General features: G+C 40.3%; 2 protein-coding genes and 2 long non-coding RNA genes across 6 annotated transcripts; 2 read left to right on the top strand and 2 right to left on the bottom strand.

Annotated features, from left to right (window-relative positions):
- Positions 1-26,525: 26,525 nt before the first annotated feature.
- Positions 26,526-31,235, bottom strand: edn1 (endothelin 1). Its single transcript, XM_084739830.1, has 5 exons — positions 31,009-31,235; positions 30,588-30,744; positions 29,847-29,999; positions 29,524-29,628; positions 26,526-27,547 (listed from the first exon to the last, which is right to left on the bottom strand). Exons 1-5 carry the CDS (start codon positions 31,067-31,069, stop codon positions 27,409-27,411), a joined length of 615 nt encoding a protein of 204 aa, XP_084595956.1. The 5' UTR covers positions 31,070-31,235; the 3' UTR covers positions 26,526-27,408.
- Positions 31,236-36,239: 5,004 nt separating this feature from the next.
- Positions 36,240-105,216, bottom strand: hivep1 (HIVEP zinc finger 1). 3 transcript variants are annotated; one of them, XM_084738419.1, is made up of 9 exons: positions 105,075-105,216; positions 99,676-99,810; positions 51,217-51,270; positions 42,509-48,282; positions 42,272-42,405; positions 41,974-42,149; positions 40,643-40,744; positions 39,408-39,940; positions 36,240-37,972 (listed from the first exon to the last, which is right to left on the bottom strand). In XM_084738419.1, exons 2-9 carry the CDS (start codon positions 99,713-99,715, stop codon positions 36,848-36,850), a joined length of 7,938 nt encoding a protein of 2,645 aa, XP_084594545.1. In that variant the 5' UTR covers positions 99,716-99,810; positions 105,075-105,216; the 3' UTR covers positions 36,240-36,847. The 3 variants fall into 3 exon arrangements, with proteins under 3 accessions (XP_084594545.1, XP_084594544.1, XP_084594546.1); XM_084738418.1 differs by lacking the exons at positions 99,676-99,810; positions 105,075-105,216 and adding an exon at positions 65,535-65,656; XM_084738420.1 differs by lacking the exons at positions 99,676-99,810; positions 105,075-105,216 and adding an exon at positions 65,035-65,354.
- A 17-nt stretch (positions 105,217-105,233) lies between these two features.
- LOC146313209 (uncharacterized) lies at positions 105,234-105,729 on the top strand. Its single transcript, XR_014772010.1, has 2 exons — positions 105,234-105,370; positions 105,462-105,729. It is a non-coding gene; the product is annotated as an uncharacterized LOC146313209 (long non-coding RNA).
- Positions 105,730-141,621: 35,892 nt separating this feature from the next.
- Positions 141,622-143,095, top strand: LOC146313208 (uncharacterized). Its single transcript, XR_014772042.1, has 2 exons — positions 141,622-142,153; positions 142,769-143,095. It is a non-coding gene; the product is annotated as an uncharacterized LOC146313208 (long non-coding RNA).
- The last annotated feature ends 1,084 nt before the right edge of the window (positions 143,096-144,179 follow it).

Genomic DNA, 144,179 nt, shown 5'->3' with positions numbered 1-144,179 from the left:
GTTTGTTTGGTTGCTATAGTTAAAGCCATTTTGCATGGATATGATTACAGGTGTGTCTTGAGGTTTTGGCTTGTCCTTAGGTGTGCCATGGACAGGAAAAGTCTGAAAGCCACTGGTTTCACTGTTAACATCGCACCTCATATATTGGGTTGGAAACCTGTTTCAAAAATAGGGATTTCTTCCCAAGATCTTCATACAAGCGTAAACTTGTCATGTACAGGGAATTGAGACAATAACAGTTTTTCCTCTGTTGTGCCTTCTGTGCCAGGCTGGCTGCCTCATTTCTGTTGGCCACACAGGTATTCATCATAACAATTTTTGACTGACAACCAAAGATAATGACATTTTCACAGCTAACAGCTGTCGGCTTTAATCTAGAACGGCCCCAGAATCGGACCTTAAGTCAAGCCTCAAATCCTCATTTTTGTGATTTAAATCTGACTCAAGTCCAAGTCTCAAGTCTGCACCTCTTTCCTACACACATCCAGCACAGTTGGAAATATCTCAGTATCAATATTTTCTTATCTGAGAGGAAGTAATTTACTGACCCACATTATTGTACAGCATGAACAGTTTTCACAGTGATATGCATACTTCATTTTATTAAAGTTTGTGTTTAAAATTGCTGGGTTTCATATCAGTTTATACAATACATTAGACTAATGCATTTTTAGCATTGTGTCGAAGATCTTTTCTGTTGTAGTAAAATCTCATTCATAATCACTTTATAACTCTGCTCTTACATGTGCTTTATAAATTTAGGCTATTAATATATAATTATTATAATATAAGTCACGTACAAGTGTAAAACATGTCCAAAGCTTAGTGGCGTCAGTCATCCCTGCACCCTCTGGGCATCACCGGTCACCCTAAACCTTCCTCACACACCCGTCCACTCATTTACCCCCTCATCTACCACAGTGAGCCGCAGGATTACCCCAGTGAGAAGCTGTCTGTCGACGCCCGCGGCCCGTGGCAGCGAGGTAATGGAGCAGTTAAGAGTGTTTTGAGGTGTGTATCTGTCAGGCGGCGCGGCGGTGCTGCAGGCTCATGGTTCTGGGATTAGTGTGACAGAGGAGAGAGGGGGCTGTTTCCTTCTATTTGAGCTGACTGGGTGACCTCATTGTCAGCATACCGTTAGCCTCTCTGATTGCCTCAGCAACACAAGAAGATATTACATGGTATGGCCCGAGAGCAGTACACTATAAAATTTATTGCATGTGTTTGTGTAGCCATTGTTTCCGCAGCGTATTTGATGGATTTATTCAGCCCACCAGGGACCTGAACTCTGTGACCTCTGGGTCCAGCTTTGATCCTTGGTGTTGTTGCCCGGGATCTCTGAGGGATGGTTCAGGAATTAGTCAGGCTCCCTCTGCAAACAGGCGGCGTCACCAACACTCTGCCAAGATATTTCATGTTGTGCCAGGCCTTCCCCGAAGTTTGTTACCTAACTAAGGCGAGGGAGGGAGGGGGCGGGCTGCCGTCGACACCAGCATCAGGCCAAGATGAAGAATGTGGATAACACTGTTTTTTAGGATCTGCCTGCATAGAAATCTAAAATAACAATGTTGAAATGGAGTCTTCTGGAGTTATAAACTCTTTCAGCAGGTGTTTTCTTCTGTCTTCCAACAATAACAACACAGAGACACAATGATGCTATCAGGTGAAAACGTGTTATCTCCAAACATCAATATTTTCTATACCTGCATGCATTCCTGTTTATCTTTGTTGTTATAACAGAGACCTATGAGGAAAAAATGGATCATATTTGTTTGAACATATAATCTACTGTTTGAGAAAATCATTTTAACTCAACATCCATCTAAGCTGCATTTATGGCCAAATTTGATTCTCACTTTTTTTTGTTTTCTGTTACGGATTGTACCTGGCAAAAAAAATATTTTAATTGAAAAACCAAATTGAATCATGACCTCAAAATTGAAAGTCACATTGAATTGAAGATTTGGAGAAATGTGACACCCCTGAAAACACTGTAGGCCACTGATTGGTCGACACAGTGACACAGGGTGTCTTGCACAAACCTGACATTTTAAAATATCCAAGCTACCATCAGCAATAGTAACTACAAACTTTTAATTTACTCAAAACTGTCAGCCAAAAATCACACTATGGTCAATTGAAAAAGTGTAGAGGCATCAAGAACACCATTGCTTTGATATTATGAGTAATGTTAATGATTAATCAATTAAGTGCTGTTAAGAATTTAACCAATTTTTTTTTTTTTGCATAGCTAAATAATATTCTGCTAGAGTTGTTTACATAAAACTTACACTGAGGAAAGGCCTGTGTTTTGTATATACTTTTTGTTATTAATGATTCATTGATTATTTATTGTTAACATCTTCAACTATTGGGTAAAAAAAATTGCAGCCTTAGTTGTGTACCTGATTATTTCTTATGCAAGAGCAATAACAACTTTGAGTCTCCGCTGGTTGCCTTGCAACCTCAATGTGATGACGAGACTTAATGAAGTTACTGTTCCCAGCCAAGAGACAGGCCACTCCTAAGATGCAGTGTGTTATTTTTACATTTTTGTACAGATTGAAAAAACAAGATATAACATTGTTTACTAGTGAACGTTAGAGGTGCAGGTAAACAGATTTTGTTACTTTTGGACAAAGCCAAGCTAGCTGTTTCAGCCGTTTACATTTTTTGTGCTAAGCTAAGCTAATTAACTGCTTAATGTAGTTTTAAGTTTAGCAAATAGACATAAATAGAGTATAAATCATTTTGTCTTAACGTTCGGCAAGAAAGCAAATTAACACATTTCCCAAGACATTGAAATGTGCCTTAAAAGCAGCAATTGTGAAGAAAAAAAAAAGCTACCTGGTATCTAATAAAAAAAACATGTCAACAGCAATGTTAGCAACTGTTCTCACCGTCCACAGGTGAACTGTATTGAACAAACACTGCATCAGCTTCTATTCAACAAATCAAATGAGCTGAAAGAGGTGAAACACAGTGAATCAAATATGTTCAATGTTTTGGATTAGCTATGATTTTAAGGAATTTTTGTCTTCAGTTATGGTTGCATCTAAGGTGCAGATAATTGAGTGTGGCATGAGTGGAATGACTGTTGCGTTATGTTTATTTTACAGTAAATGTGTTTTTCTGTAGGCGTGTTTGGAGAAAGACAGCATTCAGGATAACTGCTTCATCTGATGCGATCTGTATTTTCACATTTCTCACCTCTGTTGCTGTATTCATACAATAACGCCTATTTTAGGCATTTATCTAGACCTCTGCCTGGTTTATTGTAAGCAAGTGATAACATCAACATGGTAAAATGTGTTGAAATGAAAACAGGATTGTGGTGTGATCTCACCACAGCCAGCGAGAAAGTGGTACAGTCAATTAGGAAGTGTTAAATCACACCACAGCATGCTCGCTGTGAATTCACTCATTATTAGCAATATGTAGGTGAACTGCCATATTAGGAAGAAACACTGTAGCTATGCTTTTTGCCCTCTTGATTCTACTTTACCCCCTGCTGCCACTGTGCACTCCAACCTTCCTGGACATGTTTTTTCTTCTCTTCATTCATCTCTTTCTTTCAGCCTTTTGTCCCTGAGTCTTGTCTTCCTCTGCCCTTTCAGGAGAGTGTCCTTGTTTCAGGTTCAGTGACCAACAAGCATTTAACACAATAGTTTGGGTCTGAGAAATGGGGTTCAACTTGGTTCCTGTGAAGGAGGAATCCAGTTCTTTCCAGTTTGCAAATGACAGAAAATAGTGATGTATTCTTAATAGAGATTTATAACCTCATTGTGCAGACAATCCAGTGATTAAACAATAAGGGTGTTATTCTGCTGTGCTCCTGTTGTCAACGAATCCAATGAAAAGACCAAAACCTACAATGAATTGATTCACCTAACAGCCAAAGCCTGATGTAGCTTATTCTTCTGAGCGTAGACCTCAATCATTTTGGTCTTATTTTGCTGAGAGCTGCTTATTGGCTTTCGTTCCATGCTGCATTTCACAAAATGTTATTTTATTTTAGTCTCTCCAACCATCTGGAGACCTCTGGAAATTATCTCTTGACCCCCAGGTTGAGAACCACTGCACTAGAGCATCTACTCTGCAGCTGGATTAATAGTGCCTGGTTAATGCACGATTTACCTCTGTCTGTGTAACCTTTTTTAAAAGTGAAAGTATGTACTTGTAACCTGTTTTTAAAGATTGACATCTTCAAAACAAATGGTCTAACAGCACCTGGTCATACATGGTAGATAAAATAGAAATTGGGAGGAGACAGACTTTCAGATCATCCGATTCTTGTGATACCTGAAGAACTCCTTGAAATTTCTTGAAACGTTGCACAAATGTCCACTTGGACTCATGGACAACTGATAAGAGTTTGGTGAACGCACTCTTTTTTTTTTTTTTTTTTTTTGTAATTTATTTCCGGGCAGGCTGTAATCTCACTCAGCACTTCTCTGGAAGCAGCACAGCGTCTCCTTGTCTTCACTTGCACGGTGTGCCTCAGGCAGGAGACTGACAGCTTTTACTATGGTTATGGGGACACTCTGTATCGCTGTTGCTCTAAAACTTTGTGACTACAGGCAACAGAAGAACAGGTAGACAGCCCAGAAGGAGAAAATGTTGGAGTGGTAGAGAACATAGCTGCAGCAGAGTTTGTAGTGATGAGAGGAGGTAACCTGGTTCACTTTGTTCACTTGTCACGAGCAAACAGACTCAATGAGCGTGTGCAAATAACATGATGGTGGTATGAATATGTGGCTGGCTACTAATTATTTAGGTTGAAGCATCAAATAGTTCCAATAAATAGTACTTTATTCTGTAGCAAGTGGTAGTTTCTACTGTTTTTGTTTATTGTTGCTGTTGTCTTGTTGTTTTTACTGTTACTTCTCAAGTTTTTTTTATACTAACTTACTAACTAACTAACTTACTTACTTACTAAAATAACCCCCAGCAAGACTAGGAACAAAAAGACATCTCTGGCTGAATGAACTCAATGAAACTAGCTATCAAGTTGTCTGATTATCAGTCTAATCTAAACAATTTTTTTTAACAATCCTTTCTGAGAAGTAGACAGGCACATATAAAGAGGTTCGGTGACAGTAAGTGTTCAAGCTCTTCCACTTAATCACCAGTCCTCCACCGCGCCTCCAACTGTCACACCATCAGTCGTCTTTCACTTCCTGGCTGTCCAAAAACAACACAAGGCACTCAGGTGAGGTGAGACACTGGCGTGCAGCAGCATTTCTCCCAGCAGTCACTTTTGAAAAGTGACTGTTTTGATTCTGGCGGTGAAATTGCTCCTATCTACAAAGGGAATTAGATTTTTTTCTTTTTTGGGCCCTAAATGCCTTGTTAAAAACAACAAACAAGCTGCCAAGATAAATCATGCCGTGTTTTTAACTTGCAGTTCTAAAGGCTGACATTTCATCATGCTGCTGTCATCCTCACTGTGGCGTTCCTGAGGCAGATAAAGGGGTCAAGATACTAAGAGGGTGCAGAAAGCGATCTGTCCTTCGGTCTTATTCAGATACAGCCAGTTTTTATCCTCCTTTCTGTGGCTTTTGGCAAGTGAGCATGAAAGGGAAATTTACGTTGATTTGTCCGGATGTCTGCATTGCACTGGCCAGAGCGTTGATATGAGGTGTTTTATTAAGGAGATAAAAGAGCCGCACCAGGCCACAGGGTGGACTCGAGAACACAACAACACTGAACGGGAGCAACGGACAGGATACACCCAGCTAAACAAATATGACCGGTTCATTGATAAATGTGTCACAACACCATTATCACTTCCGCTCACTCTGACAGACAACACAACATTTTCCATTTTTACAATCTTGGAATGCCAAACAATTTTAAAGGGCTGTGCCAGTGTTTATGTATCTTCTGTCTCATTAATAACACACATTTAGAATTCACCTACAAAAATGTTTGCTTTGGAAATAGAATGACCCAGTTACCAGACAAGAGTATCACTACTGTACTATCTTCAAAACCACAGATTACACAAGTCCTTCAAATTAAATGACAAAATATGTTGTTTGTAATTACCCTCCAGAAAAACAGTGTTGTCCGACCTAACATCCCTGTTGGAAGTGTTATACTACTCCGTCTTGGTCTCAAGACCGGTCTTAAGATCACTTTTTGAAAGTGTTGATCTCAACTGCATTTTTTTACTCAGACTTGTCTTGGACTAAGAAGACTCTGGATTTTATTTCAATACCGGTCAAGACCACAACTGCAGGGATATCACTAAATTGCCTGCGATTGAATGTAAAACTTCCTGCTTCAAGTGCAGCCAATAACTTGACTCTTATCTAATTTATCTGTCTTATCTTAACTATTCCAAAAACCCCAATAGACTCTCCCTAGAGCTTTTTGCCTTAAATATCTTAGTTTATTTTGAAGTACAAACATCAGGTGACCTTCAGAGTCACAGTAACAATAGTCAGGCGACCTCAGGACCTTAAGTGTGGAGCGATGGCTGTTTATTTTCAGGAAATCAAATGGGTTTTTGTTTTTTCAAACTATTTGGGTTTCAGGGTAATTGTCCAATGGAAGTGCAGTATGGTCAATGTTAGGAAAAGATTGTGGTTATGACAAATATATTATGGTTAAGGTATGGCAAGGGTTAGGTTAGGTTGGTAATGCAGGCCTGTGATGGGACACAAGCTGCAGCGTCTTTCATGTTTTTGTGCAGGGCTGTGTCACTCACTACTCACTAGATAGTAGGGATGAAACAACAATCCCCATAATTCACGATAAACCACGATAAAATTCCTAACAATGAGCATTATTGTTTCAAACCTCAACCATGGTAATAACCGTGTTTCATTACCACGCTTTGAAAAACTTACAGCATCAACTATCAATCAAGTGTCTTTTATAAAATGTAAAACATGGTGAGAGACATACTGATTTCAGTGTGTGTATCAGTATGTTTTGAAAATTTTCAGCACATTTTAACAATACTTTGGTTATAGTAAGTTAACCATTTTGTAGTGGTGTCTGAATGTATAGTGAGAATTATTATACCCTATTTACTTGAAAAATTCCACTATGCATCATGGAAAGTTGTGTACAACTGATGGTCATTAACCAAACAATATTTACCATTATCAATGCATTGAAAAAAAAATGACACCAATTATATAATTAATGGCATGTAGAAAATGACCACAGTAGTGTCTGAAAGCATTTTTTTGTCACTATATAGTGAGCTCACTAGATAATTCTTTGCATAGAAAACCCTAGATAATGAGTAGAGAGTAGTAAATGGCTAAGTGATTTCAGCCACAGCTCAGATTTCTATCTTAACTGGTGCCATATACATATTTTCACCATATTTTGATTCATGTCCTGGCATGTCTTTTCCTTGACTTCATAAGCAGTCACCCCACCTCAAAAATTAGATTGTAGCTGGAACTGGTGAGCTGAGTCACCGGTTTGTATTAGTCAGTTATGAAACATAGCATAAACATGTAGTTTCTACCAGGTGCAGCCGGTAGTCACATGCTTCACAGGAGGGCAGATGTTCAGGTGCATGGTTCAACAGTGTTTAGCCTGTTATAATACTCATTACCCTTGAATCAATGAATGTCCCCAAAACTAAAAAGATCAGAGCCATATTTGAATACTAGAATTGTGGTCTGATGCTGCTGGTGATGATGACCTGTGTGGTCTGAAAAGTAGATATCTGCAGGATTTATACAGCACAGTTCAGAGCCCAGGAAAGAAAATTCAGAGGTTCGTGACAAATGGTTGCATTATGCTGCCAATACATCGTTTGTGACTCGTCAAAGCTTATAAAATGATTCACAAAGTGAAGCTAGGTAAATGATTTATAGCACTTACTTTAAAACCGGCTGAACAAGTTTGGTAGCTATATAGTATAAGTATCATGGGCTTCATTTACCTTGATGTTAGGTGTGGCAAAAGAATCTTCCTCCCAGACTAATTATTTTTAATTTGTCTGATATGTATACAAGGCTAAGGACAGCAGAGACAGAGCATATAGAAATATAGGAGACTTTGACAGTTTTTCATCCTGTGTCTGAGAGGTAAATGTCAGTGTTGATCAGTACTTAACCATAACTTATCTGTTGGTGTCACTCACCTAAGTACAGCGACTGAAAGGAAGACGAATAGCAGAACCAGTTGTCTGAGCTGTTATCACTAAATAAACTCTGTTTGACACAGAGCCAAAAAACCTGTTCAGTGTTCAGCCACACAAACAGGACTGAATTAAATTTGCACCATTTTTGTGACTCTTTGTTTTTAGCCCCACCAGTGGTCAGTCAGTCCAATCCAACACTTTGGACCAGAGGGAGATGTAGTGATATAAACTGATCACTTTGAATTTAATTTGATGCAGTTTAGATATGCGAGGTCCCTGGAGGATGATTAAAAGTGAAAATGAAAGTTATTTGGGTGACTTTTCACCTTTGTTTTAAGTGTCACAATCAGTTCATAATTCCCCCTTTAAGGACGGGCTTTTGTCCATCACATGACATTTTGAATCTAATTACTGAATTTCCATTGTATTTCCTGCCAATATTCATACGTTTAAGTCAAGATGAAATGAAAAATAAGTTTTTAACCCTTGTAGATCTCCAGTTATATTTTGCACCCTTTTAACAACATATGCCACTATACTAGTATTTTCTTCCTATGAAACAAAATATGACATTACAACTCTTGTGAAAGGGAAATGATGGCACAACAGCCAACGTTGTAAAGCTATAATACTAGCATTAGCATGAGTTTAACATGAACTTCAGGGCTTACCTCCTTCACTTTTCCAGAATTTATGAAATACTTTTCTTGGTCTTGAGAAGCTGCAGAGTTAATTAACTGTCACGCTATGACCTGCACTATCCATTTACTGCCAGATTGACAGCTTGCTTTAAGTTTCTTCTCCTCTAGCATCATCTTCATTCATCCGGTGCTCGGCCTACCTCACTTGCACACCCCACACACACATTATGCACCACTCTCTTCTGCAATGCCCTATCCACATCCACCATACTACATGGCTCTCTACAGCAGTACGTCACTTAGCTTCCCACACCAGTCATCCTGCTGCTTTTACAAACTTGGAGTGTGCTGACCACCGTGAATGAGTACTCATACAAACCCACTTAAAAAATCCAAACTGTCCCTTTGTCACACTCTCTCAAAGTTGTAGTTTGACATTCATTGGCACACACATTGGCACCATTTTGCATATGGCAAATTCAACAGCCTGCTAATACAGAATATTATGTACTACTGCACACCAAGTTGTATGGAATTGGGACACAGGATTGTATTAAGAATTAGAATTAACACTGTAACCTCATGGGGCCGCTATTGGATCTTTTACTTTTCTTACAAATGCTTACTGTTTGAAAATGATAATTCTCTTGTCATAAACTGTCTCCATGTACTGTGTATACTGCATTCATAGAAGCAGAAGTTAAATATTATGGAACATGCTGCCCAGTGTTTACAAGCTGACAAGAAAAAAGTTTTATTTGAAAATGAGCACTGTTTTGGTACAGTGTGTGATGTCAGATGATTACTAGAAAGCACTTTTTCAATATTTAATTTTATTATAGCGCCCAAACAAGAATGGCATATGCCCTCTTTTTATTCCAGACCAAAATATAAACCACCAGAGTGATATCTAGCTCTGCTTTCCTTTTATCTACAGTCAGTTTCATGTCAAAGAGTCACTTATAATACTGTGGTTGGGGTCACACCTGCTAAATGTTACTTTGCCACCTCTGAATGTGCAGGTTGCAGCTGGCAGATACTGTCCCACCTGCCAGATGTTAAGCAGCGCAAGTTTTTATCCAGCATACAGTTAAGAGACCATCAGATGTCGTCCTTGTCTTTAACCAAGACACCTGACATCTGGCCTCTAACCCTCCTCAGTTGTTTTAAAGGGCTCTGGTGACACAACGGCTGCCCCTCTGTGTCTGTTCCCAGTGGTTGGTCATTATATGTTTCAGTAGCTTGTGAATGTTGGTCACAGAGAGGCCATTCAGAGCAGCCCCGTTGTTCCCCTGCCCCTCCTTCTCTGCCCCGGGGCCGTGTCCCCATAGCGAAGGTCATCACGGCCTGAATGGCGTCCCAAATAGCCCCCATAAAGGCATGGAGGGTGCAAGACCTCTGTGGGGATCAGGTAGTGCATCAGGATCCCACAGATGATGCAGGGCTTGACACATGAAAGATTGGCAGGAGAGGAGGGTGAGATGTGACCCTCTGACTCTCACAGCCTGTTAGGAAACATGAGGTCAAGACAAATCCAAATGACACTGTATAGAAAAGCTCTGCCATCATCTTTAGCTAATGTGTTCATCTGCAACTAACAGTTTTTTAAATGATCAATTTATCTGCAGATTAGTTTTCATTAAGACAGTGAGGTCATAAAATGTCAAAGTTCTTATAAACCCAATGTGATGTTTTCATCAAATTAATTTGTATTTTTGTTTGATAAATAGCTTCAGTTATTATATTTTATGTTTTTTTTTCTGTCCTGAATTTTCTGTGAGGGCAACGTGACAAACATTGCCATCAGGCTAAACCAATCGGAGGCAAAGTAGGGCGTTTCATACCTCCAGGAGTACATAGGCGTATTTCCCAATATGTTAAAGTATTACTTTTAAAGACTTTTGCAGACAAAGGATTCATATATTACCCCTCTGGTTTCACTCTTAACATGTTGTGCAATATCCCTCCCTACTGTAACTGTAAATGGCACATTTTCTGTTGATACGCGAGTTTAGGCGGAGGTTCACTCTGGGTTGCGATAATCTTCCATGTTATTTGGGTTAGAGATGTCTGAGGATGTGTTGGCTGACAGCTGACTCACCCGCTGTTGACAGAGTTTGGGTTTTGTTTGGGAACGGCTGCCTCAACATGCTGCAGGTGCACACAATCTTGTTTAGTGTGAGGGAGATAGCAGCGAAGTAGTGAGGGAGAGGGTATATTGTTCAATGAAAGGGGCAAAGCGACATTATCACAGCCGCACATAGAGTGTAGCTGAGAGTCAGGGGTGATGGATTGATAGCAGAGTGTGTAAATACTTTCCTTTTGTATCTGTTGCTCTGTTTGTGTGTAAGTTTGTCTGGAAGTCAGTGGCTGTTGCTTGTGATGACAGGTCGCAGTATAAATTGTTGTGTTTAGCTCCTTTCACAATGAGACACACATGCACAGACATATGATATGAACTAGCACTGCACCAAAGAAGTAGATATCTTACGGTCTGTGTGTTAAATTGTAGAGTTCAGGTTACATTTTGGAAACATGAGCAAATGCAGACAGTCACATAATCAAATAAGCTGACTGTAAGTGGGATGTTTAGGCTAACCTTGGTTGAGTAACAGACTAACAGCTCAACACCTCAGACCACAAAACTGCAAAAGGTGCAGGGTTTTCCACAACAGCACAAAATAAATACCTGTACTAAGGTTTATGTTTTGTCCAGTGGTTTGCCCACGTCTCATAAAAATGTGCCTTAAAAACACAGTTGTCTAGATAAACCTCAACAAGGCGATTTTAACCGTTTATGAAAGAGTCTCAGTGTAGTTATATGGTTTTTCTTAAACCAAAAATTACATTTTCTCAATAAAGTTACAGTGAGTAGTACGTTAACCAGTTAAAAGAAGCAACGGCAGATTTTTATTTAGATAATTTTATTTTTTATGCTATATTTTGTAGTGATTACTGTGGAAATATGACTGTTTTTGCAGCATCCAGCTGGCTTTGATTTGTACAAAATTTTCAACAGTAGATTTATTATCAGTGCACAGAGTACTCTTAAATACCAGTGAAACAACATATCATAAATGCAAGTACATTGAACGGGTATTGCAGAAAAAATGCCAACCATAAATAGACTGGATTAAGTGGACTAAAGATTGTGACTTTATTTCAGAAAAGGATTGTTGCACTGTTGCAGCTCTGACAGTTCAAACTTTTGAGTGCACTTCTTGAAATATTTTGACATTTCTTTCACTTTGTAGTGTGAGTAACCAGACTGAAATGTCCTAAGTTGTGTTGTGTAAGTTATTTTTAAGTCTTTGTTATTCTCAAATTTGAGGTGTGTTTTACATCTCTCACATGATGAGACCTCAGGCTTACAGTGCAGCTGTACTGTCTGCACCGGTGCTCTGAGTGTGGTATTCAGTGTTGAGTGGGGACATGTGGGGCCTCGGAGCTGACTGACAGACGCTTTGGGAAATGGGACAAAGTCTTGCAGAAAATGTCTGGAATGTGTTGCAGAAAGGAGAGAGAAACTTTCATAACCAAACCAAATGAAGGTGAACAGTTACTGTAATCTCCCAGTTTATCAGTGATGTCAGTGTTTAACCTCTCAGCCTTGTAGATAATTTTCAAGGATATTAGCCAAGCTGTGGGTATCATTCACATCTACAGCATGCACAGTAATATAGTTCAGTAATTTACTTAAGCTAATTGGGGTCAAGGTTATAGGCCATGTCTTCTATATCACATACTCATTCTCTGGTCTGTGCCACTGTATGTAGTAGAGATTTATGTGAGCTCAATCACAATATGGAGTTATTTAAGGGCATATTTGAAAGTACAGCATGTCACCTGTGCTCTGTTTCAATCACTCATCTCCTCACCCATCACAGTTAGTTTTGTGGTTTGTGGTGATTTAGAGACGCTGTAAAGTTTACAGCCTGCCGTGCTGTTACAACTCTGTGTACAATGATGCAACTAAAAAACAAGAGTTGAAACTTGTTTACTAACCACTGATTTCACCCTCTCACCAACTTTCACATTCTGTTTTTTTTTTAATAAGTGTGCCAGATTATATAATTTTTTGTATGGTTCCCTTTATTTATAATTCTTCACTAAAATGTTCTCTGTGCATTTTTGTACGTTTCTGTCTGTTTCATCCTGTTATCGTGATGCACAGTGACTGACAAAGGGAAAAAAAATGACTGCTTGACAAAAAGAATTTCAGTTGGCTTCAGGTTTTCTTTGATTGAGTTGTATTCCAAAAGGTCAAAGTTATGGAAAAGAGGCTACGAAGTAGTACATTTTCAGTTTAAACAATGATTGTGGGTGTAGTCTAGTGATTTACAACTGGAATTTGGAAAAATTATGTTTATGACTTGTGAATTATGACTTTCGTCTACACTTTATACTTCTTTTCTCATTAAATATGTAGTTGTAGTTTTCATAGTAAATTCTGTTTTAGGCTACAAGACAGTTTAGCTTAGGTTAGCACAAAGACTGGACACAGGTAAGCAGCTAACTCGAAAGACGTGCATCTACCAGCACTTCTAAAGCTCACTATTTAACATGTTAAATAGGTCTTCATGTACAGGACATTTCTTGTGGCAGCGACTGCTTGGAACCTGTTAATTAGTAAGCTTTAGTCAGTGGATGGCAGAATTACCTTTGGACAGAACCAGACAGTTGTTTCACCAACATATCCTCATCTCTAAACAACAGTATGGGTTGATTGCCAAAGACTCCCAAAACAACATATAGTATATGAGCGGCGAAGAGTACCCACAACAGACGTACCACTACAAGACATCAAAAACGTGGTTCACACTGTGAAACAAACACTTGGACTTACTTCCAGCAGACTGGGGTTCGATTCCCAGCAGTTTGGTTAGGTTTAGGCATGCCAAACTACTTGGTTAGTTTTAGGAAAAGATTGTGGTTTGGATTAAAATAAGTATGTTACCTATGTGATGGAAGTCATGTACCAAATGCTTGAAATTAAGGATGTCTACTTGTCCAGGAACACAAAGATACAGTGTCTGGAACAATTCAGGGACAGTGGAGAAACTTACTGTTACAAATGAAATTTCCATCGTGGAATTTGCGTATCATTTTAATTAAGTGTTTAAAATCAGAAAATATGAGGTGGCACGAACTCTTTACCAGGTCACGTGTGCTTCCACACCATTATGGTGTTTAAAATAAAGCGGTTACTATGAATTATGTTCAAAGTGTATATCCAAATTTCCATGGCTATATACCGCTAAGAAACAAGTTTTCATTTGTACTGCAATTTGCAGTGAGGCATTTATTGATCAAATAGTTAGCGCTTACCATAAATCATTGTCAGACGATAGCTGATTGGTTCTGAGATTCGATATAAATAAGAAACAGTAACAGTCAGTTTTCAAACAGGATAATGAAAACTGACTGTAAAACTTCCTTGGTGGACCAGAGTGAGTCAATGAAGTGATGCACATGACTGAAACAAAGTTATTAAACTATATATTTATTATGTAGACTGAAAAAAAACCCCAAAAACATCCATTTCGGACAATAGTTGTTGACAGTTGAAAGTCGAATTTGTTCATTTTGGTCTCACATGGGAATCAAATCCTGGTCTCCTGGTTAAAAGTCCTGTGTTTGCTGAGCTCATATACCCCATTTTCCTGGTGAGGATGGGTAGGTTCCCCCCTGTTTCCAGTCTTAATGTGAAGCAAAATAACTGGCTGTTGGCTGTAGCCTTTTATTTAACAGACAGGTGTGAGCGGTATCGATAGCATATTTCCCCACACTACCTTGAAGGGAAACTCAATCTTTGGTTGAACCCCTTACAGGCCTTAGATGTACTGTATAGAACTTTTGATGAGGAAGGACGGGTATATTTGTTTATATTAAGGGGTCATAAGGTAAAAAGGTTTGGAGCCACGGATGTAGACCTTGTGATAACATGACCTTATTATTTTTAGGAATACTCTCCAAAATATACCACAGATCATTTTGGAAACAACCCAAACTTGAACATTTCGAGTGCCAGCCTGGGCCCTGTCTATAAGGGCTCACTCGTAGGTGCCCCAGCTCGCTCCTGTGGATGCACTTTGTACAGACCTGTTGACCCGCGCTGCTCTGCCCTTCAAAGAATGTGAATGTTTACATCCCAGGTTGCATCCACGTTGTACCAGTGCACACATGTCAACAGTCCTCTCATTCCTCTGAGCTCCCGTATTTGTAAAACACATTCTGCAGCTCCTCCCGTATTGTTGTTACTCCCTTATTTCCCGCCTCAGGATGGGATTAAATCTCTGACCTTCCACTGAACTACATCAATGCGATCAATCCAGCACATCAAAGAAACTGGATCCATGTTGAAGGCTGCAGCAGCCAGCTAATTTGCTCTGTTAATTCTACATATATCAAAGTGACGTGTTGGTATTGTGTCACCTACTAAAACTTAGAGAAAGTTCAGACTCTTTAAAACAACATTAAGTATAAGCAAAAATGTCAGCATTTATGTAATTTTATTGGCCCAAGATTATCAGTCACTCACTAAAAAAATGACTGAAGAATGATTAAATCTATTTTAATTTTGATGAGACTATAAAAATATCTCCAGATATATTAAGAATACCAGGGCAGAACTGAATCATAGTGGGCAGCATCATGTGTTATTGTTTGAACCGAGACTACTCCTCAATCCATCCACAGTTTTTTCTTTTTTTGACAATGCAGTGCAGAATTCTCCAACATGAACAATCGTCTTGGCATGACCGTATACAATGAAAGGCTGAGCTGAAGAGGATGATGATGGAGGATATAAAAAGACTTGAGACAATGAGTCGGACCCAGAAGTTTATCACTTGGCAGCCGTGTTATCAAAACAACGAGCTGGACTCTCGGTGCTGGTGTCCCAGCTCAGGTTGGCTGTTGTTGGCAGCTGGATGGCAGAGCGGCTCAGGCCATTCACCTCACAACAGACTGGGTTAGACGGGGTCAGTGGTCTGGGTCTGGGTCCAGGGTCAGTGTGAGTCATAGTGGCAGTGTCGGGCTGATGTTAAAGGAATAGTTAAACATTTTAGGAGATATTATTATGTATTATGTGTTTGTGCATTAAGTAGCTGGAGTGTTAAGACTGGAAATTAGAGCTGCAACCAACAGTTATGTCATCGTTGATTTATCTGTTGATTGTTTTCTCAATTAATTGATTACTTGCTTGGTCTATAAAATGTCAGAAAATTATACAAAATGTTGATCAGTGTTTCCAAAAGCCAATTATTATTATTCAAATGTTTTCATTGGGTTTTCAATTACAAATTTAGTTTTTTAATTATATTTAATTATATAATTATATTTTTAATTTATATTAATTTATATTTGAAAGTCTCAGCAAGTAAGGCGCTGGGCACAGAGAATTTCCTGATACACTTTCGCCAAAATGTCAAACTATTCCTTTATCGCACAGTATGACGTCGATATCTCTGCTGCTGTATTTCAAATAGTATCCAGATTATTACTTTCTGAAATAATTTCAGAAACTATTGGATCATTTCCAAATTAGTTTTTTGTCAAGCAAAAAAAAAGAAAAAGTTTTCTTTCTTTCCAAGTCTCTAACATGCTGGAAGCTCATGCTGTTTACGGCACAGTAACCTATAGAATTCCAAAGGAACAGAATGTGTTATGAAACAGTTTGTGTAATAATGGACGAGCTGCTTCAGATACAAATATGCTTGAATAACGAGAACACAAAAATAGTTAGCATTTCAAACCCACACATTCTAAAGACTGATGTATGGCTTGGATAGTTTACGCGCATTATCAAATGAAAACTGAGATAATGGCATTAATCTGTGATGAAATGTGTTTTTTGAAGTGATGTACACACAAAGAAAAGGCTTCACCGCACACACGGCATCATTGTCTTTTATCTTACGCATCGTTCAGAAGGGGTTTTCATCGTGTGTTGAAAGAGATGTAGCAAGAAGAAAAGAGACTGACAGAATAAAAGCTTCATCTCCACCTGCTTAGCAATATAAACAAACACAGTGACTAAGGAGAGCAAGACAAACAGGAACACAGATGCTTTTAATAACACGTGTTGTTTCCGTGCATGCTACTGTAACTGAGTGTCCCCATTTCTCTATGTATTTTTCTTTGGAATTATCTTTAGAAAACCAGATCACATTGATATGTGCCTGTTTGCAGTGCAGTGTTTTCTCACAGTCTAATGTTTATTCAAGATCCAAATGTATCAGCACTTAATGTTGACAATAAAAGCAGGGAGGAAAATATGGAAAATAAAGAGACTAATGCCTTGGTGTCAACTGGACTGGGAAACATTCTGGACGTGGGTTAGCTTACTAGGTAGCAGGCTAGCAGATCTCGGTCCCGGCCTCACCTAAGCTGGTCCTTGGTGTCATGAGTGGTGAGCTCTGTCTTGTCTCTCCAGCTCAGTTTAAGTTGGTGTTGGATGGATCCCAAACAAATAAAAGACCTGGTTTTCAAATAAAATCTTTGAGCTGGAAGGTGGTGCAGCTGCAGTGTGTCCTCACCGGCGCTTTCCAAAAACTCAGTACTCAGTCGTTCAGCCTCTGTCCTCCACACAGACCTGAAGCTTGTCACATCATTAAGTACTCCTGCGGGTGCTTCTGCACCTCGCAGTGACGTCATTTCCACCACACACCATTTAACCACACCTCATTATTATTTCTCCATTAAAACCAGTCTAAAACCGTTTGGGGAAAATGAAAAGAAAAAATGGTACAATAACCTCCCTGTCACTCTTAACACTTCGCTGTGCTATTCACACTACACAACTTTCTGTCTTGAATCTTGAATCTTGATGTCATTTTGGTTTGCACACTACATGGCCAGCAACAAGTCATCACAAATGCTCACACGTGCCGCATGTCAGTGTTGTTGCTGTTGGAGGTTGAGCTACTTTGAACTGCTTTATAACTTCACAGCCACTACTACCACTATTATTACTTGCTTATATATTACTTACAGTATCTCATTCATTATAACAAATATATATGCTGCACTTAAATGATAAATGCTAATGCCAGCACATGCACAATGACAATGTTAATATAAGGCTAATGAAAGATTTTTCAGTAACAACAAAAGGTCTTCCTGATGGTGGAGCTAAAAGTCAAAGGATCACCAAAGTCAGATATATCATGTGGGAACCATGACTGTCTGTGCCAAATTTGGTACCAATCCATTGAGTAGATATTAAGATGTTTCACTGAATTACTAAAAACTAGATGATGCCAGAAGAAAAGTGAGGTCACCCAAGTTATTAGGATTCATTCTCTGGGGACCATGAATGTCTTCATCAAATTTTGTGCCAATCCGTTGAGGAGATGTTGAGGTATTTTACAGAGTGAGTGAAAACTTTGACTAGATGATGACACTAAATGACAAGTCATAGGATCATCAAAATCAAGGATTCATCCTCTGAATACTTATAGCAAATCTAAAGAAAATCCATAAGATAGTTGTCAAAATATTTCACTACAAATGTCAACCTCATGCTGAAGGAGAAGTCAGGTGCTAATTAAAGTCAGCAGAGTTCATCCTCTGGAAACCATGAATGTCAATGTCAATCCGTCCAGTGGTTGTTGAGATGTTTCAGGTGGTGGACTGACTGACTGACACTGGCCTAGAGCAACGCTGCTGGCATGACTAAAAATAAAATGTGACGCTTTGAAGTTAATGCTGCTGTTTTAAAGCTTTCACCGAGGTTGAACTGTACTTAAAGATCACTCACCCTCGGGCTTTTTCTCTTCAGACGTTGATTAATGTTCAGGGTGAATTACTCTATCTGGCATGCTCTAAGACTAACACCTGTTAGAATCTTCAACAGAAATGCAAATAATTACTTAAAGTGCCAAATAAATGCGTATTTCTGCTATGCATTTACTGTCTGTTTGCATTAAGTGTATATATTTGTTATGTAACGTGTTGTTGTAGTATGTGTTTTTCATCATCCCTGACTATGACTGTGCTAATTTTGGAAAACAGTCCAAACTGTTCCTGAAACTTGGTATATCATTCTTTGCATTCTGAACATTCCCTCCAAATGTGCATGAGAAATGGATGACAGGGCCCCCCAGACTCTTCGATTTTCAAACTGCAGTAAAGTTTAAAAAAAAAAAGCCAGAGGAGAGCAGAATTACAGAGACAAGTCATCCTCACATTCGTGTCTGTCAGCAAAGCATTTTCTGAACATCTCAGGGATATTCCTGTAATGCTCTTCGGCATATGTTGTGCTCCTGGCAGCGAGGGAGGCAGTAGCTGGGTTGGGTAGGACTGAGAGTGGGATTACAGGCAGACAAAGTGCTGAGAGATGCCTGCACAGACTCTCATAATCAGCTCTCTGAGAAGTGTGTCGTCCCTGCTCGCCCAGATGTGATGACAAATCAAATTCAGCGACACAGGGGAATCTCTGAAGTTGCCAGTCTGACTTCTCTCCTGCAAAGCAGACAATAAGGCTTGGTTGCACCACCAAGGATTAATTTTAACACTAATTAAATCATTGCTTAATTTTAATTTATGTTGCACAACATAAGTTTAAATTTATGCCTCTCTCCAAACCGTAGCTGAGGTTTTCCTCCAAACGTAAATCAAATTTGATTCTGTTGTGTCAGAACTCCCATTTAAACCTTGATCCAATATTAACTCTACACTTCCATTTGAGGAGGTTTAACTTTTTTAAAAGGTTGCTTTTTGGAGATGGATTAAACAATATAAAGAAGTTCCTTGAATAAATTTAAGGGACAATTCTTTAATCTTCTATTATTTGGTCAGTTTGCTCCATTAATTTGGCCAACAAGTTTTTTTTCTCAAAGGAGTAGAAATTAGAACTTCATTTTGTTAACATTATATCTGGCCAGCAAACAATGTAATGTTTTGTACACTTTTTAGCTAGTCAACTGTTTTGCTGGCCAGCAGTGTAATCTTATTACTTTTTATCTAGCTAGTTAACTTGTCCTCGGTAATGTATCATCTTGTTGACTTTTTAGCTAGCTAGCCAACAAAGTAATGTTTTGTTAACTGTTTTAGTTCATTAATTTTTTTAGGCTAATTAGCAAACAGTGTAATGTTTTGTCAACTTATTAGCTAGCTATCTTTTTTTGTAGCTAGCAAACAATGTAATATTCCTGTTTAACTTTTTAGTTAACATCATTTTGTTAACACATACAGAGCACCAGAAAGTTGACAGCTTCCCCTTTTTTTATACTTACTTTGTCACAACAGCTTATTTATGTATTAATTTATTTAAAAATTTTAAGTTTTGCTAAACTCTGATTAGAATGAATCTCAGATTAAATTAATCCTGGTTGGTGCACCTCAGTCTAAAAGGGCAACTTTCCCAAACCAACCAGCCCCCACTCCTCAAGTGAACCTCCCTGACAGGGTTCTCGAGGTGCTCAGTCATCCAGCTGACTCCTGGTGACCTTCTTCAGCTAAATCCTTAGTTTGACTCAGCCAGCAGCAACAGTTTATTAATCCCCTCTGATCGGGCTGCAGCAGGGTTTCGTGAGATGCTTTGGCACAGCTGGGAGTGTTAGTTGGAAAACAGGGCGTGTGGAGGTAGAGTTGGGCGTTGGTTAGACGTCAGAATGCGAGGCCAGTCCGCCCCGCCCAGACGTTCTTTGCACACAGTCCTATTGTTTGGCTCCTCAGTTTGAGAATTCGTGTCGAGTCGAGGAGATTCCTTGCTGTGTAATGAGGTATTATGTTCGCTTGCTCTATTCAATAGGGTAATGAGTTATGCCAAAAGCCAGTGTCTCAAGGGAGTTCCTTGCTTTGGGCTGCATAGTTTAGAGGGTAAGTGCCATTGTGTCGGGTCCCGGGTTTGTTCGCGCACTGTTAACCTCTTCAGTGTGCAGGTAGATGGAGGCAGCTCCTTCCAGCAGTGCTCCTGCACAAGTGACAACTTAATAAATCTGTGACGTAGCATGTAATGCATGTAATGATTCTGAAGATAAGAGTAAAAGAGCCAAGACACAGAAGCAAACATGCAGACATTTTGATAAGGGCAATCTGATAACAAGCAGTCAGTGTGTGAAAAGGGCTTCAGTGATATGGATTCTCAGTAGAAGTGTGGTAGAATAATAACACCAGTGGTGGAAAGTAGCCAAGTACAATTACTCAAGTGCAATTTTGAGGCACTTACCACTTCACAGTTACTACTCCACTCCACTTCAGAGAGATGTTGTACTTGTTATTTCACTTCATTTCCTTGACAGCTCTAGTTATTTTTCAGATTCCAATTTAACATGCAAAACATGCATCTAATCAATTAAACCACCTAACAGTACATAAAATAGTTCCAATTCACCTGATCTGCTACAACATTACTGTAAACTGCTACTTACAAGTTAACAACAGGTAACAATAATCCATTATATAACATGATAAAACTGATACGGACCATTCTGTTGCATAATGAGTATTTTACTTTTGATACTTCATGTACATTTTGCCCTTTACTTATTTTATGCTGTGGCTTTCAGTGATGGGTATTATTACGATACGATATGATACTATTTGCCATAATTTGATGCAAAAAAAAAATCTGAAAATATGTGAAATGATTCAACAGTCATTTGGCGGGGGTAATTGGTAACAGCGGTTACAACCACAACCAAAATTGGTTATGTCTGAGTTACAGGACAGTGAGGCAACAGAGTTTTAACTGTTTCTGAAACTTAGTAACACCTGTTAGCCTCTTATTTAGTAGTTAGCGATTTATGCTGTGCTAGCTATTGGCTACCAACATACCTAAACCAGCTGGACTCCACTGTAGTGAAGGGCTGCATATCCTGCAGCTTTTGTCTTTATATCTTGACTAGTAATGGAGAATGGGTTGGACTGGTCCTACTACTGCTGTCCTCTGCTGAAGCTGTGGCTGCTGCTTGAATGACATTATCTATGGGATAATGTAGGAATATAAATTAGAAGTGCTTAAAAACAATGCTGTGTCCAGAGTTGATAACTGCAAAATTAGTTTTTGTAACGATGACGATAAGTATTACCTTGATTTGATGAGCTTGAGAGAGTTACATTTTTAGTTTGTCCAATCTCATCAACATTAGAGGCTGCACAGGGAACTTAACGTCAGGTTAACAGCAGCAGCTGCTTTGCTAAAGCAGTCAAAACACTCTGCACAGCTTCAGATCTGTAGAGTGTTGTATCTCTAAGTGTTGCATGAGGTTGCTGGTGTTACCCACTTTACAAGCAGCTACTTCTTTTTTAAAATATATATACTGCATTTAGCTTTAATTTTCAAAGATTTAGTAAAGTGAAGCCACACTTTTGAATGTTTAGCCCTGAAAGCCATGACTGCAGGGCACTAAATGTAAATATGTACTTACGGATGCACTTTTTATTTATACATTTTTTTTAATGTTCAAAATAAATTTAAATCAGACTCAATTAAACATAAATGCCTGACAACAGCAGCTTCTTCATCATTAGTGGATGGGTAGGCGTTAAAAAACACAGCTATAGCAGAGCAAATTAACGTTACATAACATAACATTTGTCTTGAGCTTTTCAGTATTTGGGTTCTGACCAGTCAGGACATGTTGCCAATTTACTACCGGCTCTTGATCTCCATCCCGAATGGCACTGTCGCTTGTACTTAAAAATCTGAGTACTTGTGTTGGTTTAAAACATGTCTGTCACCTTTACATCCTGCAACATATTTATAAATCTGAGAGTGAAATATACTGTATGTAGAGAAATGTTGTGATGCAGCCACATTTGAATGGGAAAGCCTCATTACTAGTTTCAGTTTCACTCATTATGTAACATGTTGTGGATAAATAACTTTCTGCATCAAGCATTATTGTTGGTTTCTTGTCAACTTGATCATATTTCCTTCAAATCCCTAGAGAGCTCAGTATCAGCAGACGTATTTCCATTAACAGGAGGATTTTTGTCTGCAGACTAGCGTGCACTGCACCTGTATCATGGGATTAAATCCAGCTGAAAACATCTCTTGCGTGCCATCTGAACTTTCTCTCTATTGTCCTCAGACTGTGCCTGCAGTCCTGACTGTCTCCTACAGCGGACACGTCTTAAAAATGTTTTCCAAACAAAAAGTAGGTCTGTGTGGAAAATGTGACATCAGTATTATTATGATTAGAATCTGCACGCAGGACGACACAGCAGCGTTTCTTTCAGTGAGCCCGAGGCGCAGAATCCACCATGGATTTGTTTGCTAAATGGGCTGGATAGATAAGACTTTTCAACCGATTTGCATTGGATTGTTCTCTGCTGCCAGCTCAAGCAGCGCTGTGATGAGTGATGAGAACGAGTTTCAGGCGCACCAATGTTTGAACTGAACCCAAGAACAACTTTTATGACATCTATCATATGTACAACTAGATATAGAGGCGACAAATCTGACAGATTGATGTAGCACATTCATACTGCTTTAATCTCAGCTCTGCAAAGTTTGAAGAAAGTGCTTGTGATGACAGAAATAACTTTTTAAGAACTTTCTGCTTTAATCATTGTTCAACAAAGAGTTTACAGCTCTGCTGTTAAAAGTCTTATTTTTAATCCATGCTTACAGAGAGTTTATTCAGGGGTTTTGGGGAGAAATGCTCCGTCTGTCCAGGGAAATCAGTGTTTGGTGGAGACATTTTCACATAAATTGAGGGATTACATGTTTGTCTATTGGTTGAGAAAATTCTCCATTGTGGGATAAGCCCTCATTTAAAGGGATAGTTCCCCCATAAATCAAAGATACATATTTTTCATCTGGCCTGCAGGGCTATTTATCCATTTAGATTAGGGATGCATGATATGGATTTTTTTTCAGCCGATGCCAGTAACCAATTACTGTTTCTCATGGCCGACACTGACTATTTCATTGATTCCCAACCTTTTTTTTCTTTTTCCTTGGCACCCCTCTTACTTGTGTGTAAAGAAAGCTGAACCCTCCCCCCAGCCTGCATACATGCAAACCCATCAAAACATGACGATTCATTCCAAAGATTTATTGTCAAAAATCATCAATTGTAATTTTATCCATTGTTAGAACCTTTACCTTTGGTAAATGTCTATTTAAATGTCTATATTTAAGCGTTATTTCTAATATAAGCGTAACATTTTTTCTTTTAACAACTCAGCAGAGTCATTTATACACACTCATCCTTCCCAAAAGAACAATAATGACTCATTATCTGAACCTGAAGTCACAGACTTTTGGCCTTTTAAGTAGCCTATTATTTATGAGTGAGGACAAAAAATTATCATTTTAAATAGTTTTGTATACAGACTTTTGTACAGATTGTGATGTGTACATGTGCAAAACAAATACTGACAACCTCAGAGCAGACAAAGCCTCCGGGAACTGCTGTGTTCTTTGCCGCCCCTCTTAGCGGGGCCAGGACCCCAAGTTGGGAACCAATGAAATAGATAACCAATAATTTCACATTTGTATTTTGGAAATACGTACATACAAAAGTTTGGACACACTTCTCATTCAATGTTTTTTCTACCAACAGCGTGCAAAGCTGTCATCAAAGCAAAAGGTGTCTACTTTGAGGAATGTAAATTATCAAAGAACAAAAAACTTTTGCACATTGTAGGTCAGCAGGTGTGTAGGAGAAGTCCATGAGCCAACAATGAAAAACAGAAAGACTCTTGCACAGCGGCTTCTGCACTCGCAGTCAAAGATTGTTAGAGTCTTTTTACTTTTTAAGAATCAAAAATATAAAACACATTGTACTTTGTTGTCACATTTTTTCCTTCACATTTTTTGCAACATCATTCCATATTAAAAAATCAATCATCAATCATGAGTCACGATGAAATTTTAAAAGTGTTAGGAGTTTTGGTTTTATTTGGGCTGAAAAACAGATGCAATGCTCCTGGAAGAGACGGTGGTACAGGGCCCTTATCTGCAATAAGGCAAGTAACCAGGTGAATAGCATAACAGTGAGTCAGACTTTGCTGAATTTTGCTGAGTCACTTGTCAGCAAAAGTTGAAGGAGCTCAGGTTGGACGGTGGATAATATAAAAGTATGTTCAAATAAAGGAGGTCATTACAGAGCTGAAAACAAACAACGTGCTGGATGATGTCTTTGAAGTCCGAGCTGCTGGAAGAAACCTTGAATCCACTTACAGCTGATTTAGAAACTGTAGTGTATACTCTGGTTTGGCTGGGAGATGAAAGGGCAGGGTTAGCTGGGTTTTATTGCTCTTTGCCGCGTTGTCTTCCACATAAACACTGTTTTTAGCACATCTGAGTCTCTCTTTCTCTCTGTCTGTATTGCCATCACATTTTGTTTGTTTTTGTAGTTCATTTATCAACTTCAAATCCTCTCACAATGAACCCAGACTGCTTCTGTAATGTTTCTGATTCATAGAACACAAAATACACCGAAAACTTTGAATGTTTTTACCTGTTAGCCTCATTATACGAGATTAACTATCTCCAACTTAAAGGGATAGTTCACAGTATTTGAAATGGGGTTGTATGAGGTATTTAGCCATGCTTGGTTTATTAACTACAGTAGATGGTGGTCGACATGCCCTCAGTTTGAAGAAGCACAGAGGAGTACCAGCACAAAAACAACAAGATATACTGCTGTTGACAGGGTCTGCAGAAAAACATAGTTTAGCCACTTAAAAAAAGATCCACCCAAGAAACTCAGTATCAGTTTAAGCGTGTGCTAAATTTAGAATATTTTCACCACTTAACTTTGCCTTTTCTGATGGGAAACGAAATATTGCTCTCTCCAAAGCAATTAGACTCCTCAGGGCAAGGGTGCCAAACTCACTTTCATCCCTCGCCACATCCGCATTACAACTGAAATAAACAAAGTAGCATAAGACAAAAAAGACATACCAGCTTGTCTCCATTAAACAAATGTTTTCACTTTCACATTAAATTGCTTTCCCTCTGCATCAACTTGTCTTTTCTTGGACATTTTGCTAGGCTGCAACAATTAATGTTTCTTCTGTTGTTTAAAAACACTTGGATATTGTGCCAATGGTGGAAACAGCTAGATGATATGATCAGTGCGTGCGGGATGCATTCAGAGACATAGTAGTTTGCACAAATTATATTCTTTGCGAGCTCTTGTGGGTCACATAAAAGGCAGTGTGCGGCCGGATTTGGCCAGCGGGCCTTGAGTTTGACACACGTGCCTTAAAGGAAAAACAGTAATTTAACTTCACACAACTTGGGAGCTGCAGGTTAACCGCCATCTCGATCGGTTTGTTTGTGTGTGTTATTGTGTGACTTCAGGGTTATAAAAAGTTAGTTAAGATTCACTGAAGTCACGCGATCAAGGCAGTGATAGTTCAGTAATTCATGTTCTGTGAGGTAAAATTCTAATTTGTAATTGAGGAGTTCGTTTGTAGAGAGCAATATTCGGTTTATATAACAGTGGTTTCCCCTCAAAAAAGGCTGTCTGATATAAAATGGTGAAAATATTCTAAATATAGCGTATGTTTAAATTGGTATTGATATTTTTTTAGATGGCTTGAGTACTGCTGTCCCTGTCCACAGCAGTACATTACTTAGCCTCTTACACTTGTACTCCTGCTGCTTCTCCAAAGTGGAGGTGTGCCGACCTCTACTGAAGATAATACAAGAACCTCACACAACCCCACTTCAGATAGTCCAAACTCTCCCTTTAAGGTTTTTCTCAGGTCAGTGATCTATTTTAGCTTCAAAGGTCTAATTCTTTGCACATATAATACAGTACTGCATATTAAACAATAAAGATAAACCAGTTCATCAGTTCGTTTTTAAATAAGTGTGTACAAATTTTATTTAAGTTTGGCCAAAATTTGGCACCTTGGTGACAAAACATTTCACAGAAATGACAAACCAAACATGAGACGGACCAATATGGCCATCAAAATACAATGTGTAAAAAGAATAAATAAATAGAACACATATATAGTAGCAACAACATAATATATTTAGTGAAAAATCATTAAATTATGACAAATGCAAAGAAATCCCAGCAGCTACTGTACTGCATAGCTACAACGACCTGTGTCCTGACACACAGGAGACGACCTGTTATGTAAAATGCAGTAAATAGTTTCAGTCAGTGAAAAATGTCTTGTGTAAAGCAGAGACACAAGGCACATAATCCCTTCTATAGACACACTGGCTTTTTTGCAACTGTGTATGAGAAAATAATGGCAGTTTGTAATATAATAAGTAGGACTGCCTTCATCCATATACGGCAGTAATTTTTATTTTCTGTTACAGAGGGATTTATGTTAAATCCTTCCAGTAAAGTCAAGTTTTTGAAATGATATTTGGTGTCCAACAGTGACTGAGTCTGACCCTGACACCTACAAGATCAATCAATGTCCTTGATTTTTCAGTCCGGGGGCCCAAGTCCTCTGTTCAGCTTATCAACTTTCACCTGAAGTCCCTGCATTGTCTCTGACCTCGTTTATCCGTCTGATGAAGTGCAACCAAGTCGAGTTGTAAATGCTCTCTGCTCTGCTCATGACGTCGCGGTCATGAAGCCAACATGGAGTGAGTCTGCTGGCCTTATCTGGGCTCTCCATTGTCCCCCACAGGGCTCCCTGTTGGCTCTAGAGAAGGGCCCATGAAACCCTTTCCCTCTCTGTATGACAAGGTGCGGAGGTGATCTGTCTTCTTTAGGAGGCCGCACTCTCGCCCTCCCATGCTCTCGCCCTGTGGCGCTGTCTCACCCTCCACTTCTCGAGCAGCAGGCGCATTTTTGTGGCAGCCCGGATCGCTAGAGGCGACACCCGTTTTTTGTTGCCGTGCTTCATCCTGTAGACAAAGACAGAAAGCAATCAGACTTCTGAACCATCGATCTCTCGGGTTATGTAAAAGGTAAACCTATAGCTGGGCGGATTTGAGCTGTCACTCACTCACATTCAAACCACTAAGTAGACCAAGTGACATGCACAACACACGTCTGAGTTGTTTTGAGCAGATTGAGGTTTATTTTTCCAATTATTAATGTGTCAGAAAGTGCAGACATACGGCGCCGCAAACTTTGAGAGTGTTTGAGTCTGAAACATGATGGTACATGAGTGCAGCTGTGGCAGAGAGGAGCTCCACACTGTAAAAGATGTTGAGAAAGCTATTTTTTTTTAAATTTAATAAAGGGACAGTTCACCCAAAAATCAAAAACATATTTTTACCCTGGCCTGTAGTGCTGTTTATCCATCTAGATTTTTTTGGTGTAAGTTATAGAGTTTTGGAGATGTTAGCCGTAGAGATGTCTGCCTTCTCTCCAATATAATGGGACTAAATGGTACTAGTCCTGTGGCGCTCAAAGCCCCAAAAATACATTTAACATACATTTCAAAACCAGTGTTTCCAAAAATCATGACCCGGTTATTCAAGATAATTCACAGGCCTTGTTGTTAGCAGTTTCGTGTAGATTCTAATGTAGTTCTGGTAGATTCTAGTGCAGAATAGAAAGTAACTGCTCACAACAAGGTCTGGGGATTATTTTAAGTAACCGGGTCATGATGTTGGAAACAGGACCAGTGATATTTAGTCCCATTACACTAGAGAGACTGCAGACATCTCTTCACCTCCAAAACTCTGCAACACACACCAAAAAATATTTAGCTTGATAAATAGGACTACGGGCCAAAAATACCTATTTTGGATTTCGAAGTGAACTTTTAGAAATTAAAAATCTATATTTCAAAGATTTTTAGAAAACTCTGTGAAGTGAATAACAGGTTTGTTGGTTACTGTGAACAGTTTTTAAAATACAGATTTTGTAAAACCTAAAGATTCAAGTTTTTTTTTTTTACAGAAGAAAAGTAAATTATCTCAACAAAATACTGTAGGGTTAGTGTTTGACAAAACTTTTTTTTTTTTTTAGTTTTTTTCATTCGAGTTTGATGTAAGATTAAAAGATTTTGTGAAAACAGCTGCCTTGAAATTACTGCTGCATCCAAAATCATATACTGTGTTCTATATGCCTAAAATATGTTCTACTGTTGACATGGTTTGTGTAAATAACAGTAGAATGCATCTTTATGGATGAACCGTTCAGCACGTATCACGTCACATCCTGAGAGCCCTGTTGTTGGTTGGAGACACGTAACTGTTGTACCCCATGCCGATTATTAACTAATTTTATAACTTTATTACACCTAGCAAAGTGAACACTTACTAACATTTAAACTTTAAGCATTTTGACATTATACTAGAGCTGCCTTGGTCACTACTGTCTTTGTTCTTTGTCTTTGTCACTACTGCATTGCATTGTGGGATATTTATGCCAGTGTAGTGTACAGTGCTTGTATACTGTAATATTCATCTGGAAACAGTGTTCACCTTGCGTACTGTTTATTTCGGACACACTAAAAAAATCATTCATACTGTTTTAGTGTACTAAATGCCATGTTAGTATGGCATTTCGAATGGAGCGTATAGTTAACTCAGCTTCTTTGTCTTTTTTTACAGTGTACTACACAGTGAGGGAGAGTGATGCAGCTTACTTTGAGTGGATTCCTTACAATCTTATAGGTTTTATAAAACTCATATATGGAGCTCTGTCATGATATATAGGGAATTCCTTGCTTGAGGGTTAATCTCAACATTCCTGCCTCTTAAACACGTGCTGACTGTTTTTATCTCCCAGGCTCACTGGGTTTTACATGCAAAAATTATGTCCCTGAGATATTTTGCCCTACAAAAGACCTCAGTGTTGCGTGAGGTTATAATTACCATGTCCATTTATTTTGCCAATAGAGTCTGAGGTATTCAGGTTGTCTTACCTCTTAATCCTGCCCGTGTCGGCTGCCAGCTTGTGTTTGCACTGAGCCTCAACACAACCATCGCCCTGGGCAGAGCGGATCACCGTGTCTGGCAGAGTCCCATACCTGTGAACGATGAGAGCGGGATCACATTACAATTATTCATCATCCCACAGTTTCGAGACATTCAGAGGCATTTAAGAGACGAAACTTGTCCTCACATGTGATGGAAACAAGCAGAAAAATGATAGACTAGGCGAGTTGTACTATCGTTGGCAGTAAATATTGTTGTTATTGCTTGTTCTCGGTGTACTCAAGCTGTGATAAAAATGCAAATTACACACCTGAGGTCTTTTTCCAGCCGGCAGAAGTTCATGCATGTGCTGTCGTCTTCACTGAAACACTTGCACCGGGTCACGCTGCTTATGGTTGCCATGGAGTCCGCGACCGAGCGCCTCGCTCTGGGAGCGTTGCCTAGTCCATAAGAGACCACGCGCCTGGATGGAACAGTGACACAGTTTTAAAATTAACGGTCAAACAATCTGAATCGTCAAATTAGACTAAGAACGTCGTGTTTGACGGTCAAATGCATTTAAATTAGCTTTTTTCCACTTATAAGAAAAATAAGTAAAATATATCCAGATCTTATAAGGTAGGCAAAATGTACATAATTTTCAGCTACACTCGACAAAAGTTAACAGACAGCGACCAGTTCCTCAAAAACGTTACTTTGCAGCTCATCTTCAGAAACAATTGAAATTAACTGTCAGAAAACCCGAACAATTAAGGTTATCTAAACACGTTATTTTTGACGGTTTTATGTGTGTTTAAATCAGCTTGTTGAAATGAAAGTAAGTAAAAAAGTATCCGAGACTGATAAACTATGTAGCCTACGTTATTTTCGGTGACACTCAAGAAAAGTAAAAGCAAACGTTGCTGTTTGCTGCTCGTTCGTGTTTGTATTTCAAAGTATTTCCAATGAGTTTTTTGCCGAACATAAAATATCTCATTCTGTACTAAGGCTACTGAAGAAACGTAATCTGTTACTACTGTTAAAAGACGATAACAGGCCAACATTGACTTACTCAGGTGTGTTGACCCATATGATGTCCAGGTGGCAGAAATAGACGCACTCCTTGTCCAGGAAAGTGGCGCAGGAGCAGCGTTTGGTCCGCACATGGCGCCCCTGAGTGGCGGCGGAGGCGGTGGGTGTCTCTGTCTCTCCAGCAGGCGCTGATAGGGCTGTAAATAAATCATAATTGTCAAAACACTGCATATAAACTGTTAACATAAGGCTAACTGTGTCAGAAAGTTATCAGTATAATTGCCGCAAGATTTTGCTCTGCAGCTTTGCAGAGATAGGCTTCAAAGTGTTATATAATGTAAGTTAAGTAATTTAAGTAATACACACATTATGTGCCTAAACTGTTACTTAGTGTTAATATCGGGGTTAAATTGCTCAAATCGGTCGTCTGGCTGTTGTTTTTGCAGAAAAACGAAAGTTACCTGTGCACAAAATCCAGGAGTACATCACTGATAACACGGAAAACAAAATGTATAAATCCATTTTTCCCGGCTCTTGTAAATCAAAAAATTCGCTCAACAAAAGTAATAATCCTCCAGAAGTGGAAAATTAATCATCCAGTGTATCACTCCTCCGCAAAATGTTTCTGTGATCGTCCTCAGAGATTCACGCAGGAGCGCGTCAGAGGCGTCAGTGTGAAGTCTCTGTTAATGTGCAGCCCTTTGACTTTATACGAGCGCTTCCCACCTCCCCTCTTCCTCCTCCTCCTCCTCCTCCTCCCCCCGCAGAGCCGCACTGTGTTGTCCTTTGGCTTGTACCCAGACAATGATGTTTGTGAGCAGTCGGCCGCTGATAAGCAGCCAAGTGGAGGACTTTGAGATGCTTTAGTTGGTGGATGGGATGGGGGAGACGCCGGGTGATTGAATGCGACCTGAGCCATACTGCTGTAAGACGCTGTGGATGAGCTGCAGCTGCACATGTCAGACAGCAGGTGGCAGTCAAGCGACAGGAGTCATTCCCCTAGTTTAATAGTGAGTAATATGTTGTAAAGCAGAAGTGTGGAGTGTAGACATTAAATATTCCATATTGACTTGAAATTAGTGAAATTACTTGCAATTACATTCGCTGACAACTATATAAATTGAAAAAAAAAAAAAAAAAAAAAAAATATATATATATATATATATATATATATATATATATATGTGTATATATATATATATATGTATGTATATATATATATATATATATATATATATATTTATATATATATATATATATATATATATATATATATATATATATATATATATGTATTTGGGTGGAAGGCCTGGTCAAGGTGGCAGCATAAAAAGTTCAGACAAAACCTTTCAATGGATAAAACAATACAATAGATAAAAAAAGAAACAATAACAATAGGGAATAAAGTAAACCAAGAACAGAGACAAGTACTTAACAAAGGATCCATTTACTGTTAGATTTAGCCTTCAATTTGGCCAAAGATAACAAATTCCTTTATTTAAAATCACATATGGGATCAGGGTTGTAGGCAATATCAGAAATACAAATAAAAGCCATACATAAAAAAGTACAATATGATAGTAGAAACTAGACTAAAACCTGCAGGACTGTGTTGACATTAAATATGTACAGATTTGAATATACAGGTGCTCCCCAGTAATAAATTATACATTCTTTATGTAAGACAAGTCAAAAGCATTGTCTGTAGACACGAACAGGGCCAGTGTGACATCCCTTTTTTAAAAAAAACAAAAAAAAAACAAAAACGTTTTTACTTTATTAACTCACAGAATACAAATAGTAAAACAAAAGATACACAATTCTGACAATTAATCAAAAAGAGCAACAACAAAGTGAGTCCTACTATTTCTAACCCCTTCAAATTACAAATTTAAATCAAAGCACCCCTCAAACAATATCAGTCATAACATTATTAGTGCCCTTAAATTTTCACTGCACTTTTGTCTTACAGTACAGATATCATGCATTGTAAATAATTTAAAGCAGCACTAACAGACAAGGAAGACAACAATTAATAGCTTGAATCAGAAAAGAGAGAGAAAATAAAAATAGTGGTCTTTCTGAGTTGGTTTATGTAGAGCAATCTAGTTATTCATGATTACCTTCTTTGTGTCCGTATATAACAAGAGAAAAATATTTTTATTCTTAGCAGCTTCTCTGCTGAAGTTAGGCAAATTCCCCAGCATACACTGAGCGAGTGGAATGGATAAATTAGTGATTATCATTGCTTGCTTTGTTAGTCTAAATGAAAAATCTTTAATTTAATTAAAGTGCCCCAACAGATGGATCGCAGTTCCTTCAGCAGCACCAGATTTTATAGAATTTCCTCACATCCCTTTTGCCCATTTTTGCCAGCGTGACATCCTGGTTGTAAGTGTGTTGACTAATCATTCTTAATTTTAGAGATTCTTTCCAAAGCGTTGACAAGTTTTCTTTGTATTTCTCTTCTGTGATAAAAAGGTTTTTCTTGCCTTTTAAAAACAAAGAACCATACTTAAAGTAACAAGTGTGTGTTAATCTACTAAAGTGAAAATAAAATAAAAAGTCTGCTAGAAAATTCCAAGTACCTTGGTAAATCTTCAAAGAGAGTTGTTGCAATTAAGCATTCCAGCTCATTCTAGAGTAGCAGTCTTGTCACATATTGAAGTTTGAACTTTGAGTGCCAGCCAACTCTGAGCACATACAGCACACTGCTGCAGACAGAGAAGTCGCCTGGTAGGACGGGATTTTACCCTTTGCATGATGTAGAATGGATAACTGAGTTGGAATCAAAAAACATCAAAGTTTATTGCACCTCATTTCGTCTCCAGGGATATAGAATAAAGGGTTAAATTGGACACTACACCCAACATTACATAACCAGTGCAAACATTTTTATCTACAGTCATATTAGAGGAGGACTCTTGCTGGAGATTAAACATTTCAATAGTTAATTAAATAGCTGAATGAAGTGGTTTATTAATATATCATGAATATTGCTTGAAATAAAGATGTGGACATATAAATATCAATATTTCTAGTCAGTTATATGAAGCTTTGTAATGTATTTAAGTCAGTTGGTCCTGTGCCTCACATAGCTGCTGTGTTTTATTAATTGATGAATGATTACTGAAAGTCCAAATAGACTCCAGAGCAGTGGCTGTTAATGTAATGGTTTCCCTCCACCACTGACTGTAATAAACAGTGGAAACTGAGCGTTTCCTTCAGTCCCAAATACAGAGATACTTTGCAATGGGCAGCAGTGGAAAATTGACCTTTATCGTGTGTGTGTGTGTGCACATGCATGTTCATGCATGTCCAAAGTGGAAAAGTCTTAGGTAAAGTATCCTGACATGCTGCAGCTCTGTGGCCCCTAATCAGAGGCTGGTGTTAAGAGTTTCCACTGGCCAGGGGAACAGCTTGTGCTCATGACAGGAGGTCAGGAGAGAAACAGACCACTATAAGAGCATTAGAAGAAGCTTTGTGGTATGTCAGTCAAAATTTAGATAAAATGTGCTGCTGCTGGGATGTTATGAGAGTTTTCTACTGACCATGCTTGTGCGGTCGATCTAGTGAGCTCTTCATCAGCCTGCATGTTTTTCTGCACTAGCAAATAATGACCTCTAGGGGTCTCTGTTTGCTTTGCGATAGCTTCCCCCACAGGTTTCGGTAAGCCCTGTGGGAGGAGGAGGGGGTAGAGCAATTGGTTTTGTACTGTAGATGGATGAGTCACCTTCTGAATGGGGTGGAACAAGGAGGTTATCATAGTGTAAAGCCTCTTGAGATGAGAGAGAAGTTTCCCTCATTGAGGCCAGATTGCTATGTTTGGTCCTCCTGAGAGCTCATTACCATGACCCTTCTTGTACAGTAGGTGTAAAGTAAAACAAATGTAATTATTTATTAGTGCCACTCATTTGATGGGAACGAGGGATTTTTTTTTTTCTTTCTTTTTTTTACAACGAGCGATTTTTAATTAAGTGGTCTCATTGTGATGATAAGAGGATCACAAGGTTGTCTCCTGAGGATTGAATCTAAATGATCTTTGTGGTGCAGTATGTACACCCTTTTTTGCATTATTAGTACATTTTGTCATCATATGGAACAAACCAGTGATATTGCACTACATCTGTTGAGTCCATAGGAACGTTTGTCTCACTAACACCCAATTTACACCTGGTATTGAAATGTGATACGTATCCAGATACCTTACCCAGATCATGTTAATGCAAGGTGTAAATGCTTTGTGTTTGGAATGTGATCAGATCTGCCAGACTACATCTGGAGGTAGTCTGGCTTGCATTGTGATCAGATCTTAGGTAGGTGTAAAGGCAATCTGTACAACAGTCTGGATAACTTATCTGGATACAGGTCACATATTAATAAAAAACAGGTGTAAATGAGGTGCAACTGAGATTATCACATAACTGGCTATTTATCTTAAGAATCAGAATTCATCATCATATAAGAATATTTATTTGAGTGTGTCAGGTAGCGTTGGAGGTTCAGGACCTCGTAAAGCAGGCGATCAAATATTAACTATGAATATTAGCAATAGACCGATTAATACCTGTGCCCACAATGCTGAAAGCTTAAAAATGTGTGGCTGTCAGTGTGGCTGCTGTGGAATGATGTTAGTGCTCCCCTTTGTGAGTTTTGAGAAGGTGGTGAAAAAGTTACTTTTGAGACCTGTACTATAACTCTCGTGCATCCTGTTGTAAATGTTTGCCTAAATTTCCTCCGTCACTATCGCCGTTTCTTAATGTGAACAGATTTCTACCATCGTAAATGACAGCAAGTAGAATCTAAAACTGTAACTGGCAGTTGAATAGTGTCATTCAACTGCTCTACCTTAAATACCAGTCATGTTATGAAATCTACATCATAACTCAATGTATTTTTCCACTTCATTCATAAAAATTCCATCACATGTTCCAAAGATAACATATATATTAGATTGTAATGTGGGTGGAGTAATGGAATTACACATGGCTTTTCTTTGTTTTGATATCAGCATTATATATCCACTGTCTTACTCTAAATATCTGTATTAGCCACTAATGAATATCTCATTAGTTAACAAAATTATGGCAGCTTGGTGTTATTCAACACTGAGAATCATCACACTGACTCATTTATGAGTGGAATCCTTTATGTTTTTAATTCATGTTTATGTATTTATGTTTTCATTTTAGGAATGAAACTATTATTTTCTTTTAATGATTAATTTACAAAGTTTTTTTTTTTATTATTGAATTGTTTGGCCAGTAAAATGTAAAAAGAAAATGTCCATCAAGGTTTACCAGAGCACAGAGTGATGCTCTCAAATGTCCTGATTTGACCAACCAACACCACTATTCTGCGTATTATAGTAGATTAAGAAAACCAGAAACTGTGTCGCTTGAAAGGCTAAAAACAGCCTTTTTTTCTTAATCAGGCATCAAAATTGTTGCTGATTCATTTTCTGTCGATCAATTGGATACTGAAATCATGCTACCTACAGTATTAGATGTGACAAATATTCAACAGCAAAATAATCACACATTACTTAAGGACATATGAAATAGATTTGATTTTACACCACAGTCCCACTTTTAACACTCACTACGCTTATAATACAGTAGTGTTGAACAACCACTACACTGACTGTAGTGCTGATACGTTTCTGTTAACTGACAAAATACAGTGACACCACTTTAATGTTTGTAAACAAATTTTTACTGATACAGTTAAGAATATTGATACAGCAATGTAAAGCTACCATAATGCACATACCTATGGACTTATAATTCATAATGGGCACTAGATGGATTATAATAAATAGTTGAACACAACATCTGTACACAGAAACATTGCCCCATAATCCATAGAAATGTACATATACCAGTACAACATTTATAATTCCATAAATTTACGAATGACAAAATCCTCCAAAATAAAAATTGATATCCTCCATTGTTATGCCTCTCTTTACTTTTATTTTTTTGAAATAAACACAAGCAACTACTGAATTTATAAGGAATTATGTACAGGTTCCTAAACAAGAAACTCCATAAAGGCACAATTGTCTATACAACATGTACAAAAAAAGAAACTGTCTGGAGCTGACAAAAAAAGTAAAAATAAAATGATTGGTCGTCATTATAATTATCATATGATTGCACATACAATATGAATGTCAGCATCTGTGCTTTGAAAGGTGATTTGCAAAGAGACAAACCCCTGAAAAGTGTTTTAAGTCTTACAAAGTGACAAGAATTACAAAAAGAGAACAAGAAGAGCTTTCCACTTGGGTTTTTTTTTTCAGGTGGCAATGACCAGTCTGTCTTCATCATCACTGGATACCTCATTATCATCATCAATTACCTTCTGCCAGCTGGTCACTGGCGGTGGTCTCAGAGGTGTCGGCTCACTAGCCCCCTCTACTGGTGACTCCTTAGCACTGTCTGCTCGGCTCTCGAGAGCTGGTGATGGATGCTGCTGTGACGATTTCTCCCTTTCTTCCCTCTCGACAGTCTGTGTGAGCTCTGCCCCACTGCTACCTCCGGGGCTCGCCCTGTTGCCAGAGGTCGCTTCTGGAGGGCTGCTCACCTTCAGAGGGGCGGGCGGCGAAGCAGACACGCAGCTCCGTGAAGAACTGAGCCCATGTTCACTTTGAGATGGCTGTGCCCCCGGAGCTTCAGGGCTGCCCTGCCTGTCTGAGGACCCGGGGAGAGGACTGAGGGTGGAGAGAGGGCTGAGAGAAGGAATGATGGCAGGCAGGGCGATGTTAACTATCTGCAGACCTGGGACATGTGTCTGGGGGCCAGTGCTGCTTTGAGAGGTGGGGTTGGCAGCTAACACCTGCAGCCCGAGGGTGGCATTGAGGGTGAGCCCTTGCTGGTTGAGCAGCTGAGTGGATGCCAGGCCTGTGTTGGTCAGCCCCATGAGGTTAAGTGTCTCCAAGCCAACTGGCTGTATCGTTTGAGCCTGCAGGCCAGCAACCTGCCCCAGGGGGAAGCAGGGAACAACACTACTGATTGGCTCCTGGACCACAAGAGGCTGCGTTTGCAAGCCCTCTGGTTGGGGTGGAGTGTTGGGAGCAGGCAACGGGCTCGTATTCCTGTGTATGACGCTCACTGCTGGGATAGTGAGCTGGACGGGGCCCGCCTGAATGGGTACAAAGGTGGAGTAAGCTGCCAGGCCAGCAGGCACCAGCTGGATCCCCCCAACTGGGACCATGCTGTAAGAAGAGCGAGAGGGCTGTTGGGAGTGCAGGGGCAGGTGACTGAACAGGTGGGTTTGGGTCTCTGTTCCTACTGTTTGGGAAAGACCCTGTGGGGGGAAGTGCACAGGACCTTGAGAAGCATAAGAGGAAGTCTGTGTGCTGCGGTCCACTGGGATGCCCGTTTCACTGGTGGCCACAGCAGGAGGAGCAGAGGAGGTTTCCTATGAAAGGAGAGCAAAATGTAAATGTTGGCTTAATTGTGGCACAATCTTAGAAGATTTAAACGGATAGTTTGGATTATTTGAAGTGGGGTTGTTTGAAGTTGATAGTGTATTACTGATGGAGGTTGTCTTGTCAGTTTGGAGAAACAGAGAGGAAAAACAGCATGGAAGCTAAGCAATGTACTACTGTGGATAGCATCAGCAGCAAAACACATTTTAGCCATTGAAAGAAGGCCCATTTAAAAAAAATCAATACTAGTTCATTCTCCAAATCCAGGATTCAATTTAATTTTTTAAGGTCATGATTTGGTTTGATTTGATTCAAACATATTTTTCTGTACTGACGGCTGTGCAATTGTTAGACTATAGAGTCATTATTTGTAAAGATCATGAAGATTTTGCACCCTGACAACTGTCGTTTACATTTTAAAATTCTTTAAAAAAAAAAAAGTTTAAGAAAGTGCAGCTACCAGTAAGCTATGCTGTATCATCTTTGAAGTGTTGTGTTGATTTTTGCTTCAACACATGCCAGACATGCACAAATAGGTGGGGGTGGAGAGGAAAAAAATAATACTGGGAGAATTGCCGATCCTGCTTTTGATTTTGATCCATTTCTGATTTGGCTAATCAATTTAGAATTGAAATTGTGACACCCGTACTATATTCAGAACATTTTCACCACTTTGACCTACTGTCAGACAGCCTTTTCTAACAGGAAACTGCTGTTATGTAAGCCAAGTATCTCTGTCTCCAAAACAACCAGAGTCCTTAGTGAGAAACAGTCATTTTACCTCCTTGTCTACCTCTGCCTTAAATTAACCAGTCGGGACAGAGGCAGATGAGGAACTCCTGTGTTCTGCAAGGTAAAATTACTGTTTTTCACTGAGGAGAGCACTTTGGAGAGCACAATACTTGGCTTACATAATGTCAGTTTCCTGTCAGGAAAGGCTGTCTGATGGAAAGGTAAAGCAGTGAAAATATTCTAAATATAGCACACACTTAAACTGATATTGATTTTTTTTTTTTAGATGGGCCTTTGTAGGTAGCCAAAATATGTTTTGCTGTTGACCGTGTCCACAGCAGTACATTGCTCAGCTTCCTACACTAGGACTCCTGCTACTCTCAACTACAGGCATGGCGACTGCCATCTCCTGTACGTAACACACTGACTATAAATAAATACCTCATACAACCCAACTCAAAATAATTGAATAAACTATCCCTTGAAAGATGTCAAGCAGAAATGGTATTTGATTCAATCCACCAAACCTAATCAGAACTAATAACACTATTCACCTTTTTTTTTTCAGAGCATTCACAGGAGCTTTGTGGAAGTTCCTCGCATGCAGGACTCAATGTAAGGGTACGGACAGGAGAGAAATGAGGCGGGCAGGGGAGGGTGGAGAGACACACAATGAGAATACTTGGGTCTCACCTGGCCTAGCTTGGAGCCCTTGCCTGGCACTGGGGGACTAGGGGGCACATCAAAGTCAGGGTAGTCGATGGACATCTGCCTGCATGGTGACACTGGGCTCATCATGTGCACTGACTCTGTGTCTGAGGTGTAGGAGTCTGATGTGGTGGCGACAGGCGGAGGAGAGTAAGGGAGGGGCATTTGGCTGCAGCAGGACCCAGAGATGGATATCTGCTTGCTCAGGGACACGGGGCTCATCATGGGGACAGATTCTGAGTCTGATGTGTAGGGTTCAGGAGCTGGAGGCTGGGAGAGAGGTAAGGACACAGAGCTGATTGACATCTGGGCTAGGAGGGCACTAGGAGGGACGTCAGCCTCTTTGGAGGGGATATGCTGTGGGCTGGCGGAGACGGAGGGGTTGGTAGACAGGCCAGACTCTGCCTGGCTGTCCTCCTCTTCCTCCTCGTTGTCTTCATTCTCCTCATCATCAGGGCCATCAGAGTCATCGCCATCTGAATCTTGACGGTCAGCACTGCTCACCTGACTGCGGTCTCCTGTGGATAATGAGAATATGTAAGATGGAGGTCTATTCTTGGTATTCCATGGAACATATGAGTCATCAGAGCTGGTATGAAAATAGATAGGAACCACTCTCATTCATTAAACATCTTCTATTATCACACAGCGAGAAAATCCACCACTAAGAATGCAATTCAGTGACGTCCTATGCTGCTGCTGCATAGTTTCACACCCTCGACCACCGTACGCCCCTGAGCTCCATCACAGGCAGAGGAGGAAAAACAAATATGCTCTTAGAGACTGAGACCATAGAATGCTTTCAGGCAGCTTCTCTCTCGCTCTCTCTCTCCTTTTTTTCTAAAATTAGACGCAGCAATTTCCTCTTTCTAAACGCTGTGCATGCCGCCCACATGCGCTTTGAGTTAACAGAGGAAGAAGCTGCATTTAGAATTTCTAATTAGACCATGGCAAAGCTATTGATCGACATAGCAACAGAGCACAATCCGTGTTTTATATCTCATGCCATTAACAGGAGAGCTATTTAAAGAAGGGCAATCCTGTTGTTTGAAACCAAAGCAAATGTTGTTTGAAGTATCTGTATTAAGTCAGGATTACACTTGTAACAGTATAATACAAACAAACCCCTGAATTTACAGAGAAATAGTTAATTTTGTTCGATAAGTTCAGAGCACTCAATGATCCTTCTGTGTTCCCTCTAAGGCAGTGAAGTACTGTACCTGAGTCCTCTGCATCCTGATCCTCAATGAGACCCTCAGGAACTCCTATCTCCATGCATTTCTTGCTGTGGGCCTTGGACTTCATGTGCTTGGTCAGATTTCCTGCAAGAAGAGAGGCAGCGAGGTCTTACGGGTGGGTAGAGCTTGAACAATAGCACAGAAGGAGTTTATGTAAGAGAATGCGGTCTTTGGGCAAGCTGTATGTAAAGGGTGAGTAACTGATAAAGACATTTTTAAATGAACGTGGGTTGCTGTGACACCAAGTACTGTTCTGCAGTGTGGCGTGGGTAGGCAAGTTCGATAAAGAATGGTGAATCATACTGTCTTGGTTTGAGAGATGGTGAAACAACATCTTTAATTTTATAGGAAGAAGTGAACTCTAGCAGTTTGAGGCTATTAAAAACAGATTGTCTCAAACGTAAATTGTGGTGAAAACAAATTCCATGTTTGGATGTGAGATCAGTGCCTGCAAAGATACATTTATTAGAATTTGTGATAGTATATTCATCATGGTGTACAGTATGTGTGTATACTGTATGTATCTAGTTATTAAGTAGCACATACTATAAAGTGTATTAAGGCAATTATTTTGAAAATAGACTAAACTTAACATCTGGACATGAACTATATTTATGTGAGCTGAGAATACATTCAAAATTATTTTCTCAAATATTTTTAATGTATTTATTTGATCTTGTATGTTTGATTATAGATCCAATTACTGTGATGTCATGCTAACAACACCAGCCACCTCCAGGGATATAATAGGTAAGTTGATTTGAATTGTGTTTATTTCTGTTGTAACTTTCAGCCATAACTGTAACGTTTCAAGGTACATCAGTTAAACATGGCGGTCTGACCTATCTGATGGTCTTGGTGTGCAATATTTTATATACTATGTTGCTTTGCTAGCATCTTTTACAAACCATACAACAGCGACATCTCTTAGTCTGAGGCCTAACAGGTAGGTCTCCAGTATTTTTATTAATGCAATATGAAATCAGAAAACATGCATTTTAGATGAATGAGATGTATTTGAAATAACATTATGAAATATTAAACTGTATGCACATGACACAGGGGTTTTCTAATGGAAGTTATTGTAAACAAACATTGTGGTTGGTTTTTTAATTATTGTGAAAGTGCTGAGACTCACACTGCTTACTGCATTTGAGGAACAAAATTAATCAAGAAGTTCAAACTTCTGGGCTGATGGGGAAATACTGCATTGATAAAATTGTCTGTCATATCATGACATACTGTATTTACCCAAGTAAGGAAGTTACTTTAGACTTGTGGCTTCTAATACTCATCAACTCCTGAGCTCTAACCTTTTGTCTTGAAGGAGAAGTTGCAGTGGACACAGTGGTATGGCCGGACATCAGAGTGGGTGCGGATGTGTTTGCGCAGCATGCTGGGCTTCTTGCAGCGTATCCCACATTCCTCACAGATGTATTTACCACGTCCACGCCCACGCACATAAACATACTCCTCATTAGATTTGTATCTGTGGGGTTGCAAGAGAACCATGAGGAACACATAAGTCAAGAACACTTAAAACCAATAATGTAATATAAAATGATAAAGGATAATATAATTAATTAATCAGTTTATTGTTTTGAATCATACCCGCCATCAAATATTTTGACCCGTCTTGGTTCTGTTTTAGATGCCACATCCTTGTCTGACTCGCTGCTGGCCTGAGATTCTGGTTGCGGTTTACTTCTGGTCTCAACTGATGTAGACTTCTGGGTTATTGGCACCTGTAGAATAAAGTGATTGAATTATGTATTTATCAGATTCAAAAAACAAAGTGGTAATATATGACAAACATTGTTTAAATTAAACTTTGCAGAAAGTTCTTACCCTGGGCATGACGTCCTTCAGCTTGCTTGAATAAGACAAGATGTCAGATTTCCCACTCGTTCTTATGGCCGAGGTGTAGTGTATTTTCTTGGAGCTCTGTTTCGAGTCGAACAGAGACATGACCACCTTGGTGGGCAACCCAAGTGGATTATGGTTGTTGGGGCTGACTGTCCAAACAGCATATGCTGAAGTCTTCAGGTCAGTCTGTGGAACATGCAGAGGTTTCCTCTTCATCAAGAAACACCATGTGAAAGTAGTGGCGGTCTTCAGGCTGGGGAATGACAGGCGATGACTGTCCTTTGTGTTAACCACTGACACAGATGTGGTCAGTTTCATCTGACCACCATGGAAGCTGGAGGGCCTAATAGGAGATTTGGCAGAAGTCCATCTTTGTTCCTCAGCTTTGTCCTGGGGCTTCAGGGTGTTATTAGATGGTATGGAGGGGCCCTGGCCACTAGGCGTAGTAGTCAGGGCACGACCTGCCTCCTCATGAATAACAATGCTTGTGTCTTTTTCCATCCCAGGACTGTCAGGTGACATAGGCTTAACATCATCAGTAGCCTCAGAGTCCTTCTCTCCATCTGTTTTAACCTGTGGCAGAGGTGGGGCCTCAGTTTCAATGGGACTGTCCACCGGTTCAGTTGTGCAAACTTGTCTAACAAGTGTGAGCTTCCGCTGTCGGGTGACCTCTGACATCTTGGAATTAAGATAATTGACTGACCTGCCATCAGTCAGACAGGCCACACCATGCTCATCTTTAGCCCGTTTCTGGTGCTTTTCCATGTAGATGTCCAAGCTGTTGGCAGGTGACAGCATTCGTTTACTTGAGGCAGTGGGCTCCTGCTGTGGGCATAGAGTTACCGATGCCAGTTTCTGTGTGCAGTGTAAAGACCCAAGTGAAGGTGTTCGTTCTCCAGTATGGTTATGAGTGCTAACTGTTTGAGTTTGAATCCTATCTTTCTTTGCAGTTAGTACAGGAGTATCACTGTCTACGCTCTGAGTGGATGACAGGGTATTTTTATTGGACACAGAGGGAGCAGGGTGCATCTGCTCATGTGTTATGAGGATCTGTGGCAATGGTATAGTACTTACTTGGGTCTGATCAAACACATCCCTTTGCTGTTCACCTGACAGAACAACAGTCTGGGACTTAATCTCAGAGGCCTGTTGATTGGGTTGAGCAACATATACATTTTGGAGTACCTCTGATGATTTTGAAATGCTCAAAATTGGATTGGCAATAGGTATTGTTAAAACTGGCAAGGCTATCTGAGTTCCCTGTGTGCCGGAAAATGAAAATGTTTGGCTTGCTCTCAGAGCAGGACACTGTAGTTGGTATTTGGGCACAAAACATTTCTTTTCTTCAGAGTCAGCTGCTTTGTTTTGGACATTCTCGCGACAAACTAAGATCTGACTCATTGGTTGCTGTATCTTTTGGCATATTTGAACCCTTGATGTCTGATGCCAAGGGTGTGGAAGGCCATGGACTTGAGGCTGTTGAGTTGGGCTACCCAAATTAATGCTTTGCACCATTTGCTCATTCTTTTGCAATGGTAATTCTCCAGTTTGCAGGATAAAAGGCTGAGCCATGGTACGCCTGTTGGCAATGTGAATCTGCTGGGATCTATTCTGAGTTAAAGAGCTAACATTTGTAATGGGAGCTTTGTCAAGAGGTATGACTTTCCGAACAGGTTGCTGACTCTCTGGGCCTATCTTTAAAGACATTTGGCGAACTAATGGCCCCCGCCTTCTTTCAATAAGTGGCACCTGGGAAACTTGGGAGATCTGTCCGCTTTTTGGCTGCCCAATAGGTGACAGAGATCTACTGGGAGATACATTGCCACAGTCAAAGGACTTGCTACGGTAGTCACATGAAATCTCAACAGAGGGTTGCGTACAAGTGATCTGTTCAGATGCGGCACGCCTCATCATTCCAGGCACACCAAGGGTGTTGAAGGCTGTTGGCAAACCCTGAGGCTCTGGAATTTTGCTGACACACTCCCCTCTAGAAGGACTCTCTGATCTAGATGGCTCATCCCTGTCAAACGAGGCTGAGATGCTTGAACAACGAGAAAGACTGCTGTCCCTGCTGAGGCTTCGCGAGAGGCTGGACTCAAAACTGGATTCACCTGAGGAGTGGTCCATTTGAGCAAGACGAATTCTTTTCTTTTTTGGTGGAAGTTTCTCTGCTGGTAGCTTTGACAAACTCTCACTTCTCTGAGGCCAGCTGAACTGATCTGCAGGCTTATCTGCTGGGTCAGTGGTCTGTGTTTCATGTTCTCTGTCGGGCTCCTCTGTGACCAGAATCTCAGGAACTTGGATGTTATTTTGACGAACGAGACGAGACTGATGGACAGGAGTAGAGTTTTCACCAGCTGTTGCTACTGTGCCATCGGTGCATTGTTCCTTCCTTTGTTTTCCATAGTCAACAGCACTCTTGGGTTTAGATATTTTTTCATGGTAGCCATCAGCTGAGACATTTGTTATTGCATCTGTTTTGAGCTTATTCAGGGGATCCTTCTCCATACTATCGACAGGAGAGGCCCTTTCAATAGATTCTGTCTCAAATGAATTGGGTCTGCTAAGAGAGTTGGTGTGTCTAATGACTGAAGTACCACTGCCTTGCCTTTGTAGCTCCCCTTTATTGGAAGTGCTGATCTGGGTCTCTCGTATTGGGGACAGTCTGGAATCTGACGTATTAATACCTCTTGCTATGAGCTGGATCTGAGGTAGCTTTGACTGGTTGTTTTTGGGCTGTATATCTACTATTACATTATGGTGAGTATAAGTCCGACTTGCCAGAGCTGTTGGTAGTTCGAAACTAACTGAACAAGGCGGAATGGTGTCAGTAGGAGATTGATCATCCTCATCACCAACACTTTTCATTTTTCTTCTCTTCCTAATTGATGTCTGTTGATCAAGTATTCCTGGGCCAGTGGTTGATCGAGGGACTCCGGGCTGCACTATGTTAACATGAAAAACATCCTGATCAGTTTCTTTAACAGTGATTGGCTTGTTTTTCGGACCATGAAGCTCAGAGCAATAGAATTTTTTGTGAGTTTCAAAATTCTCTAACTTTCTGTAGCGGTTACGGCAAGTTTCACACTCATACATTGTGCCTTTGTTCTGCTGAGGCTTTCTGTTTCTGTCCTGATGGTGCTCAAAAGATCTGCTTCTTTGCATCAGTTCTGCAGAGCTGCTTGGGCCATGGTAGCCATCATCCATGGAGCGAACACTGGGGAGGCCATGACCCTCACTTGTGGAAAAGTCTTCCACTGCTGCTTGTCTGACTAAAGTACGAGAATGTATTGCTGGATTCGGGGTTGACGGGGCTGATGAAAATACATCATCATTCAGAGAACTAATTTTGTCATCAAATGACTGACAAATTCGCAAAGGGTGGGGGAGAGGGGCAACATTAAGGGGAAGGGCAGAGTGTCCAGGTGTAGTAGGCATAGAGTTACTCCTGGTTATTGGCAAACAATCCATTGGCGGGTATTGAGAAGGAACAGAGAGAAGAAATACTGGCTTTGATTTATCTGTGGGAGTGAAGGGGGACTTGGGGATGTCTGAGCTGGAACTTGACCGTCTTCCCATTGGTTTAAGATCAAACTGAAAAGAGTCTTTAAAGATATATGATTTAGGGGAGTCTATGCTCCCTCTCCTTGAGAGGGATGTCCTCCTTGGCTTTACACTATCCAGCTGTTTGTTGTCAACTACGGCCTCATTATCAGATATCAACTTTGAGATTCGCTCTTCCAGAGAGAGGGCTTTGGCTTCTAATGGTGGGCGCATCTGTCCCTCCATGGCCCGTGGCTTTTGCTCAGCTGCTACATGCATTACTGTGGCAACCATAGGAGGGGCATTGGGAAGAATATTCTTGGCAATGTCAATGTCCACTGGTGGAGTTATCTTAACAAACGGACTGGGCGGACTCATGGCCTGGTCAGCACTTTCAGAACGTGAGAAGTAGCCAGAATCTGTACTTCCCAAACTGCGGGGACTCAACAAACACTTAACCTGCTGCTGCTGAGAAAAGTCTGTTGCTTGTTGCCTCTGAAGCTGAGCATGAGGAGACTTGCACTGTTGGTCTTCATCTTCACTCACAGTGTCTAGCGAGGGATTTGTACCATCCACCTCTTTAAGAGATGACAAGACTGTGATGCTTGATCTCAGATTAGCAGTCTGAAACTCTCGTTGCCGTTGTGCAGCAGCTTGCTCAGGGGCCGCACTTGTCGGGCTGTCTGCCCTCAGAGGGGAGACATTAACTGGGTAGACAACAACCTTTGGAAGTGCAGCTGTCACTTTGGGCTCATGAGCCCTCTGACCGGGGGCTGCTTTAATTGACTCAAACACAGTTGATGAGTCAGCCTCCCCGTGGCTTGCTTGGGTTGTACCTGCACTCTGTAAACTATTTTCAGACAAAGCTGCAACGCTGCTCTGTGATGAGTCAGGGTCCAGGTCTGCAGTGCTACCTTCTTCATCACTGTCCCCACTCTCCTCTGCCTCTGAATGTGTACCAAGGGCTTTGTCAGACTCTTGAGACAGCGATCCACCTCCAGATTCAGAGCGTGCAATGAGACCTAGTTTTATCGCATGGGCATGTGATTTCTTGTGCTTGTACAAGTTGCTCTTGGTTTTGAATGAGAAACCACATGTAACACAGGGATATGGCCTTTCTCCTGTGTGAGACCTGATGTGTTTGAGCAGCACACTAGGTTTTGCACAAGCCCGGTTACAGTACTCACAAACATACTTCCCTGGCTTCTTGGGCTTTTGGTCCTTGTAAACCTGATCAGTGCCAAAGTTCATCACGGTGGTCATCTGAACTTGGTTGTTGCCAGGTGTAACTGGGACCTGAATGGTGCTGGGAACACTTGCTGAGAGGGACTGGCATGTGTGCACAACTGGTGGTTGGCTTTGTGGCAGAGTATTGGCACCTGAGGGGACAGGTGCATGGGTTATAGTGGATGGCCCAGTATTAAAGCTCATATGCAAACTAGGCTTTTCTGGATTTGAAGCAACAGGCATAAAATGTGGCGTGGCAAGCGGAGAGGACTGCATGGGGGTAACCTGCGTAGATGTCTGTCCATTTCCCTGTAGTGGTGCAGCAATGCCAATAAAGTTGCCTTGTTTGTCAATATAATAAGTCTGCATATGAGAGTGTTGAGTCTGGAGACCAACATTGACAGCTGGCATTGTTGTTAATTCACCACTTGATTGAGTATTAAGGTTGGAAGCAGGTTTTCCAATGGCCTGCAAGGAGTTTTTCCTCTCAGCCAGTGTACTAAAGTCAGGCTCCATGGCTTTAAGTAGAACATCAAGTGGAGCGCTGCTGTGGTAAGGGTCTCCCTCGAAGTTGGGTTCTTGGCTCTTGCTGTCTTTGGGCTGAGACACTGTAGCAGTGATTAAAGAGCCCTCCTCACCATCAGCGCACTCAAGTGATGGTGGCCTAGAGGACGTTTCTTCCTGTTTCAGCCTTTCAGCATCAGTGGAAGATGACCCCTTGTGAGGGGATGCTGCAACCCGTTGGGCATACTGTGGGTCTCTTTCCCCGCTGGGTGATGTTGAAGGATTGCGGGAAGGACTGTTGGACGAGGAGGGTGTAGTTCCCTTAGACAGTGCTCTGTGGAGTACAGTTTCAGATGTTTTCAGCTGCAGGGGCTTCTTCACTGGAGATTTTGGAATTTTCTCTTGCCGATTCTCTGCAACAACCTTTTTCCTCTTCAGGCCTTTTATGTTATCTGCATTTCTTCGACTGCTTTCAGATATCCCTGTGTATAGAGAGACAAAAGGAGAGTTAGTACAATAACACCATTTTTTCCAAACTTTTTCTAACATCCTACAGTATGATCAAATAGTTCTACTTCCTGTGCTGAGTTGTTGAAATTTGCTTGTACACTTAAGAAACTAATAGCTCTTAAATTAAAAATAAGCAAGAGCAGATCATTTTAGCATGTTGCTCTCACAATATTCTGAATTATTTACATAGTACCTCCTAATTATACTACACGTATTTTACTCCTATCATGAAATATTAATTCATTTAATATTAAACAAACTATGCAAACTCTAGTGACCTTTAGATGAATGAATCAAAATCAATATTCTTGTTTGTATTGCTTTGTTTTAGAGCCATAGAATCATTTTTAAAACCAGCAATTTAATGTTGATGCACATACAGAACAGTTCCATTATAGTGCAGTAACATTACATAATTGACATAGAACATTCATGGCTGTTAAATAAACAAAACCTTATACTCAACAGCTATAACAGTGTTGTAACTTAAAAATAAAGTGCAAAACCTTCCACTTCAAATCCCTTAACTCTGCATTTTCAATGGTTTTATCAACTTCTTTTGTTGAAATTGGATGGGGATATATTCTATAATTTAGACACGTCATCCTTTTATTTTGTCTCTGTGACTAATACCACAGGGGCCCACGCTTCATTACATAAGTAAACGATCATTTTTCCCTTTCTTGCATCTCATATTGTCGATGAATGCAGGCTTGGGTGATCAGAAAATGTAACAAACAAATGTAAGACAGTGAAGAGAAACTGCATTCCAATAATGAAGCAGCACTGTTTTTAAAAGGGCACACCCAAACCACGGTGTCCCATAATTTGTCGTGTTGGCCCTGCAATAGTGATTCAGTGTTTTTAAAGGACATGTTGCATAAGATTAGCAGTGCCCTGTCACAGTTTCCTGGCTTGGGTAGGTATTTCCCAAGATGAGGTCAGGGTTCCTTCAAGGCCTCTAAGCATAATTAGATTGAGGAACGCCTTCTCTTTACGTAAGTTAATCCAAACATGCAACCAGTGAGCATTTAAAAGCGGCACACAAACAATGTAAAATGCTTTCAAAGGAAACACTGTGATATTGATAACTCAATCTAAACTTAAAAAGCACACTATGAAATGCTGATAAGACATCGAGAAGGGATTACTTCTTCCACCATGAGGAAAAGTCTGCTAAAGAGATTCCATGACTTCACCACATTTGAAACATTTGTTTCTGTCTATCTTCAGCTGAAACTTTTATTGTTAGAAAAAGCTGTTTGGATAAAAATAAAATGCATCCAATCAGCAAATTCTGTCAACCAGTTCTGAAAACTTGATGTTACTTTACTGGGCTCTCAGTAATCACACATTTAAAATCCTCCAATTATTCAGTTATCATCAAAAGTGTATGGTTTTTACTGTCAAGCTGTAATGATCAACTGAGAAAGAGTCAGTGTGAGAATTAACTTAGGGGTTGTATTTAAAGGGATTAACCTTCGACTGGCCAGCTCGGACATCAGTACCTGCTGTACTGTGAGAGGGGGATTGAGATATTCTTATTTGTACTCTTTCTGTTTAGCGTCACCAACCAATCTCAATTACCGTGACTCATTCAAACAAAGCTTGCACGTCCTGCAAATAAGCAGGGTGGGTTAAAAGGACAATGTTGCAGTGATGAGGTAAGCTTAGTTTAAACAGAGACCATGAAGCTGCTTCAGCTCGAACCAAACGGGTTTTTCTATTTGAATGTAGTTACATAACAACCCACATAACAAAAGAAAATGCAGTAATGGCATTACTGTAGTGTTACAGCAATGTACAGTGTTGTCTATAAACAAACATTGCTATCTTTATATATTCAATGTAGACAACAAAAGTGATAAAACATGGTCTGCTCTCTGTGAAGCAGAATGTTAAACTGAAATTTGAAGACCAACTTAATGATTTCTCTGCAGTGTGTTGCAGAGCATGAAATGTAAAATTTAAAATTATAATTATGACAGGTCACAGCAAAAACACAAGAGCACATTCAGGGTCAAAAATATGAAAAACAAAGTTTGTACCAGCACTGATCTAAAATCATTGTGTTCTAAAATATTCACTCAGGAAGCTAGAAGCCAAATAAAACTTTTATAATGCAAATAGTTTTACTGAAGCAGAAACAGCAAGTGTGACTGCAGCTAGAAAAATCGAGATGCTGCACAGCAATTAAATCTGCTATTTAAACAACTGGTAACCAAATATGATCATTAACTCCTTACATATAAATATAGCACTCCTTAAGGGACATAATAAACTAAACAATAAATTAGTTCAATGAAATTACAATGAAATAAAGCACAATTCTGATAAACAAATACTGCAATGATAAACACTGGAGGATGATCGATTAACAGCCATGGCCAATTATATACTGGATCCAATATTCAGCATTTTTATGATGATTGAAATCTTTTTTTTCATCTAATTACCAATAAAATTAGAAATTTAGGTTCCACAAGTTTAATTTCTTTTTAATTTTGCTAGCATCTTCATGCACTTTTTGTTTTACAATAATGTTGACAAGTTCAATTTTAGTTGGACATATGCTTGAAGGCATTGCCACAAAGTTTTGTGTTGGGAGTTTGCAGTAAAAATAAAAGTTTAAAATAACACAAATGTAAATCAGTTCTAGATATTGATCAGATCTCTTGATTACTAACAATCTGTATCAACTCTGCAAAAGCCATATTGATGATCTCTCTGTTGATGATACAACAGTGAATTATATTTGTTTTGTGCTTTCAGTGAAAAAAAAAGTGAAATTATAAATTTAATTCCTTTTAAACTGCCACCTGGTGAATAAGAAAACAAAAAATCTACAAAAACAAATTTCCATTCAAATGAAAACATATGTACTTTTTCATTCAAATATCTCTTACCTTTCTGTGAGCCTTTGGGGTCTTTAAGCTCTTTCTGTGCCTCTTCGATTTTATCTGTAAGACAAGAACAGAAACCATTTTCAGCATGGAGCACAGTGTTGCACAGCTGCACACAGACTCTGGCTCCGCAGTGAAGGCAGAGCAGAATGTAACTAATGATACTGGGGATGCTTCCCACACGGCTGCAGCAGGATGGAGGTCTTTCAAATGAAAAACAGATATTCTTCCATGGCTGAGAGAGTGCACTATTCCATTATGGAAACTACCGTAATCATGAAGGGGGCAAGCCTGTGTGCACACACACAAAGTAACACAACCATGCAAGCACACACCCACTTAAAAGAAATAACAGCCTGAGTGTGTACAATATACAGGTTAGGTTTGCAAATAAGTCAATAAAGTGGGTTCATTCTCATTATTAGAGTGAGCGCTAACCCACAGATCAATTTGCATATTCACATATCATTTACACCCCTCAGGGAAGACAAATTCATTTCACTCAGGTCGTCTGTACGTCACAGTCATCACCCACAATGCAGCAGGTGAGTAACCTGTTTCTGTAAGAAGCATATGGACGTGTGGGAGGTGGCGCAGTATTCACTGTGTGTTACTGTAATCAATATTAATTAAGTACGCTGCTCAATGTGCCGTGAATGGCTTATACACGGTGGAATAGAGGCAGCGAGAAGAGCTAAAGCCTCTGTTTTCCTGCTCCTGCAGGGTCACTGCCACCAGCTGTGGGAGGAGGAGTGTACATCCTGAATGTGTACATACAACTCCAAGGCTCATTAGTTTCAGTCAGGGGTGGAAGTAACAAACTACTCATGTTACTATAATTAAGTCTTTCTTCGGGTACTTGTACTTAAGTAAGTTTTTTTCATGTCTGTAATTTTACTCTTACATAAATATGTGTTACACTATGCAATCTGTTTCGCTACTTTTAAAATCATAATTCACTACTGAGTGGGCCGACAATTTGAATTAGTATCCAAACCTTTCATCTACATTTTTGTAGTGAATAAGGTCCTGTGAGCAGCGCAGGAGTTACGAGTAATTTAGACTGAAGATTTGGAGAAACAGAAATCCCTTTGATAATGCTGTTGCTATTGATAATGCATTAATCAACAGTTAAAAAGTAACTAATATTCTGCAAAAACTACTCAAAGGATATTTTATATTCATACCCAAGTATTTTTTAACACCAGTAGTTTTACTTGTAGTAATATTTTTGTATTGTGACAGTACTTCTACTTGAGTACAGATTTTCAATACTCTCTCACCACTGGTTTTAGTTTGGAATTTAAGGAATCTGTGAATTTATCTTTTGATTTAAAACAAGTGAAATAGTGAATTGGATTTATACAAAAATACCCAGTTGAAAATATTTACAGTGCAAACTCTAGAATAACACTTTGTTTTTCTTACTACATTGAGGACATCTGGTGCACCATCAGCAGATTTTTTGTATTTTCATGATCTTTATCTTTTCACTTAAAACTTATTCTAAGCTGCCACAGGACAGTTTTGTTTACTATTAACTACAATAGAGTGCTGAAGTGATGATACTCTGGTTCCCACAACAAATAGCCAATGGGATTTTTCAACTGGTTTTTGGATCAGTGTGGAAAACGTCTTCACAAACACCACTTTAATGATTTTTGAAGCATAAATGTAATCACCACGAGTGAAAAGCTAATGTTACGCTATGAACAAACCAAACCACAGTCACATGACTTCATGTCATCACCACTAAATGAAAAAACCACTGTAGTTTTCTTAAATGCGTTTTACAAGGTACGTAAAAGCTTCATAATTCACAAATTGGGTATTTACTGACTTATTTTATGTTGCAGAACAAACACAAAAGTCTCTTAAGCTTGTGTGGGCCACAGACCTTATTTCAGGCATCTGAATAAAAAGCCCACTAACTTCAAGACAAGGCAAGATGCAAATATGCTAACTAACTCATTTCTGGGTTTTAGGAGTCATTCCTGCAGCACTCTGCTATCAGTTTCTTCTGGTGGCAGGAAGCAGAGCAAGTTATGCATGTTTAAGAGCAAAGTGCTTCTTTTAATCAATTTTTTTTTTGTCTATATCAGTAAAAACAGTAAGTCCTCTGCATGTGCAAGCAAGCATGCAACACACTCACATCAGCCACAGAGGAAAATGGGTGATTTCTAGAGAAGCCTGGCATGTTTCTGCATCCCATGACCATGGAAACTAGATGGAAAAATAAACCCTCTGTGGCTTCGGTGCCCTGCACATGACATCAGAGTCCTCAAGGACCAGTGGTAACAATTTCGTCCTAGATTGCATGAATGTTAATGGAGGGTGAAAGAGGATGTTCCTCTGTGGTTCCCAAAATTGCAGCGCGATGCCGGGAATACTCTGAGGAGGGGCGGACACAAGCGGGCCACGGAAGAGGTCAGTAGATTATGTCATCATATGTGTGTGTGTTACTACAGTCACACCCTTCTCCATCTCTCTCTCTGTGTGTTTCTGTGTATATCCCAGGCACACGCCACAGATTACATAATGCGTCCCCACCCCTGCGCTGCCGTGGAGCAAAACAAAGGCACCCTGCCAGCAGAAACACAGCAACCACGACTCATGAGGAGAGGGCCGAGTGTTTGTTTATGAGCGTCTTTGACAGAGAGGTAGACAGAGAAAAGAGAGGTATGTGACCATGCGAACGCTCTCGCCCTCCGACAACATGAATCAGGTAGGCTGTGTTTTCCTGGCAGCGACGCCGGCACAGTGTTTCTCCACACAGAGAGGATCCCGCAGCTTCCCTGAGAGTCACCACACAGCTTCCACAACTAAACAGCTCTGTTACTGCAAACCAATTTGAGATAATAAATGCTTATTTTAGCGGTTAGAAGATTTGTAGGTAGATTTTTGTCAGCATATGCTTCATTGTTTGCACAGCTTGATACATATGTCTTGTATTAGACCGCACTGGCAAACCGTGGCGTAAGTGATTACTGCCCAACAAAAATCTTATTAGTGGTTCTGTATGGAGTGTAAGCTACTATAGATCAGATTGCACTGCTTACATAACAACCACAAAGAAGACCCCTCATGCTGAACATCAGACCAGATCAGTAGAAAGGGACGCAGCAACGTTACCCTCAGATAGGACAAAAAAAAATATTCCATCCACAGCACCCGCGTTATTAAGACAGCAGGGAATGATTAGAGGCTTGTTCATATTTCCCTTATTATGGATGTTGGGGTTGCTGAGGTGGTCCGCGTGATGGCTACATATTTCATCTGAAATCTGTGTAATTGTCCTGTAACCACGGGAAAACAATAAAAGGGATTTACACTAATGTTGAATGTTGCCGGTGATGAAAACCAGAGCAGATTGTGGAACATGACCACAAAATTTGAGGGCAAGGGGGAAAAAAAAACAGTTTGAGGGGACCAAACAACAAAAAGGCCCCACTAATAACAAAACTGCCTACAAGTGTGGTCTTCAACAGCACCAACAAAAAAACATGTGTTGAATGCTGAAGCACCTAACTAAAGGGATAGTTTGGATTATTTGAAGCTGTTCAGATAGGAGTACCAACACAGCTGTGGACTGTGGTCAGCAAAATGTATTCTAGCTATCTAAAAAAAAAAAGTTCAAGTGTGTGTATTTAAAATATTTTCATCACTTATGTATTCTAAATATAGCATAGACTTTTTAGATTTGACTTTTTAAATTTCTTTGCTGCTGACCCTGTCCACAGCTGCACATTGCTTAGCTTCCTACTCCTCTCTGCTTTTCAATGTGCATGTTTTTTTTTTTTTAATAAATTACCATAAATTCTCAAATAGTGCAAACATGATGATCTTATAGAATATGATGCATTGCTGTAGATTAAACGACCAAACAGCAGGGCTGGGTAACCTGGGTAAAATCGGTGATGACAATAATTTTTAACCCAATACTGCAACAACATCTTTGGGGTTACTATTGGTGCTTTCACAAAATATTAATGCAATGAGATTTATGATATGTAATCACCAATAATGTGGATAAAATGACTGTCAGTCTGGCAAGTTCCTTAAATTAATATTGCCTTTAAAACGAGGAAAAGACAACAAAAGACAACACATACCACAATATAACAATATCCAATATCTAGGACAAGCTCTAGTCTCATATCATAATTTTGATACACAAGTAATATTGCTATACTGCCTACCCCTACTGTGGATATTACACCGACTATCCCTTTAAAAATACTTTACTGAAATGCTGCAGATAAGTCACACTTATCTGTAATTCTTTCTGCCAGAGTTAAAGCTGCTTCCAACCAATAAATGACACAAAAAATTACAAGACTCTGCACAGCACATTGAACCACTTGCCTGAGGGTCTCGGTATGCTTAAGTCGGGCTGCATCGTAAGCAAAGAGCAAGTGAAGTGTCTTTAATAATTCAGCAGAGTATGAGTCAATACACTCGACTAATGTAACTTAAATATGTGGTTGTGATATTGCATCTTACTCAAATCACAAAAGAGATTGATCTACACCTGTTAAGTATGGCACAGTGATGAAATGAGATGCACCACTCGTCTTGTTTAGTCAGACCTGATATAATAACTAATAACTAACAACTGTCCTCCTCATGCAGCGCTGCTTGACAGCAGTCCTACAGATGTGGGTCTCTGAGCAGACAACAGGACGGCAGTGAAACGTCTCAAGGTGTCCCACTAATGATCTTTGATCCGTGCAACGCGGTATCTTAAAGACATGCAAGGATCAGGCTGAGAGGGGCCAGAGTGGGCGTGTGCATGTCAATTAGGCAGGAGTTTGTGGGCGAGGGACTCGGTCTCCTCACTGGTCGCTGTCATGACAACCACGAATCTTTAATGCAAACCCCCCCCCCACCACCACCACCCTTCTCTCTGAATCTTCCGGCCCACTCCTCTCTCCGCGCTGTCGAGGATGAGTGGGAAATGTGATTATTTGAGCCCCGAGGACCAAAGTGACGTCACCGCACAGGAACCACGTGTGCGTTTGAATCCCAACGCCCACCTGATGTGAATTCACAACCCATCAGTTATGGCCAGGGGGGAAAGCTCAGCGGGAAGGGAAGCCCATTTCAAGTCCATTAAGGTGTCTGACAGACAATTATCAGTCAAGACATGGCTGCAGATACATTCTAATGAGCCAGAGCACCAACTTGCCTCTGGAAAATGGACCTAATAGACCAAACGTGTGTGTGGAAGTAGACCCCTGCCAGTCAAATGAATCACAATATTACATTACAGCAAAGTGGCAACTTCAACCCACATAGAGCAGGAGCAGCACCACTGCCTGGCACCGGACTCCACCCCCCCCCCCAAGAGCCCCCTCTGCCTGTTGGCTGACAAATAACCACCAGGCTCCACACTCTCCTCCCCTCGCTGCCAGCTTGTAACACATTCATATTTTGCTCAACAGCCTGCCCTGCTGGGCCTCAACATGCCAAATGGCGGACATCAACAGCATAGTGGCAGCTTTTCATTGAGTCCATATGCACGGCATTCACATGCTTCAGATGGCCCCGGCGGCTCGGCTCCAGCTTCGCCTGCTAGCATCAGAGATATACGTTCAGGGAGCGGGAGGGGGTAACAAGTTGTTTTGCAAAAACAGCATCTGTGAGGGTTGAGGTGTCATCAGTATGCGCGGCACTACACCAGTATACCAGCAACAAGCCTGAACAATGCCAGTGGACCACAGTGTGTGGGCAGATGGGCGTCCACCAGCGATGATGATGATGTAAGTGCTGCAGCGAGTCACTTTATCACACCATATTTAAAGGGATAGCTTGGATTATTTTAAGTGAGGTTGTATGAGATACTTATTGATAGTCAGTGTGTTATCTGCAGTAGATGGCGGTCAACACACCTCCAGTTTGGAGAAGCAGAGAAGAGCATCTGCACAAACAAAATTACTCAATAGTCTAAGTGTACGCTATATTTAGAATATTTTCACCGCTCTACCTTGCTGTCAAACAGCCTTTTCCAAAGGGGAAAAGCCAAATATTGCTCTCTCCAAACCAGACAAACTCCATGGGGTAAAGTCAATAATTTAACCTCTCAGAACACGGGAGTTACTGGTCAACTGCTGCCTCAGTTAGCTCTTGTGTTACTGTGTGACTTCTGTGAATCCAAACTATCATTTAGTCACTCATTAACATAAACAAACTAACCTATCAAGGCAGCAATAGACCAACAACACTAGTGTTGTGTATGCAAAAATAACTGATCACACCCACGTAGACTGGATGGTTTGGAGAAGCAATACTTGACTCATTTAACAGCTGTTTTCCATCAGAAAAGGCTGTCTGCCTGCAGTTAGTTTGTAGAAAAGTTGCATATAGCTTCAAGTGGCTACAATACATTTTGCTGCTGACCCTCTCCACAGCAGTACACTCCTTAGCTTCCTACACCAGTACTCCTGCTGCTTCTCCAAACTGGGGGTGTATCTAATACACTATCAACAAGTATCTCCTACAATATATTTAAAATAGTCCAAATGATCCCTTTAATGCATTAGGACAAGTGGAATCGTGGTAAAGGTTGAACAGACAAACAGAGTGAAGCGAGGAGCAGCCAGGAGGATTGGGTTTGATGTTAGGACGATTGCAGGTTGATTTCTGGGTGCGCTGCCAGCTGGATGTGGACTGCACAGTGTAGCATACCAAACCAACGCTGCGTTTAGAAAGGAGAGGAGAGAGGAAGAGGAGACGAGGAGAGGAGAGATGCCTCAGCAGGCTGAAGATGACGAGATGGGAGTCGGCAGCTGCCCCCTTCTTCCCTGTCACTGTGCGGGAGGGAGATGGAGATTATGTAACTCGAGCACCTCCACCAGCCTGCTGTACACGCCCGGCTGTGTGCAAACACACGCACACACTCACATCAAACACACCCTCGCACTGGCTGATGCATTCTGAGAACAATCACTAACGAGGATGATTTTCAGTAAACAAAAACAGACACGACGACGGGAAACCGAAATGTACAGCTGAAACGACAAGTTGATTAATCAGCAACTATTTTGATAATTCAAGAATTGTTTACGCCATTTCTTCAGACAGTAATATAGCAAACATGCTCTGGATTTGCTGCCTTTTCTTAGTCTGATGTTATAGTGAACCGTAATGTTTGGGTTTCAGACTGCTTGGACAAAAGTCACACTACTTCTGACTTCTGGGCGTTTTTCACTCTTTTCTAATATCATCAACTATGACATCTGTGACAGTAAACTGAATATATTTTGACTGTAGACAGAACAAGACGTTTGAGGATGTCACCTTGGGCTTTGGGAAACAGGGCCATGTCAATCCCTACTCTGCTTTTGAAAAGGTTTTTGGTTTACGTGTCGTTGTGTCGATGAAACAAGGACTATTTTCAAATTCAAGTATATTCCTATCCTTTAAAGTGTAACACTTAAAATTAAACGTTTTCCAAATTTTCAAGACTTTGTTTAAACCCTGACATTGCTATCAAGCAAACATTCAAAGCTTCAGTTTGTCTTATCTAACCGTCAGCTGAACATGTTTTGGTTTTGAACTGTTGCTCAGACAAAACAAACAATTTGAAGACATAACATCAGGTTCTGGGAACTTTTGACGGGGGAAGATATTTTATAGCCCAAATATTAAAACATTAATGCTGATCTGTGTTGCCTCTGATTAACACCAAATTCATTCATTAATTTAATTACAGTTTTATATAATATATAAAAGCTACAATATTTACTTTTCTTTGACCATGAAACCACAACTGTAACCACTCACTGGAAAAAACAAAAACAAAAAACAACCCAGGCCTCAGATGACAATAAATCTATTCTTAAACAAGGACATCTACTCATATCATGTAGTCACAACAACAGCTGGGGGATGCATGAGCTGTGCAGACTTCCCTGTCACCTTTAAGGGAAGTCTCTTGTTCTTATCTCAGCTTTCTTCCTGTGGCCTGCGGAGGAGACGCAGCATTTCTGCAGCCCTCAGCAGCTGACCCATACAATAAGTAACCACGAGGGTTACTGTCACCATCTGACACATTCTTTATCTTCACGGACACGCCCGTACAAAGAGACTCCCGAGGGCCTTGAGGGAGGTGAACCGGTCTGAAAGCTGAGTCGAGCGTGCTACAGGAAGTAAGCCGCACTCTTCCTTAGTAATCGTGGACAGACGATGATGCAGAGCAGAGGAATCCCCCCCGACATACCGAGAGTGTCCCATTACCCTGCAGTCTATCATCATCAGCTGGCTAAGAGGGGAGCGCCAAGTGACTTCCCTCTTCCTCTCCTCCCTCACATTAGCCGGACTGGGAGCTGGAGTGGCTCGCTCTATCAAATCTAATCGACACAAAAGGACAGAGATAAAGAGACTGACAGGAAGATGATAGATGGAGAGGGTGTAGAGGTGCAGATAGAGCTGCGTATGGTGCCGACTGGAATGTGTTCAGTCGTGCTTCAACAAGGAAATTAAAGAATCAAAGACATTTTTCTGAAATTTTGATAACCAATAATTTAACATCAAAGTGAAAATGAAAAGAACTACAGTGTCAACAAACGACATCAATATGCCTAAAGATTGTGTGTTTGTAGATGTGTTTCACTTAATGAACAGCTCCTTTTATGTAACCAAGAAAAGGCCATAAGGCCAACAATGATGACTTTAAAGACGTCATTCTACTGATACTGAATAAATGAAGAATTACTCTTTCATCAGAGAAAAATCCAAATATGTGCTTCTGCTTTTTCTGATGTAAACTGAATAACTTTGTTTGTTTGTTTTTTTCTTATTGTTTGTCAGAAAAAAACACCAATTAAAAGATTGTGATGCAAATTGTGATGAGAGTTGTGGGGGCTACAAATAACAAACGAACTTGATTAATCAATTAATTTGTTAATAAAATGTTGAAAACTTTCTTTTGTCTTTAAACTGTCTTTAAATGTTTTTATTACAGTCCAAAAGCAACTAGACATTGAGTTTGCAAAGATATTCAGAAGCAAACATTTCAGACATCTTTGCTGGATAAATTTACTTAAACGATTAATCGCTGATCAAAATCATAGTTCAGGATTAATTTTCTGTCAATTAAATAATAATTACAACACTTAGGGTGAAAGTCAAGAAAAAAGTCACATGGCTAGGGGTCTGGTCATGTGATCAGTGGCGGTGACAGCTTGAAAGTCTGCCGTGAAAACCTCAATTATTTGGCAAATATGTTCGATTTAAAGGTAGAGTCAGTAGGATTTCTGGGATAACTGTTTGTAAATGCATCTAAAAGACAATCGATTGTTGAGTCTCATTCCCAGGACGTCAAATACTGATGTTTTGGCTTGAAAAAAAATGCCCTAAGCAGCAAAATAATGAGAAGATATAGAGATTCAAGCAGAGGGCAGGGTCTCTACAGATTTTAAAAAACACCATCACATACATCAAGTGAGCCACAAGTGAGTTAATATGAGTCTATACATTTTTTTTTTGTTTTTTAGGAAAAACATGTCATAAATCATCGACGCCGTGTCCTCCGGGCTAATGAATGAGGATCATTCATAATTTTACCAGCACAAAGTTCAAAAGCCAGCATCTTTGATGGTATGGGGATATGTTAATGCCCAATGGCATCATGGGTAACTGTCACATTTGTGAAGGCCCCATTAATGCTGAAAGGTTCATACAGGTTTTGGAGCAACATATGCTGCCATCCAGACAAGACAATGCCAAGACACATTCTGCATGTGTTACAACAGGGTGGCTTCATAGGTTGTATATTCTCATTTCATGTTTATTTAAAATGATTTTTGTAGCTGCTCATTTTCAAAAAATACATAGAAATGTTATTATATTAAAAAACGCTACAGGAAAAAAACGGTATCATGACCACACTAGAATCAAACATGTTAAAATGATACAAGGGGAGCAGAGAGAATCTAAAACAAAGCATTCAGAAAAGTCCTGCTCTCTCTGCAGCCTGGAGATCAGCTGCTGACTGCTAAACATCAGGTTGGAGAGAGGGAGGAGGCAGCAGTCGAGCTGTTTACCTCCACTGGGGGAGACTGTTTATATGCAGCATGAAACTGCATTTTGAATGGAAAAGACTGAGCCAGGGCAGGTATGAGTTAAAAATAAAACATAAAATAAAAAACATAGTTAACTAGAGCTCCAGGCAGGCACCTTTTAATAATGTATGGCTATAAAGGGGGAGAGATGCAGATCCTCTACACTAAGCAATAAACATGAGATGAACAATGCAGTTATGAGGCTTTACTTATCACCTTTTCTATAATATTAATAATCACAACAATTAGACGACACGTTTTAGAAGCGAAGTTCCTACTCCTTCCTCGTAATAATTCGTGACAGAGCTGCAAACTGCCTGTGAACAAATGAAATATTGATCACACTCTCCCTCCTGCACACACACACAGACAAAGACAGTGGTTTGGTGCGGTATCTGTACAGTACTGCTGCCCCCGCAGGAAACTGTAGGTGGAAGAAGCAGCAGACTGGAGGCCACTGATTATTGGGACTGCGTGGGCACCCTTGTGAAAAATTGATATAACGAGAAACCTACTGGGTGGGTAGAAAGTGTGTGTGTGTAGGGGGTTTAATGGTGCAGGCGGAGTTGAACGTGAATATTACCCTCTTACATCTCTTTCAGACCACACACACATTTAACCCCCCCACCCCCAATCCAAAAAAAAAAGAAAAAAGAAATCTGCCTGCCTGCACCAAAATAGACAGCAGAGAGCCAGACTCCAAACACAATACAGAAACGCAGAGCCAAGAAACACAAAATAATGATTTCCTTTCCTCGCAGTCACAAATCATGGAGGGTGTGAAGCCTTGTCTTGGGACGTAGTAAAACAAATCATGAGCTGCCTAGAAGAATTAAGAACAGCAATTATTTTCATCATCAATTAATCTCTTGACTCTTCTTTTTCTTTTTTTTCAGCTAATCTCAACCCCCGAGGTCACAAATTCAGTTCAGAGGTTCTTAAGGTTTTTTAAGAGCATGTTAAAGCAGAGAGAGCAAAATTCAGCTCTTTAATTTTGAGTAAATTTCCCTTTTGTTTTATGAGTTGCTGCCAATCCCAGCTTTATAAAAATTATTCAAACGTAACAAAAACCCTTTTCACTTAAAATTGTCACAGTCGACATGTGCAACTGGTTATGAGGAGTCACAGGCAGACATTTGTTTGCTTTAAAGGGATAGTTCGGATTATTTGAAGCAGGGCTGTATGAGGTTCTTGTCCATAAAGGAAAATAAAAAAAAGGAAAGAAGCACAGCAATGTACTACTGTGCACGAGGTCAGCAGCAAAAAGTATTTTAGTCACCACAGAAAAAATAAAAAATAAAAGAAATATATAAAATAATAGAATAAAATGCTTTACCTTGCTGTCAGCCAGCCTTTTATGGCAGGAAACCACGGTTACCGGTTACTGGTTTCCTGCAGCCTCAATTTGTTTGTTTGTTATTGTGTGATTGTAGTGAATCCAAACTAACTTCAAAGTCACAGTAACACAAACACACTGCATAATCGAGGCAGTGGTAGACAAGCAACTCACATATTCTGCGAGGTAAAATGATGTTTTTGCCAAAAGGAGTCTGGTGGCTACTGTCCACTGTAGGTAAGACACTGACTGTACTATCCAAACTATCCCTTTAAGGGTCACAAGCTAAAAAGTTCGGTAAACACTGCGGATTACTTTTCTGATGATCACTGACTCAATTAATTGTATCAGCTCTTATTTTTAACACTTACAGGAAGTCATGTTCATCATATTTGCATCATGTTTTAAAAGCTCTTAAAGTGTTTTGCATGTAAAACCAGTGACTGATTGTCAGATAAATGCAGTGAAGTGAAAAATACTATATTTCTTTCTCAAATTTAGTATAGTAGTAGAAAATTAAATACTCAAGGAAAGTACCACATGTTTTCACTTCCACTACTGATCCTCACATTTCAGAATGTGAAACTTCTTCTTCATTATCAAAGTTAGCTTAATTATGTTTTGGCTTGTCATTGGAGCTACTACTCCATAAAAAGTCTTCACAGAACTCCGGGCGAACTTTTCACTTTTGATTTCAGTCAGTGTTTGAGCCTAACTGTTTCAGATAAGACGTGAAACAGTCATTGAGATTCAGCAGCGAGTCCTCCACTGTACACAAACACCCACTTCTTTCTTAGCTGAGGTTAAAAAAAAAAAAAAAAAGTGGAACTAAAACAAGCTGCACGTCAAACTCCATCCAGTCAGCGTCTCGAGTTCCCTCCCAGGTCGTGAGGGCTGTGAAACAGAACTAACTGAGCTCAGCGACTGATGCCCGGTGTGTCGTCAAACGACGCCTCAACCGGCCCCATGGGACAGGAAGCACATTGCAGCCGTTTCAGGGCAAAAACCAAATTTTGCGTACATACAGTAAGCTCTGTGCGTCAGCCAAGGAAGAAGAAGAAAAAGGAGGAGGAGGGGAGGGGAGGGGTCACATGCAGCTTTACAGAGACTTTAAGCATAGAATACAATTCACAGTTTAAATCTTAAATTTCTCTACACATCATGAAGGACTCTGTGAGAACTGGGTAATTCTAAGAACTGCTACTCAATGGCTCTTGAACTTCTTAATTAAACTGAATATTGTTTTGGAAAATATGCTTATTTGCTTTCTCGCGAGAGTTAGATATGATTGATCGATCACTCATGTCTGTACAGTGATTGCACAGCTACAGCCAGCAGCTTGTTAGCTTAGCTTAAGCATTAAGACTGAAAACAAGATAAACAGCTAGCATGACAGTCCAGAGGTTACTAACCTCCTACCAGCACCTCTAAAGCGACATTTTCATCATGCATCATGTAGTAACATCGTCCCTGCTCTGGAGGTAGTACTCTCCAAAAATATAGGTACTTTGGCAGTGAACATTTCTGATTGGTAAAGTACTAGCAACATTTTAAAAGATCTGCAGCTGGAGGCCAGTTTGTTTTTTGCTCACTGTGCTTTGACACGTCAACATGGATTTACAGAAGAAAGAATATGACAGACGGGGCAGCGTTCTCAACAGTTGTGCACAAAAACGGCATGTAAAATCATTTTGCACTGACCACAGCATCCAACTAATTTGTCTAATCTTGCCAGGTTTTTAGACCGTGTTGGAAACGCAGACAACAACGCAAAACAAGGTGCCAACAATGAAGGAAGCTCTTGGTTTTAGGAAAAGCAGTTCCTGGGAAGTTCAGGATACTCAAGCTCTCATTTGACTATTTCTTTGCCGGGAACAGCTACCTGGTAGGTAGAGACACCAGAGAGTATTCTGATCAAGAAATACCCATTGAAAATTTGTTTTTACACTTTTAACCAACACATATAACATTTTAATTTATGAGCTTTAAAGACACCGGTAGATGATTTTGTTGCCTTTAGACTTAGCTAGCGATTTCCACCTGTTTTTGGTCTTTATGCTAAGCTAAGCTAACGCCTTCTAGCTCTAGAAACATCAATAAAAACATGCAACTCTCAGCAAAGAATGTAATAAAGTGTATTTTCTAAAATGTCAAACTATTCTAAAAAGTTCTAACAATTAATACAGTCATCAAGAAAACAATGAATAGTCACTGAGAAAATAATTGGCAGATTACAGGATGATGAAAATAATTGTTAGTTGCAGCCCGATACTTTGCTCAATTGCCGTCATGCTTCCGTGCACAAAAGTTCAGCCCTTCCCAGACATGACATTTATTTAAGAGAAGTTTTTCAGCTACACAGTCTGTACAGTCATAATTAACAGTAATAAAACTTCATCACAAATTAAAGGCAGGACTTACACATCAGTCTGTTTTCTATAGAGCAGTCTGGAGTCCCACAGGGCCTGTCAGATCAAAACTGAAAGCAGCGCTGCCTTCAACTCAACGCTCTGTACTTAACAATAGTGAAAGAAAACACACCGGATCCCTCCGGCTCGACTGTCCCTCTGCCCACTTGTTGTTGGTTACCGTGGCGCCACAGTTGAGTGGCAGCACACTGACTGTTTCCCGTCTGTGTCGCTCACTTTGACGAGAGCTTGTCAGCCTCGGTTTGACGACAGCAGAGATGTCAGTGTGGACGGTGGCTTTCAGTAAAGTAAAAAAAAAACAAAAAAATCAGACAACAAAACTGCTGCTGCACACACACACATCTGACCTCAATCTCACCACTGACACAGTAAAGTCCCACTGAGCAGCACAGGGCAAACAGCTACTTTATCACGCTAAATAATGCAGGATATCCCCGTGTGCACATCAGAGTGTTTCACAACAGTCTATAGGACAAAATGTTCACTTCTTACCAGCTGATGTTTCAGGGAACAAACACTCAGAAGTGCCTTTTGTTCTTGAACAAAAGGCGACTGAAGAAAGAACAACAAGTGCACACATACTCCTGTGTCAACACAAGCAGTCACAAGTCTGCGTTTCCGCCCTATCAGCTGTGGCACTGCAGCGGTGCGGGGCGTTGCCAGCGGTTTCCTCAGAATAATGTGACGAGGAGGGGAATTCCTGTAAGGCCCAGGAAGAGGGAGGGGAGGGGAGGGGAGAGGAGGGGAGGAGGGCCTGCCCAAACAGAGCAGGCCGGGTGACGTCACTTAAACCGGCTTTGGCACCCTCCAGGGGATCCTTCTCTCGCTCTCCCTCCCTCTTTCTGTTTGTGTCGGAGGGGGAGGAATTTAATGTGGCCTGCCAACTGCTGGTTGCCCAACAGCTCACTCACCGGGTGAGGAAGTATCAAGGTTTGTTTTTTGTTTTTAAATGTCCAACTCGCGTCATACAGCTCCTTTCTCTGTTCCTTTTTTATAATGAGATGGCATCTTAAAAGTTTTATAGTTTCACTTCATATCAGTGCCCTGATATGACCTAGGCTCCTTAAAGGGACAATTTGGATTATTTGAAGTAGGGTTGTGTGAGGTAAATATTGATAATCAGTGTATTAGCTACGGTAGATGGTAGTCAACACACCTCCAGTTAGGAGAAGCAAAGACAATCACCACTAAAGAAGCTAAGAATTGTACTGCTGTCAGCAACAAAAAGGTATTTGAGGCACTTAAAAAAAAGTCAGTCTAAAAAAGTTTAGGTGTACACTATATTTAGCATATTTTCACAGCTCTGCTTTGTCTTCAGACATCCTTTTTTAACGGCAAACCAATATATAAGCTAAATATCACTGTCTTAAAAACCAACAGGACACCACAGGTGAAATAAGTCATTTTAGCTTGCAGAAGACGGGAGTTGGTGCCTCGATCTGTTAGTTTGTTTGTGTTATTGTGTGACTTTGGCATTTTAAAAGTATAGTTTGGATTCATCAAACAGTAACATAAATAAACTGGCATATCGAGGCAGCTGTGAGGTAAAATTACTGCCATATTCTGCCAATAAATTCTTCTAAATCTTACACCTTTTTAAGTAGATAAATGTGAAAACAGCCTTTTAGTTCTCATCAAAACTAGTCAAACATCCACAAAACAAGAAGCAAAACATTCTGAGTGGAGGTTTTTCATCATAACACGATTTTATTCTCTTCTTTCTTGTTCTTTTCTTGTTGCTTGTATTATTTGCACCTCTGACCAAGTGGATTTCCTCCTTTGCATAATAAAATAACATTTGATTTAATGCGAAGCGCATAAAATGTCCAATATAAATAAAGTTTCCTGTGTCATGACTTGAAAACAGCAAACCACTGCTGTTCTTTATCTTAACTTAGGAAATCCATTGAAAATGGAAACACCCAGCAGCAATATTGTTTTTCTTTTTAACTGCAAAAAAAAAAAAAAAAAAGACATTCAAGGCTGTGTGTGGGCGCAAAACCAAGAGTCTGGAAGTGGCCGTGAAAACTGCAGGATCTAGTGAGAATTTTTAAAGTCAACATTAAATTGTGCCACTCAGTCGAAGCTCTTTAAAAAAAAAATATAGAGAGAGTAGCAGTCAGAGCCGGCTGGTAAACAGTGAGTGAGTGACAGAGGGATGTTGACAGTGACAGGCTGAGATAAAGCTGCAGGCTCTCAAACAGATACAGCCTGCAGGTTACTGTGGGGGGGGGGGCCTCGCTGTGACCGGGGTCGATATTTAAAAGGAGGGGAGTCTCCTCGCTCAGAGCAGACAGGCAGACAACCGACGAGCGCTCACTCTGCTGCTGCGTTACATAAACATGACTAGCCGGGCGTTAAATCACAAAAGCATCACTTGCCCGTATGTGTCACCTCACTGTACTGCACTCTGGTTTTTGGAACAAAGAGGAAGCTCCCTCTGCTTTATTTTTGGATTAGTCACTATGGGGAATTCTGAGGGTTTTACAGTTTGGCCGCAAAAGAGGTTCAGAAAATCAGATAAATATTTACCCAGGCCAGAGACAACAAACAGTGTGACCAGGCACTTTTTGCAGTGTCATTGCCGAGGAACAGAAGATAAATACTTCACAGGCAGAAACTCCAGGATCAACATCGCGCTCTGTAATTAGGGCCGGCCAAAGACACAGCAGAAAGTTGGTGTTGGCGGGCTGGAAGCAAAAATAAACACTGACTCACATAGACGGTCCAGCACAGAATCTGCACTGTTCTTAAAAATGACATAAAGAGGGACCACTCTGCAAACACTGCCCCGTATATACAATAAGTGTGTGTCAGGCTTTGGGAGTAACAGATTACATATGAGCAGAGATTCATGGCAGTGGCTCACTCTGCGTCGGGTTTGTAGCTGTCTTGTTGATCGCATAAAAACTTAACTTTTTCATTCAGATTTCATGCATATGGTGGTGTGTTCTTTATACTATGGCTGTATTCCTGAAATTAAAAAATAGCAGTATGTCACCTTGCTCACAGTATCGCAGTAAATCCCAACGTACTGAATTGTAACCCCTGTATCGTATCACCAAATTCTTGCCAATACACAGACCTATGTAATATTCGTATAAAAAAATTATACGTCTTTCGATACCATAGCAAAACGAAAGAAAAATTGCATTATTTTGATATCGTGATACTGGGATTAGGTTACTACTGACACTTTTAAAGTAACCTTCCCAGCCCTGGTGTGCGTAGAGCAGTGGAGGACACACAGACTCATCCCTGTGGGAACATCTGAGTTAATGACAGCTGAGCTGGTGATAATGCAACAGAGCCTGAATGAAGTAATCCAGCTAGTAACCTCTAATACCCTGCCCCTCCGTGTGTGTGCCGGGTGTCCATTAGGTTAAAGATGTCTACAAACACACACACATAATCAGGCTAACGCACACACACATCCTCACAGTCATTCAGCTCGAAAATAGTCATGAATCGAACCAACCGTGTTGCCAAAAAAAATTCTATCCTCTGCATACAACCAGACGCCCACGCTGACCCCTTCATACTCCGAATACCAAACTGAAACCGATCCAAAACCACGTGGGGAGGGCCGATGAATAACAAAGCTCGAGCGCGGAGTAGGACTTTTTTTTTTTCCAGTCTCTATTCAGAAATCTGCCATCATAACCTCCTTTTCACTCGACTTCATCTCAACACTTTAATGCATACAGCAGTGATCAGAGGTGCATTCAGCTGCTCACAAAGGCCACATTCACATGATGTTTTGTCCCTCTGAAATGAACTGATTTTTTGGCAAAAAGGCTTCAACTGCAGTCTGAAACCAGCAGGTCACTGAGTACATTTACTCAAAGTACAATTATGAAGCATTTGAATGGGATTTACTTGAGTAAACGACTGTATATTCTGTATAAAGAACATCGACATATGTAGATATCAGACTTTAGTCCAGTATCAGTCAGGCTCTATTATTAAAGTAGTTAAAACTATCCCACTTTGAGGAGCTACAACAGTAAAACGCTGCCTACACACTGTTGCAGCAGTATAAATCCAATAACATCATACACTGTGAGGCTGCCGTTGGACTAATCAGATAATCATTTCAGCTCTAAACTGGTTGCAGCTTGAAATAAGAATTATGTCTTCATTCTACAACCAAGACAAGAAAAAAGCACTTGCTCAAATGAAATCATAATGGATTTCATGCTGCTAACATGTCTCACATGTTACTGTGTACAACCCCTTACATACACTTACAGCGATCACAACAGGCCTCATTATCATCTCAGCCCCCCCCCCCCCTCGAGGCGTGAGCAGTGGGAGGCAGCGGACGGATGGAGGAGAGTGCGATGGTTGAGAGACGAGCCTTGTTTCGCAGTGTAAACACCAGAAAGGAGGAGGGAGAAGGAGGAAGAGAATAGGTGAGAGGCAGCCAAGACAGAGCTGAGCCTGAGCAGGATCCCGCTGATGTTTTGTAACATGATCAATGACCTCTCCGCGTACCTTTAGATCCCTATTTCCTGTATAAGCTCACTGTCTTTTGTTACACTCGCTGCCTCTCACTGTACGCTGCCTCATAAGCTCCAGATCTAATTAAGAGTTGTCTCTTTTCTTGGAAGGCTCGGTGGCTGTAATAGTCTGTCCTCCAGCAGCGAGGATGGCGCTGTGATTAGATTCTGAGATACGAGAGCAACATCTGTCGGCCGGATGAGACTTATTGGCCAGAATTGTGTTAGATTCCTCGGATTGGACTCGCGGTTGCGTCACTGCCTGTGACTTATAAATCTGTCTCTGACGGTAAGTGGCTGCGTACAGGCATCTCTGGAATTTGTGACAGATTTCACCAAAGATGGGCCTTAACAGTTGGTCATAAGCTGTGGTGAAAGCAGCATTCAGATCCTTTGCTGACGTAAAAATACCAATACTTTTATAGAAAGATACAAGTGAAAGTCAAAATACAAAGAAAAAGTACAGAAGTGGCATAGTGAAATGCCCGTAAGGCATCAAAAGTAGAAGTGTCCCCTGAGACTGATGTATTATTGTGTTTCTCCCATTCAGTTTTTACACTGCACTGCCCCCGTTTTACACAGTGTGTTGTTACAGCACATTGTTACACTGTTTCTGTCATACAGGGTGTTGTTACAGTGTGTTATTTCAGTGCCTTATTATGATGTCTGTCATACACTGTGTTGTTAGTGTTTTTTTTTTTTACAGTGCGTTGTTACAGTGTATTTCTGCCATACAGTTGTGTTGTTACAGTCGTCGTTAATGATATGTTACAGTGGTTGTTACAGTGTATCATTATAGTGTGTTGTTACAGTGCACTGTAACAGTGCATCAGTAGAGTGTTGTTACAGAGTGTGCCTTGTTCTGGTGTCTCTGTCATACACTGTGTTGTTACAGTGTTTTTTTTAAAGTGCATTGTTACAGTGTGTTGTTACTGTGTTTCTGCTTTACAGTATGTTGTTACAGTTTTGTTACAGTGGATCATTAGAGTGTTGTTACAAAGTTACAGTGTGTTGTTGTTATGGTGTCTTTCAGCCATACAGTGTATTAAGGTGCGTTGTCAGTGCGTTTCTGCCATAAAGCGTGTTGTTACAGTTGTTACAGCACATCATTGTGTGTTATTACAGTGCATTGTTACAGTGTGTTGTTACTGTGCCTTGCTATAGTGCATTTCTGCCATATAGTGCTTTGATACGATGAGTTGTTACAGTGCTTTGTTATAGTGCCTCTGCCATAAGTTGCGTTGTTATAGCGTGTTGTTACAGTGTACTGTCAGTTCACCCCAAGAGACCGGTGGCCGGCTCTATAGACTCCCACAGGGCTTTCCTGCAGCTGCTCTGAGCCTCTCTCTGGTTTCTCTTTCTGTGGATGCCGCCAGACAACCATCTGCCTTTATAGCTCATTTAGCACATACAAGCTCTGACATATACATGGCTGGTCCTGCATGTAAACACAGGTGGACATGTCTCGACAGTGGCCACAGCAGACAGCCATGCGTGCGTCAACCAGCGAAGCGTTCACACCGGTGTCAGACACGAACCTTTACAGGAATTTAACCTGTGTTTTTTTTCCCACAGAAATACATCACTTCACCTCATTTTCAATCATATTTTCATTATTTATTTTTACAGAAACAGGCCTGAAAAAAACTGTCTGTGAGGCATTTAAAAGGTAATCATTTTACAGTAACAAGCCAGAATGAAATAGTGCACTCATAACCCTGCAGACTGTCTGTGAAATGACAAATTTCGGTTGCAACTAACAATTATTGTCATCGATTAAGGTGCAGATTATTTTCTCGATTCATTGTTTGGTCTATAAAATGTCAAAAGATGGTGAAGATTACCTGTAAAAATCTTCTAAATCCAATCTTATTGTGTCCAAAATCCCACATACTATTGATTTACTGACTTTTGTTTGAACAAAACTGAAAGATATTTAATTTAACTAATGTATGACAAAGCAAATGCAGCAAATTCTCATATTTACTAGCACATTTTGTGCAATCTGGCTTTTAGAAAAAGACTTTTAGAAATAAATCGGTTGAACCACCCTGTTGTGACTGCATCCTCGCAGGTTTCGACAGTCTGGTGAACGACACCCATCATCAGTGGCAGGTTGAATTCTGGGAATTACAGGGAGGTAAAAGCAGCTTTTGACCTTTGATGTGGTTCTCATGGATACTGTGGCTGATTCTTCTTCCTCTGTGATGTTGTTGTTGCCACCCACCTCCACGCCAGTCACTGCTGTTACTCTGTGCTTTCCTCTGCCATCAGCAGTAGGCAGGAGGTAACGTTACATAACCGCACCGAGCACGAACGACATGGCGTTCCCTCACTGTCTTTTTATGTTCCTCCTCCTCCTCTTATTTTCTCAATCCTCAATTTCCCCACCTTGTCTTCCCGCTCTCCTCCTCCTTTCTGCCTCATTCCATCATCATCACCCTCTTTTCCTGCCCCCACCTCCATCTCCCATTTTCTCCCTCCCTGCCTGCACTGCCCACTCCCCTCTCCTCCGTTTCTATCACATCAGAGTTTAAAAACAGTACAAGGACGTGGTAACCAACAACATGTCTGTCCCTTATAAAACCAAACTGCTCTGCTCACATGTTCAGCCATTTATCAGCGCACAAAAATAACAGTGCCAGTCCCAGCTTACCATTATTTTCATTATCGATTAATCATCTGGCCAAAAAAAACATAAGAAAACAGTGAAAAACACCCACCAGAGCCCAAGATATCCTCTTCAAATGGTTTATTTTGTTTAACCAACAGTCCAAAACCATAGAATCATAGTGTGAGAAAAAAAAGCAGCAAATCCTCACATTTAATGTAACATTTCCACATAAAATGTCTAAAATCAGATGTATGTTACATATTTTGTTGAATTGTGTGCTTACATTATCCCAAATGTTTCCAACAATGATCAAACCCAGAGAAATCTGTGATTTATTAAAGGTTACAGTGTGTTTCTTCCTGGCCACTAGTTCCTTTAACTTCTGTGAAAACTCAAGAGAATGAGGAAGAAAGCTGCAGATGTTTCTAAACATAACATAAATAAAACTTTAATATGACCTTGTCTGTGGTCACGAGTCATGTCTTGATTCACATGAGCTGTGGTGGTTGTTTGACGATTTGACTCATGATCTAATGCCACCTCACAACATCATCAAACTACATCTTTTGTTGTTGTTGTTTTGAGATGTCTAGGGGCAGAAACGGCATGCTGTGCATTTCAGTGATTATCAGAGTAGGTGCAGAATAAATTTTCTGTTGATCAAGATAAAGATCAAGAGTTTCCATCCAAATGTAGCACGCATTTTAACCACATTTCCAGAAAATCTGCAAAAGAAAATGATAATGTATGTTTCCATCCACTACTGTTGCATAAATATTGGGAGTTTAGCTGCAATGATTGGTCAGTTAGTCATTTAAGTTACTTTTAAAGCAAAAATGTTAAACATTTACATTCACAAATGTGACAACTTGCTGCTTTTCTTTGTCATTTATGAGAGGAAATTTAGAGTGTTTGGGTTTTGGACTGCATTTTTCATAATTTTTTTGACATTTTATAGATTCACAGATTAATGGATAATGAAATAATTGTTAGTTGCAGCCCTGATTGGGAGTTGGTTTACTGAGAAAAACAGCTGGTGGTGCTAATTCTCCACTCAGGGGCCATTAAACCGTTGCAGAAGAAGAGGGCGCAAAAAACCAGTGCTACTCAAACCTCAAATGATGGAAAACCATGTGGAAAGCATGATGCAAATATGGCATTTATGTTTGTTTCATGTATTCATTTGAAGGTTACAGTCCACAGATGTACAGATTTGTCTTTTAAATGGATATTTAAGTCACATGCTTCATGTTTCCACTGCACTTTTCCACTTCAGCCAAGCAGAAAAACTTGACCTGATATTTTGACTTTCCAGGTTTCTGCTGTTTCCACAGTTGGAAATGCAGGTGAATGGAAAACACACGCAAACAGGAAATCCTACAACACAGAGTAGAGGATTACCTGAGGTGGATGTTTCCCGCAGAGCTAATAAGATGATGCATTTAAAAGAGTGTAATGAAATTACGGCAGAAACGACAAAGGAAGAGCAATTAACAAAAGGATGCAAATAAGGAGATGGTGAGGAGTGCATGACCGACCTCCCAGTGTTTCCTCTGTGTAATAACAACAGGTACATCTATTATTACTCGCAGGGAGGGAGAAGAGGGGAGCTAAGAGAGTCTGATGATCTCATGGTGTGTGGAAGAAGAAGAAGAAGAAGAAGTCAGAAGTGTCGTAAGTTCAGCTCTGCTCTATCTCTGGACCAAACTGTTGCATAACACCCACAGCTCAGGCTTATCCTGTCCTCCCGCTCATGTTGTACGTCAGCTGCTGCTGCCTGGACGAGGAGGACCAACACGACGCCGCTGCAGTGGACGAGCACTGGAGCGTTAACGGTTGGACGTTAACCCCTTGACCGACATTGTTGTTACTTGACGTGATGTAAATAAGAAAGACAAGGACGGGCGGTGGAAAATATGTCTTAAAATCAGATTTTAATGATGAAAAACTCATGTAATTTGTGGCTTTTAGCTTCTTTTCTGTTAAAATGAGTAAAGCTGAAACAAATATTGCATCAACTGTTTAGTCGATACACAGAAAATTGATTCAGCAACCATTTTGTTAATCGTTCCTGAAGCAAAAATGCCAAATATTCCACGGTTTCAGCTGCTCAAATGTGACAATTTTCTGCTTTACTCATCTGAAAGCATAGCAAAGTGAATAAATGTCTATGTGTCTGAATATTTTTGGATTTTGGACTGTTGTTTGGACAATTTTCTGACTTTGTAGACAGGAAAATAATTGCTGATAAAAACAGTTTAAATGATTTTTTCCCATCAAACCCCTGTGAAGCAACATGAAACAGAGAAGGAAGCAAACTCTGGCTGAATTCAGTAGAAATTAAATGATGCAATGCCACAAAAGAAAGAGAAAATGAGGAGAAAGATAAAGTCAGTGATACAAAAGCCTGCAGCGGGGAATAAAACACAAACTGATCAGCACATAGATGAGCTCTCTCAGCGCTGCACAGTACCTGTTAGGAGGCAGAAGTGTGCCAAAGAAAAGTCGACACTTTCTCAGAGAGTAGCTGCTGCTGCCGGCTGCTGGTTTTCCCTCCTGGAGTCAGACACGCTTACGGGGGAACACCTGACATTCCCGACCCAGACAGACAGACTTTCCCAACCAATAACCGCTGGCATTCCTGTGCTTCTCTCTGTCTGTCTGCCCCCCCACCCAAAAAAAATAAAAAAAAAAAATAGGAAGAAAAGGAGAAAACTGGAATGCCACAGTGGAGCAGAAAGAGCCGAGCGTCTGTCCGCCGTCTGTCTGTCTGTCCTCACACTCTAACACACAGCTGTGTTTCCGAGCTTTCACTTCTCACTTCTGCCTGGTTTCCTCCGCTGTCTGTCAGTGTAGCAACCACGCTTCTTTCTCCTCCTCCCTCCCTGCCTGCCTGCCTTTGTGTTCCTTCTCCCTCCTCCTTCTCTCCTCTCTTCTCCTCCCTCTTCGTCTTCCTTCTTTTTTTTTTTTTTTTTTTTTTTTTTAAATCCCTACTCCAAATCAGGGAAAGCCCTCCCTGCCTGGCTGGCTGAGCGCTGACTTCCCCGAGCCGAGCAGCAGCAGCAGCAGCAGCAGCAGCAGCAGCAGCTCTCTCTTTTTATAAAAAAAAAGCAAAACAAAGCAGGATGGAGGCTCTAAAAACAGCACAGGTCTCTAATTCCTCTGTAACTCCCTCACATACACACTGTCAACATCAGATTAGCAGCAGCTAACCTACTTGTGGCGTACAACCTCCCACACCCCCGCACAGGCTATAAATACCCATCTATCCGTCCTGTGCATTGATCCTATCTGTGGAGGGTGAGAAGGCGAGCGCCGGGGACACACTGTGGGACTAATGAAGGTGTGTGACGTACACTACAGGGTTAATCTGCAACACCGCCTCCACATCAACACACAGGCAGGAGGCTGCTCAGTCAGAATGCAAGTCATGATTATAATTTTTTTTCTTTAGGATTTTTGCTTTCAGTATTGCTTAAAGTGATAGTTTAGTTTGTTTAATGTGGGGTTGTATTTATAGTCAGTGTGTTCCCTACAGTAGATGGCAGTCGACACAATCCCAGTTTGGTGAAGCAGCAGGAAGAGGAAGATAAGCAATGTGCTGCTGTGGACAGGGTCAGCAGCAAATCTATTTTGGCAAAAGTGTATGCCATATTTAGGATATTTTCACAGGTTTATTTTGCCACCAGACAGACTTTTCTTATGGGAAAACACTGTTATACAAGCAAAGTATTGCTCTCTCCGAGCCGACCAAACTCAACAGGCAAAATCAGTCATTTTACTTCACAGGACGCTGGACTCGCTGCTCTACTGCTGCCTTGATGTGAGTTTGTTTGCGTTATTGTTGTGTTGTGTTACTGATTTAGGTGTTTTAAAATTATAGCTCAGATTAACCAACATCACACAATAACAAACAATCTGAAAGACTGAGGCAGCGGTAGAACAGCCTGTCCTGTGTTTTGCAAGGTTAAATTACTGATTTTACCCATGGAGTTTGGTTGTTTTGGGCAGTGTGACATCTGGCGCACTTCCCTCTTGGAAAAGGCTATTTGACAGCAAAAGGGGGAAAATATCCTAAATATAGCATACACTTAAATGTCATTCATTTTTCTTTGCTGGCTAAAATACTGCTGCTGCTGACCCTGACAACCGCAGTACACTGTTTACCTTCTTACACCGGTACTCCTGCCTCACACAACCCCACTTCAAACAATCTGAACCACACCTTTAATCTGCAGATCAATTCATCAAATAATCTTTTGAGTGAATAAAGTCCTCAACTGTTTTGTCTTGACTGCTCAACACTCCAAAACACAAAGACATGATAGTGAGTATGAATCATATAAACTCGCTACCGGTGTAATCTGATGTAACAAACGATGCAGATGTTTTGACACCGCCTTTAAGGGTACGGTCTATAAAATGTAGAAAATCACAATTCACCTGATTTCACCTGGGTTTAACAAGAAGTCCGTGTTAAGATAATTAATTCTGATGTCAATGATATCAAACAGATAAAAGCTGCAACACATTTGAGTGAATCTCAGAGCATATGAGCAGAGCGTTGTTGGAGCTGAGCGAGGAGGGAAACTGAACATTTGACATATTCAGTACGAGAACAGATAAGCTGGACAGACGTCACTCAAATTGGCTCCATGCTGCTCATAATGTTGTATTGCCCAACTCGCCACCTGTGCCCAGATAGCCTGATACATACGTGTTGTGATTTCATTGATTAAAACAGGCCACCGTGGGCAAACAATGACTCCTTTCTTCCTCCAGTAACAGAGCGGAGCGAATATAAGAAAAGGGAGTGATGGAGCAGACTGCAGTGCACACACAGGCTTATTTTGGCTCAATGCCGCTCATACACTTTTTTTTTTGTCATTTTTGATCAATAAAATGACCTAAACAATTGAAGGAATAGTTTCTGGAAATATGCTTACTTGCTATATCGCTGTCATACTAAATACAGAGCTACTGAGGGATGTAGTTGCACTCCAGACAGTCCCTGTGCCCAAGACCAAAAAGCTGTTACATAACTCCCACTAAAACCACAAAACTTTTTTTACATTTGAGTTCTTGAGCAAATTAAACAAAGGAGATATGTGTTAATTAGTGAGTTTTAGAAGCGCCGATGGTGGTGGATTTTTGCCTCCACTAAGGAGGCTGTGTTTGTAGTGCTGTTTGTTTTTCTGTTACTCTTGTTTTAGCAAGATTAAAGAAAAAAATACTGGCCCAATTGTGAAGAAAATTGGTGGAAGGATGAAGCACGGGTGAAGGAAGAATAATCCAAATCACAGGACAGATACACAAAGTATTTTTGTTAACATTGTGAGATACGGCATTTGTCCTGGGCAGAGATCCGCCCCCTTCTAGTTTAAGGACAGAGCCAGGTTAGCCCGTTTCCAGTCTTTATGCTAAGCTACGCTAATCACCTCCTGGCTTTAGCTTTACAAAGATAAGAGTAGTTTTGAGAAGAGCTGCAACAATTAATTTATTAGTTGTCAGCTATAAAATTAACTGCCAACCATTTTCTTTCAGTTATCCGGGGTCGGGTCGCCGTGGCAGCAGGTTATTCCAGACGTCCCTCCTCCCAGTGTCACTTTCCAGCTCCTCCTGGTGGATCCCAAGGTGATTCCAGGTTAAATTGGATATGTAATCCCTCCAGAAAGTTGGACGTGCCCGTAAAACCTCCAAAGGAAGTCGTCCAGGAGGCATTTCTGAGCTCCTCGCCGTATCTCTAAAGCTGAGCCCTGCCACGCTACGGAGGAAACTCATTTCGCCAGCTTGTATCCACGATCTCGTTCTTTTGGTCACTACCCGTGCGTTACTGCTGACACCGCACCAAACTGCCTGTCAGTCTCACACTCCCGTCTTACCAAGACTAGCGAACAAGACCCTGAGATACTCACCCCTCACCTGGAGGGGAAAATCCAAAACAACACATTTGAGGACACCATCTTCAAGTTTTTTCCCCACTTTTCTTTGTCATTTCAGACAAGACAACTAATCGATTAGTGAGAAAATGATCGACAGATTAATGGGCAATGAAAATAATCATTAGCTCCAGTTTAAACGTTCTCATGTGACTCAGATCGTCTCATCATTTAGTCAACTGTTCATATCAGCACTACAGGTGAGGATACGTTTTCCTCATCGCTCACTTGCTGCCGGACGAGGTTGTGCTGAGGATAACACACACACACACACACACACACACACACACACACACACACACACACACACACACACCATCAGACACACAGAGACTGGACTGCAGCAACACCTGCACACACTGCTCAGACTCACTGTTAGTCATGCCGTGAACATGGAAGATAAAGTCACGGTTATAAGAAAAATGCCTGGATTTCATTTCACAAGGCACACCTGAACCAGAGCCTGAGTCACACATCACCCAACGCCCTGCAGGTTCCCACACACACAAACACACAACACTGACTCTCTCTCGCATAGTTTCACATGCCAGCAGCTTCCTTGTTTTTATTTCAAATTTGGTTCGGGGGTGGCCAGCAGCCTCGCGTAGTGCTTTGACTGAAATCATGCAGAATGCGAAGTCTAAAAATACAACCGGAGGATTTTTAAAATCTCCCTTCTTTTCCCCCAGCGAGCGCTGCCTGTTAGAGGAGGGAAAGTCGGGGATCGTCGCAGCTCAGAATTCCCCAGAGTCTCTCCCACCCGTGAGGCATCGGCAGCTCAGAAACCCCCCTCCTCCCCTCTCCTCCCCTCCCAACATCTCTCCCCATGGCAACAGCAGCTAAAGGAAGAGATGGCCCGTGTTACGCAAGAGGATGAAGCTTTGCCAGCAGGCAGGCACCCCTTCCTCCTCCTCCTCCTCCTCCTCCTCCTCATCCTCCTACCTCTTACACATATTTCCACAGCCTCCCTATTAACCCTCTTTACATTTTTCCCCATTTCTCCCCTAACCTGACATCATTCTCCTCTTTTTCATGCTCTCTTTCACACCCTCAACTCTGGCACTCTGCCATCTTTCCCCTTCCCCATCCTCGACTGCCCCCTTTTCATTTTCCCTTTCACCCTCTCCTCGAGTCTCTTTCAGAGGCATTTATCTTTGTCCTCTCCCCACAGAAACACTGCACTGCTGCACGGCTGAGCAGCTTCTTCCATCTTAACAAAAAAAAAAGAAAAAAAAAGGCTATTACTACGGTCAACTGACCCAATAGCTGTTGTGACGCGATCGCTTGATGGGAGGCTCGACGTGACCGCCTGACCCCGCTGAGGGAAGCCGAGCACGAGTTTCCCCACGTAAAGCCTGCATCATCAGATAATCAGGGGTTGACCAAGTTACATTTAAGACTTTAAAGACCTTTTTAAAACCACTAAGAAGGAAATTGTGCCTGTATGATCATGAAACAGATTATATATTAAAGTATGATGGAAACACAGCAGGGACGATACGGCCCGGAATTACTTTTTATTATATCACATTTTCCGAGTGCTTTCCAGCTGGATATGACAATCAGTTCTAATTATGTAATTAAATTAATGAAGCCCGGACCTGGATAAGATTAAAGATGATTAATTAATTTAAAGGACCAGTGTGTAGGATTTAATGGTGAACATGTGCCCTCGTCTCACTCTGCCCATCCAAGCCTGCAGGAAAACCTGCAGTGGCAGAAAAAAACTTATGGAAAATGCAAAACGCTGTAGCTAGAGCCAGTGTTTGTCCGTTCTGGGCTACCGTAGAAACACGGTGGTGCAACATGGTGGCCTCCATGGAAGAGGACCCACACCCTCTGTAGATATAAGGTAACAAAAACACAACAATTCTGATTTTCAGGTGATTATACACGAATGAAAACATACTTATGAATATTATATTCCATTTCTGCCAATAAACCCCCCCTTAATATTTCACAGAGGGACTTTTAAGATAAGTTTTGCTAAAATAAAAAATGAGAATGTGATTTTCCGAGCCACTGTACCTGCAGTAGTGACAGGATTTACTACCTGCAGGATAATCCACAGTACAACAGTGACCATACTGTGACCTGATTCGGATTTAGTCAAATTTTAGTCATTTATTTTTCTTCATTTTACTCGTCACCAATGAAAAAGTTTTTTATCAGTTTAAATTTTAATCTTCCAGTCATTCTGAGGCTACAGCTGTTGCCTCCTTCAGCTGAGTGGATTCAGGTGTATTTACTTCATAAAGATGTAATCGCTTTCAGTGGAACCATAACCTTCCCTTAACCCCAACTAAGTGCTGAGCGCGCTTAAACACAACCTTAAATAATGTTGCGGTTACTGACGCTGATACTACACTGACAGATCAGATATTTTGTCAGGAAACAAATTAAATATGATGTCATTTTTCAAGCAACATTTTGAAGTGTTGCATTAGAAAAGGTTGATTGACTTTTCTTTTTTTTTTAAGACCATAATGAAGACAATTTAATTTTTCATATCCCTACTGACAAAAAAAAAACGTCTTAATTAATCTTTTACAAATTAATTAATATAAATTAATCTCTTCATGAAATCAGCCAATCCAAATCATAAGATGTTTTGTCATTTCCACACTTGAAGATTAAGCATGAAGCTCCGATAAATTCTGATCAGGCTGCATAGTTTCCATCATTGGTTACTGCTTCCAATTTGTTTTTGTTTCATAGTTACAACATGATCAATCCAAACTTTTCCCATAAACACATTTATAAGTGAGACTGAAGTAAATTCTTAAGACCTGTCAAAATCACATTTTAGGGTTCAAAATTCAGAATGTTGGATTTTGAACTTTCAAAGGGACGGTTCACCCAAAAATGAAAGTTCAGTCGTCATCTACGTGAGTTTAGTTTTTTACTCCACAAAACACTGCTTGAGTTTCACAGGAAGGGAAGGGTGGAATGTTTTTCGGACCGCCAACGGATGGTGCGCACACACAAGTGGCTCTAAGTGAAAGATCTACAGTGAAGAAATGACTTTTTTTTACATTTCAAAACTAGTCACCATTCACTGACACTGTTTAAGAGACTCTCCAATGCCGTTTTCCTGTGAAACTCCAGCAGTGTTTTGTGGATTAGAAAACTAAACCTGACCTTCAATCGACATAAGAGCGAGAAGATGACGACTGAATTTTCATCTTTGGGTGAAACATCCCGATAAGGTCCCACGGAAACCCTCATTTTTCCATGATGTTTTCACAGTTTGAGGTTTGACTAGAGCTCTTTCCATGACATCATTCTTTAGCAACCTTTTCTTCTGCAATAGTTTGATGGTTTTCTGACTGGAGAATCTGCTCCGCTTCTTATCACGGGAGTGGATGGAAACTTTTACCAAACGTGAACATTTTTACCAAAACACTCAGCATCAACATCACATAACTTGCCAGATACATTATTTACCTTCAACATTATGTCAATATAAAACTTAATGTTTCCTTGAAAATGTATTTGTTTTTGCGGATTCGTTGTATATAAACATCATATCTTGGATGCAGGGTCGCCTGGGCGATGCATCATCCTCTCACACCTGTCCTCCACCTGTCACCGCTGTCTCCACCGCTGCACCAACCTCCTGACCTCGCTCTATGTGTGTGTGTGTGTGTGTGTGTGTGTTTATGTACAGTATTGGCCATCAGCTGTGTCTTTAAAATATTGACCTGACCTCGCTGACCCCCGCTCACCCCTCCTCTCCTGATGACTCACACTGTTCGGGGTCTTTCAATCTTTCACCATCGACCCGCTGGAGTCCACTGAGTATGGGCAGCCAAGGACAAACAACCCCCTCCTCACCCCTCCCTCACCCCTCCTCTCCCCTTCCCCTGACACTGACAGACACTTGAGGGCACACAACACCGACTTCCTCCCACGCCTCCTCCTCCTCCTTTCTCAGTCAATACCTCGCAAACACACAAAACCGCACAGACGAAACAACATATTTCCTACTGATGGCAACTGGCCTACACAAGCAGCGAGGAAACGACCAAAACAAAGAGCGAATTTATGAATGAACTGGCTGTGTGATATGAGGCAGGGCCCCTGTGTTTTTTTTTGTTTTTTTTTTTCTTAAGAGGCCCTACAGAGGGAACTTGTTTGCTGACATGCGAAGGGTCCGCTGATTCCTGTAAAAACGCCCACAGTCTGGAGTTATATAGCTCTCAGCTCCATTATTCAGCATCCTGCTTTCTGCTGACTGACTGCTGAATTGTGTGTGTGTGTGTGTGTGTGTGTGTTTGTGTGTTTGTGTGTGTGTGTGTGTGTGTGTTTGTGTGTTCGCATTTACACGAGTGTGTGTGGAACAAGAAAGCGAGGCCACGTTGCAAAGCAGAGCGAGATCAAGGCTCGTTTGTGGCAAGGTCCCAAAACTGAGGCCACTTGTTCCATGATTTTATTTCTAATTTTGCTCATTTTAGGCTGTGTTTTATTTACACTGTTGTTCCCCAGCTTTTAAGACAATATTTAACATTTGAGAAATTATGCTGAATTAAAAAAGGGTTTGTTTTTCCTCAAACAGTGTTGCTCAAACTATTAATTGATTGGTCAGTTCAATTCAACTGACAGAATTAATTAACAATTATTTTGATAATCATTTAAAGGTCAAACAATAATTGTTTCCAGCTTCTCAAATGTGAGGATTTGCTGCTTTTCACTGTAACTTCATTATATTTGAGTTTTGGGCAAAACCACATGCTTAGTTTAGACTATTTTCAGATCTTTTAATGATAAAATATTTTTTTTAAGTTTACCAAGAATCTATTAATGAAGGTTCAAATGTTTGTGGCACAGAAATATAACACAGATTCGTCAATTGGGGCAATATAAATAAAATTTGGCTTGACTATGTGACATATGCTAACACATGCTTACACACTCAGATGCAGAGTGTCCTTAGCTGCATAATGAACACTGACCTGTAGTTGAAACTCACTGCAAAGCAAATTTTCAGTGCAGCACAGTCTGGATTTGGATGTACAATAATTTGCCCTGAAATATGATTATTGTGGAATCTTTGTACAGTTATTTGGTTTCTCCGTGCAGCACTGGCACTAATTAAGCCCAGCCCTAACCTGTTTTAATGACATTTGAAAGCAGACATACTGAAAGATTATAGGTAGAGTATGAATCTGGAGTCACGACGCTTTTAGCTTAACTTAGCATAAAGACTGGAAGTAGGTGTAAAAAGCTAATCACATGACAGCTACAAGTCCCAAGTCCTAAACTTTGAGTTTCTTATTTAACAGTGAGTTTCCAGCCTCACTGATTTACAAAGTCACGTAGCCGTAGGGCTGCACAGTTAATCACAATTGCAACAAAGTCACAATAAAGCCAAGTGCAATATCCAAATTGCACAGCCAGAACCAAATCACAATTTTTTTAAAAAAAGGAAAAGTGTGCGAGAGAACAGCTTACAACATCTCTACACTTCACTAACACATATCTTGGTTTCTACTAAAAGCAAAAACAAGATGTTTTAGCAGCAGCACTATCACAAACTATTGTCTCAGCAGTGCTGCATCAACAAACACAGAGCAGAAATTATCTGTCACTGCACCACAACAGACTTTCTGCAATTTTCTCTAATCATTTCAGATTGCTTGTTGTGCTGCTAAATTCGCAGCCTTCTTAAAATGTCCCTCTGAGCTTCTTCACTCTCCACACATCGCTGAGTGTTTGGAGGGACGACAAACAAAAAGTCAATGCTTTAGAGGAGCAGCGAGGCGTGGCGATGGGATAATCTTTAATGGAGCAGAGGAGTGTTTGTGAAGATTTTTAAGAAAGCAAATTGACACGTCTTCTGTTCTGACAGCGCTTTAAAATGTGTTGTGCTCTTCAGTTTGTCGCCTGCGAGCGAAGCACCAGCCTCTGTTTGTTCCCACGAGACCTGATAGTTAGTCATTCCCTTGCCTGATGCATGTGACTGGGTGAGAGCCACACAGCTGTGCTCTGATTGGCCGCCATGCCGCAGCGATGATGGCAGACGTCCCACGCAGCAGAGAAAGTGTCAGTGTTGATAAATACAGCCCACGGCCTGACCTTAAGGAAGCGGCACAGCTAACCTCTGCCTTCTCACCCATCTGCCCACCTGCCCTCTCCTCCACCTCAACATCTGGTGGGCACAGCGGCAGACGACCTGTCGCTTCAAGTCAAGGACGGGGCCTCCTGAAGGCTGACTCGACTGATAAACAGAGACTTTAATGTCATTTATGATCTTAAATTCAGCATAATGTGTGTAATCACTGAAGAAAACACATCAAGGTTAAAGTCCCAGCTGCCAACGTTGAATTAATTATGAACTATTATGTCGCTGCAGCAAACTGCTCCCATTAATACTAATAGCAGGGTGTTCATAAACATACATAAGGGAAGTCAGAGTCAGCAGCTCTTATGAACGGCCTCATGAATCAATGCATGATGTCACTGGACCAGACTGGAAAGAGGATGACGAGCAGAGCAGGGGGATTCACGGCAGATTGGAGGAATGTATGAATGTACCTCCGGGCTTGTCACTCAAAACGGAGGGGAAACGGCGGCGGCGGCGGCGGCTTCACCCGCCAGATCTGAACCGACATCCACACATTCAGCGATTATTACGGAGCGAGCAACCTCCGCCCGAATTCTCCGTGAAACCTCAAACCTCACACTGCCCCGGCCGCTCTCTGCCAGGTCCTCGGGCTGAACTGACAGGACTGTTGCTTCTCCTCCTCTTTTTTTTCTTCTTCCCCCTAAATTCCTCTGACAGACAGCCTGAGTGTGACTTTGGTCGAAGGCTTCGACTTCAGGCGCGGAAGACAAAACACTCAATTGAGACCGTTTATTCAGACACGAGATCAACATGTTAATTGGCATCAGATTAATGTCACCAGGCGCATGTTATTAGAGCTCCAATGATAAGTTGATTAAATCGGTTAGTTGTAAATTATTAAATTAATCGCCAACTTTTTTGATTATCGATTAATTATTTAGAGTAAAAAAAAAAAAAGCTTCTTAAATGTGAATATTTTATGGTTTCTCTCCTCCTCTGTGACAGTAAATTGAGTATCTTCAGGTTGTGGATAAAACAAGACATTTGAGGACGTCTTTTTGCACTTAAGGCAAATCATGACAATTAACTTTAGCCTTTGTTGTCATGGACCAAACAACAAATTGATGACTTGAGAAAATGATCGACAGATTAATCGATAATGAAAGTAATTGTTAGTTGCGGCCCTGACTGTCATAATAATAAACTTTCCCTGCTTTTCACCGTTTCCTGTGTGTCTCCCTTGGCTCTTCTTTTACCAGTTTTCTCTGAGCTTTTCCCCCCAGAGTGCTTTTCTGCCCTCCTTCGTCTTTTTACCCCCGTCACTCCCCTCCCTCCGCATTCGTAGGAGGTTCCAGCAGTAGGACACAAGGAACAGCACCTGCAGACCAAGACTCATGCTGCTCTGTTTCCCTGGCAACTCCTACATTGGGCTTTGCGTGTGCAAACCATTAAGCAATGCCAGCTCTGCATACACACACACATGCAGCTGCACACACACACACACACACACACACACAGAAAAAAGCGCCCCCACACAACAACCCTTTTAAGGGTTTCCGGCTGGCTTCTTTTTTTTAATTTGAGCAGTTTTTCCGAAGCTTTTTTTTTTTTTTTTTTTAGTTTTTTACCTCCAACTCCAGCAGCTAAACTCTCGTCACATTTTCCCCACAATCATAAAAAAAGGACCCCCTGGGACTCAGCAGCCGCTGTCTAACAGAGGCAGGGTTTGTTGGGGCATTTCTCTGCAGATGACAAACATCCTCAGGGCTTACTGGAGCTCTTCTCCACCTCCTCAGTGTGCACACACTAGTAGAATCGGGGTGGAAAAACAATGCAAAAGTGCCCTCTTGGATGCTCATATGTTAAATAAAACATGATAAGTGCCCTTCTAGTGGACAAAACTTAGTGAAGTGCCCTCTAAAGTGCCTTTCTAGTGCACAAAACATGGTAAAGTACCCTTTAGACTGCCCTTCTACGGTACAAAACATGGTAAGTGCCCTCTAAAGTGCCCTACCGGTGGACAAAATGTGGTAAAACTGTTTTTCAGGGTGCCCTTCTAGTGGACAAATCATGGTAAAGTGCCCGCTAAAGGGATGTTCCAGTGGAGGAAATGTGGTAAAGTGGCCCTCTAGTGTACAAAACATGTTAAAGTGCCTTTTAAAATGCCTCTCTAGTGGGCAAAACACTGTGAGGGTGCCCTTGCAGTGGACAAAACATGGTGAAGTGCCCTCTAGGGTTCCCTTCTAGTGGACAAAATGTCCAAAGTGCCCTCTGAAGTGCCTTTCCAGTGGAAAAAATACAATGCAGGCAACCTTACATACTAGAAAATTATTTGGCCTCTAAAGTTTTTCGCCACACGTCATACAGGTGGTGCACTTTTTTATTTTTTTGACCCCTGCCCCTCAGACAGCCCAAGTCCGCCACTGCATGATCACCAGCTAATGTGACATCCAGCCCCAGCGTCAGGCCTGCATCACCACCGCAGGGAGAATTTCTTCCACCGCTCTGGGTCTGTGTGCTGACGCCAGCAGAGGCAAATCCTGCCGGCCCCCACCCTGTTCCTGTTCCCCCTCGTCATACCCGCTCAGGCGCTCACCTTTCTGAGTTGCCAACATCAATGCGGCTCAACCAAAGTTTCCAGGAAGTGGCTCGGCAGGCCGCAGAGGCTCACCTGTGGAGGGGAAAGGTGCATGTGTGTGCACACGCAGCCAACAAGTAGAAGAAGAAGGTCACTGTTCGTTAGCTCCAATTTGCCTGAGCCCTTCACTAACACTTCAGTTTGAAAAGTTTAAGCCCAATAATTTGACTGATTGGGCAGCAGAGCTTGTGGACAGACACACAAGGCTGTAAACAGTCAGGTCATCTGTCTTCAGGGGGTCAGACGTAAGTGCTGAGTGGGTGGCGAGCTCACGGTGACACACACGCACACACACATCTGGCTGAGCTGTGGACGTCTGAGCAGCGACAGGTGAAAAAGTCTCTGGCAGGCTGCTAATGAACGATGCCTTGATCATTTGTTGAACATTTTGTCTCAAAAATGCATCTGTGCCTCCACAGAGCGACGCTCGCAGCTCAGATGAGACGGCGCACGACTTGACAAACAAGGAAACACACCAACACAGACGCACACAGGCGAAACACACACACATGCAAGACCTTTTCTGCACAAGCAGGCGGGTGGTGTTAGCCGTGGTATTAGTCATCAACGTCTGATAAAAAGGCGAGAGTTTGACAGATATTCAAACTGAGAGTCTCCACACAGCGGATGGTTGTAGGTGAGGTGGGAGGAAGAAAGAATAAAGAAGAATTAAAATTATTTCTTTGTCTTATGTGATAGTAAACTGATAAACTGTGGGTTCTTTCAAAACACGCAGCTAGAGGTGAATTTAGACCCTTCTGAAAATGGTTTAATTGTGATCATTCATTCAGTTACGGTCATTATATATAACTGGTTGACCTTTGCAGTGCAGTAATTAAAGAGCTCCAGTAGGAGAAACAGATTCTTCAATATGAAGTCTTTGGTTCAACACTTGAAGACAGACAGAGCACATATCGAGGGAGACAAATGTCAGCTCACAACAGAGGAACAAGAAAGCAATTGTTACTCTGAGGAAAGAAAAAGAAACAAGAGTGTATCTTGGAGTCTGTGGTTAACATGATCAAAACATGTCTGAAAAAACTAAGAAAAACTGATTAAACATGAAAGGACTGGCAGCGCTTCTCTATGGGGCAAAAGAACTGATACAATCTCCTGCAGCAAATTATTATTTTCTCAGTTAATTGATTAAACATTTGTTTAAAAACACACTGTGAAAATTACAATCATCAAATTTAATGTCTTGCCTGACGAACAGTCCAAAATCTAAAAATATTCAATTTATTCTACAGTAAGGCAAGAAAACAAAGCACATTTGAGAACTTTGAACCATCAAATGTTGCTTGAAAATGGACTTAAATGATTGACAATTTTTAAAAAAAGGTTGCCAATTAATTTTAAATAATCTTTCCTTGATCAAACTGATTAATTTATCACAGCTCAGATTATCTAAATGCATTAGAAAACAAATATAAGGTGTGTTTTCTTTCTCTATTTTCACTGCTTTACTTTGGTATCAAACAGACTGAACACTGCTGTTACACGAGCCAAATACTGCTCTTTTCAAAGCCACCAAACTCCATTGGCAAAAATTATAATTCTGCCTCGCTAAACACAGGAGTTGTTGATCTATCTGCTGCCTCGATCTGTTGATTTGTTTGTATTTTTGTGTGGCTTCTGTGCTTTAGAGGGTTAGTTCAGACTCACCAGACTCACATAATAACACAAACTAACTAACCAACGGAGACAACGGTTTACAGTTAACCCCCGTGTTCTGCAAGAAAAATGACTGTTTTGCCAATGGAGTTTGGTTGCTTTGGAGACAGTGATATTTGGCTTGGATAACTGCAGTTTTCCAGTCAGAAAAGGCCGTCTGACAGCAACATAAAGTGGTGAAAATATTCTATAGCATATACTTAAACTGGTATTGACTTTTTTTAGTTGGGGCTTTTTGTAGGTGCTGCTGACCCTGTCTACTGTAGTTAATACACCGACAACTGATAAGTACCACATACAACCCTACTACAAAAAACCTGAACTATCCCTTTAAAAACCAATTTGTGGCACACTTTCAACCCAAAAGTAAAAAAATAAAATAAAATAACAATTACATAAACGAGCTGCCGTCTGAGATCCTCACAAATTAGCCAACTCACAAATTGGTTTCCTCAAAACCAGATGTTACCAGGTGTTTGGGAGGTTCCTCTCCTCCCCACCACAGCGTGTTCGCCCTGAGGGCTGATTTGTCACGGAGAGAGAACGCCCTCCACTTAGCAGAAGGTCCGAGGTGATGAAAAACACCACCATTTGCGAGATGAACCTCACAATTAAGAGTTCACACAAAATGGAAGAAGGGCACAAGTCTGCGCTCTCTGATAATCACATTTTCCATCATCAAAAATGTTTTCTGCACAGTGTCTGAACCATGAGTCGATGCGCCTGCCATTAAAAACCAGAACACAGCGAGACAGGACCAAAGCATCTGCTTTTATTCCTCCATTAAAAAGAAGGAATAGACATTAACCCACATTTCAGGATGGCAAAGTGAGCGGTCGCCATCTTCAATTTCATTCACACACACAAAAAAAAAAAAAAGGCCATAAAAATTCCTCCCTGCCTGTCGCAGCCCTGCCTCTCTGTCAAAGTGAAAGCTTCTCTGAGGTTGCCACCAAGTTAAACAGACATCCCTGAACTAGTTTCAGCCTGTCTTGTTGTAGTTACTGTTGCTAAAAACCCTGGTTTATTCCCGCCTCTGGGAGAGAAGTTCCCTTTGTGTGAATCTCGCTCTCATTCGCACACTGTAATTTGAAGGGACCGTACGGAAACACTGGTTTGGCTGCCTGAGCATGACACAACATGTAAAAATCCATTCGCTCGGCCAGGATGTTAACTCTTTCAGTGCACCTCTCTCAGGCTTTTGCTCAAGCTAAATGTTTGTTTTTAAACAGCACAGTGAGTCACGCTCATCATCTTACAAAACATTTAAAGTCAAGCACAAATTTAAATTCTCGTTTTTTCACACGGAAATCTAAACTGTAATGAAACTGCAGCCACTGTGCATAAAACTCTTTGTGTAAACAACATCTCAACCCCCGCCCCCCTGTGTGGGCGTTTCCCGAGGAAACTGTTGACAGACATTTGAGGGCTGGTGTTGCTAGGAGACGCAGAAGCTAGCAAACTAGGCTAACTAACTAAAGTGCAAAGCAGTTAGCTAGTGATAACAGATTCTTTTATTTAAGTAAAAATAATAATACCACAGTGCAGAAACACTATTAAAGTCGTGCTTATAAAATGTTACATCAGTAGAAATACTGGACTCTGATTGGACTGATTAGCTGATTGATGCATTAAAATCCAGCTGAAACGGCATTTTGAATGTATTTAGCTTCAGTATCGTGGCGTACTTCTCTGAGTGAAACAGTACAGACAGGTGGGACATAACGCCTGGAGGAATTTAATTTTAAGAATGAAAAGGGAGTGTTAAAACTTGATGTTATCATGCTGTAGCTAACTAGCTAGCTGTGTGATGCTAAAAGCTGATGACTGATTGTAGATGTCATGATATAACTGGTTGAAACTGATTAGTTCCAGCTTACGTAAGCACATGTCATTTTGTTTTACAGGAAGAAAACATGGTTAAATTCTTAAAACGAAAAAAAGCCCACAAAATCCTAGAGGAACTAATTAAAGTAATATTAGAAACAACCTCTAGTGCCTGCAGAAACAGATTCTGCACCAATCAAAACAAATGTAATAGTAAAGACAACAAACAACATATACACTGATTTCTTAGCAAGCATTTTAATCTCAGTTTAGACTGAGCTCATGATTTAGAGTCTGTTTTCTACATAAGCTGATGGTTGCTGAAGCAGCAGTGTGGTATGCAGAGGACCCTGACCCTGGTCTAACACTGAGATTAAACTGCATGAGGAAGGAACTTCATCTCAGGATAAAGCACGAAACCGACACAAGAGGCATCACAAAACCTCTCCGACCTTCATTCTGGGACACTTCTGAAGGTTAAATGAGGCTCACGAGGGCAGAACGAGGCCGGTATAGCCTGACTAACAGCGTACAAACATCTGTGTGTTCAGCGCCGGGCCGTCTCTGGGTGAGCGTACAACTCTTGATTAGTGCTGTAGTTTATTCTGACCCTGGATATTTAACCACAGTTGATCATTAACAGGAAACTGTTGCTGTCAGTTTGCTGCAATTTACTGAAGCGGTGAAAAACAGACGGAAATCTGAGCTTCAAGTTTTGGCTCGTGCTGACAACTTTGCACCTGCTTTAAACATAATAAATCCACCATCCTGAGCCAATTACACTTCTAAACATTAATAAGGCATCAGGCTAATGTAATAAAATACACAAACTTTATTTCTGCATAAACATCCTTGTCAGCAGCACGGAGACGGATGCTGAAGGGATGAGAAACCCCGTCCGCATCGACTTTACAGGGTAAACATTTTCCACCTTGTTAAATGAACCCCGTTTTTCACCGCAGCGGTTCACCATTTATCATGCAGCGTGTTCTGGGCTGAAGCGGGCGAGCAGACCTGTTGGGCTCCGGCGTGAGGAGCCTTTTATAAGACAAGAGGAATGCAGAGTCAGTTCTATAAACACCGACGCTGCTAACAAGTCTGGGCATTTTCAGGGGCACTCTGAGGAGTCGGGAGAGGAAAACCAAACGCCACACAGACACCATGCAGCCGCTGTGGATGAAAACAGACGCACACGCAGAGGGAGAGCGAACGCAGCTCAGTGCACATCGTCAGGAAGGTTAATAACCTGCACTCATTTCTAAATCAGTGGGTTTTAACTTCGGGTCACAGTTTTCCGTTTGCAGCTAATGAGGCCACAGAAACATCCCACAGCCCGCTGCACAACTTCATTTGAATGTAAAGCAGAGGTGGATGTGTCTGTTCATTTACTGCACCATTTAAACAGAGGTTGTGTAGAAGCAGCACTTTCAGCTTCAATTTGTCAACACGGTTAGCAGCAGGTGTCTTTCAGTGGGTTGTAGGGGGTCCCCGGCAAAAAGAAAAACAGAATATTGAAACTTTTATCACATTTTTTCCGTTGCACATCCCACAGCGTGCTGCACAACGGAGGCTGCGTCTGAATTTCAAGCAGAGGCGGATGTGTTGATTTACTGCGTCATTTAGAAATGTTGTGCACATGCAACACTTTAGGCGGGTTGTCGGGGGTCCCCAGCTACAAGGAAGAACAGATTATTTTAACTTTTAGCATGTTTTTTTTTTTTTTAGTCAAAATTGCAATATGGCTTTCTGCAATTTTCAAATCATGGGAGGTGCAATATTTGTTAAAAGCAAAATGTGTGTCAAAAAAACTTTTAGGCAGATTTGTCCTACAAATCAGATTCTACAAACTTTAAAAAAACACCTTCATTTGGTAAAAATTATCTTTACCTCTAACATCACAAATTGCAATATCTGTTAAATTAATCACAATTGGATCTATTTTTTAAATTTCTCAGCCCTAATTTCCATACACTGGTGTGATGTGAATATTAGGAGTTGGTGCTAATTCTCCAGTCAGGTGTGATTATATCAGACAGACGTACAGTTCAGGTTACTCAGAAAAACATTCATTCATTCAGACTCCTGCTGCCGTCTGAATAAACTCTTTGTGTTTGTTTTTACAGTTTGTACTGTACACAAGAAGACACCCTAATATTTCTTTACTTCACAGTTTGCCTGGCAGTGGTGAGCATTGTGTGTATTTCTGCTGATGTCCACAGAGAGAGGGTGTGTGTGTGTGTGTGTGTGTGTGTGTGTGTGTGTGTGTGTGTGTCTGAAGGGGAAACCACTGTATATCCCAGAGCCAGAGCTGCTTAGAGACCAGCTGTTTGAGAAAAGTAAACAAAGACTCAGAGGAGGGGGGACAGGAGTTCCTAACTTCCTGCATTGTTGCCCACAAACTGCGTCAGAGGATCATTCCTGACCAAACACACACACACACACACACACACACACACACACACACACACACACACACACACAGAGGAGCACATGAACTATAAACTGACAAGCCTTTGGCAGAGTAATTAATCAGACCTGTAAAATTCATTGAGCACTTACGAGGGGGGTTTTCTTTCCTGTCGTCTCTGAAGAGCAAATAAAAAGGGATCAGAACAGAGTACACAACTTAAAAGAGCGGACGATTCCTTTTGTTGCCCTGTTTACAGTGTGTGATGGTTTATTTTAAGATTGTAAATGTTGTGCATTTTCCTTTACCAATACTTTTCTTTAACCGATTTGAAAACACTGATGACAGTAATCCTGTGCAATAACTGAACAGTGCAATTACTTTGTGCAATAATTCAACTCAACTTCTATTCTATTACAGTATGATTTGGGAAAATAAGTCACATACCTTTACTATATATATTTTGTTTAATTATCTATTATTACAGTTTTGTCTCCATGTATATTTGGTAGACTGCACAAATTTTACACACCTTTTTATATATTTTTTCTTCTAATTACACAATGCAATATATTTCTCTATTCTTGTACCCTGAACAATTTTTGTTATTAATCATATCAGGCAAGTTGTGATAAAAAAAAAACAAAGATTTAATTGTTTTAGAGTTTTTTTTAAGCAATAATGCCTAAAATCCTTTTGGTTCAAGCGTTTCAAATACACAGATTTGCTGTTTTTCTGTGACATGTATGATTTTAAACTGATTATCTTTGGGTTTGGACTGATGGTTTGAATACATCTTTCTGGGCTGTGGATTGTTATAACAGGCACTTTCCTCCATTTTCTGACCTTTTACAGACAAAAATGATTAACTGGTCAATCAATAATCGACAGTCGAAGCTCAAACTGACTTAATATTGATGTGAGGTCACATATAGTACACGTAATTTGTTTTGTAAGCTCATTAAAATAAATGTATATCAGAGATGATGGTGTTGATTTTAACCTATAAAGGTGTGTGGGTGCCATTTTTATTAAACATGGTTATGTTCTATTGTATTATGATTTATGTTTGTTCTGGTTATTTTCTATTGCATTTGCCATTTATTATTGACACTGTTTGACTTACTATTGACTTGACTTATTATTATTATTTTTCAATCAGACTGTCAAGCACTGTGGGTTTCATATTTACATGAAAAGATGTAAACAAAGTTATTATTATTAGAGCATAATAATAATAATATTTGTCAGGAGAGGTCAAGAAGCCAAAAACACTTTTTTTAATGGCCATCCAAATGTTTATATGTGTAAAAAGCAGCAGTTATGAACCATTGACAAAGTATTATAAACATCAGTTGCATAATCATCCAGATAATGTTTACAGATGTACTACGCTTTAGGTCCTTCTTGTATGCAACGTTCAGGTACACTTTAAAAATCGATTTCTCTATGTACTGATTTCTTACATGTTTACAAATCATCAACAAATACTTAATGTTGTTTGTTAACAGTGAAATAACTATTAACTAATGTTGGTTATTATAAAGTGAAGCTTTAAACAATGAAGGTTCCCTCAAATAAAGAGAAAAAGAAAGGAAAAAAAATTATACAATATACCCATGAAAAATAACTCTCTGTTATAGAGGTGCTTTAAATATTAATTCCCTTTAACTAATAGAGTCCAATACAACATCTCCATGAAGTTGGGCCTGAAATATAACTAAGGAAAGTTTTAAAAACTTTTAAGAATTCATCATTATAAGCTAAGATTTATGGCAGGGTTGTTTATAACTACTGACAGAGGGTGTTTATTTTTGCTTTAAATAAAATTTCTGCTGTCACAGTTTAAACAACTGTCAAATTGTTTTCATGAAGTAGGAAAATATTCACTGTGAAAACAAGTGAAGATAACATCTCATCACGGCTCAGATACAGTTTTAAGTTTTACTGACAGAAAGCTCGCACTCGCAGCCTCCTACGAGCCTCAGATTCACCTGATAGATATCAGCAGAGCAGCCGATCGGGACGGTGTCAACAAAACAATTCACTCTTTGTGTCCCCTGACGGGACGAAGTGTGTCAACTAGTCAGATTTCAAACGACCGCGAGGGAAAATGTTAGTGTGGTTTCTTTTGTAGCAGAGTCAGACCGCTGCCAAGCCTCAGAGGCAGGAAGGACCCGAGAAGAGCCGAGGCTTCCCCTCATCAAGCCGAGACTCAAATAAATACCGTGTTTGCATCTGTGCTAAAATTAATTACGGCCACATTATTAAGCAAAGAAAATACTGTGTTAAAGGCTCATTTAGCTCCAAGCTGAGAGTTTTTTAAAGCTCGTCTTGGACATTAATCATCATAATGTGATGGCTTTAGGGCAGCACGAGGAGGGCTCTTTAAGTTCCCAGAAAAAGTCATTCTCCACGGCAGAGTTTAAGCATGTGATAGCGTGCCGTGCAATTATCGTTTCCTGTCTGATCAAGGGAAAGCCTTGAGTGCACGCCCGGGGAGGAGAGGTGATGAACTGGGTCAAAAGGCAAAACAAGAAGCCAAACAAATGTCTCAACAAGTTATCAGACAAGAAGGAAGTAAACTGGGTCCTCCCCGCAACATGCAGAGAAATTTCACCAGAATTTCACCACTGGAAAGGGCAAGTTACATCGACTTCAAGTTAACAACTCGAAGACACTGCTGTGGTTTTAGAGAGAAAAGATAAGAGGCTTTTGCTGCATCTACCACCTTTGACTTTAATTCTTTAACCAATTTATGATGCTGTAAGGCCTTAATTTGGATAAAGATCCTAAAAAGATGACTGAACTTCTTCTGGTAAAAACAAAAAAACAAAAAAGAGACATAAAAGAGACATAAAATGACTTCAAAGAGACACAAAACAACCACAAACAGACAAAAAACAACCACAAAGAGACACAAAACAACCATCAAGAGGCACAAAACAACCACAAACAGACAAAAAACAACCACAAAGAGACACAAAACAACCATCAACAGACAAAAAACAAACCACAAACAGACACAAAACAACCACAAACAGACACAAAACAACCACAAACAGACACAAAACAACCACAAAGAGACACAAAACAACCACAAAGAGTCACAAAACAACCACAAAGAGTCACAAAACAACCACAAACAGACACAAAACAACCACAAAGAGACAAAAACAACCACAAAGAGTCATAAAACAACCACAAACAGACAAAAAACAACCACAAAGGGACACCTAACAACCACAAGCAGACACAAAACAACCATCAAGAGGCACAAAACAGCCACAAACAGACACAAAATGACTACAAAGAGAAACAAAACAACCATAAAAAGAGACAAAACAAATACAAAGCAACAGAAAACAACTACAGAGAGACACACAGCAACGGTGCGACAAAAAATAACAACAAAGAAACACATAATGACTACAAAATAACGCAAGACGGCCACAAAGAGACTACAAAAAGACCAAAATAGCATAAAATTATGCAAAACAACACAAAAAAAATTATACACAAAATAACTACAAAGTCACACAAAATGATGACAACTGGACACAAAACAGCCACAAAGAAACGTAAAACAACTACACAAAGACATGGAACAACCAAAGAGACACAAAACAACTGAAGCTACAAATATTAGCTATTTATTGATTTATTTTATTTTATTGGAATGTTTCAAGTTGTTTATTTGTCATGCATTTAACCAATGTCACTATTAATAATGTACGGTGTTTTTTTATTGTTGACAACCTCGGGCCTTAAACACATTTTTCACTCATAAAACTGGCTCAAAGGTCTGAAAACCCGTCCCTGAATTAAGGACCTTCCATCCCAATCAAATTACTGTCAATTATACTCTTTTCAAGTCCACATCTTTAACCCTCAAGTCAAAAAAATCCCCAAACGCTGCAGCAGCTGCAGCTCTGCTGTCTGCTCCGAGGGAAACAAGGGAGCACTCACCATTAAAAATAGAATCATTTGGCCGCCGTTTCTATCGTCCTCTGTTGGGCGATGTAATGTACTGTTCTAAAACTTAATTATTTATGCTGTTTGGCGAAATAAGCTGAATGAAAAAAAAAAAAAAAAAAAAGGCGCACAAGCGGTGTTTATATGATAAATAAACAGAGGCTCTCTGGCTCGCCGCTCAGAGGAAATCTGCCGTGTGGATCGAGTGCTGGGGAATGGCAGTGATGCACATTTTCACACCCAGCATGTAACGCTGCAAATTCAGAGATCTGTGAACTGCAAACGTCTGTTGACATGTAAATCTGTCAATTCTCAACACAACACAGAGTCCCTCAAGCCAATGGGTGTATCAGCGCGAACGATACCGTAGCTTCAGTGTGCTGCGTCAGCTCTATAATCTTCAACGTGTTCATTTTTAATGCGTTTTATCACATTTCGTTTGTACATTCAGGCGTTTTCTGCTGCAGGAGGATCCTTAAAAAAAAAGTCCCCTCAAAAGTGCCTGTTTTCTCAAATCCTGGCGACACGTTCGTACACACCAAACACTGTTTGAATAAATAAATAAACATATTAATTTAACACAGTGGTCTCATCAGATACGAGATAATATTGCAGCCACTGATGAGATCAAAAACAAAACAATGCAGCCACGGACTGAATATTAATACAAGACAAAGACGAGTTAAAGTCAGGATTGTCCTCTAAAGAGAAGCAGAATCCTGCCATAAAATCAAAAACAAGCCGAGACATGACGGTGACCACCGTGAGTCACAATGCGTATATAAAATGTTATGTATTATGATTTCTCAATTTTGTGGCATATTGATTTGTTTATCTCACGACTGCACACAAGCGCGGCTGAGAGCAACACTGCTACTGGCTTCACTCTGGAGGATAAGACAAGATGAGATACTCCTTTATTAACCCCATAACGGAGAAATTTTCAGTGTTACAGCAGCAAAGCGGATGGTAAAAATATCAAGAAGCATCAATAAAAATCTAACATAAAACACAGAAAATATAAGCAGGAGAAAATATAAAGGATATGAACAATTCAAACAAGAGGAAATGTAAAATATGGACAATATAAACAGGGGAAATCAACAGAATCAACAGTTGAATTTACACCGCAGCACAGAGGGAATAATGACGACAACACACTTGATTTATGTGCTGGAGTTTGTTGCAGTGACACCAATCAGCCAAATTAGAGCCTTGAACCAAACCAATTCTCATGAAAAGTTTTGCTTCAGACAGGAGAGTTTTTTCCCTTCGTCCGGTACATGTATATGTATTTATATATTATACAGCTTTCTCCCAGCCATGCCTGCATCTAACCTCACTGATACAAGTGTTCAGAAGACGGGTCTCCACTCTTCTGCTTTACTGAAAGACTTCATGTTCAGGCGAACCCAGAACGACTCTCATTATTTAAAGATCCACAAAGTATTTCAATTACGTCCGCCCCCTCCTCTTCACTGAAAAATGCAGAGGAACATGCAAATAACGTTCAGAAGTCTCACTAAAAACTGAGGTGCTGATATTGCGCCGGTTCCTGTAAAACCGGTACCCACTGACCCGAATCACAATGGAGACTACAGCGCCGCATTTAGGTGCCACGTGCCTGAGCTGTCAATTGAAATGGTTTCCCTCTGATGCCGAAAGCACAGCCGCATCACCAAACAGCTAGTTAACATTACGGTAACACTCTGGCAGCACGTAGCCTTTTGTTAGCTACTAGGTTGGGCTGCACAGTTTTTCGCAATATAACAAAATGCAATATCCACATTGCAGAACCAGAACCAAATTTAATTTTTTTGAGAATGGAAAAATATCTGAGAAAACAGCATTATAATGAGGTACTGCATGTGCTGCAGAGTTGACCTGAGCTAAAAATCTGACATCTGGCCTCACACAGTAGAGATGCGTCGTGCACGACCGCTTGCGTGACAACATGTCGAGAACATCAGGCAGCAGCGCTGGCGTCGCCGGCCCCTGTGACGGGGAGCGTAAATATAAAAGAACAGATGAAACGTGCCACACTGACTTGACATTTATATCTGTTATGGGGAGACCACTGATATGATGATGGCCCTGCTGGCAGCTTAGTGATGAAGCGATGCAAGATGACCACGGCTCCACCCGGCTAAATATCTGCTAATCTGCTGGAAGCATCAACTGATGGCTGCGGCCTGAACCAACCACTCAGGTCCCTCCACGCCTGTCCACACTCATAATGTCTGCAGTGAAGATTTTCAATGCTTAATAAAAGGTATTAGGTGTATTTTTTTGCCAAAACAAAAGAACATTATGATGCCACAGTGAAGTTGACCTTTGACCTTTTGGATATAAAATGCCATCATTAAATCCTATAAGATATTTGTGTGAGGTTTTGCCATAATTAGCATATGAATCCTTGAGTTATGAACAAAGACGTGTTCTGTGCTCATCAATTCATTAAGATTCCATCAGCACATTCTTGCAATATCATGTTCACAAGAACGGGACGGACAACCCAAAAACCGGCGCGGAGGCATGAAAAAAAAAAGCTCTTTGCTGCACGTCATCGCCCCTCTCTCACACCCCCATTTCCTACTTATCAAGAGCCGTCCTATCAGATGAAGGCTAAAAACAAAAAAAACTTAAACCAACAGACAAACGGCCAGCTTGTTTCAACAAAAGTATTTATCAGTATTTCACGATGTTCCCATGAATTTCACAAAAGACTGAAATAGCATGACGTCATTTTAAGGCAAAACAGAAGACCGCCTGCTGTCATCCAAACTCTAATCATAGTTTAGGACACACACGAAGGAAGTAATCACACTATTTTAAGCCAAATAAAACATCTCATGCCAACAATACATAGTGATCTAACTGCTTTGTGGTCAGAAGAGACAACTGAACGGTTCCTCTTTGGACTCGCATCCAAACAAACAAATCCACCAGCTGACAGGAAATGCAGAACGCTGCGTGAAGCGTGAACTCACCTTTTAAATTTTTCGGGTTGTTCTGCTTGGTCCGCGGCATCTTTCCGCCTCAGTTCACAGGTGCATCTTGGGGAAAGTGGATTCTAGCGTTGGACCTCGAGAAGAGTCGACTCCTGAGCCACGGTCTGGGTACATCTACAGAAAACACACACACACACACACACACACACACACACACACACAGAGTCAGAATCAGCTGAACGTGAGCTCACACGGATCAATACGGCGCCCTGCAGCGTGCAGAGTCGCCTGCTCGCACTCGGCAGCTGTCTGCAGTCCAGCACAGAGTCGCTGATTGAGTTTATTCCTCAAACAGGTGCCCCGGCCCGGCTCTTCATCTCAGGCCTCTTCCTCCTCCTCCTCCTCCTCCTCCTTCTCCTCTCTAACTGTAATAACGTGCAGTGCAGTTCTAGTGGGAGGAGGTGTGAATATGTTCTCCCCATATCAATATAACCTCTGCAGCAGCTGCTATCTGCCACTCTGATCTCCAGCACGCAGGCAGAGAGGTGGAGGCTCCGCTGATTGACATGTCAGCTCCTGCTCCTCACTTTGACGAACGTCAGCGTGGATGACGAATGATGCAAACAATCAGGTCCTGTGTGCGCCGGTGATGAACGCTCGGGGCAGCTGAGCAGTCGGCCACACAGAGGTTACTATCGGAGAAACCTCCCTGCTGGAGTTAAACCACTACAGAGAGTCACAACTAGAGACGCACAGAGACACTTTTTTTCAGTTCTGATCCATTTCTGATAACCGAATGTGGATATGTACCGACACCACATCTCTTTCTATTGATGATTTCCCATGTTGCATTACTGGGAGTTTGTTAAAATTTGCCATTTTGTGTTTGTAAATGTGTTCTTTTTGTTAGCATTTGTTCAAAATATGGTGGTTTATGTTGATTAATTGCTGATTTTGTGCTGCTTTATAGTTTTAAAGGTACAGTTCAGATTATTTGATGCTGGGTTGTGTGAGGTACAATAGTCAGTATATTAACTAGAGCAGATGAAGGTCTGCACGCCTCCAGTTTGGAGTAATAGTGTAGGAAACTCAGCATTGTACTGTGGTGAACAGGGTCAGCGACATATTTTAGCCGCTTGTTTAGCTGCAGTTCTACCGCTGCCTTGATCTATTACTTTAGCTCAGAGGTCTGCAACCTTTTTCTATCAAAAGAGCAATTTTTGGCCAGAAAAGGAGAAAAATAAAATCTGTTGTGAGTCACAACTATTAAATTCTCTATTTTCCTGTGGGACTTTTTTTTTTTTTTTTTTTTTAGATTTGGCATCCGTAGCTAGCCTAGACGAGCCTCCTGCAAAACCTAGAGGAAAAGGGCCACAGAGGCGCAATATAACGTACATTTTAATGGACAAAATATCAAAACTTTTTATTCCATGTATAGGCTGCACATTTTTAGAATTACTTTTCAATTCACTTCTATATAAGCTTATCTTTTGTCAGAGCCACGGGGAGCCACTGGAGAAGGGCAAAGGAGCCACAGGCTGAAAACCCCCAGTTTAATTAATGAATCTGAAACAAGGAAGTCACAAACTAAATTACACAAACAAACGAACCAAATGACGCAGCAGTAGACCAGCAACTCTTGTATTCTATGAGGTTAAATCACTGATTTTGCCAGTGAAGTTTGGTTGGTTTGGAGAGAGCGATATTTAGCTTATTATAATGGTGGTTTTCTGCTGGACACGCCTGTCTGCCAGCAAGGTAAGGTGGTGAAAATATTCAAACTACAGCATACACTTAAACTGATACAGATTTTTTTAGGTGTCTAAAATATGTTTTGCTGCAGACCCTGTTTACAGCAGGTCATTGCTTAGCTTCCTACACCAATACTCCTGCTGCTTTCCTAAACTGGGGGCGTGACGACAACCGGCACCTACTGTAGGCAAATACACTGACTACGCATAAGCAGAGATTACCTACAGAATGTGTATTACCTGTGTAAGATGACTCATGTAACTCCACCTCAAATAATCTGAACTATACCTTAAATCGTCTGTGAGGCGGCTGCTACATTTCTTGACTCCAGCTGCATCTTGCAGCAGCAGTCAGGGATTTGTATCTCCTGTGTGTGTGCAGGGTTAATAAAGAGTTGATGTGAAAGCTGTTCTCGATGTCATATTGTGTGTCGTGCAACATAACATTTTCACTTCACAGGAATGTAAAACACTGGGACTTAGATTTACCTCCAGTCCTAATGCAGAATCAGATCGGCCCCATCTGTAGTAGGCCTGTCACGATACCGGAATTTTAAACTTTGATGCAATACTAGTACAAAAATAATGATATTTTATACCACGGCAAAGAGAAAAGAAAAGTCCAGGGCATGCAAAAAACTTTTAAAATTTCAAAAAACACATGTCAAGCAGGACAATAAAGTCTGAACTGAACTTAAGGCTTATATGAGCACTGAGATCATTCTTTAATGTGTTGGGTACTTTCGATTTGAGCTGCACGATTAATCATAAAAAAAAATGTCATCTTGATTCATCTGTGCAACCTCATTTCTAAAGAACAATGGATTCACTCGCTTCCTGAGGAAAAACTAACCACATCACAAAATCTCAGGCGCCAGACCACACAAACCTCAATCATGCCAACTTCAGTCACGGCATCGCCATTCTTCTTTTTTTTATATTCAGCAGCATTTAAGTTAATCACTTTGACAAAGTGTTATAAAGTAAGAGAGGAAAAGAAAAGGGTATTTTTGATACAAGAGACTTTCAAGTTTAAGTCGAGCAGTTATACTCGATATGTAATTCGTCTGTCGAAAGCCCTCGCTAGACAGCAAGCGTCTCAGATTTTTAACTTGAACGTTTTAGGGAAAAAACAAGAAATGTGTGAGAGAATCATGAACTCAGTATTTAGAGAGAAAAAGCATGATTCACATTTATGCAGGAATCATGCAGCCGTACTGTCAACAAAAATCTCAGTATCTAAGCTCTGCTGCTTGGAGTCTCGCTCACATTAAAACAATAACAAAAGGCGTAGTTCGATGATGTTGTGAAATAGCGTGGGATGATGGGAGTTGTTGTTGCCACGGTTAATCATAGTTGATGACAATCTGGCGTGCAGAAACTCGGACTCAGAAATCATGTTCAGGCTCATGGACGAGGTCATATTAAATTTTTAGTCAGATTATGTTAAGTCATGTTAGCCGACTTCCTCCCTCTCTGACATGTCTGGCGTGTCCCGTGTTTTCACTGAAGTTACTTAAGGTTGGGCAACGTCCACGGTGAAACATCTTCACGGACGAGGACATTGTTGCTGGGTTTAAAAGGGTCGTTTCTCTCTGCACCACATATTTATAAATCAGTTGTGTTTAAAAAGAAAGTGATGCACGGAGACGTAGTGAAATGAACAGCAGCTTCTTTTCGTTTTCTCTCCTACACGTCAAAAGCGGACCTCAGGTAGCAACTCTACGGCAAGTCTGACGAGACTCACTCTCTGAAATACAGAAGGCTTTTATCACGACGTTACGATGGCAGAGGGCTCAGTGATCGATGACTGTCGGACATCGCGGTGGGTGATGGCATCGTCCATCAGCCGAATCCTAGAAGTTATAGTTGCACACGCCATTTCGTCAACAGAAGTAGCGGCCTATCTTAGTCGTCCAGATGACTTATCAAGCCGAGCTAAATGTTTTACCAGCACCAAAATGACCAAAATGTCTGGTTGTTGCATATATGATGTACCAGAATTGATGTTCCACTGGTCAACTTAAGTTGTACAGAATTCCAACAGGACTGCAACCATTTCAGATCAATCAGTGGCATCTATGGCTGCGAACTATTAAACGTGTTGACTGGACTGAGGGCGCGATCAGTGTCCATTGACGAGCTCAGCAAATACACAACAAAGTATATTACAGGTCCAGCATTTTTATACGTTTTAACACATAAACTTTACATATCACAGCTTTAACAGATACTGCGTAGGTTTAAACACTTTGTATCGTTAAAAGTATTTACATATGGATAGTTTTGATGACCTTAATTTCCCATCAAAACATCAAACAAAGGACTGAACCGACCTCCACGGTGGAAATGTTTGGTCTGATCACTTGTTTCGATGCCCTTTTAAACAATGAAGAGATGAAAAGATCAGAAGCTTTAATAAAGGTGTCATGCAAATGTCTGGTTTGCTAAAAACAACGTGAGGCAAAAAGGTGGGTGTTGGAAGTTAAATGTGAAACCCACAGAGGTGCAGAAGAAAAGCTCAGCCCTGCACAGACAGAACAACCACACAATCAGAAATAAATATCATTTAAATCTGACTTTTTTGTTTTATGCTTACTTGGCCTTGCATCATCTCCAGCATGTCCCTGTAACACCTCTACTACTTCTGTCAGGAGCGATGCAGAGAGCAGCTTCAGGAACCAGCCTTTGTTTCCCCCCTCACCAATATTACATAACACTTACTACAACTGGATGATGATGTTTTTTCTCCTCTCCATACAGTTGGTACATGTGGCGCTACGGCAATGACATCATCTCACGGTGGATGTCGGTACGACGCTGCTAAAAAAAAAAAAAAAAAAAAAAAAAACACGTCCAGGTCGCTCGACAGAAAGACGAGGAGCAGCTCACCTGGATGATCCCTGTCAGAGATGCTCAGTTTGCAGGTTCGACGTCGCGGAGGAGGAGGATGAGGAGGAGGATGAGGAGAAGAGAGACGTGCACATTTCCTCTGGCGTGTCTGTCAGTACGTCTGCCAGCCTGAGCGCGCGCACGCGCGCGTGTGTGTGTGCACATATATGTGAGGAAACACCCTGATACTGACACCAGAGAGAGGGGAAAAAAAAGCTGCACAGTAACGCTATGTGCTAACGCTGGCAGGCTGGAATGCAACCTGCAGGTGACTAATGATGGTTGCATTCACACCTGAGGATCAGACGCACGCACAGTCACGCACTGACGCCGCCTGATATGATTAATGAGATTAAATATGCAAGAAATATTATTACAGAGTGATTCTGCGTGTGATTTTGCAGGATAAACTAGGAAATAAGCGCCTTTTTTCATGCGGTGCAACCGTGATAAACGCAGCAGAAATAGAGGGATAATTGGGATTTAACTGCATGCAATGAAGTCAGCAAAAACAATGCGTGGGAATAGCGTATTTTGTGCCTGTTGCAACACGTGAACGCCCTGTAATTGAGGGAGGAGCCAGGGAAAACCCCTCTGTACTGTCTCTGCTGCTGCTGCTGCAACAGCGCGGCGGCGGCTCCAGTGGGACACGCTTCCTCTGCTTCTCCCCCTCCGTTATTATCCAACACGAAAACAGCCCTCCAGCCTGCACACATGCACATTTAGCACCGCAGAAGCACCGACAGCGGACACATGAACACACAAGAGGGGACAGAAATAGCTTCTCTGGCTTACCTACAGAGCAACAAAGAGGAGAGCTCGAGTTGCGTCCTCGGTTTTTGCTGCAGGAGTCCACACAGGAAGACACTGCGCCAAAAAACACCCAGTCAGCCTCCACCTCCGAGCTAAAAAAGAGCCTCCAAAGTTCACGGCAGGCTCAAACCGGACGACACAGCGATAGAAGCATGTCCGACTCTCTCAGGCTGCAGCAGCCGCCGACAGCGACCTGTGTCTCCGGCTGTAGCTTTAAAAAAGAAACACGCAGGAAAACGAATGAAGCGCACCCGCTGTGGATGTATGAATACTCGCAGGTGCAGGGTTGTAACACACCTTTTAGTGTAAAGAGGAGGGGAGCTCTGTGTTTTCTCCCTTCACCTTCTCCTCTCTCACTTTCTATTGCAGGAAACAGACAGGCCCACTGACGTCAACGGGGGTCCCGTCTCCGCCTCTCAGCCACGGGGTCTCCTCACCGGCCAGCGGGGGGATCCCGACGGACGGTCGCGCGGAGGGAGTGAGAAGTTCACCCTGGCGTCGATCCGTTTTGGTGAAGCGGCACCTCCTCCAGGGGCGGACCTAGAAAAACATGCATGGAGCTTTAAAGTCGCTGTGAGATTTAAAGCCCCTGTAGATCAACGTTTCCCAAACTTTCTTCCTGGGGACCCACTTTTTTTTTTTTTTTGAAAAACGACAAAACAGTGCAAACCAGCTCACAATAAGATTCATCAGTAAGAGTTAAGTGTTCATGTTCAGCGCTTAAATTAACTTTCTTGACCATTTTTATTTCCATTTCTGCATCATCCTAAAATATAAAACTTTATTAATTAGAAATAAATTCATTTAGGCTGATTAACAGGGCATTTTATTGTTTTTGTGTCCTCTTATCGGGCAAAAATATAGGACATTTTACCCTAAATTTAGACATAATTAACAGGCTGTTTTTTTTCCTCTCATTAGTAAAACAATAGACACATTTTAAATTATTTATAAAGCATGTACTGCAGATCTAAATTTAAATTTGAAGAATTTCCTCCATAGTCTTTTATTTATTTGGGGGACCCAAATAAAATCTCCTGTGACCCACCCGACCCCAGTCTTTGGGAATGACTGCTTCAGATTACATCCCCAGTCATATTGTGCAATATTATAATGTTTTTATCATGTGTAAAAACATGTTTTACTGTCATGGCCAGTATAATGCCCATGCTCATATTTTTCATTATCATGCTAAATTTACATTTAATATTATGTGATATGTTTACATGCATTATCTGGTGCAATGTAAGTTTTTTATTACCTCTGAGTATCACTGTCAATATTAGTTTTCAATGCAACTGCCAATACAACTTTATCTGTTAAGGTTACTTTTTTTTTTTACCTAACCATCTTAACTGCTGCTATTCTGTTAGGCACTGTTTCTTTACTCCTTACATTTCCTCTATATCTGAGGAATTTGTTGTTATGATTTGTTGTTGTTGTTATTTGTATGTTAATGTAATTTTGGCATACAAATTTCCTTTTGGATTAAATTAATAAGGTTCTATCTTATCTTATTTAACAATATATGCAACAAAATAATAATACCAAGAACGTATTCATTTGTATTTTTATAACAACATTGTGGAAAATCAGTTCATGATGCAGGTTTATGTAAGCTAGACTCAACCAGTTTTAACCAGTAACATCGTGACGTCCACCCGTCAATCGTTCTTCAACTTTTGGCAGCGCAGAGCAAAGGCTAAGATTCATTAGTTAGCTTGTTAACAACAGTATGGTAGCTTTCTCTGTTTCACCAAAATACCATAATTACGAGCTAGAATATATTCCAGGTAAAGTGCTATCTGTGACAGCAGATAATGCTTCAGGTATTTAACAGTGAACCACTTCAACAACTAGCTAACGTTAGCTACAGTGAGCATACGACAGGCTGGGGTCCAGGCCTCACTGGTTAATGTTACTGTACAAGAGCACAAATTAATAACTTGTACAAAAACACAACATAATGACTTTTTTTCAGTGATTTGGTTGGAACTGAGTCATATTTTATAGAGAAAATGCTTTGTGGTTTTCCCTTTGATGTGCTCGGCTTCAGCTCTGAGTCAGAGTTTCTGATAACTTGGCTGCCGTTAGCGGGCAACAGAGCCGAGCTCAGCAGCCTCGGAGTGAACAATGTCGGGCCGGGAACAAACACCGCCTCTGAGATCCAACAGGGAATACAGTATCCAGGTTGTTGATCAAGTTTCCTGATGCCTTCCTGAGCATCCTATTAGCTTTAAGTGTTGCTAAAGCAGCGAACTACTAACGACCATTAGCTTAGTTAGCTGCAAAGCTACTTTAGCTAACTCACACATATGGGAAAAGCTCCCACATAAAGACATTTTAACTAAAAATCATTATGTTATTGACGCATTAGTAAAAGTGAATAGAAATATTAAATGATTTCTTAATCTTTAGACATTTTAACTGAACATAAATCCATTAGCCTTAAATATGTGCAGAACATATCATTACATTATGTGCATTAATTTACTAGGGGTCGGGAAAAATCGATCTTTCGATGCATTGATGAATTTATCAATGTAAAAAAGTGAATAACTGGAAATTTAAAACTCAAGTTTATTGAGACAGTCAAAAATGTTGCATTTGTTATGTAATACCTGTTCTGAATTTATGAACTCTGTAAATCTTGCCCCTGACAACCCCTGACAACCCCTCCCATTTTACAATAAAAAATAAAACTAATACTTAAACTAATAATGAAAATAATTTAACAACATAAAACAAATTTTTTTAGATAATTAAAAGTAAACTGAAACGAGTAAACCCGCTCTGGAAATCAACTGAAACTAATCTGAATTGAAAACAAACATTAAAAAAATTAGTAAAAATAACTAAACTAATGAAAACTAGACAGCTTTAATAGCTTTGATTCGGACTCCTTCCTGGTGGAGCAGTGCGGAGCCGCAGGTCGTGTCGTGTGTCGCTGTCCCCCCTGCCGGAGCCCCACCCACCCTCTCCTCTGCACATAGTTTAGGACTGACGGTTTTCCCGGAGGTTCCTTGTTGTCAGGTCACGTTGTGCCCCTCCACCACTACCGACCGGGCTTTCCCATGCACAGACCTGCAGCAGAGACTCGGCAGCGGGTCTCTCTGCACCAGGACCGCTGCCTGTGGTGGTAAATATAAAAACATGGATGAACTGTGGCCTCCATTGGTGCCAATAAACCGCCGCTCAGAAATAACCAGTGGAGGACTGGATCAGATCGTCATATGAAAGTGTAGAAATACTCTGTTACAAGTATAAGTACTACATTCCAAATTTATTTTAAATAAAAGTTTTAAAAGTATTAGAATCTAAATATAATCAAATTAGAAAAAGAAAAATATTCATTATGCAGAATGGTCCATGATTTCTGCTTGGTAGTTTGTGAATTTCCCTCTCCGGATCAATACTTATGATATAATATCAAAATGCATTTGCTGGTTATATTTGATCTCAATCTGGAAAGTTAGTAAAGTTATTATATAAATATAGTGCAGTAAAATGTGCAGTAATTGTAATGGAAGTGGAAATACTCAAGTGAAGTACCTCAAAATTGTATTTAATTACATTACTTGAGTAAATGTACTTAGTTGCTTGAATTCAGTTTAGTAGGACTCTCAGAGAAGCAGTGGTGGAAAGTAACTAAGTACATTTACTCAAGTACAGATTTCCTTGAGTAAAAATTTGTTGTCACGTAATTAAAGTTTTTTTTTTAGTTATTTCAGTGTTTGTCATAAAAAAATATTACTTAACGCAATTTATTTATTTATTTATTTTACATGTACAAAGTAAGCTATGTTTTCTGATACTATGATAACATGGAAAAAGAGGCAGGGCAACACAAAAATATAACATGTTGAGATATTATTTGTCTGAGGAACAAAAGGAAAGGAAAAGAAAAAACTAATTTGCATACAGCCAATCAAAACATTTCATTTAACTTAATATGAATACATTCATTACCATTATATTCTCTCTATGTGAAGGAAGGCTAACTGAAGGCTACAAAAACAGAAGACTAATAGACTGAAATGGAGCAGATATTATGTTTCAGTATCTTCATTTTATCCTAAAGCACAGGCACAAAGTATGTCTGTCCCCCTGATTTGTTGAACGATCTAGCAAACAAATATCCATTGAGAGAAGAGAGCTAATGCTAGTCATTGCAATAAGCCAAACTAGCGGACTGCCTATATTTCTTTCCACAGGAAAGAAATTTTCTCTTGCTTCTGTAAATAAAATAATATTAGTCTAAATGACATTTGCTTTTACATTGTTGTTTTTTTTGACAGAAGAAATGCATATGTTTTGTGAAGGTGGCCAAAAAACAAAACAAAACAAACACAGGATAGCAAATGCCATTTCCAAATTAGGCAAAGGCTGACATTAGTGATATTCGTAAAACAGTCCCAATATTCTTCTATTATGATGAGTTTAGAACGAAAAAAATACAAAATTCTTAAATCTACAGGTCTGACTGCACAGATACACCATATCGGCCCCACTGGCTTGTTGAAGGAGCTAGGAAACAAATATCCCTTGAGAAAAGTGGGCTAGCTAATGTTATTTTGCAGGCTAGCTAGCAATGAGCAAAACCAGGTAACTGGCACACTGTGTTTCGATCACGCATTTTAAATGCTGACAAGTATTAAACGTGTCCTTCAGTGTCATCGCTAACATAAAACTGCTAACATCTTTAGCCAAGTTAGCTACAGTTAGCAAAACAACTGACACCAGCTACTCCAGCTAGCTGTATATATACATATATCTCCAAAGCTGACACTTTTTCTTCCTTTTATGAATGAAATAATACTGCTAGCCTAACACTAAACTTACTTTTATGTCTCTTAAAAAAAAAAAGTATTACTAAAACAGTCCAGTATTTTTGCTAACATAATATAGCCCAGATAGCTACAGTTAGCAAAGCAACCGTGTCTCCATGACAGCTCAATTGCAGATGGAGGCTAAAGGAGCTAACTATATCTATCTAAAACAGACATTTTCTCTTCTTTTTAAGAATGAAATAATAACATTTGCCTACCACGAAACTTACTTTGACATCTGTATTTGACATCAGAAATTAATGAGTTTGGTTAAGGTTTCCACAGAAACCTACAACACAGGAAAGCTAATGCAGATGTTTCCCACTCGGGGTTAAGGCTGACATCTGTAATATTTTATTAATAACAGTCCAGTATCTTTGCATTTTGATCAGTCCGAACAAATTTCTCAAATGTACAGGTATAACTGTTTGTGGTTGCAGATATGTGGGTTAAGGTTCATAGTGACCTTTGTGATGTCACACTCAGTGTTACACTTGTGTTTCCCCTGCGCTAACTCAGACTTTCCACAGAAGCTTCATCTTAGCCGTTTAAAGCTGTTGTCTTAAAGCTTGTGGAGAGAAACACAGCAGCATGAAGGGAAATTTTTTGTTTCACCTTCCTTCCAATAAACACATGAAAATACCATGAAACAAGGCTGGCCCATAATGCAACATGTTCTCACAACCCACTCAGTCACAGAAGGGGTCTGTAAAATAAAGGGAGCTGTTTTGAGCAGCTAAAGTAGGTTAATTATATATTTAGATTTTTATTATTTTATTTTTAAAATTCAATTGTCGATATCTTTATGCCATTTGCAGCAGTAGAAACAGGTTGCCTGGGCGCTCTGACACCATGTTGTTATTTTTATCTTGTGTTGGTCCACCAATGACACATCACCAATCGAAAAAGGTCATGCTATTTTTTGCCACATAGTCAGAAATAGCTCTCAAACAAATGCGTAAATAAATCGAAAGTTTTCACTTAGCAACCAGCTCCTTGTAAAGACTTGTATAGCAACAACAATGTGATTAAAAAATGTGTATGAGAAACCTTCACGGTATAATAAGCATGAAACTGACAGGGATTTCTGTAAACAGGCCGATTTGATAGTGGATTTAATGTTTAGTGTGAGAGGAGACGACCTAAAATACCGAACTAAACTGCAGCCTGAACAGTTTCGAATTTTTCATGTCGTGTAGCTGCAGTTTCTGCAAGAACTGTCTCAGAGAAACACACTGTCACCCGAAGAAACTTTGCTGCAGTGAGGCAAATCTACCCATTAATAAGTGATTGTGTGACAGCCGCCCACCTTCATATCACAGGCTTCCTGCAGACTGCAGAGCGGGACTCCTGGCTCAGTCGAGCTTTATGACTCACCTGTTTCAACTGCAACAACTTTAAAATGGCACATTTGAATAGTGGAACTTTTTTTTTTTTTTTTTTTTTTTATTCTGCGAGAATAGGATCGAGGCGCTGTCTTCTCACAGCCAGGAAGCCGCTGAGCGTTGATGCAGCGTTATTTTGTATGAATGAATGAGAAGTGCTGATGACGTCATCCGAGGTGTCAAAAGTAAACACAGACTTTAGTGTGGAAGTATAGATACTTGTGTAAAAAAAAATAAATAAACACTCTGGTCAAAGAAGTACTGATTCGACTTCTTTAATCGAGTAAAAGTTACAAAGTACTGTCTGAAATGTGCTCAAAGTATGAAAGTAAAAAGTATCTCTCTTCACCGTCGAGTCTCCGTGTCAGCCTGTTTAATCTTTAATGTTTTTGTTTTGCCAAATCGTCTTTATTGTATGTCTTTTAATGTCTTGTTACGCCATTTTCATCAGGTTATGTCCTTGACATCATTGTCTTGTCACGTTTTTCTTGTCTCTTACGTCTTTGTTTTCGTGTTGTTACGGCTTCCACGTACTTTTGTCTTGTTGCATTTTGTCTTGTTATGTCTTAATATCGTTTTCATTTTATGTTGTTTTGTCATGTAATGTCTTAAGTCTTATTTTTGTCTTGTTATGTCTTTACATTATTGTCAGTGTGCTATATCTTGTTACGTCATTTTTGTCTTGTTATTTCTTTTACGTTGTTTTCATCTTGTTATGTTGTTTTGTTATGTCATTTTCATTAAGAAACTTTTTTTGTCACTTCTCTACATTTTTTCGTCTTGTTAGGTCTTTGCGTTGTTTTCATCAGGTTATGTCGCTTACGTAATTTTTGTCTTGTTACGTTGTTTTTGTCTTGTTAAGTCTTTTACATATTTTTTGTCCTGTTATGTAATTTGTGTCTCATGTCCTTTAAGTTTTCTTACGTAGTTTTCGTCAGGTTACGTCTTATATGTCATTTTTGTCTTGTTATGTCTTTACATTGTTCTTGTCTTGTTCCGTCTCTTGCATCGTTTCCACCTTATGTCTTGTTACGTCTTATTATGTTGTTTTTGTCTTTTTACATATTTTATGTCTTTTTACGTAATTTTCACCTTGTTACATCATTATGTTGTTCTTGTTTAGTTACACCAAGGAATCGTCTTTTTTATGTTATTTTTTCTTCCAGTCTTGATGCTCAAATACATTACATTACTGTTATAGGCCTGTTTTGAAAATGTAAGGGGCAGAAAGTACAGATATATGTATTAAAATGTAGGGAGTAACAGTAAAAAATTGTCAGAAAGATATAAATACCAGAAAACTCAACTCTTAAGTGCAGTAACAAAGTATTTGTACTTAGTTACTTCCTACCTCTGGACTTCATTCATGTGAAAGTGATTCAGTTCTCAAATACAACAAGGCTTTTTGACAATTAACATCAACCAAAATGGCAACTGTTATTATAAACTTCTTTTTTTTTTTCTGAGAATGAGACTTTGCTTTTTTTTTTTTTTTTTTGCATTCACTGCTGTCTGTACGCCCACATAAAAACTGAGATGTTTTTGGTTTTTCAATGCAGTATGAAAAAGCCAAGCAGGGGGAGGGTGTGTGTGTGTGTGTGTGTGTGTGTGTGTGTGTGTGTGTGTGTGTGTGTGTGTGTGCGTGTGTGTGTGTGTGATGTGAAAACCTTTTTACATAACAACATATTTCCCGGGAAGACGGCTTGTTTGGTTTGAGCTAATGCGATGCCAAGAGCAGAACAATTGTTTATTAATTGAGCCCTCAGCTGCCGTTCTGTCAGCCAAAGTCAATACGGGTAGTGATCAAGTCTAGATTTTTTGTGGTTCGGAGTTGGACCGCATCCATTTAGGTCTTTAAGGTTCAGCAGAAATGCAGTCATTATTCTGGTGTTTGCAGATTTGGAGTAATGAAGTCTGTGATGAGAGGCAGAGGTGATGTGGACCTCAGGAAACTGTTCGTCTCTCCTCATAAATCACCAAATTATTGGGTTTTCCACTCTCACACGGCACATATGCTGCTTATAATGGTAACAGAAGCAGATTTCACACTTGAAATTTGTGGTAATTTTTTTGAAACAACTGGTATTCGAGTTCACTCAGAAGCAATCTTCTCATCGTTAGCCAACGACCAGCGATTTTATCAGCTGCTGTTAGCTAGTATGCCAATGCCACTGCCATGACTCGATGAAATTTTGTCTTCAGCTGACTTCTTAATGTTTCCAGCTGATTTGTTTTTAATATGAAAAGCCCATATAACAGTTTTAAATATGCACATGAATGGTACATACGTATATGACAGTGCTAAAAGACACAGCTTCCTAACTGGAAGCAAACATCAGATTGTTTCCATTTTTCCCGATTTTTCAAGATATCCTTACTGGTGTGTTCCTGAAATAAAAAAAATAATTGTAAAAATATGTTTATTCGCTCATTACTTTAAAATTTGTGAACATTTATCTTCACTAATTAACACGACGCTTTGCAGGCTGTTTTATTGTGTGCGCCGCTGGGCCAGCTGCCGCGTTGTTCGTGGTTCACAGGTTCATGTCATCTGCAGTCACCCACACCTGAACAACTCACATTACTCAGTTTGTTTGATATGAATCTTGTCGGTTTGCCTTTTTGCTCACACTGTCACACCGGAGGGTCAAACACGCACCTACTATGCGTTAGTTTGTCTTTGACTTACCGTGGTTTTCGGGGGCGGTTTTCTCTCTGGTGTGTGTCTGAGGGCGCTTAAATGCTCAAACCAGCTCTTCAGACTAAACCATGTCATGTCAAGTCAGAGGGGGGGATCAGGCTCAGTTAATTTTTGTTTTGTATTAGCTGCAGTTGGCGTCCATTTTGTTTTCTCCTTGAATGTTATTTGGTTCGTCCCGTCTCTTATATATGTTCACAGCTGTCTCCATGACAGTCTCCATGTCCTTCATCAGCCACGGAGACAGCCACTCCCAGGCGGAGGCTTTGTATGACCTCAGGTATGTTCATGAATTAACTAATTATGAATTTTGAGAAATATTTTGTCAATGTTTAAGGTGACAAGCGGAGGTCATAGTCGACGTCGCTGTCGAGGTGTCAAAAGGTATGAAAAGGGTTAGCTATCGTTGAAGGACATCAACGTGGTGTTTTGATGTTTCACCGTTAAACAGGAAATTGCTATAACTTATGTGTAAATGGTTTGATCCGCACAAAGTCGTAGCGCCACCTACTGGCAACGGGAAATGACATGTTTTAGACTTTGACATGCTCCTCCTAGCAGGGTGACCATATCCAACTCAAATGTGGTCAGAAAAGCCGTAAGACCTTGCTGGCATGCTTGGCGATTTCCATGGTTTTGATTTTAACAAGCTCCTCCCACAACATTTATCAAATTGTCTTTATAATTGATGTGTGCCATGTAAAGACCATCATAAAAGATTCCGCCATTGTTGAATGACAAGGCCGTGGCGTGTCCTCAGATTTTCCTGTTTTGCCATGAAACAGGAAGTCTGGGTAATTTGAGTATAAATGATCCAGTCCGCCCCAAACTTGATACCCAGATGATAGAGTCCCGGCCTGAAGCCACTTAGATGACAAGCAGGAGTCACAGTCATGGCGCCACCTACTGGAAACAGGAAGTAAACCTTGTGTGACAATCATCATGTGATTTATATACAATTTTCAAAGTGTCCTACACTTGACATGCAGGAATATATCATGTAATTAGAGGATGTTCTGTAGCAACCCCCAACGAAGACAGGAAGTGACACCGAACTCCCTACTGCGGTGTCCAGAATGTGTTTAAATTCAGAACGCTGTCGACCTCTCGGCGTCTGGAAACACTGCTGCTGCTTGCAGCGTCAGTATTGTCATTGTATCTGTTTATTGTTGCCACTGCTGTTTCTGTTTACTCTGTACATGTGACATCTGCTGCATGGAGAGGGATCCCCCCGCCTGCTGCTCTTCCAGAGTTTTCCTCATTTTTTCCCCCCGTTAAAGGATATTTTTGGATGTTTTTTTCTCAACTAGGAAGATAATTGTTCTCGTGTGTCTTATGTGGTAAATTGTAAAATATAGATTGTAAAACTTATTCGGGCTGTATAAATAAAATTAACTTGACTTGACCTCTCAGAGTTGTACAGATGATAAGATCTGAGACTTTTTTTTTGCCGATCATGTCAGTTAGACCTTTTGTCAGAGCAGCGATATAATCACCGTTTGGTCGTATTAAAGAAGGGGACTTCCTCAACTGCCCGTACACACAGCAGTGTGTTAGTGAATGGCAGCAGGGATATTAATATCCTGGAGTGGTAACAGAAAATAAGCACAGCTGCCCAGCAGAACTGTCCCCTTGAACAATAGTCTCTTATATGAGGGGAAGACACTGCTGTTTATGTCCTAATGCTAACCGATAATTGTTCACGGGGGTTCTTGTGCTTCTGTTTTTACATCTTAGTTTCCCTTTGTATCAGAAATAGATATTTATTGAACAGGACCTTCCAAAGAAAGACAGTATTCATAAAGGAATGCCTGAGTGTCCTATTTCTCTTGGCACCCAGTGAGGCGTTTGGATGATGATTGATGTTGCTGAAGTATTTATAGGGTGGTGTCCTTTTATCTCTTTTATTTATTTTTATTTTTTTTGTCTCTATACAGTACCTGCAGATATGAGGAACTGACCAGGGTTGGGGGGATTACTTAAAAACGTAGTCTGATACAATTAATAATCACTTGTTAAAAAAAAAAACACAAAACAAAGGTAGTCAAACAAATCCACATATCACAATATTATTGTTTTATGTTATTATTGGTTTACCTCAGTACCTAAAAATAGTCAAATTGTTGAACCTAATGAAATGTTTAATGTTTATTGTTTGTTTGTCCAGCTAAAGTTGTAATTTTGCACATTTAAATGTAATTTGTTAAATGTGGTTTTCATATGTAACGCTCAAACTCAAAGCAAACTGATGAAAACTTATTCGCATATCCTGGTCATCAGCATCATCACCCACAGTCCCAAAGTATTTTTCAGTAGTGCTAGCAGTCTGTGTAGCTAACATTAGCAGTTGGTCTGTGTAGCTAACATTAGCGGTTTGTCTGTGTGGCTAACAGTAGCAGTTGGTCTGTGTAGCTAACATTAGCAGTTGGTCTGTGTAGCTAACATTAGCGGTTGGTCTGTGTAGCTAACATTAGCAGTTGGTCTGTGTAGCTAACATTAGCGGTTTGTCTGCATAGCTAACAGTGTTTTGTCTGACCTGTAAATCTTGAAATTTCCACCCAGTGAAGCATTTTGATAATGAATTGACTGTAAGATTAGCTTGTTTCACTGAGATCAGAGTGGTTTTGCAAGACTTTTAAAAGCTAATGTTTGTGCACTGTGTATGGGATTTTTTTTTACTAAATTTATCTAATCTGATTATTATCTTTCTATTATCTATTATCTGATTTTTTTTATGTAGCTGTAGTGGATTACAGTTACCTTCTTTTGTATCCCAATTACATAATCCCATTGCATGTAATCTGTTACTCCCCAAGACCATAAACAGCCAATATAAATACAGTACAATGGTTTTGGCACCCCAGCTGTCCTGTGGAGATAAACTTTACCTTAAACACATATCACACTGGACAGTTTTTCATTTAAAAACCATTACAGAAGCAGCAGCTCACATCCCTAACAAACTATATTTCAGGGTTTTCAATTAGAGCTACCACGCATGGTTGTAAAAGGTAAATTATGAGGCTATAATGTCCAATGCTCTCAGTGTAATTTGTAACCATAAAGAGGGGTTGTTTTTTAGAGAGACAGGCTGCAGTTTTAAATTTAACTGCTGTGCATTGGTTGGTTTCCATATATTCTCCACAACACTGATAAAAGGGATTGCACACATTGCTGGATGCTTTTTGTTTACACCGCACCGCACATATGTTACATAACTGAGGCTGTTGCCTTGACAACACCAGGACTCCACCCCCCACCCAACCACCCTTAGACACACACATATAAACACACACACACACACACACACACCCTGCTGAGGCAACAGGACGCTCTCCGGCCACATGACTTGACTGGTTGATTTAACGCTCGCTGATACGCACTGTTAACGAGATGGCCTCTCTCTGGTGTCCATAAACGTTGCTCCTCAGAGATATTTTATAGTCACCAGGAGGGGATACATCTCTGTGCTGATGGCCCACCCCGGTGTTGTTTGATAAACAAATTAAACATTCACCACATTTTACTACCTGCTCTGAAACAATCCGGTTATTTATGGCTCTCTGTCAGAGCAAATATGTCAGCTCTCAGGCTGCACAGAACAATGTACATGTTGTCCATGCTTGGAGGGAATTGATACAGTTACTAATTACCTTTTAAAATATGTAGTCAGTAACCTAATCCAAGTATCACAATGTTAAAGTAATGTAATGTGACTACTTTCCCTTGGATTACCTTATGGTGATATTGGTTGGCTGAATATGTTCGTGTGCACTAAAGGTTTATTAATTGTTTGTTCAGCTATTCCTTCCTTATGTGTGAATGCACATTTAGATTAACGGAAATACTTACACACATTTAAATGTACTTTGTTTAGTAGCTATTCATACGTCAGTGAACTGATGGAAACTTATTATGGGGCTAGTATTTTTACCCACACATCATCCTGGTCACCACCACCTACCTACAGTCACAAAATATTTTGTAGTCATAGTGCTATCAACAGGTTAGCTAGCTAAGTGCATTTCTGTGTAACTACATTAGAGATTGGTCAGTGTTGCTAATGTTAGCAGTTTGTCTGTGTAGCTACCATTAGCGGTTGGTCTGTGTCTCTGAAGCTAACATTACCAGTTGGTCTGTGGAGCTAACATTAGCGGTTGGTCTGTGGAGCTAACATTAGCGGTTGGTCTGTGTAGCTAACATTACAGGTTGGTCTGTGGAGCTAACATTAGCGGTTGGTCTGTGTAGCTAACATTACAGGTTGGTCTGTGGAGCTAACATTAGCGGTTGGTCTGTGGAGCTAACATTAGCGGTTGGTCTGTGTAGCTAACATTACTGGTTGGTCAGTGTCGTTACGGTTAACTTCACTGAGACCTGAAGTTATGAAACACTTGAAGTGTTGTGATGTGCACACACTGTAATCCTGCTAATAATGCTCATTTATTCTAAATGCATGTGTTTACTTCTTTTTTTCTGTAACTGCAATGTAGTGATAATTATGTAATCCTGTTACATGTAATTCATTACTCCCCAAGCCTGGTGCTGTCAGTGTCTGAATGGCAGCAGTGTGAGTCTGTTTTCATTACTTTGTGTGAGCAATCAGCTCCAGTGGTTGAATTCAAGGTCAGAGAGGCTCTCCTGCCTTCCTGAGCCGTATACAATAACAACACAAGGCATCCCCGCACAAGAGCTGTCTCTTTGTGTTGAAGGGTGCAGCGCTGAGTACTCTATCAGCTCTCGACGCCGTCTCAAAGCGCCATTCACACGCCATCTGACAGTCCATCGAGTCAGCTTCTGATGCAGGAGGCAGAAGGAGTCTGTCAGCAAATTGATCAATTAAAAGACATATTTCTTACCCTGGACAGTTACTTTACTGCTAGGTTCAATCAAAACAGTACAAAAGAATAAAGTTTATATCTGAAATGTTTCTTTATATAATGACATGTCACCTTATTAATGCAGTTTATATAAAATTAATTCTTAGAGGGATAGAAATCCAAATCTATGAAGAGTATATTGTGCTTTTAGCCATGCTGATGGCATGACAGGTCCACAGAAGTGAAGCCAAAGCATTTCAATTGCCCCCTGGTGGCTGGTTGCAGTATTCCTCATTTGGATAATTATGTAAAGTTCTGTGAGATTATTTGTGTTCATTTTATTTCATTATTTATTTATTTTCTCACAAAATGTTTTAGATTTTTTATTTCTATTACATTGCCTTGATCCTATCTAGAATTACCCTCACTGGGTTTGTGTATCCACCGTGTGATCAGGATCATCTGACGAAAAAGTGAATGGTTGTCAAGGCAGGAATTAAATTTTAGCAAAAAATAATAAAGTAAAAAGCAGATTTAGTCATCAAGCCCTGACCCCAGACCCACTTGTGTGTAGTTTTACTCACAGACATGACCTACAGACAGTGAGGAACATGGGCTGATAGACGACATGACGGACAGACAAGCAGACGCAAACAGACAGATTCATAGATTTATAATTAATCTTCGCAGGTTTGGATGTACAACATTAATTAATTATTTGCCATGTATATATATGAATAAATAAACAGAAACAACACAACCAAAATAAGTAAATACATAAAAATAAAAGAAAAAGAAAGGAGAAGGGAAGAGGTTTCTGATTCAGGGTTTTCAGAAAGGGAGATCAAGTGTCATATTTTTCCTCTTAGATATAGTTCTATTTATCCATCTAGATTATTTTGGTGTGAGTTGCTGTGTTTTGGAGATATTGATTGGAGAGATGTCTGCCTTCTCTCCAATATAATGGAACGAGATGGCACTCGGCCTGTGGTGTTCAAAGTGACAAGAAATGACCTGGTTACTCAGGATAATCCACAGACCTTGTGAACAGTTTCTTGTAGGAACCACTTCATTTATTCTGCAGAGAGAAAGAAAGTCAGGTTAAAATCAGGCCATGCTGTGGTGAAGACGTGTTTATAACATTCCCATGTATGATTTGTACTTTTTAGTGCAGAAAGAGCATCGTCACATGATTTAAAACAGTTTCCCAAACTTTTTTTTTCTGGGGATCCACTTTTTAAAAAAAAAAAACAAAAAAAACACAAACAATTGTGACCCAAGATTGTACATACATGAACATTCATGACCATTTTTACTGCAATTTCCGCATCTCATATTAAAAGTATATACAGATAAAAACTTTAGCAATGAGAAATACATTCATTTAGGCTGAGTTAACAGGCCAGCTCACTGTCTTTATTTCCTCTTATCAGGAAAACAACATGACATTTTAGCTTAAATTTGCATTTGGACAGAATTAACAGTAAAACAACACACATTTTCCGTCATAGTCTTTTATTTATTTGGGACCCAAAATAAGATCTCCTGTGACCCACCTGTGGGTCACAACCCAGTCTTTGGGAACAACTGCTTTAAAGAAACGAAACCATGAACTCTCGAGGTCTTGCGGACGTCCTCAGGCATGTAGGGATCGTAAAAAACTGTCCCAAAGCATGCAGCCGGGCACAGATCCAGAGATGCTTATCATTGAAAAGGTCAGGGAAGGACAGTACGTAGTGTGCATGTGTGTGTGTGTGTGTGTGTGTGTGTGAGGAGACATGACTGTTGGCCCTCAGAGGGAGAACATGTGATGGTATTCTCATGTCATCCATCATAGCTGTGTCGAGCTGTGCAGTGAATACATGATCAGCTGCCTTTGTTTCACCTCTAGACATACGCAGCGCTGAGCGAGATTAGACAAACTGTGTGAAAAAAGCTGACATTTAGACCCATTTTATATGGAGATTTTGTTTGTGTAAATCTCCTTGGTTAAAGCTGGAATCCACTCAACCTAAAGCCACTTTTAAGGCCGACTTTAAGCATCGTACGGTGTGTGGATTTGATGTTTAATCAGTGGAGCAGAAGTGGAAAGATGTCATTAAGTGAAAGATTTTACGCCCTGCTCTAATCCCTGGTGAGAAAATCACTTTGCCCGATGCCAGCTTTGAACGCAGCGCTTCTCGGAAAAGTATAGCTGAGGTAAACCCCGTCTCCGTGCCCCGTTCAACCCCAGTGGCACCATCCAGCTCGGTGCCCTGCAAAATGAGTCTTTAGGAAAAATAAATTCCCCTTTTTTCACTGTTCCCATGTGACCCACATATTGTCCAGAGGAAAAAATAAGTTTTTTTTTAAGCCACTCTTTAAAGCAGGGCCAACATCCTTCTTCCCTGCCCGGCGTTGAGTCAGTGGCACAGGCTCGGAGCCAGAGACTTTACTACAGTCCTGCAGAGTTTCCATTCAGGCACAGACCTGCAGACCAGGGGATGACACCGAGCCGGAGCTCTGACGACATCGCCACAGCGTCGCTGAGTGGGATGATGTCGGGTTGAGGGAGGCCAGACTGAAATCCTGGACCCTGAAGCAGAAGAGTGCTTTTTTTTTTTTTTTTCTCGGGAGAAGCCTGATGTTGTGTCAACATTTCCAGTGACGTTACCCGCAGAGGAAAAATCCCTGCCGTTGCGAAGGCCAGGCTGTGCTAATAAGGGAAAATGCTTTGAGTGTCTGCTTCTATGACAGTAAATACACCACTCTGAGAGGAGGAGCAGAAATTCAATGATTCCATTCCAGGGTGGAGTAGAGAAGAAATATTAAAGGGAGTAGCTGTATTTTCCTAGATTACTGTCGCTAAACATACGTGTTGTGGCAGCGGTGGTTAAAAACAGGCCATAGCTAGCAAAGAGGAAACTAATTAAATTTGCCTTTTATTGTTTTAGAAATTTCTGAGATTTCTTTAACTATCTGGAAACCATTGCACTGGCTGCATGAAGTCCTTACTGAGTTAACACCAGGACCATGTTTCCCAGTTTTCGATGTACCTTAGCGCTCTTTAAAGGTTTCTGTGGTTTACGTTAGGAAAGGAACTTCTTTTCCTACAAGTGTTTCCCAGACTGTCCCTCAGCAGGTGCCCTTATGGAAGAGCTGCATCGTAAGCTGTAAGCTGTAAGCTGTCTTTCACCGCAGTGCACACATCGATTGATCAGTTGTAAAGGCTCACATATAATAATCAATCATTTTACCTCCATCTAATATTACAACAAAGCAAGCTCTGCCTTCTAAAGACCATCTGATCTATTTTTTTTCTTGGGGACCCACATTTTAAAAACGACAAACCATCATAATAAAAAGCCTCATTAATAAATATTTACATTCATAGAAGAGCAGATTATATATTAAACTTAACTGCAAATCCTTTGTAAATTTCAGCAAGTTAGTTTTATTAATCCTACATGGAGAAATTATTAATATATTTTAGAGTGAGCAGATATATCCAATTATGCTAACCTGAACAACACTTTAGACTGACAGTATTAGTATAATAATTTAGAAGTTTTCCTAATTAAGTCTTTGTATATTGTGGTATTTATTGTGAAATTTTAATTAAAGTCTTTTCTCTCTTTTGCTTTCAGTCTAATGTTGTAGCTTTGTCAGTTGGTTAATTTTGCTAAATAAAAGTTAAGCTCAGCTCGTAAGTTTAAGGATCAAAAACTCATTTATTTGGTGCAAATTAATTTTAATTTACAACTAATGACGTATAAAACTCCACTCTGTGAAGGGTTTTGCAAAAAATGTTTCAGCTTATGCAAGGTAGCTGCAACCGACTCCTGAGCAAGATTTTTTTTGTAAACATCACACACAAATGACACTTTGTGGGTTTTTCAAGACTAACTATGATAATTGTTAGACACAAAATGTTCAGGTCAGACTTGTTCTAGGCACAAAAATACAAAATAATTAGAAAAAAATGGAATAAAGAAATGTGAAAGAAAAGTAAAATAATTGGAAAGATTGTGGCTCTTTTCTCGAGTGCAAGCCCTCAATTTCCTTAAAGTGGCAAAAGTGGCGAAATGTTGCACTGACTCATCGGCTCACTATTTCTCTAAGTAAGATGGCAAACGACTTCAAGGAATACTGAACTGAAAGTGAAAAAGGGCCATCTAAAACCTGGCTACCTCTTTTTTTAAAACAGCACCTGAGAAAAACATGAATGCAGATTATTTTTGCAGGCTTTTTGAAAGATGCTCTTTTTTTTCTCATTATATCTAAAAGTATGACACAGCGATGTTTAAATACCCGAAGGTTCAACCCCGTCCTTTAAATCGAAGTCTTCATGGTATGCCTGCGCTTTCCACTTGTTTGCACTCTGAGTGCCTGGAAAACATTCGCGGAAAGAAGAAGGAGAAAAAAAAAGTGGAGGGAAAAAATCATGTCAGCTGTATTGTTGCTACTTTTAGAGCCTTCACTGGAAAAGAAAAGAGGGCAGGAAACAAAGAAACACACTGGTGGTTGGTTTGCTTGGAAAAATGCTGCATTAGTCGGAGAGGAGAGGAGGAGCCGGATACAGCTCCCCTGGTACTTCATACATCAGCTGATTTATGGGTAACACACAGCGCTTAATAACCCTCCGCTGTCCCTGCGAGCACGGGCCCTGGGGAACGTCAAAGCACTGCAACGCCTAAAGCAGGGAGACCAGTTTGACGGGGAAACCTCCAGCAAAAAACCTCCAGTATTTCCAGCATTTTATTGATCAGTTAATTGTTCTCTGAGAGCTGGAGGGTAAATGTGCTGTTTGACTTGCAGATCGACCTTGTGTGATGCTTTTCAGCTCAGATTTGTACCACATTAAAACTTGATCCTTGGTTTTCACATTTGTCTAATTGGTTACGATTCATTTGTCATTACTGAATCAATGACTATGATCTGAAAACGCTGACATTTCGAAAAAAGAAAGTCAAATCTAAACCACCTCATGTGAAAGCAATACTCAAAGTGAGTGCACCTACACGGTAAGCACTGTAGGTCAAATTTAAACCAAGTCTGAAACAGTTATAGATGTTTACAGTGGAGGATACCATGCACCTTTGTTTTCTCTTCCAGTTGATCATAAGTCCCGCCCGTTTTTGCTCTCTGCTCCAGATGAGCAAGTTAAACTTTAGTCCGTGTTCTTGTCTGAGGAGACTAAATGTTTAATCCACATTCGGTCTGTTAAAAATACGAAGAGTCGGTTGGAAAAACTCGCAAAAATCTCAACACTTGTCAATTATTTTCCAAGAGCCCATCTGCAAAACAGTCAACAAATATATGGAGATGCAGCCATGCTTGCCAACCTTAATACCTCAAAAACAGGGAGGATTTCCAAACCAATATAATTTGAGTTTCAGAGGCTTTATTTCCTTTATTTTGGTGAGTTTTAAAGAAGAATGGCAAAACAATAAATACGCTGCAACAGAAATTCCACGTCAAATACTTTTAATTTTAGTTTTTAATTCTCAGGAAAACATACAGAATAATTTGCCCCTTTGGTGTGAACTTACATAAATCTCTGCCATGAACTTTTCTTTGGTTCGTTTATTTTTTGCCCCTAAAAGAAAACTGAAACGGCAGATTTTACAAAATGTGTCCGCCTTTCCTTTAAAACTTTTCTTAATTAACTGTTCCAGAGAGTCCAGTTTTGGTTTAGCTGTATTGTTTTCCATGTGGAAACAGTAAATTTTTAGAGTCGTAGTCATATATACACTGTTCAAAGCCAAACACAGAAGAAATATGGGAAAATTGTGATCCCAGGTGGAAATAGGGAGAGGGTGATGAAAAACAGGCATCTCATAGGAAAATCGTGAGGGTTGGCGAGTATGTATGCAGCTCACGTAGAAGATGACAAGAGGATGACCCCAAAATGAAAAACCAGTGATTATCTAGTCACCCTCATGTCGACAGAAGGTCAGATTTAGTTTTTGAATGCACAAAACACTGCTGGAGTTTCACAGGAATCTCACACAATCTCAAGTAACATAAAATGCATCCAGACTGCTCGTCTGGTGTAATCCAAGTCTCCTAAAGATCTGACTTGACAAGAAAAAAAGGTAATTTACATCATGTTTTTAGACTGAATCTTCCCTGTAGATCCTGAGCTTGGAGGCACGTTCATGTGCACATGAACTGTGTGTGTGTGTGCGGTGTGATGGTGTGCAAACAGCACGTCTGGACTTTTGGGAGAACTATCCCTTTACGTGGAGCTCTTGCATAATTGCGGTATAAAATCAAAACTAACCTATCAAATGTGCACAATGTAACAAACACATGAAACTTGGTTTGAGAATAATTGTGTATTGTTTGGGTTGATTGGTTTGTGCAAACTGGTAAGTTTTGGTTTCTCCACGCTGTCATCTGACATTCATGAGGAAATGAAACCATCTTAGTGTTGTTGACATATGAAACACAGTGTTTCCCCAAAGAGAACTGAGTGTGTGAAAGTAGGTTACTTCTTACTGGCAGGGTCACACAAAATGCTTTCAGTATTATAAAACTATCACAAATGTGCAGCTACATGACCTAAAGGCATTGCTAATTAATTTTTTTTGCCCTCACATCAAACTCAAATATTAAAACGTATCATATTTGATCTCAAATTGTTGGCAGAGGTTCTTGTGAATATCAAATCAAATATTTTTTCAAGGCTTTTTATAAATTAAGCAACACTTCTTTCACTTCTTCTACCATCTTCCCTGGGAATAAATCACTCAAACATGAGCACTGTGAACTTGAAACATGGGATTTCAAGTAGTTTAAGTATATTAAGCAGTAATCAAAATCAAACTAAGGCTTCCCCCAGGGCTGCTCTCTCATATCTTCACCGCTCTCTTGCAGCAGCTCCGGCTTTCATGAGGTTTTTTTTTTTCCCCTCTCTGATAGACAGACGACTTATAGAAAACAGCCTTATCATTCCAGGGTTTCTCATTGGAAAATTAAATTGTTTTAGGATGATGCAGCGTACATACCGGATTATGTAAATGGAATAATATATGTGGGCTTTACTCTGAGTGAACTGCAGAGGAGAATCATACAGTGGTTGTTATGTTCTCAGCTCTCTGCCGCCCCCTGTGGACAAAACTGAAACACACTGAAGAAGCACTCTACACCTGTCTTTGATTATATTCTGTACCTGCATTAAAAATGTATATCAAGTACATTTAATATTCATGTCTTCAGTCCTTAATTGATCCATGTGACAACAGCATATGAAAGGTTCATTTGCAAAAACAGATATCCAGTTTTATTAATTTTCCTAAATCGTGTGTGTGTGTGTGTGTGTGTGTGTGTGTGTGTGTGTGTGTGTGTGTGTGCAATCCAGGGAACATTAACCAAACTGATGTTGAGATGTTTTTGATTTTGATAGATTTTTTACATTTGTAAATGTTTCCAATTTTTATTAATCATGTTATTTATTTATTTATTTATTTATTTATTTATTTATTTATTGAAGGGGAATATCAGTCAAACTGGTGTTGATTCATTCATTTTAAAATGGCATTTATCTTTTTTTTTTTTTTTGCAAATTAAGTCTTCACATATAATTAGTAAAATAAGCTCTACTTCAGTCAGTTGTTATATAAGTAAGGAGGTTTTTAATGGTATAAAACATTATCAATTTAATACTGATGCCCCTATATGAGAAAGATTCGCTGTGTACATATAGTTCTATATAGGTCTGTATAATCAATGTTAGCGGCTAGTCTGTGTAGCTAACATTAGCAGTCAGTCTGTGTAGCTAACTTTAGCATTTGGTCTGTATAACCAATGTTAGCAGCTAGCCTGTGTAGCTAACATTAGCAGTCAGTCTGTATAACTAATGTTAGCGGTTGATTTGTGTGGTTACACCATTATAGTTTTTTTGTATTGTAATTATGTAATCCTGTCACATGTTGATGCATAAATAAGTAACTATTTGCCGACAACAAGTTCACCACATCAATTTAAATAGTGATTATCAGTGTTGCGTTCACAGCTGCGGCAAAAAAAAAATCAGTTCTTGCAGGTTGAAAGTGAATTTAAATTGAACGGACTCTGGTTTATTTGAAGTGAAATGACACTATCCTCCTCCAGCAACTCCTGGGAAAATTTTTCAGCGCGTCCTCGTGTTTCCACTTCTGCTTCACCACTGTGACAATCTGATCTTTCTCCTCACTTTCTGTCATATTTGATAACCGCTCGGCGCCGCCGTGTGAAGCCTCTGTCAGCTTACACTTGCCGCTGCGACCGACTGATTTAATGCTCGAGTCTGATTCTAAAGGTTCGAGCATCAAATTCAACCCAAAACGTCGGTGATGTGTTCGGGGGCTCACTTGGGTATAAGAGCTACCCCTCAGTTGAGTCCCACATTGATGAATTATACATGCCTCGCATCACACCTCCCACGCTCCAGCTTATGTAATGTCAGCCACGCGTGGAGAATCGTATGCGTGTATGAGTGTCTATGTGGATGTATTTATATCCAGACTGGGATTGAGGGAACGGTGACTCATTCTCTTTGCTCTTTATTTTTACCCCACAATCTACCCACCCACCCATCGCCTATTTCTAAGGAGAAGAAGAAAGAAAGAAAGAGTATTAGTTTAGACATTTCCCAACTGTACGATGTTGTTAAAATATCACTTCATCCTCTTCACCCAAACTAAAGACATTCTTTCCCCAGAATGATGTTGAAAATAAACATAATAAAGTAATTTAACATCCTGCAGGATCATTTTCTACCATATAAACAGGGTGCAGGGTGAAATATTAAGACTAAAAGGATCTGTCAACATCTTTTCCAGGAACTTTCGCTACAATCTTTCTAACATGAGGATTTAATCAAAGTATTGATTACAAACGTCAATCTCCCGAGCGCTGTTTTCTTCAATAATTTTGTGGTGTGGAAATGTCAAATCCAAAAATCACACAGATCCTCAGCTAAAATAAATCCTTAGCTAAATGTTTTCCTACATGTGTTGGGATCATTTCAACATAAAAGAACAAGCGAGCCTCAGCAGGGATGGGGGAGCAAGTTAAAATAAACCACTTTTGGCAGTTTGAGTCACTGGGCATTCACTGAGCCAAATAATTTCAGTGGTTAATACAGTTTTAGATCTACAACCCAAAAGCTGCTTCCCATAGCAGGTTTAAGACCTTCGACACGTCTCTTTGTTGTCATTTTGCATCTCTTTCTGGTTGTTTTTTTGTGTCTGTGGTTGGTTTGCGTCTTTGTGTGGTCATTTTGCATCTTTTTGTAGTTTGTGATAATTTCTCATATTTACAGTTGTTTGACTCTTTGTGGTTGTTTTTAGTGCGTTTGTGATCATTTGCTCCTCTTTGCGGTCGTTTTGTGTCTTTTGTAGTTGTTTTGTGCCTCTCTCTGGGCATTTTGTGTCTTTATGGGTTTTTGAGTCTCTTGATGGATGTTTTATGCTTTTCTGCAGTCATTTGTGTCTCTTGGTGGCCATTTTGCATCTCTTTGCAGTAGTTTTGTGCGTCTTTGTAGTTGTTTTGTGTTTCTTTGTAGTCAGCTCTGTGCCTGTTTGTAGCTGTTGTCTTTGTAGTTGTTTTGCAGTATTTGAAGTTATTTTGCATGTCTATGGTCATTTAGCAGCTATTTGCAGTTGTTTTGTGTCTCTTTGTAGTTGTTTTGTGATCGTTTTGTCTCTTTCTGCGGTCATTTTGCATCTGTTTGTGGATGTTTTGTCTGTTTGTAGCCATTTTGTATCTGTTTTTGGTAGTTTTGTGTCTATTGCCATTTAGTGTCTGTTGTATATTTTTGTTGTTGTTTGTGGCCTCTTTGTGGTTGTTTTGCCCCCTTTCACATCTGTTGGCCTGAACCTGCTAGTCTTGTTCAGTAATCCATCCATGACACTGTCTGACTCTGGCAGGACGGGCATCAGTGGTGGCCAATCAGATTCCATGGGGCTCCGCCCTTTGACTCCGCCCCCGTACAACACGTGGCTGACCAGTAAAATGCCATATTCAAGGATGATGACATTCTTCTAGATTGAGGGGACAATGGTGGACCCCTATCAGGCCCCCTCCAGACCCGCCTCGGCCTTCCTGCCAGGCCTGGGCCCTGACATTTTGATTGAGCACACTGGGTTGGTGGCGGTAACAAGCCACCGCTGAGATGTCGCTGCCGATTTGGGCTTCGTCTGCCATCCTGTGACTTTCTCTCGGCGAGGGGAGGGACGGGGGCGCTTTCATTACTCTCAGTCTGCTGGCTGGGACGTTGACCTTTCCGCCAGTGTTGGTTTGGAAGTAAATGCCGATTAGTGGAGCTGTGCTGAGCAGGAATGCGACAGTGATGTGCTGGCAGGTGTGAACTGAGCCTGCAGGTTGCTGAGCACCGGATGAGAGAGAGAGAGAGAGTTCCAGGCAGGTGTAGCATTATGTAATAAAACATAATGCTGGATTTGTGCTGACTGCGGCCTCTTAAAATAGTGACTATGCACCAAATCTGATCAGCTCCTGTCAGAGTCAGTGAAGGGAGGGGATGGAGTATACTTCACTGCGTGGGCGGGGTCAGACGCTCTTTATTTCTAGATCAATCATGTGATCACAGATAGAGAAATAATTTAAAAAAAAATCTGAAATTGGCAGAGCTAAACATTTGTACCATCACCAGCTCTTTGTAGAGATGTTTACTTGTTATTTATTTATGGTTGATTTGACAGATACAGACAAGCTGAAAACATCCAATGCAAGAGATTTTCAAAATAAGAGACTGTACAGGGCGTCATTAAAAACAACTGCCTTCAATAGCTCTGTGGGTATAAAGTTGGGAGTTTGGTCTTGGAGAACAACAACAAGCTACCCAGTTGCATTATGGGAAGTGCAGAATGGGAAGTTGAACTCATTTTAAACAACTTTTTTTTTTTTCATCTGTTTCTTCCAAGTTCCCTTTATTTTATAAAAATGTTTCTGGAGTTACCCCTTTTCACATTAGTGAAAAAGTAATCCTGAAACTTTCTAATTAAATAGCTACCAGCATGTTTGACATTACTGAGTGATTATATAAAATTTGGTCCACACATTTTTGTAAAATATATGAAAACCTTTTTGGCTTTTGGTTGAAAGTGATGCAACTCTGGATTATCCTTTGTGGAGGAACACAATCACGACAGAAACTAATCTTGATGTGAACGGGAAGATCTACAAAGTCCATTTATAACCCGAGCTTTCAACCACATTACGCAGCTTTTCTCAGCACATGAAGCCAACCTAACTGTCATGGAGCTGCATTTTTCTGTTAACCTTAAAAAAGTTGAGCCTGAAAGTTCATTAAACATGAAGATTTCTTGCATGGAAATAGATGCATTTTTTGTGTTATTATTTAATCCATTAATTCTTTGTTTTTATAACCTTGGAATAAATTTTGCTCAAAAATGATTTACAGTCAGAAAGAAAGACAGACAGATGAAAATACAATACGATGCATTAGTTCATGGCTCTAAAAGGCACAACTTTAGTCTCTTGCTTTAATGGACAGGAGCTGAGGACCTTTGACACGTCTCTGTCCAGGAGTTACAAATATCAGATATTTATTGATTTTATTTCACGTTGAGTGAGAAGAGGTCACTCAGTAGAGTGCAGATCCCCACCAGGCAACAGATGGTGAAGCACCTACTGCAATGCCACCGTAACTGCCAGATACAACCAGCAGAGATCTGCAGCTCTGCCAACATTAACACGACCTCCACATATGTTGAATCAAGCTGAAACAAGATTTCACACTGAAGCAACTGTTGATCACTCGCAGCCCCCAGCAGCTGGATAAGAAGAATGAGAAGTCAGCTGACAATGGTCGTATAAAACAGAGCAGTCGAAAAGTAGAATAACAGCCTCACAGTCGTTTGTAAGTTAAGTTACAGTTTACCTCCATGTCTGTCCAGACTCATATAATGTCTGTAGTGAAGACTTCGAAGGACTTTAATGTGAAACTTACCTCTATATCGACCTGTAACTTTGAAGGATTCAATACAAGGTATTATGAAATGGCAAAATGGAAGTTCTCACTATACAGGTGTGATTTCAGTTAATAATTTCCAGTGAAAAACCTGCTATCTTCATTTAGAGACTATTTTTTACAGAGGGGGACAAACGACTGATAGAGATCTGAACGTTGTCGCGTCACAGTGAAGTTGACCTTTGACCTTTTGGATATAAAGTTCATCACCTCATAGTTTTATTAGTTTGTGTGCAATAATTAGCGTATGACTTCTTAAATTATGAACATTTAAAGTTGTTAATTTAGCATTAGTTTGTAACATTAAATTCATAATGTATGTAACTCTAATATGGATGTATGTTTTATGATTCTCAAGAACCGGGCCTTTTTACTCATTCTGCCACTTTACAAATGTATTCCCCCTGTTTAAAACTGCGCCCCAGTGTTGCCCCCTCCCCCTTGAAAAGTTTCTAAACCGGCCCTGGTGTTACATAACTGTTCTGGTGGGATCTGGAGGTCCTGAAGAGCAGCGATGACAAACGTTTTTTACGGTGGGAATCCATTATTGATGAGGAGGAAGCTTGTTTATAGCACAACTCATTTGGATCAAGAAACCACCAGCCACTTTGCAGTTATAACTGATGCGAACACATTACATAACCGAGCGGTGGAGTGGATGAAGGAGGAAATCCTTTAGTCTTGTGTCTGAAAAGCATCCGACATACTCAGTGTGCAGCGTGATGCTATCTCAGCCTGTCTTATCATCACACTGTGCAAAACGTGTCATCCTCAAACGCACACACATCGCATCTGATGGAGACTCTTATCACGACATCTAATCGCTTTTGTCCGTCTGAAAAGGGAAGAGAAACAAAATTCTACCCGAAGGGAAAGAAAGAGAAAGACTCTTCGAAGCACATTTTATTCCAAGGATGGACGATATTTCTGCAGATGTTTGCAGAATGGTTTTAGAGGCAGATTGATCAGAGTTTCTCATTAAAATCCTAGCAAAAACATGTCAATGTCTGTCTCAAAACAATGAGAAAATGCATCCTCTGGACAAATTGATGTCTTCCACATATGACTTGGTGATATTCAGGGCACACTCAGTGCACTGTTCTACCAAAATACAGATTTTGCAAAAGATAAAACACGACCTAAATACAGGCCACGTTAAAGGAGGGATGGAGAAAATTAAACATAAAATGAACAAGCCAAGAAAATAAACAATATTGGGCTGGACGGCACAATCAGGGAGGGCAGTGTACAGTTATGTATAAAAAGGTGAAATCATCAGAAAATATGAATAAAACATCACTAGACACAAACCAGTTTTAACCAAATGTAATTGTTTTCTTGTTTCACTATTAAAATGATGGCTTCAAACATATTTTGCAAAGGGATCCTAACCAAACAAAGACTGTCCTGTGCTGTGCAGACTTTAGCAAAAACTTGAGCAAAAACAACAACAACAACAACAACAATTCTTATTTTTAGGTGACTGGTTTTGCATATTCTTGTGGCCATTTTTCATGCGTTTGTTTTCATTTTGCACCTCTCTGTTGTCATTTTTACTTCTCTTTGCAGTTGTTCTGGGTCTGTTTTGCTGTTTTGCATGTCTTTGTGATCATATTATGTCTGTGGCTAGTTTTGCATGCATTTGTTGTCATTGTGTCCCTGTTTGTTGTTTTGTATCTGTTGTCTTTTTGCATCTCTTTCTGATTATTTTGCATCTGTTGTCATTTTGTGTCTCCGTGTGGTCGTTTTACAGTTTTCTGTGGTCATTTTGCATCTCCTCTCTTGTCCGTTGTGATTTTGCACCTCTTTGTTGTCGTTTTTGTGTCCATCTGTTGTTGTTTTTTCACCTCTCTGTGGTTATTTTGCATGTCTTTGTGGTGTTTTGTGTTTGCTGTCATTTTTCATCTGTCTGTTGGTTGGCGTCTGCTCTCTCAGGTGTGTCTCAGTGTAGGAAGATAGGTCCAGGTGAAGTTCCCACTCCTTTATATAGACTCTGCCTCTTTACCAGGGTTCCAGTGCTCCGTGTTACCTTCCCTTTGGAGAATACCCACTTCATTTGTCTAAGTACAGCTGTGGAAGTCTCATTTTATATCTGGACCTATGAGTTTATATTCTCCCATTGCCTCAGTAAGTTTCCTTAAGGTTCCTGAGTTTCCTCCTACAACATAAAGACCTGCGGGTTCAGAGAAATGGCGACTCTAACCTGTCTGTAGGCGTGGAGGTGTAAGTCTGTCTCTGTCTCAGCCCTGTGATGGACTGGTAACCTGTCCAGGAGGACCCTGTCTCTCACCCAGTGTGAGCTTTGATGGACTTCAGCCCCCCGTGAGACCCTGCACAGGATAAGAAGGTGTATGTAGAAAACGGATGGATAATTACCTGTCAGTCAGCTGCTGTACCTGGAGATAACATCTACTTTAGCTGGATGTTACTGACTCTTCACAGGTGTGACGTGTGCAGCTGTCAGTCAGTCTTCTCTGGATAAATAAAAAAAACACAGTTAACTATTCTCTGCAGACCAGTTAAACCCAGTTTATTTTTCCAGTTACTCCTCCAGTTTGTGCCACGCTGTGCAGCACTGCCTCAGCCTCAGATGTGGAGCTGGCCATCAGTCCCACTGTGCCACAGGTGAATGTAAGGCTAATGCCTCGATTTACAGGGGATCATCACTGCTTGGATCGGATATTGACCGGCTAAATGAGTGATGGGCTCTCTGACTCAGTCGTCAGTCCCAGCGGCTCCGAGGATGAATCACTTTGGGGATCCCAGCGGGTGATGCAGGTCTGATCCAGTCGCAGAATGAGAGATGTGATGCTGCTCTCTTGTGGCTTTTAAGGAGAATAACAACCTAATGTGCAGCTTTGAGAGAGTGCAGCTGTCCAGGTCCATTTATTATTCTGTACAGCTGCTACACATCTCATGACTGATCATTTATAATCTCTATAACGTTTGTTCTGCTGTTAAAGTTGTTTAACAAGACTAAGAACTGCAGCAGCTCTGTGAGGCTCGATGAAAATAAAAACACACTGTCAGGTAAGATGAAAGTTGAGGTCCAAAATTGTGTTGGTGGTTGTGGTGAAATGCATGTAATAATTAGGCGTCAAAAACAAAATAAAACAAAAACATCAATGTCGATAATTTGAAAGTCATGGAAAATAATTGCAATCATAAAAAAGTTCAGGGTGTTCATGTGCTTCTTCTGTCAATAAATCTTTAAAGATATGACCATTTCACCTTGAAATACAGTGAGTAAATGAAAAAGTATATTTCTTTAAAGATTTTTTTTTCATCAAAGCAAAATAGCTATTTTTGAACAAGCAAATACACATGGGAAAGACCGACAGAAACAAAGAAAGTACCAGTCACACCCAGAGCCCTGGTATGGTAGAAATTTCCCCTGTGTTCAAATAAATTCAATAAAATTCAGTCAAGTAAGGTATGAGGTCCTAATTTATGTTAAGTAAATGATAAATGACGGGAATCCCGAGAAAGAAAATAGACAATTTCAGGAAGAGAAGAAAACAATGAAATGTGTTCATACAGACAAAAGAGTGCAAATAAAATGCATAATTTCAGCGAGCAGTTAGATTTTAATATCATCACACCAGTTCAGAGTCAAGTATGTTAGTTAGTTGACATGCAGTTGGATGCAGTGACACAAAATGGATCAGTTTTTGGAAGGTGGTGCACAGAAATCGAATCATCAGAAATGGGCCTCAAGCTAAAAAAAAAAAAAAAAAAAGAGAAAAGACCTGGGATAAATTGAATCTGATGGTGGCACTAGACTAAATGTCAGGTGACACATCTTGTAACGATTATGAATGTCTGTATAAAATTCATCTAACAGTTCAGGTCAAGTCAATAACTTTAGCAGTATATCAGCACAAATCTGTGTCAAACGGTCCACATAAAATGAACATAAATGAAGTGGATGTCAAAAGGCCCAGAGATCAGATGTGTACTGAAGACCTGGGGAATGTTACGGTCCTGCCCCAATTGTTCAAAGTCCGTAAGGCTTCATATTCACAGTCCTTCCTGTCTGCTGCTGGAGACAGAGCCAGAGAACCAGCGGTGTTTGTCATACTGTCCCTCACACGCGACCACTGTTGGTCGAGACAATAGTCCCTCATCAGAAAGTAATCATGGACGAAGGAGGAACCCAGCAGGGATCCCGCATTGTTCCTAACTAACGGGAGAAGCCGGGGGAGTGACGAGCAGACGCTCTGCAGAACAATGGAGGCGAAAGAAGAAGAAGGCTATTTTTTTTCTCTTCAGCATAATTAAACCAAAAGGACAGACTGTGATAACCTGTCCCAGAAACAGGAAGAAGAGGTGACGTCCAAAATTAGCTTTATTAATGGTGACTACGTTTCCTGTACTCTGATTGCTTACAGTTACTTTAAAGCAGGGGTCTCAAACTAAAATTTGTTGGGTCCAATGATGCTACTGTCATCTCACATCTTTAATTTTTAAGAATAATGATAATAACTGCACAAATAATAATAATAATCATTAAAAAAACAAACATTTATTAAATAGTGACACACTAGTCTACAGTTGACAAAGGTAAAGTTTCTATATCTTCAATACAAGGCTGCCAGATGTTTTAAAAAGCATCACATCTGTTTTTCAGGATATAGGTGATCTCCCTCCACTCTTCTGTCACCTTTGAATTGGTCGTTAATACTCCTGATGGAAACAGATCAGTTTTGTCTGTATTTCCATCAAACGCCACAAATGTATGCAGTGAAAACTCGAGCTTTGCGACGTAACTGATCTTAAATGTCACTTGATAAGTTGCTAATCCGCTCTGCTGCTGTGTTTCCTGATAAAGAAATGTTGTGGAACAAGCTTTTCTTTTCTTCTCTTTTCACAAATTGCAACACAGACGCTGCAGAAATACCTACATAAAATACATTTTTAAACAAAATTGTATGTTTTTTTCAGTTGTATCCAACTGAAGGGTAGTAACAACTAGTAAAAATACATTTGCAGGCCAGATCATATTATATTTTTGACATCATGTTGCAGGCTGGAGGGAGAGGCAGGACCAAGAATTTGGGACCTCTTCTTTTAGGGACCAGTGTGTAGAATTTAGTGGCATCTGTTGGTGAGATTGCAGATTGCAAACATGTTACTTCAGCCTTTCCTTGCATTTGAAATGTTGCTTGGAGGCTAATCAAGCTGAGTCAATCATTATTGTTATCTTATTAATTATTGCTATTTTGCTACTTTCTTTCTTTGTTTTTTAGCAGGCTGCGATAGTTGTACGCTGGAATGTCTGCTTACCATTATTTTTTTTTTACAGATTTCTACTTTCAGAGTTAGTTATTAATGATTAAGTTATTACTAAAATCATAAATAATCAATTGCAGCAGCAATTATGTAATATGATGACAAGTATTTGCATTTATATATTCTTACATTTACAGCTGGCCCTTTGAGGGCAGCTATAATACTGAAACAGTTTGACACTCCTGCTCTAAAAAACAAAAACAATTCTTTTTTTAGGCGACTATACACCAACGAAAACATACATATTAATATTACATTCCATTTCTGTCATATACACTGGATGTTAAATTAATCTTGCAGAGACAGATGTGATAAAAAACAGATACCATGTGGAATAATCGGTCTTCGTCTCAGTTATGTCATTGTGTGACAGGCCTGCTATTCACAGAGGTGACTGGAAAACCTTTTCAATTCGATCAAAACCTCCTAAAAAACTTCCTTTGTTCTCTGGGAATTATATTGTTTACAGTTTGTCACGGCCACTTTGCATATCCAAACATTCAATCATGCAGTAAAGAGCCTTGACTTCTGCGCTTGTCGCTTCACGCTGACCGCTGAGCCACTCGCTGCTATTGTCTTATTGATTCCTCCGCAGGAAATACTCAAAAGTTGAGCGTGAGTGCAGACAAGGGGATTGCATGCTTGCTTTGAAAAAAACACCCCTTCGACAATGGCTGGAATCAGGCCAAGTCTTTTGACCGGGCAGATCACTTCACATTATTGACCTTGCCTTTGTGCTGGCTGACTTGACTCCAGTTGCTCATAATGAACAGTATATAAAGCTCAGACAACAGACAAACAGTTCATGAGGCCAGTCTCCATCAGAGGCCCGGCCCGCTGTCACAGCAGCGGCGGCACGCCGTCTGGACGGAGCTGTGATCTCTGTCTGCGTTTCCTCCGTCTCGACCTCCTGGACTGTTAATATCCTAAACATGGAACATATTCTACAGAGTCAACACAATGAAACCTGAGTAAGGCCGGACTGTGTTTACAGTCAGAAGAATGACAAAAATGTGCTTAACGTCTTCATAGATTTCCGGTTACTCCACATTTAGGTTTTTTGATGTGATTTCAAAGAGGCCAGTCCCAGTTTTTAGCTTGATAATGATCCTTTTGATGGTTTAATCTGAACAAAACAGCAGCAGGTGGTACTATATGATGGTGGTAATGATTTTCTAATTTAAGATGATAAATTACAACTTTTGTCGCTGCGTCTACAAATGCAGGTGATGCAAAGTAACTTCAACAACCTCCAGAAACACGGCCTGACGAGTCCGATTGTTTTCACAAATCATGCACATCGTGTCCTGCGAGTTAAAGAGGGAAAGGACCGCCCAGATTGTCACCAGCGCTAACTTCAAAAGCCAGCATCTGTGATGGTATGGGGTTGTGTTAGCGCTCATGGCATCATGGGTAACTTTCACAGGTTTTTGAGCAACATACGCTGCCATTCAGACGTCTTTTTCAGAGACGTCCCTGCTTGTTTCAGCAAGACAGTGACAAGACACATTCTGCATGTGTTATAACAGCGTGGCTTCACAGTAAAAGAGGTCAGACAATAGACTGACCTGCCTGCAGTCCAGACCTGTCTCCTGTTGGAAATGTGTGGTGTGTTATGAAGCATATAACAGAGACCTCAGACAGATGAGCACCTGAAGTCGTATATCAAGCAAGAATGGGAAAGAATGTCCCTTTCAGTTGTCCTCAGTTCCCAAACACTTACTGAGTGTTGTTAAAAGAAAAGGTGATGTGTCACAGTGGTCTCAGTCTTTCTGAAACATAGAATTAGTGCATATTTACAAAAAAGAATAAAAGTCAAAATCAGTTTGAACATTAAATATCTTGTCTTTGTACTGTATTCAATTAAATCATTGCATTCTGGTTTTGATTTACATTTTGCACAACATTTTGAAAGTGAGGTTGTAATTTATGCAACATTGAGGTTTATTGTGAAAGTTTTAGGAGACTTGTGCTACTTGCCCTCTCATGTTTTTAAGCAGTTGTTCCATTTCCTGTATGTACAAGAACTCACAAATGCAAAGTCTGCAAAGTCTTTCAAACCTTTGCATACTGAAATTTTTCGTTTACGGAAAATGAGGCTGCATGAATGTGCACGCTAATGCACGGCTGCAGGATTCACAAACTGCAGTGATTCGATATGATTTAAGCTTTGTTAGGAACATAAACATTATTGTCTCTGTTGTACAGTACACGGCGCATTTTTCCCAGTTTACCAAACACTCCTGAATACCAAAGCCACATTCCCTGGCCTCTTATGAAACACTTCCTGCCCTCATAGCAGCCCCTCTGCCCTCTTATCAGCTCTGCTCAGCCTCTCTCTCTCGCTGGTTATAAAACGAGCGTCCACATCACCGCCACTGATGAGTGGAAACCAGGAGCTCAGTCACAGGCTCTGTTCTCTGCCATTAAAGAATAAAATAACAAAAAACAAGGTGATAACAACTCGAGACCTTTGTCCTTTCAGTTCCACAGGCATGCTGATTAAATTCCATCACAGTTATTCATACCTCCTCCTCCTCCTCCTCCTCCTCCTCAGCATTATAAACACATTACAGTCAGCATAGACAACTGGCTGCACTGAGGTTTGGATAAAAAAAAAAAATCCTTGAAAAAGTAGCCAGCGGTCACATCCTATCAAAGCACATCACACGGCTGGAATAGCAACGAAATGTCAAATCAGATATGAGAAGAAGCAATTGTGTCCGAGTCTGAATTGTTCAGTCGTGGAGTCTGGGGTACAATCAAAATGTTTCAGAGGTCCCTGCCCCTGTCATTACAATGTCGATGCATCACGTACTGGAGGCTTTTTTTGGGTTTCATACCACCAAAAGAAAACAGCCGACTTCCTCCCGCCCACGGCAGACAAAACACGACTTTAAGTTCTCTAAAAATGTTTGCTGCAGGCGAGCACGTACGGCGGCGTGAGGAGCCTGAGCGGCCTCCTCTGTGATGATCCCCGTCTGCCCCGGTGCCACCAGGAGACGAGTCACGACTGGAGACGACGTCTCCGACCCCGAGGACGAGACGCACTGAGAATCATAATGCGGTCCACACACTGGGCCGTGTGCACGCTGAGAAATAAAGGGGCTAACTAGAACCGAACCGTAAAGCGTTCTTCAGCTTGTCCCATTGGAGAACTGCTTTTGGTTCCTGGTAAAACCTTTTAAAAAGGTTCCACTTGGAAACTTTTCAGAGTTCTACCTAAAACCCAACATAAAAGGTTATACCTAGAACCAGATGTGAATGGTTCCACTCAGAACCCCCTGTGAGAGGTTCTGCAGAGAATCCTTGTATGGTGTAGTGGTTCAATCCAGAACCCTCTCTGGGGTTATGGTCTTCTATCCAGAACCTTTGCACCTTTTAAGGGTGCTAACAAGAATACACCCAGGGGGTTCTAGTGGGAACCTTTTTTTAAAAAAATATTCTAAGGGTTTTATTTGGAACCTACTCAGAGGGTTGTACCAAGGACCTTTTGTTCCAATCTAGAAATCTATAAACTAAAATCTATAACTCTCCGATGGGGTTCTACTGAAAATGTTTATTTTACCAAGGGTTTTATCTACACACTCAGGAGGTTCTACTGAGAACATTTTTATAGTCAAAGAGTTGTCATCTAGAACCCACCCAGAGGTTTTTACTGAGACCCTTTTATATTCCAAGACTTTTATCTTGAACCCACTTACAGTCTCCTACTGAGAACCTTCTTTTGTTCTAAGGTTTAAATCTAGAATACATCTGAGGGTTCTACTGACAACCTTTTTTGTTCCTGGGGTTTTATCTAGAACACATGCAGGGGGTTCTACAGAGAACATTTTGTATTCCAAGGGTTTTATCTTGTTCTCACCATGGGAATTCTGCTGAGAACCTTTTTTTTTTACCCAGGAGTTTTATCTAGAATACACTCGAGGTTCTACTGAGAACCTTGCTTTCCCCCAAGGTTTTTATCTAGAACCCGCAAAAAGTGTTCTACAGAGAACCCTTTTATATTATGGTAAAAAAAAACCCTTGATGAAAGTTCAAGGATTTCAACAATCCTTGAAGAGCTCTTTACGATTCCTTGACAAACACTTTCTTCACAAAAAGGGTTCTCCAGAACCTCCAGAAGGAACCCTTTTGGAACCCTTATCTCTCAGAGCGTGGTGCCAGCTTGTTGCCGCCTCTGGTCGTGTTCACAGAGAACGCAGCGGTAACTAATACTAATGAGTCTGACTCTCTTCACTCACAGTCACGCAGCCAATTTGGATTCATGACAGATTAAATCATTTGCATGAACAAATGCCAAGAGGGCAGATCCTGAGGGGGGAAATTACTTCTGTTTAAGAGGGTTCTGTTAAATTATTCTTTGCTTTTAATAATCTAGTATGCATCAAAATCATCAGAGCATGTTTACTGTTACTTTGAGAACATTAGAAAATAACAAAATGTCAGAGTTTGTCAGTCACATGCCGTCAGAGTTAACACTTTTAGATCATGATGTCTGGTCTGTTTAACCCAGTCAGTTTGCTCCAGTCTGAAATATCTACTACTACAAATCATTATAATTTTAGTGATTCTCTTATTTTTCTTAAAGCAAAACCACGAGGCTGTGATTTATTTATCTTTTATAGATTTTCATTAAATTTGGTTAATTTATTTGTATTCTCTTCGGGTGAATTGTTAACTTTAGTGATCTCTTGACTTTTTTCTGTAGACCCAGAGGTACAGTTCAGTGATATTTAATTAACTAAAAGAAAACAATACAGAAGGCAATATTATGTGAATTTTAAGGCAGGGAGAGTCCACAACCAAAGCGAGGTAAAACCAAACAATACATCCAAAATATGAGGGATCAAAAAGTACCAAAACTCAAAAAGAGCACAGAGGGGAACAAATACTCAAGTATAAGTGAGGAGACTTCAACATGACACAAGGACAAACAGCTAAAAACTGAAAGACGCAGGATTAAATACACTGTGGGGAGGGGGAGGATAACAAGACACAGGTGAGGGCAATCAAGGTGCAAACAGGTGCAAATAATCAGACAGGAAATAAATTAACAATGACACACAAAGGAAGATATACCAAAATAAAACAGGAAGTGACTCTGAAAAATCCAAACTATTACAATTCTTCACTTAAGTCAGTTAACCGCTGTCCCTCAGGTGGCAAGTTTCCATGCATTAACCAACATTATTACACATATTTGTTACTTGATTCTGATTGGTCAATTATAGCATTCTTAGGTCTGTTATTTCTGTATAACAGACTGTTGCTATGAAGAACAGGCTGTTGCTATGGACACAGTTCTGAACAGTTCTGATCATAGACTCTGGAGGAGCAATAAAAATCATTTTCATCAATTTTAAATCCATAAGAGCATTATATTTATTTATTTATTTTAAATATCAAATTTATGATTTTTGGGGGTAAGTAACCACATAATATGTGGGATACTGTACTGAAGGCAGTTCATTATTGTGAATTGTGACCGCTGTCAGGAATTATTTCACAATAATGTGAAATACATGTGACAACTTTGACCATCCCATAGTTTTTTATTGGTTTTCTTGCCTGACACACACTTGAAGAAAAGAAATGGTGGTGAGTCGTTCTGGAGTGTTTCAGTAGCACAAAACCAGTGCAAATACTTAAAAAAAAAAACTAATGAAATTCCCATCAGCCTCAGCTGTACTTTGTGTTTAGGGCCAACTGGTCTTTATTATTGTCATGGTTTTGGGCTTTTGTTCTTTTTTCCACCCATTTGATTTCTGCTAGTTTCCACCTGTTGCCAATTACTCACCTGCCCCTGATTTTCCCCGTGGTCATCCCTGTGTATTTATACTCACCTGTTTCCATGCCTTTTTTTTTTTAGAGACTGTCTGCTTTGTTCCCTCACGTGTTCTCTGTTTTCTAGTGTTATTTTCCAGTCTTTGCTTCAGTGTTTTTTATTTTTTGTTTGTTTGTTCCTGGTTTATGGATTTTCATCTTCTTCCTGCCTGCACCGTTTGCAGTTTTTTGACGAGTCAGTACAGACTTTTGTCAAACTCAGCCTCGCTTCCTGTGAGCATCTCTGCACCTGAGTCTTAGTTCCACTGAGTTTTAACAATTGTATGGTGAGACTAGTGTAATTCATGTTTCTATTCAATCATACAAACACTTTGAAGCTTTCATCTTACACAGTACCGGTGAAAAGTCTGGACACACTTTTCATTATTTCAGCACCACAAGACTGCAGGATAAATGCAGTGGAGTAAGAAGTTAAATATTTACCCTGAAATTAGGTGAAGTTAAAGTATAAATTAGCATAATATGGAAAAAATATCAAGTGCAGGAACCTCAAACTTATACAACACCTGAGTAAATGTACTTATCTCTGCTGCACAACTTAATTAAACAGTTTTAGTTATTAACTCTGTGAGCAGACAATTAACTCCTGAATCAAATTTTGAATAATATCGTCACTTCAAGGCTGATTGAGGTCGCCGTCATTACTGTTTTCCAAGATTGGGCTGAAATCACTCTACACAGTAGATTTTCCGTCCTTTAGAGATCTAACAACGAACGAACTCAAATGACTCTGCTGAATGGGGACCTTTTTTCTGTGAGTTTAACTAAACTCGGTGAGCATTTTCTGTCCTCAGCTAATGAAGCATTTCCACGCTCTTTCACCTCGAGGTAACGACTGGACAGAGGAGGGAGGCGAGCAGACGAAAACCTGGCGGCCAGAAACCGGAGGGAGAGTGACGGTAAAACCACGAGGGCAGAGAGGAAGAAGACGACGGGGGATCCTGTGAAGACTGATGCAGAAAGTGAGAACACAGTCACAGGACGACAACAGAGAAGAATGGAGACGGCACTCCTGAGCGTTTATACTGCAAAAGATTTTTATTTCAACTGACTGTTGAGTATGTACAGGAGAACAGTTTGTACATAAATAGGCAATAGTTATAAATATCAGCGGTTTGGCTGGTACAAAATTAAAAAAGAACATATTGTACATTATCTACAAGTGCCACTTTGGGTTTTTGTACAACATTGTCTCTTGTTGGATTGTCCGTATAGTCCATTCACACGTTATCTGAGCTGCACTGCACATGCAATCGCAGCGGGTACACAGTATGTGTCCGGGGGGAATATGTGGCATTTGGACGACAGTAGACTGAGGGGGCAGCTTTACTTATAAGCCTATGAAAGAGACGTGATTATTGAGCTGGGCGTCTCGCTGCAGTGCGATGGCATTTTTAAAAGTCTAGAGGGGATTATTAGTTGCTGGGTGTCTCCTTAGATATTGCAGTACACACACACGGTCACACAGCCGCTTAGACGGCGGCTGAATCACAGAACCTGGAGCGCAAAAAAACCCCAAACAAATAAAAAACAAAAAAAAAAAAAAAAACAATATTCATCACAAGCGATCATGGCACTGGGTGTGAATTCTCTGACTGTGCGTGAATATTAAAAGATACTATCCAGTGGTTAGTTTGTTCATATCAGCTGTTGGTTACACTTGTACACTATGGCTATATACAGCTCAGGATGTACAGGAAGTGCACTGACCTGTGGAAGAACATCTCAGCCAACGAGATGGAAAAATAACATCCTGTAAGTCATAATGATGAGAAACTCTCTCAAAGTAATCACTCAGTATCTCAAAGTACTGACAGACTTTAAGTTTCCCATTATTTGAGAGGGTTTTGAGAAATTAAGTCATTATTTTGAGATACAAAGTCATTATTTTGAAAAATAAAATCTCATTATTTTGAGTAAGTTACACAATTTGATAAAGTTTCTCATTATTTTGATAAAGTTTTCTTCTTAGTTTGAGCAAGTTTTGAGATACTAACCCATTATTTTGAGACAAAAAGAGTAATTATTTTGAGTAATATTCTCATTTTGAGAAAGTCTTTCATTCTGATAAAGTTTCTGATTATTTTAAGATACTAACTTGTTTGAAATACAAAGGCATTATTTTGAAAGTTTCTTCTTATTTTGAGAAAGTGTTATGCTCATTATGTTGAGCACATTTTGGGATACTAACCTATTACTTTGAGATTCAAAGTCATTATTTTCAAAAAGTTTCTCATTA

This window comes from Lutjanus erythropterus, chromosome 16, assembly GCF_056507025.1.
Source record: "Lutjanus erythropterus isolate fLutEry1 chromosome 16, fLutEry1.hap2, whole genome shotgun sequence".
Classification (NCBI taxonomy): Eukaryota; Metazoa; Chordata; class Actinopteri; order Lutjaniformes; family Lutjanidae; genus Lutjanus; species Lutjanus erythropterus.
This window is presented reverse-complemented; position numbering and strand designations above follow the sequence as displayed.

Bases quoted from the DNA above. Each gene is read 5' to 3' on its own strand.
- edn1 (XM_084739830.1), bottom strand. From the start codon at position 31,069: ATGGATTTATACATTTTGTTTTCCGTGTTATCAGTGATGTACTCCTGG. The intron at 29,629-29,846 runs GTGTGTAATTTG...CATCGTTCACAG, and splicing joins CGGCTGGAAAAAGACCTCAG to GTATGGGACTCTGCCAGACA. The intron at 27,548-29,523 runs GTAAGACAACCT...CTTTGTCTACAG, and splicing joins GACACGGGCAGGATTAAGAG to GATGAAGCACGGCAACAAAA.
- hivep1 (XM_084738418.1), bottom strand. From the start codon at position 65,622: ATGTGTGCACTTGTTGTTCTTTCTTCAGTCGCCTTTTGTTCAAGAACA. The intron at 42,150-42,271 runs GTATGATTCAAA...GCAACCCCACAG, and splicing joins GTCAAAATATTTGATGGCGG to ATACAAATCTAATGAGGAGT. The intron at 40,745-41,973 runs GTTAGAGCTCAG...CTCTTCTTGCAG, and splicing joins CTTCTCCTTCAAGACAAAAG to GAAATCTGACCAAGCACATG.